This window comes from Sorex fumeus, unplaced genomic scaffold, assembly GCF_029834395.1.
Source record: "Sorex fumeus unplaced genomic scaffold, SorFum_2.1 ptg000094l, whole genome shotgun sequence".
Taxonomy (NCBI): Eukaryota; Metazoa; Chordata; class Mammalia; order Eulipotyphla; family Soricidae; genus Sorex; species Sorex fumeus.
In genome coordinates, this window is record NW_026606151.1 from 20,505,110 (window position 1) to 20,643,741 (window position 138,632).

The 138,632-nt window shown below is 44.1% G+C and overlaps 17 protein-coding genes, 15 non-coding genes and 3 pseudogenes across 32 annotated transcripts; 18 read left to right on the plus strand and 17 right to left on the minus strand.

Moving 5' to 3' along the window:
• The first annotated feature begins 11,784 nt into the window (after positions 1–11,784).
• H1-4 (H1.4 linker histone, cluster member) lies at positions 11,785–12,620 on the plus strand. The gene has a single exon (XM_056132295.1). It carries the CDS (start codon positions 11,838–11,840, stop codon positions 12,495–12,497), a length of 660 nt encoding a protein of 219 aa, XP_055988270.1. The 5' UTR covers positions 11,785–11,837; the 3' UTR covers positions 12,498–12,620.
• Positions 12,621–13,219: 599 nt separating this feature from the next.
• Positions 13,220–13,888, plus strand: LOC130040281 (histone H2B type 1-M). Its single transcript, XM_056132307.1, has one exon. It carries the CDS (start codon positions 13,393–13,395, stop codon positions 13,771–13,773), a length of 381 nt encoding a protein of 126 aa, XP_055988282.1. The 5' UTR covers positions 13,220–13,392; the 3' UTR covers positions 13,774–13,888.
• Positions 13,889–28,699: 14,811 nt separating this feature from the next.
• Positions 28,700–29,154, plus strand: LOC130040284 (histone H2B type 2-F). The gene has a single exon (XM_056132310.1). It carries the CDS (start codon positions 28,700–28,702, stop codon positions 29,078–29,080), a length of 381 nt encoding a protein of 126 aa, XP_055988285.1. The 3' UTR covers positions 29,081–29,154.
• A 4,738-nt stretch (positions 29,155–33,892) lies between these two features.
• LOC130040287 (histone H4) lies at positions 33,893–34,221 on the minus strand. Its single transcript, XM_056132313.1, has one exon. The coding sequence runs from the start codon at positions 34,210–34,212 to the stop codon at positions 33,901–33,903; it is 312 nt and encodes a 103-aa protein (XP_055988288.1). The 5' UTR covers positions 34,213–34,221; the 3' UTR covers positions 33,893–33,900.
• Positions 34,222–37,446: 3,225 nt separating this feature from the next.
• LOC130040272 (histone H3.1) lies at positions 37,447–37,893 on the minus strand. Its single transcript, XM_056132299.1, has one exon. It carries the CDS (start codon positions 37,856–37,858, stop codon positions 37,448–37,450), a length of 411 nt encoding a protein of 136 aa, XP_055988274.1. The 5' UTR covers positions 37,859–37,893; the 3' UTR covers position 37,447.
• Positions 37,894–38,784: 891 nt separating this feature from the next.
• On the plus strand, positions 38,785–38,848 carry LOC130040533 (U7 small nuclear RNA). The gene has a single exon (XR_008795013.1). It is a non-coding gene; the product is annotated as a U7 small nuclear RNA (small nuclear RNA).
• Positions 38,849–39,412: 564 nt separating this feature from the next.
• Positions 39,413–39,877, minus strand: LOC130040275 (histone H2A type 1-D). Its single transcript, XM_056132302.1, has one exon. The coding sequence runs from the start codon at positions 39,863–39,865 to the stop codon at positions 39,473–39,475; it is 393 nt and encodes a 130-aa protein (XP_055988277.1). The 5' UTR covers positions 39,866–39,877; the 3' UTR covers positions 39,413–39,472.
• A 283-nt stretch (positions 39,878–40,160) lies between these two features.
• LOC130040283 (histone H2B type 1-C/E/F/G/I) lies at positions 40,161–40,579 on the plus strand. The gene has a single exon (XM_056132309.1). The coding sequence runs from the start codon at positions 40,167–40,169 to the stop codon at positions 40,545–40,547; it is 381 nt and encodes a 126-aa protein (XP_055988284.1). The 5' UTR covers positions 40,161–40,166; the 3' UTR covers positions 40,548–40,579.
• Positions 40,580–43,396: 2,817 nt separating this feature from the next.
• LOC130040282 (histone H2B type 1-C/E/F/G/I) lies at positions 43,397–43,883 on the minus strand. The gene has a single exon (XM_056132308.1). It carries the CDS (start codon positions 43,866–43,868, stop codon positions 43,488–43,490), a length of 381 nt encoding a protein of 126 aa, XP_055988283.1. The 5' UTR covers positions 43,869–43,883; the 3' UTR covers positions 43,397–43,487.
• Positions 43,884–44,195: 312 nt separating this feature from the next.
• LOC130040277 (histone H2A type 1-B) lies at positions 44,196–44,610 on the plus strand. The gene has a single exon (XM_056132304.1). The coding sequence runs from the start codon at positions 44,196–44,198 to the stop codon at positions 44,586–44,588; it is 393 nt and encodes a 130-aa protein (XP_055988279.1). The 3' UTR covers positions 44,589–44,610.
• Positions 44,611–45,269: 659 nt separating this feature from the next.
• LOC130040146 (uncharacterized) lies at positions 45,270–54,456 on the plus strand. Its single transcript, XM_056132161.1, has 4 exons — positions 45,270–45,674; positions 50,334–50,414; positions 50,518–50,797; positions 54,044–54,456. Exons 1-4 carry the CDS (start codon positions 45,270–45,272, stop codon positions 54,454–54,456), a joined length of 1,179 nt encoding a protein of 392 aa, XP_055988136.1.
• On the plus strand, positions 50,482–51,903 carry LOC130040286 (histone H4). The gene is made up of 2 exons (XM_056132312.1): positions 50,482–50,818; positions 51,541–51,903. Exon 1 carries the CDS (start codon positions 50,491–50,493, stop codon positions 50,800–50,802), a length of 312 nt encoding a protein of 103 aa, XP_055988287.1. The 5' UTR covers positions 50,482–50,490; the 3' UTR covers positions 50,803–50,818; positions 51,541–51,903.
• Positions 54,457–55,321: 865 nt separating the features above from the next.
• Positions 55,322–55,465, minus strand: LOC130040511 (uncharacterized; annotated as a pseudogene).
• A 9,662-nt stretch (positions 55,466–65,127) lies between these two features.
• On the minus strand, positions 65,128–65,999 carry LOC130040268 (histone H1.3). The gene has a single exon (XM_056132294.1). The coding sequence runs from the start codon at positions 65,959–65,961 to the stop codon at positions 65,296–65,298; it is 666 nt and encodes a 221-aa protein (XP_055988269.1). The 5' UTR covers positions 65,962–65,999; the 3' UTR covers positions 65,128–65,295.
• Positions 66,000–70,082: 4,083 nt separating this feature from the next.
• On the plus strand, positions 70,083–70,394 carry LOC130040148 (histone H4). The gene has a single exon (XM_056132162.1). It carries the CDS (start codon positions 70,083–70,085, stop codon positions 70,392–70,394), a length of 312 nt encoding a protein of 103 aa, XP_055988137.1.
• Positions 70,395–71,504: 1,110 nt separating this feature from the next.
• LOC130040149 (uncharacterized) lies at positions 71,505–88,275 on the minus strand. The gene is made up of 7 exons (XM_056132163.1): positions 87,962–88,275; positions 87,760–87,861; positions 85,106–85,228; positions 84,839–84,949; positions 84,066–84,457; positions 82,494–82,884; positions 71,505–71,853 (listed from the first exon to the last, which is right to left on the minus strand). Exons 1-7 carry the CDS (start codon positions 88,268–88,270, stop codon positions 71,542–71,544), a joined length of 1,740 nt encoding a protein of 579 aa, XP_055988138.1. The 5' UTR covers positions 88,271–88,275; the 3' UTR covers positions 71,505–71,541.
• Positions 76,300–76,686, plus strand: LOC130040313 (histone H2B type 1-C/E/F/G/I). The gene has a single exon (XM_056132345.1). The coding sequence runs from the start codon at positions 76,300–76,302 to the stop codon at positions 76,678–76,680; it is 381 nt and encodes a 126-aa protein (XP_055988320.1). The 3' UTR covers positions 76,681–76,686.
• On the plus strand, positions 78,822–79,819 carry LOC130040095 (ribosomal biogenesis factor-like; annotated as a pseudogene).
• LOC130040308 (histone H2A type 1-D) lies at positions 83,951–84,454 on the minus strand. The gene has a single exon (XM_056132339.1). The coding sequence runs from the start codon at positions 84,452–84,454 to the stop codon at positions 84,062–84,064; it is 393 nt and encodes a 130-aa protein (XP_055988314.1). The 3' UTR covers positions 83,951–84,061.
• Positions 84,604–85,220, plus strand: LOC130040314 (histone H2B type 1-C/E/F/G/I). Its single transcript, XM_056132346.1, has one exon. It carries the CDS (start codon positions 84,840–84,842, stop codon positions 85,218–85,220), a length of 381 nt encoding a protein of 126 aa, XP_055988321.1. The 5' UTR covers positions 84,604–84,839.
• Positions 88,276–89,143: 868 nt separating the features above from the next.
• Positions 89,144–89,215, plus strand: TRNAM-CAU (transfer RNA methionine (anticodon CAU)). Its single transcript has one exon. It is a non-coding gene; the product is annotated as a tRNA-Met (tRNA).
• Positions 89,216–90,040: 825 nt separating this feature from the next.
• On the plus strand, positions 90,041–90,444 carry LOC130040305 (protein FAM136A-like; annotated as a pseudogene).
• A 2,600-nt stretch (positions 90,445–93,044) lies between these two features.
• On the plus strand, positions 93,045–93,117 carry TRNAR-UCG (transfer RNA arginine (anticodon UCG)). Its single transcript has one exon. It is a non-coding gene; the product is annotated as a tRNA-Arg (tRNA).
• A 4,756-nt stretch (positions 93,118–97,873) lies between these two features.
• TRNAS-GCU (transfer RNA serine (anticodon GCU)) lies at positions 97,874–97,955 on the minus strand. The gene has a single exon. It is a non-coding gene; the product is annotated as a tRNA-Ser (tRNA).
• Positions 97,956–99,870: 1,915 nt separating this feature from the next.
• Positions 99,871–99,942, minus strand: TRNAQ-UUG (transfer RNA glutamine (anticodon UUG)). The gene has a single exon. It is a non-coding gene; the product is annotated as a tRNA-Gln (tRNA).
• A 501-nt stretch (positions 99,943–100,443) lies between these two features.
• TRNAQ-UUG (transfer RNA glutamine (anticodon UUG)) lies at positions 100,444–100,515 on the minus strand. Its single transcript has one exon. It is a non-coding gene; the product is annotated as a tRNA-Gln (tRNA).
• Positions 100,516–101,527: 1,012 nt separating this feature from the next.
• TRNAS-UGA (transfer RNA serine (anticodon UGA)) lies at positions 101,528–101,609 on the minus strand. Its single transcript has one exon. It is a non-coding gene; the product is annotated as a tRNA-Ser (tRNA).
• Positions 101,610–102,010: 401 nt separating this feature from the next.
• Positions 102,011–102,082, minus strand: TRNAM-CAU (transfer RNA methionine (anticodon CAU)). The gene has a single exon. It is a non-coding gene; the product is annotated as a tRNA-Met (tRNA).
• A 304-nt stretch (positions 102,083–102,386) lies between these two features.
• Positions 102,387–102,457, minus strand: TRNAG-GCC (transfer RNA glycine (anticodon GCC)). The gene has a single exon. It is a non-coding gene; the product is annotated as a tRNA-Gly (tRNA).
• Positions 102,458–104,603: 2,146 nt separating this feature from the next.
• TRNAW-CCA (transfer RNA tryptophan (anticodon CCA)) lies at positions 104,604–104,675 on the minus strand. Its single transcript has one exon. It is a non-coding gene; the product is annotated as a tRNA-Trp (tRNA).
• A 2,943-nt stretch (positions 104,676–107,618) lies between these two features.
• On the plus strand, positions 107,619–107,690 carry TRNAD-GUC (transfer RNA aspartic acid (anticodon GUC)). Its single transcript has one exon. It is a non-coding gene; the product is annotated as a tRNA-Asp (tRNA).
• A 2,722-nt stretch (positions 107,691–110,412) lies between these two features.
• TRNAS-AGA (transfer RNA serine (anticodon AGA)) lies at positions 110,413–110,494 on the plus strand. The gene has a single exon. It is a non-coding gene; the product is annotated as a tRNA-Ser (tRNA).
• A 349-nt stretch (positions 110,495–110,843) lies between these two features.
• TRNAR-ACG (transfer RNA arginine (anticodon ACG)) lies at positions 110,844–110,916 on the plus strand. Its single transcript has one exon. It is a non-coding gene; the product is annotated as a tRNA-Arg (tRNA).
• A 1,342-nt stretch (positions 110,917–112,258) lies between these two features.
• On the minus strand, positions 112,259–112,330 carry TRNAM-CAU (transfer RNA methionine (anticodon CAU)). The gene has a single exon. It is a non-coding gene; the product is annotated as a tRNA-Met (tRNA).
• Positions 112,331–113,202: 872 nt separating this feature from the next.
• On the minus strand, positions 113,203–113,274 carry TRNAW-CCA (transfer RNA tryptophan (anticodon CCA)). Its single transcript has one exon. It is a non-coding gene; the product is annotated as a tRNA-Trp (tRNA).
• Between the last annotated feature and the right edge of the window lie 25,358 nt (positions 113,275–138,632).

Here is a 138,632-nt window from a genome sequence, read left to right on the forward strand (position 1 = left end):
TCTTCACCCCTCTTCTAAGTTCTCAAGTCCTTCCATACCTGTTTATTGAATCATCTCTAATAAATACCTCCTCTATGGGCCTTCTAGAATGGTATCTCTCTTATAACTGGGCTGTACCACCATCCTGACAAACAGTGGAACTGAACACAACTGCTGCATATCTATCTTTCCTGAGAAAGTCATAGACAAAACAGGAAGTCCTATAACTATTTTCCCTTCATGCTGCTGTACGTGCAGAAGTTTCTTCAAGATGTAGCCTCAACACTCTGGACTCTAATAGGCTATTTTCTAAAGCAAGAGAATTGGCGACAACTGTGATTTCTAAAGTCCCTGAATACCAAACTTCAGAGTCCAGAATTTCTCCAAAGGAAAGTTTAGGAGCCCATTCTGGATAGGAGGTAGGTAAAAATATATTGTCCGGAAAAATGTTGAGAAGGAAAAAAAATAAAACAATCACAAAGCCTAGAATTGTCCACATCCGGGAATTAGTATTGTGATGGTAGACTGTGGTAGAGACTTCCCAATGATTAGGTTTACTCTTTGCCTTCATATACTAGTTTGTCTTACAAATTACTCCCTGTTTCTTTCTCAATTACCTGCTTTCTAGATCAAAGAAGAGTGCTTAGGAATAAAGTTTTTTTAAATGAAAACAATAATTTCCTGTGATTTATAAAAGATGCTAGAATTAGTCCCTGGAATAATTTTGTCAGGAGGAAAGAGAGTGCAGGTAAATGCTAAGATTTAGACCCTGGACAAGCTACTTAATATCTTTGTATGCAACTTTCTTTTTTTTATTAATTTTTATTAGTGAAACACCATGAGGTACAGTTGTAGACTTACAAATTTTTGTGCTTGTGTTTCGATTATACAATGATCAAATACCCATCCCTCCACCAGTGCCCATTTTCCAGCACCATGGATCCCAGTATCCCTCCCCCTCCCGCCCCCCCCCCCCCCCCCAGCCCACCCTGCCTCTGTGGCAGGGCATTCCCTTTTGTTCTCTCTCTCCTTTGGGGTGTTGTGGTCTGCAAAAGAGGCATTGAGTGGCAATCATGTTCGGTCCATAGTCTACTTTCAACATGCATCTCCCATCCTGGGAGGATCCTCCCAACATCCTTTATTTGGTGCTCCCTTCTCTATCTGAGCTTATATGCAACTTTCTGACCTGGAACATGGTATTGAAGATCATCCATAGGATTACTGTAAGGATCAAGAGAATGAGTATTTGTGAAGTGCTCAACACAGCACCTGTAACATTTTATCTACTCTATAGTAAACTTATAAATATGTCGCAAGATTCTGAATCTGTCTAAATTTATATTGAAACTCTTTGGAATATTATAGTTCCATTAAAAGTGAAGCATTCATGTCACTGTCAGTGTCCTCCCATTATTCATTGATTTGCTCTAGCGGGCACCAGTAATGTCTCACAACAAATTGTGAGACTTGTTATTATTGTGTTTGGCATATTGAATAGACTTGTTGTTACTGTGTTTGGCATATTGCATACGACATGGGTATGCTGCCAGGCTTTGCCGTGTGAGAGAGATACTCACGGTAGCTTTCTGGGCTCTCTGAGAGGGGTGGAGGAATTGAACCCGGGTCGGCCTTGTGCAAGGCAGCTGCCCTACCTGCTGTTCTATTGCTCCAGCCCAAAGCATTCATATAAGAGCAGCAATTTTTAAAAGGCTAATGGTCAACTCAAGAAACGTTCCTCAGTCTTCTCCCATATGTGTCCCCCTTTTAACCTTGTTTTCTTCCTGTGGTCCCCCCGTTCTACCAGTAGAACCTCTAGACTCATGTCAGGTGCCCCACTTAAGTGGTTTTCACCACTGGATTTTTGGAATATACTGAGCGTCTGACCTGTGCTTAAGAAAGGAGCACTGTAGCACTGTCCTTCCATTGTTCATCAATTTGCTCAAGTGGCCACCAATAACGTCTCACAACAAATTTTGAGACTTGTTGTTACTGTTTTGGGCATATCGAATACATCACGGAGAGCTTGCCAGGCTTTGCCATGCGGACGAGATACTCTCAGCAGCTTGCCAGGCTCTCCAAGAGGGGTGGAGGAATTGAACCCTGGTCGGCCACATGCAAGGCAAATGCCCTACCGGCTGTGCTGATGTGGTCAGTGTCTGTCCAGAGTCCAGAGTCTGCAGGTGGAGGAGTGCATAATAAAAATCTTTTATAACTCTGTGCTCAAAAAAAGTCTAAAAGTCTTCTAATTTATATCATGGTTTCCTTACCAAAAAAAAAAAAAAAAAGCACACCTCTGATATTTACGTTCAATATCCATTGTATCTCATTATAAATTATTGTCATGCTTATGAACTCAGCTCCTGTGGATTAAAATTACATACGCATATTAATAGGTGCCACATTTGATAATATACTATACAATAAATTGTCATTAGCTGTGTATTTACTAAGGGGCAGTGGGGCTCTTTCTCTCTCACCGTCCCTGTTCAGTGGTCCAGAGCCACTTCCTCCACCTGGGGGAGGCCGATGGCGATGGGCAGGCGAAGGAAGAAACAAGGGCCAGGCTGGTTCTTATCAGTTGCCGTTTATTCCAATCTACTGTCCATTCTCCTCTGATTCTCCTTCTGCCTCTCTCGCCTCTCTCTCTCTGGATCCCCCCATTCTCCTTTCCGGCTTCCCCTGCCCACCCTTCCAGCCTAGTTTACATAGAAATCATGTAGGGTGGGGATACAAAGGTGGGGTTGAACATTAACAAATCAACAAAGAGAGGTAAGGCCACTCCTCCAGAAGATTAACTCAAGGACAAAATCTCATCTAAAGAGATTACTCCAGGTTACTTGGAGATCCGTTCAAGGGTGAGATTCCGTTCAGGGTGTGTTGCTTTCTTCTTTCCCCAGCTAGTAATCCACTTAAATAGTTGTAGTAAATTTACTACTAATATTTCAAGCAATGTCATTATTGTATAAGCACAGTAAGAGATATCAAGCTTAATGTTTGGTTCTTCCTGAGGACAACTCACTATATATTCAAGACCACAGTCCTCAGGCCAGGTTAGTCTCCCTAACCCCAGTAGGGTCCTTATTCAGTTACCTCTTTTGGATCATGACAGAGTTTGTCAATGACCATGCTCTTGACTTATACCTAAGTATAATGGCACTTTGGCATGGCCCATTTCAATGCCAGGGTAGCTCACAGCTTGCCCTGGGTTCATTCAGTCCCTCGTTGGGACCCTGATTTTAGAGTGGTAGGCAACTAAGAGCAATTGAGGCTTAAGTCGAGAAAGCAAATGTCTAGGAGTGAATATTATTTGGAGTCAATTAACTCCCAAGTTACAAAAGCATAATATTAACTGTCTTTCTGTGTCCATACAAAAAGGACATTGCTTTAAGCTAAGCAAAAAACATAAGGAGAGGAGAAAGGCAATATTTCACTCATGAATATAAGTCAAATATCCTTAGAAGGATCTGATCTTACAAATTAACAGAATCTGATTAGGGGGAAAAGGTGATTAACTGGTTGGGGAGGAGAGCACAGAGAAGAGGCTACAAATAAACAAAGGAATGGGAGTGACTGGGAGCACTGTGATGGGTGTAACCCAATAAACCTAAACTCCCTGTGGCAAGGGCGAAAGGATAAACCAATGTTATCCTACAATTAGCCCTTCAAAAACATTATCTAATCCTAGCAATAATTCTCTGAAGAGCAATTAGATTTTGCTAAAACATATAACAAACAATTCTCAAATCTCAGTAATAAAGCAAAAAGAAAACTGTGGATCAGACTTGACTCTGCTCTATAATTTTTTCATGAAAGGATTGAGAAAGAAGGAATAGGACATGAAAAGGTATTTTAGTGTTCTTAACAATTCTGTGCCAATTTTTGGCGAACAATCCTCTTACACCTCATTTTTTATTGATCAATACAGCTCACATGGTGATGACCATGTCAATATGATGGAGAATTATACTCCTTATATCCTGTAAGATAACAACTGAAAAAAATCCAAATAAGTCATTTATCAGTGAACTGGGATGTATAACCCCACCAAGAAGGGCAGTAAAAAAAAAGTGGTATAGCAGTTTGTTCTCATCCAGAGAAAAGAAGTTTAATACATTTCTCAAAATCACTAACCTAGTAAGTGATAGAATCCAGATCTGAAATATCATCTACTTCCAGTTATGTGATAGACTCAAGGTTGGTGCCGAAAATGTTAAGTCTTCCGGTATATATTTACTTGTGTGACTTCCTTCCAAACCGGATAAACTAGACCTATGTCATTAATAGAGTACTGTGATTTGAAAATTAGGTCATAAGAGATAATGTGATCTGTTTGTCATTAATTTTGAGATAATTTGTTATGCAGCAATAGATAACTATATGTGTCTATCTGTCTAACCATTATGTCACCAAGTATAAATTAACATTCCTGTGTAAATGGATAGACCTTACACTGACAAACCAGCACATCCATATACCTGGGGGGTTATGGAAAGGAAAAAGTAAAGAGACACTGAGGAAATCCTAGGAAGTCAGATAATGAAGGTGCTTACATCAGACTACACTAAGATTCTCAGATTTGGTTTGCTAAAAACTTCCCTCTGGCATGCAGATTATTTTGAATGGAAAACAATGACAGCCCTGGAGGCTTAAGAGACACTCTTGCCTTTCTCCTAATCCCTTGTCCCTGTCACTAATCAAAGATGCATCTCTGGACCAGAGTGATAGGTGGGGCATTTGCCTTCAACAAGGCTCATCCAGGTTCAAATCCCAGCATCTCATATAGTTCCCCAAGCACCACCAGGAGTAATTCCTGAATCCAGAGCCAGGAGTAACCACCTTCCCCCTCACCCCCCCCCCCCCCCCACACACACAAAATTTGATCACTGCCCACCCTAATAACCTAGAAGAATATAGTCTGGGAACATCATCCAAGTGTACCTGATGTATCCAAGTGTACATCATCCAAGTAAATCAGTGAAAGTGTCTTCTCTATTTACAAAACATATCTTTGTTTGTAAAGATATAATCTTCCCCTTCTTAGCATGTGAAGTCCCCTTACACTCTACTTGGTGCCCCTTTACTCATCTCTTGGTTTTGGATTTAAACTTCTCCCCAACTAAAACGAACACCTTCATAATCACTGTACTACCATGCTTACATGTCATTAATTCACAGTAAGTTGCTAACCCATCTGATGCTGCCAGAGCAGGAGGCATTTTCTCTTCTGAAGCAACCAAAAAGGGGGTGAGAAAGGAAAGGAAACCCCAAAACGTCAAAGTAAAGTGTTCTAACTCATCTCCTCTACTCACACCAGCAATATTTTTGAATAAATAGATGTTGATGAGATTGAGTGAGAATAAGGTCGGTTCAGTATTAAGGCTAATGAAAATGTAGTTATTATCTTTGAAATCATCGTTTCTCATAAGGTCCTTGGGCTGGAGCGATAGCACAGCGGGTAGGGCGTTCGCCTTACACGCGGCCAACATGGCCGACCCGAGTTCGATTCCTCCGCCCCTCTCGGAGAGCCCGGCAAGCTACCGAGAGTATTGGATATGCCAGACACAGTAACAACAAAGTCTCCAATGGAGACGTTACTGGGCCCGCTCGAGCAAATCGACGATCAACGGGAGGGCCTTTACCTTTACCATAAGGTCCTTGGTTTTTATTGTTTTGTTTTACTTATTTAGACTAAGTCAATGTTGAAAATGTAACTGTTTTGTTGTTGTTTGCTTATTGTTTTGTTTTCGACCACAGTGTTCAGGGTTTAACTCCTGGCTCTGTGCTCAGGGGTCATTCTGCCTGGCTCAGGGGACCATATGTGGGGCCATGTTGGCCACATGCGAGAGAAGCTCCCTACCTGCTGTATTATCACTTCAGCTCCTGAAAATTTAACTCTGAATTCAAAGATTAAAATATGACTTTGAATATACATAAATGAATATAATTCCCCCACTCTCTGAAAGTAGAATTTTCCTATTTGGTATGATTTAGTAGGTCATTTTGGGAATCTGCAAATGCTCAAATTTCATTATATGTAAATTAATGGCATTAGCTTCAGATATGAAAATTGCTTACCAAATCATATCACATAGTAATATTCTACTTTCAGATGTTGAGGGAAACATGCAAGACATAGGAATGTATACAGTTCTATTAAGATATAAAAAATAAGGATAAAAATCATCTCTTAAACTGCCCAGTTTCTTTGTTTGAGGCCCGTTCTTGATGAAGTCACTTTAGTTGTCTGTGATTAGCTTTACTGAAATTAGATAAGAAAGAAGAAAAGGCGGCAAAGAAAATTGTGATGCCTCAAACTTTTTTTTATGTCAGTTAGGGCATGCACATAAGAATATGATGTGAAATGTGTTTCCTATTTAGGTTGCAAAGGATTTATTCAATTTAAAAAAAAGATCACAAGATGCGTGGGGGCTCATAGGTGTAGAACACAAAGGCAAGGTCCTAAATTCAATCCCTGAGATAACCTGCCATGTCCCCCCACTAAAGCACCGTTAGATGTAGCATAATGACCCCAAACTACTGACCAAGCATTGCTGCATGTGTCCCCTAATTTTAAAAAAAAATTGAAAATAAAATGAAAGCATTAATGTGTAGGAAACAAACTAATCCAAAGTTTAGTTGTTTATTTTTTTTCTCAAAGTTTAGTTGTTTAAAACTACCATTTTATTATGCCTAAACTCTGTGGATGAAACTAAAAATCATATGGAACAGAGTAGAAATGACTTGTCTTTGTCAATAATGTTTGGACCTTCAACTGACCCCTGGAGTTTCTACCAGAAACTCCTCCCATTTCTGGTCTTTTGGGTAGATTGGTTTGGAATATGGGAGGGTCAAGCAGAGTGCCAGAACATATTCTCTCCACAGGCAGTTTGGCTTCCTCATAGATGGACTCAGAATCACCCTGATTTCTATGAAATTGCTCAAATATTCAAGTCTGAGTAAATAAGGTTCTGGCAAGTAAGGTAGAAAGGGAACCATTTTAAAACCTGGAGTTGGAAGTTGGAGGACCATACTCCTTCCACATGAACTGGGATAAACTATCTCAGCTCAACTTCATGGATTTGGAAAAAAGACCAAGTGGTAGGGCAGTAATACACATTGGAAAATTGAATTTGGGTTAAGAGGAAATCATAATAATCTTCAGAAAATTAAATTCACACATTCTCCATCTTGGGGGTTGTTCACATCTCAGCCTGAGGCATGTACTTTCAGCGTTTTTCTCATAGGAGAAACCTACGATCCTTTATGAGCATGTGTCTCTCTCACTCTTGCCTCATTTCTCTTGAAAAAAAAAAACCATTTGCTTCACTTAAATTCAAAGGAAAAGAAAGAAAACTAAACTTGCTACATCATACAAGCACAAGAATGCCTACAAGCAATAGATTGAATCAATACTCTGGCACTTATATACCAGTGATACTGCAAGGAAAACCCTGGATATTCCAAACAGAGATTTTTGTTTTGTTTTGTTTTGAAACCACACCCAGATGCGCTCAGGGCTTACTCCAGAAGCACTGCTCAGGGATCACTCCTGACAGATTCAGGATTGCCAGGAATAGAGACCCAGATCTCCCAAGTGCAAGGTAAGCACCCTGCCCACTGTATTATCACTCTGGCCACCACCCACAGGTTTAATGTTGAAGTTAATAAAAAGAATTCAAGATCCTAAAAGAATATAGAGCATATTCCCATTTTTTAAATTAAAGACCATGAGGGGCTGGAGAGATAGCACAGCGGGTAGGGCATTTGCCTTGCACGCGGCCAACCCCGGTTCGATTCCCAGCATCCCATACGGTCCCCTGAGCATCACCAGGAGTAACTCCTGAGTGCAGAGCCAGGAGTAACCCCTGTGCTTCACCGGGTGTTACCCAAAATGCAAAATAATAATAATAATAATAAAATTAAATTAAAGACCATGAGACCAGACAGATAATACTGTGATCAGGGCACTTACTTTGCATGCAGAAGACCTGGGTTTGTTCCCTAGCACCCTACATGGTCCCCTGAGTGATCCCTGGACACAGAATCAGGAGTAAGCCCTGAGCACAGCCAGGTATAAACCCCAAATCCAGGAAGAAAAGTAAGTTAAAATAAAGTCCACACATGGTGGTACAGGGATGCACCAAACAGTGGTCAGAGGCTGCCAAGATTAGAGTGAACCTTTTCGGAAAAGCTGTCCAGAAATTCTCTGAACTAAAACACTACTATAGAGTGCCCATTAAAATAGTCTGACACAGGAAAAATACTGATGAATGTCAGGCAGGTGGTCTTCAGGATTCTCCAACTCTCTGCTCATAGAACCCATAACCTCTTTGGAGCTGGGCATGGGAGGGGCTTACTTATCAAAGGAAATAACTCCTCATTGTCAAACTTCACCTTCAGTAAAGCAATCATAACATCACATTACAGTAAAGCTAGAATCAAGCATTTGGAATGCAGAACTCTGGATAAAAATCATTCAAGCCTTCCTTCCCTTCCCGTTTTCCTAGGGTTCGACTAATTCCTTGTCGCACTGTTGCTATCAAATTCACAGAGTGCTTCCCTTCTGCTAGACTCAGATATCCTTAGAGACTTTGAAAAAACTACAAATAGAAAATTTTTTTCTTTGGAGCTTAGTACACTTAAATATTGCATGACTACAAAAATGGAAGAAATTGCACATGGCAGAATCTAGGTATATCAGGTTGCACCATGAGAAGTACATTTATGTGAAGCCACCCAACACACAGAAAGCTCTATAGGTCTTTAAAGTTATAGACACTTCCCTCTGATGTTTTACATTCTATCTTAGAAAACGAGCAATTTACCTTGCAACATTTCGTGGTTGTCCAGACCCGTAGACTGAAAAAACAGGTCTACTAAGTGCTCAAGCTTTGAACTCAGAGAACCATGAATTGGAATCCTGGATGTACTTCTTACCAATAATCTTAGGAGAATTCCTTAACTGAGGTAAGCACATTTCCTCCTTCTTCCTGTGTAAAATAGGGATTCTATTGCTAGGAAGGATGTCTATATTAACTAAGAATGCACGTGACACATAGGAGAATAGGCAGTTAGTGCAAAGGGCAATTTTAATCAATAATGATAAAATGGGATAAGAAGCATAGATGTAGTAGGGAATTTTGGGAGTCCCAAACACTCAAGTTCTAATTTACCCGACATGGATGAAAAATAATAAGCAGAGGATCCTTAGTGTTGCTCTCCTTCCTCCTTCTTGAGCCGACCCTAGGATCCAGCCTGCTATAAAACCAAGGAAGTCAGAATTACATCTGTCCCTTTTGACCTTCAGGAACAGCGGAAGAGACTTTCAGACTTGGTTAAGCATCAGAGGAACCCAAAGAATGTATTGAATATTCAGATTTCCACTGGAGTTCCTGGTTCCAAATCATCTGGAACAAGACGAAAGACTCCACATTTGAAATCCAAGCACACACCCATATGCACATAAACACCCTAGGTAGTTCTGAGAAACCCTGCTAAGGTGGATAGATCAATAGGAAAGTAGAACTTTAGGTGTTCATTATAACAGAGTGCCAAATATATGTTTAATGGTGGCCAATCTTTTGTCTTCTTTAAGTCAACACAAGAATTTAATTTATATGAAAACACTCATTATGGTATGAGGAAAGCATGTGTGACTTGAAAGATCACAGATATGAGAGCCTTTTCCACTCAGAATTACTAAGAAATACCCAGAATAAACAGAAATATTGGAGAGAAAACCTCAAGGTGTTGTGCAAATTCCAACCATTTAGGGGAGCACGTTTATTGATCATTGAAAAGAAATACAACCATGTCACCATTCTGGAGCCTGTAAAAACCACTTTTTCTAGTAGCCATTAATTAGTCTACTTTGGAACCTCTCTCCTCCTTTTTTTTAAAAATTTTATTGAACACTAAATAACATCTTTATTTTTCACTAACAAAACTTAATTACACTGCAAAATATTCACACTTGAAAGCATAAGAACTATTGATAGAACTATCAATAACATCATCTTTAAAATTCAACACTCATTTTGAAAGATTTCAATAATGCTATATTAAAGTTCTATATTGTATTTCACTTGCAGAGTATCAATTAGGTGTCTCTATGCTTTCACAGTGGGAAGCTTTAGAGCAATGACACTCAAAGAGCATGTGATGTTTCATGTTGTATGATCACCGCCAACAGCATCACTTTAGAGCTCTAGTCAAACTTTTGTTTTTTTCTAAAGTTCATGGCTTGCAATTTTGTTTTGTTTTGTTTGGGGGTCCTACCTGGGGGTGCTCAGGGCTTACTCCTGGCTCTGAATTCAGAGATCACTCCAGGGAGGGATCTGGGGACTTGATGTTGTACCAGTTTGGATGCCAGCGAGGTAAGCCCTGTATCTGCTGCACAATCTTTTCGGCCCTGGATTGCAATTTTTAATAACTTTTAATGAAGTCAATTCCATTCAGATCACTTTCCAGAAATAATTCCTATAGTTTTTTTTTTTCATTGCCAATAAGCACTGTTACTAATTAGGCAATTACCTAACAAGTACCCATTCTTCTCAGAGATGGTGCAAAAAAGTCTTCAGAGGGCAATAAATAGAGATGGTCCCTAGAAATTCCCCTTCAGAGATGGAATTATAAACTGTCATTTGCTTTCATCTTAACGGAGCCCTGGGAAGCCATAATCTTTGAGGTTGAAACAGCATTTCGTATGTGGAATAGTCATTCATCAGTGATTCAGTGATAATAGGGTCTAGGTTTCTCTAGTAATAGAAGTAGAGTAAGTTACAAATCCACGCTTACCATTTATTTGCCCTTATGTTCGATGACTGAATTTCAACGCTACCTAGTTTATCACAACTTGCTCCTGAAGCCAGTAATCCCGACTCCTACACCGCAAAGGACTAAGCAAGGCATCGATTTCTTCAAAGTGCACCTCCACTTCCAGGGGCTTTATTGTCATCACTCACGTGTTTTTAAAAATCTAATTCTTTTCCATCTTTGGACCCTGCCTGTATTTTGGAGTTTCCTTCCTTCCCAAATATCCTGAATCCAAAGTATCTAAACTCATGGAGTAGTTGTCCAGAGGAAGAGAAGCAACAGCCCCGCCCCCAACCCTTGGGAGCAGAAAGGAAAGGAAATATAATATAGAATTGCTTAAAAGTCCAGGCGCAGCAAACAGAAATAAAACCATAGCTGCCTAGGTTGATGTCCCAGGGGTCCAAAATTCACCCCCAAACGGGCAATAATTTGTTTGGCATCAAACTAAATCAGTTTGATGAACTCAAATGCCCTCGGCTCAATAGGCAGGACTCTCTGAGGAGCCTGTGTTACTTCCCTCACTTAAGTGAAGATTTATAATAAAAACCTCAATGCCAGCGGCGTGGGTCTTGGACATATCAGAAGCTAACCACTTGGAGAATCATACTCGCGAGGTCAGAAAACTGCACGGCTCCAGATCAGTTTATAATTTACGAAGAAAATAGAAAGTTTTGTTTCTCCGAGTTGAAATTTGACGAGCACGGCGGGAAATATCGCCGGTTTTTCGCAGAAGCATCGCCGCTTTGCCCATCATTTGCGACCTGCGTGAAGCCCGAGGCTTCGGGGAGCCTTTGGGGAGCAAAACCGGGCCGCTGGGCGCAGCGGATTTTGATATTTTTGGCATTTTTTGAGGTGTAACAAACACAACTCGGGATCCGAGAGGACACTCTGCGGCTGCCAGCGAGGCGGGCTGGACAGCGCACCAATCACGGCGCAGCTCCGCCCTATATAAACGGGCGGGCGCAGCGGCGCGGCCCGAGTCCCGGCCAGTGCCTCGCTTCCGCCTCGACTTGCTCTGCCCGCACCCGCCGCCCGCCTTCGCCATGTCCGAGACTGCGCCCGCCGCGCCCGCCGCCCCGGCCCCCGCCGAGAAGGCGCCCGTGAAGAAGAAGGCCCGCAAGTCGGCCGGCGCCGCCAAGCGCAAGGCGTCCGGGCCCCCGGTGTCCGAGCTCATCACCAAGGCGGTGGCCGCGTCCAAGGAGCGCAGCGGCGTGTCCCTGGCCGCGCTCAAGAAGGCGCTGGCGGCCGCCGGCTACGACGTGGAGAAGAACAACAGCCGCATCAAGCTGGGGCTCAAGAGCCTGGTGAGCAAGGGCACCCTGGTGCAGACCAAGGGCACCGGCGCCTCGGGCTCTTTCAAGCTCAACAAGAAGGCGGCCTCCGGGGACGCCAAGCCCAAGGCCAAGAAGGCGGGCGCCGCCAAGGCCAAGAAGCCCGCCGGCGCGGCCAAGAAGCCCAAGAAGGCCTCGGGCTCCGCCACCCCCAAGAAGAGTGCGAAGAGGACCCCAAAGAAGGCCAAGAAGCCGGCCGCGGCGGCGGGAGCCAAGAAGGCCAAGAGCCCCAAGAAGGCCAAGGCAGCCCGGCCCAAGAAGGCCCCCAAGAGCCCAGCCAAGGCCAAAGCGGTGAAACCCAAGGCGGCTAAGCCCAAGACCGCCAAGCCCAAGGCGGCCAAGCCAAAGAAGGCGGCGGCCAAGAAGAAATAGGAAGTTGCTTTGGCCAACTGCTTAGAAGCCCAACACAACCCAAAGGCTCTTTTCAGAGCCACCCACCGATCTCGTGAAAAAGAGCTGTTGCACTTGGGGCGGGGGGCGTGGCTGGGAGGGAGACGCAAGCGAGGGGGGCGGCCTCCCCGGAGGAGGCGGGGCTGGGACGCGGCTGGGACCGCGGGCGGCGCTGGGCATCGGGAATCGGGGACGGTATTGCCGAGGGACGCTTGGGTGGCACGGGCAACGCTGTGCGTAAAAATGAAAGCGGGTGCTCTAAACTTGGTCTGGAAAGGGGCGTTTATAGGCTTAGTGTGTTCCATAAGCGATTGATGATGAGACTTGCTTGGTTAAACGGGTCTGAACGGAATCACTTCGGTGGGTTTTGGATCCGCTTAGAGGATCATGGGAAAAGTTGATTTATGCGCACAAAAGCTTAGCAAAACTTCCTGCTGCTAGTTGCTGTATTTGTGGGCGTAAAATAAAAGTTGTTCATCGTCCTCACAACCACTAGGTGTCCTCGGTGCTTGGCTTACAGGCAACGCACGGAAAGCAGGCGGCGAGCAGGGGCTCGGTGGACTCCGAACCCGCGCGCTCTTGGCACCCGCTGCTCTGCGGAGCGGCGAGCCTGCGTGCCCTGCACAATTTATAGTAGCGTTGGGGAGTTTACTCTGCGCCTTCTGATTGGGCCCCGCGACGTAACAAATTAGCCAATGGAAAGGTGGGCCTGCGAGTGTTATTTACCATTCCCCCTTGTGACGACACAGAAAAGTTAATCCAATCGTGAGTGAAATATTAGTCCCCGCATTTGAATACTGCGTCTATAAATAAACGTGGCCTGGCGCATGTTGCTTACCTTCCCGGTCCCTAGCGATCCTTTCTTCCAGCCACGATCATGCCTGAACCCACCAAGTCCGCCCCGGCCCCCAAGAAGGGCTCCAAGAAGGCCGTGACCAAGGCACAGAAGAAGGACGGCAAGAAGCGCAAGCGCAGCCGCAAGGAGAGCTACTCGGTGTACGTGTACAAGGTGCTCAAGCAGGTGCACCCCGACACGGGCATCTCGTCCAAGGCCATGGGCATCATGAACTCGTTCGTCAACGACATCTTCGAGCGCATCGCCGGCGAGGCGTCCCGCCTGGCGCACTACAACAAGCGCTCGACCATCACGTCGCGGGAGATCCAGACGGCCGTGCGCCTGCTGCTGCCCGGGGAGCTGGCCAAGCACGCCGTGTCCGAGGGCACCAAGGCCGTCACCAAGTACACCAGCTCCAAGTAGGTCCTCCTGCCTGCCACGTCTGCCAGTGAACCCAAAGGCTCTTTTCAGAGCCACGCATGCCTTCAGCAAACGAGTTGTAATCCTTCCATTTCAAAGACTGCTCTCGGATTTATCCCTGAATTTCACTCTTTGTACCGTTATCTCTGCGCAGGAAATAAATACTTTAAAAATCACCCGTGCAGTAACGAGTTGCGCGTCCGCTGGGCGAATGCATTTCTAAAGATCCAACAATGGCTGGGTTTCCAGGTTTGCAGTCTAGCTCTGGTTTCTCTCACAGGCACCCAAGGTAAATTCATTCTAATTTGCTAGCAACCATTCACGCTAAGACAATGTTTCCCCTTCCAAGTTTTGTTTTGCTTTTTCGTCTTTTTAATAAGAAAAAATGTACTGATGCCAAAAAGGTTCTGTGGAATTATTAACCAGTTTCCTCTGGCTGGCTTGCTTTGCCAGTTGATGTAATTTCTGCCTGATGCTCTGAGCAGCAAGGGGGGAGGAAAGCAAAGGAACTAGAAGCAGTCTCAGCCTTCAGCACCCCCCTGGACCCCTGTATATTGGCTCCCGTTAAAATACTACTTAATTTAGACTTGGCAGAATTCTGCTTTAAAGTCTAGGTCACAAGAAGGAAGCCCTGTTCAAATCTTGAGTCTATTCAAATATCAGTCTAACTGGCAAATAAAATACTAACTGGCAAATAAGATGTCATAAAATGTTATTTTTATGACATCTTATTGTCTCATTCCTACTTTGGACAAACTTGCAGGCTATCAAATGCAGCCTGCCCACAGGGCAGAGTCTGGCAAACTCCCCGTGGCGTACCAAATATGCCAAATACCAGTAACAATGATGGGTCTCATTCTCCTAAAGAGCCTTGAATATAATCTCAGGGCTAGGATGAAAGAGCCGTTACTGGGGCCTGCTCGAGGCAATCGATGAATAACAGGATGATGAAATGAAAAATGAAAAACTGGCAAATAAAATGGACATTCTTTGAAACAATTCTGGTCATTGCCTTTACCATTTTTATTATGCTGCTTAAATCACAAATCAAGTCATATAAATGGAGCAGACATTGCTTTTTATTTTTCTCCTTTTCATACAAATGGTTTGTTACTACATAGTTTTTTGTTTTGTTTTGTGGGTTTTTTTTTGGGGGGTCACACCCAGTGATGTACAGGGGCTACTCGTGGCTCATGCACTCAGGAATCACTCCTGGAGGTGCTCGGGGGACCATATGGGATGCTGGGGATTGAACCCGGGTCGGCCGTGTGCAAGGCAAACGCCCTGGCTGCTGTGCTATCACTCCTGCCCCTGTACTACATAGTTTAAACTTGTCAGGCACCAGGCACGTGTGGGTGAGTAGAAGATGCATGTTTATGGTTTGCATTGTTGCTGGAGCTTCTTTGAACTCTATTCTTTAAGTTTTGGGTTTGGGGCATCAGATAAAATTATGTGCCTTTTTTTCTTTAATCTGTTGGAATGAAATATGTTGAGGCATTCTGCCATTCCTAGATCAGATCTTATTTTATCATGTTGTATTTTTACATTAAATGATAGCTGGGTACATATGACTATTACAACAGAACTTTTTTTCCATCTTCATTCATATATAAAAGCATCCTTTGGGACAGGGGAGATGGCTCAAAGGACTGGCATAGATGCAGGAAGCCCAGAGTCCATCCCTAGCACCTTTCAGTGTCCCAACCACAATCAGAAACTGATCCCTGAGAGAGAACAAAAGGGAATGCCCTGGTGCAGACCAAGGGCACTAGCGCCTCGGGCTCCTTCAAGCTCAACAAGAAGGCGGCCTCCGGGGACGCCAAGTCCAGGGCCAAGAAGGCGGGTGCCGCCAAGGCCAAGAAGCCCTCCAGCGTGGTCAAGAAGCCCAAGAAGGCCTTGGGGTCCACCACCCCCAAAAGGGAATGCCCTGCCACAGAGGCGGGGTGGGGTGGAGGGGACGGGATGGGGGTGGTGGGAGGGATGCTGGGACCATTGGTGGTGGAAAATGGGCACTGGTGGAGGGATGGGTACTCCAGCATTGTATGATTGAAACGCAAGCACGAAAGTTTGTAAGTCTGTAACTGTACCCCACTGTGATTCACTAATAAAAAATTTGAAAAAGAAAAAAAAGGAACTGATCCCTGAGCACTGCCAGGTGTGGCCCCAAAAGCAAAATATCCTTTGATTTGGGGGTGGGGTGATTTTGTTAAATCAGTTTATTTCACTACTGTTGGCCAGGAAATTCCAGGTTGTTTCATTTAAAATTTCATTTTTGAGAAAGACTACAACAGCAGTTAGTGTTAAGCCATGATGGGACTCGACATGAATGACTCCATTCTTACCCTGTGGCTTCTTTTCTTTTTTGATTTGGGGGCCACACCAGGTGGTGCCCAGGGCTTACTCCTAGCTCTGTGCTCAGGAATCATTCTTGGCGGTGCTCGGGGGCCCATATGTAGTGCCAAGAATCAAACCCAGGTCAGCCACGTGCAAGGCAAGTGACCAACCCACTGTATTATCACTCCGGCCCCCAACCTGGCATTTCTTTTTCAAACAACTTTATCAGATTTTGTAAGATTATGGTAACTTCAAATTTTATTTGTGAGATTCATCCTCAATTATCTATTGTTGTGAAATTAAGTATTCCAAAGTTGGACAGTTTAAATCAACGACGATTTATTACTCCCATTTCATTTTTGTGGGTCAGGAATGTGATTTAACTGATCAGTAATGACTCCAGTTCTCTCATCAAATTAAACTTGTACGGGACACAGAGGGAAATTGCCAAGCCCCTCTAGATTCTTCAAGGTCTAATCAAGCAAATAAATTAACAACAGAAATAACAGTAGAAGAAAAAAAAAAAGTAAATGACACACATATGGAGAATTTGCCTGACTGTAAATTCTAGAGGAAATGGCACAAAATAGGGATTTATACTCTGAGTTAAGAATGACATCAGGTCCAGGGTCATCTAAAAGAGAGGAAGAGATATTAGATAAAGAGAAGATGGCTTTATGCAGCAGGACTTTCCCTTTAGATGTTTGTGTTGCCTAAAGATGTGTTTATCCAGTATTGCTGCTCTCTTAGAGTTTGTTTGTCTAGCAGGTTTTCCAGTTGCTACCAGAAAGTTCCATAACCACCCCCCCCAAAAAAAATTGTGTTTGTCCAATAAAGAGGTTGTGCCTGACCCTATATCTAAGTTACTTTCATTCTTTAAGTTACTCTCAGATCCACAGCACCTGCTTTGACTTTAACTTCACATGTCAAGGTATGCCACATACTAGAAACTTGATCACTTGATCACTTGACTTCCCGTTAGTCGTCGATTTGCTCGAGTGGGCGCCAGTAACGTGAACGATCAGTTTGAGGCTCTTCGTGTTCCTAGAGTGAACAGACGCCATTGCGCTACACATACTAGAAAAGACCTCTGGAATCTTAGGGGCATCATCGAAAAAAGCCTATCTGAAGTTGGTTTTTTTTTTTTTGGAGAGGCCAATCTAGCAAATGCTAGATGCTGCAGTCCTGTGAAGACGTGGGGACGTGGGTTCATCTGAACTTCAGACAAGTTTCTGTTGGTAGTTTGCAGGAGAACCTAACTCAATTCCTAACCATGTAGATCTCTCCAGTAGACTAACTGTATTTCCAAACCTGACTATTGTCAGCAAGAAAGAGAAACTATAAAAAGAAAGAGTGGGAGGAATTAGCCATCATGTCTTTTGTGACCAAATTTGAACTTTTATGAACCATATGTCATCACATCTGCTACTTCATTCATTCGAAGCAAGTCATTTAGCATTACTTTATATTCAGGAGGGGAAGCAGACTCCACCTTAGATTAAAAAAAGAAGAAGAAATCTTTGGATATTTTAAACAAATGTCTTTCTAATGCTTTTAGTATTTTGGGTTTGCAATGTATTTAATGTATAGATGAACATTAGATAAAATCAGGGTCTTCAACTCGGCTTTAAAAGAGAGCACTTGCCTTGCAAGTGTGAAGCCTTGGTTTGATCCTTGGCACACTACCCCCACCCTCCCACCCCCTCAAAAAAAAAAGATTAATGAGAATTAGAAGCCAGTCACCTAGACCTAATACCTTTATAATTAATAGATCTTTAAGAACTCCTGAGACTGGCTATAACTAACCAGTCCCCACAATGAAGATTAATCCAGAGATCAATTTTGAGATTGTGAAGAATAATACAGTGGTTTCAGCAATTAGAAATAACACATCCCAGGGGGCTGGAGCGATAGCACAGCTGGTAGGGTGTTTGCCTTGCAGGCAGCCAACATGACCGACACAGATTCGTTTCCCAGCATCCCATACGGTCCCCTGAGCACCGCCAGGAACAATTCCTGAATGCATGAGACAGGAGTAACCCCTGAGCATCGCCGGGTGTGACCCAAAAAGAAAAAAAAAAACAGAATAACATACCCCAGCAATACTTTGAAAACTATTCAATAATATTAATTAAGTTGAGAAAGCCTGAATTATAATCTGAAAAGCAAATCACTATCATGTGACTTCTTGTTGGCCTGCCCAACAAACTGATAGGTTTTGCTTTTTAAGTAAAATTAAGTAAAAGAGAAATTAAATACAACAAAAGCTGTAAATCCTAGAAAATACTGTGGCATATGAAAGTTTTAAGAGCCAGGAATAAAATGTAATACTTAATGAGATTTAAAACCAGGCAAGTGGACAAGAGCAATAGTGCCCAGGTTTAATCCCTGGCTTTCCCTGAGTACCACCAGGAGTAATTTCTGAGCTCAGAGCCAGGAGTAACCCTTGAGCACTGCCAATTATGGCCCAAAAAATAAATAAATAAATAAATAAATAAAATTAGGCAAGCACTAAAGCTAATGCTAATTATTTAAAATATAGCATTTAAGTTTGATGATGAAATAATGATACATATTTAATGCATAAGGTTCATGTACAGAGTAAGAATTAACTGAGGGAATTAAAAGAAAAATGTAAACAAGAATTTAGTATTAAAGTCTTATAAAGCCACTCTTTTGTTGTTGATTGTTTTTTTGAGCTATACCAGGTGGTCCTGGGGTTAGATTGGTGAGTATTCCAGACTGCGATCTGTTAAACCCAGGCCTACACTACAGCCCTCTGCGATCTCTCCACAGTTCCTAAAGAGACTCTTGCAATGTGATTGAAGCCTCTATCTAATAAATTGTACCATTCCTGCAGTTCAAAGTTTTATAAATCATCAAATTATTTAAGAACTAGCCATGGAATACCCTTGGGCTAGGCATTAGTATGGGCACTGGAGATACAGAGATTGTTTGTCTTTCTGAAATCTACAGTTTTAAAGACTGTAAATGATTTTTTTTTTCTTTTTAAGGTCACACCCAGCAATGCTCAGGGTTTAACTTCAGGAATCACTCCTAGCAGTGCTGGGGGACAATATGGGATGCCAGGGATCGAACCCAGGTCAGTTGCATGCAAAGCAAACGCCCTACCCGCTGTACTATCGATCCAGCCCCTAAGTGAATATTTTCACTGTAGCACTGTGGCATTGTCCTCCCATTGTTCATCAATTTTCTTGGGTGGGCCCAGTAACGTCTCCATTTTGAGTCTTGTTGTTACTGTGTTTGGCATATTGAATATGTCAAGGGTAGCTTGCCAGGCTTTGCTGTGCAGGCGAGATACTCTCGGTAGCTTGCCAGGCTCTCCGAGAGGGGTGGAGGAATCGAACTCGGGTCTGCCATGTTGGCTGCATGCAAGGCAAACGCCCTACCCACTGTGCTATCGCTCCAGCCCCTCACTTTAAGTAATGAAAGAAATGATTGTATTATTATCATTACTACATAATTAAGGAAAAGTTCCTAAATCACCTTTGATGTCATATATTTATGGACAGCAATAACATAGTTAACAGGAGTCTCCTAAAACAAACACTAGAAGATTCACAGAGCTCACTACAAGTGATTTTACCAAGCTTGTATATATTATAGAAAGAGTACAGATTAAACTCAGTGGAAAATAAATGTAAAGAAATCACCAGTGGTAGATATTCATGGAGTTAAGTCTTGGGTGATTTCAATGTGGACCTTCTAGTAATCCTTTACCAATAATACCAAGGGGAGTGTCAACACCTCCCTGCAGAGTTGTATGACAACACAGCTTATTATCAGCTAGGAAACTCACCCAAGTTTTGGAGTCCAGACCTGAACTGGATTTTATCAAATAGACATGATCATCTGGTTAACAGATCTTCAGCCTCCAGCTCTCAGAGATTAGTACAGACACTGTGGCACAAAATCCCCAACCTAGATTATCTGAGGCGATTCAAGGACTCCTGGGAAAAATCTAATCATACAAGGCATCCCAAGGACATTCTTAAAAGTACCTCCCAGAAAGAGCGAAGTCCACCGGTCTCTTTGGGTAAGTTTAATTCTACACATTGTAATTTTTACACGTTGTAAGATCAACTAGATTTTTTAATATAAAGTTGGATATGTGTCATTGAGTGTAACTAGAGTTCAACAGACATTTTGGGGTCTTTTTGATGGTTCTGTCACATAGTTTGGATTATTTAGATCAATCATGGATCTAGAAATGAAAAGATTTCTTTTCAAAGCTTATTTTTGTACCTTATTCGGAGGAATATCCCTTAACCCCTAGATTATCTAGCCAGTCTATATTTTTACATTTTTAATTAATTATTTTTTCATTTAGCAAACAGCAGGCACACATCCAAGTGCTTTCCAATGATCAGTTCATTACTTCTCCAACATAGGTGTACATATTTTACCTCAATTTGACCATAGGTTTATCAGGTCACCACATCCTAAACGCCTCTATGTCACACAGTGAACAGTGTCAGATCAAGTCCTGACTCCTACAGTTTAGCTTCTGGATCTCTGCTCTAAGCTATAACACTAAAACGATTTTTTTTTTCTAAATAACATTGTGCAATCCAAAATACTGGAGTTGATTTTATCGTGGTTGTTGTTGTTTCCCTTTAAATCCTTGCCTTTTGTCAAAGATAAAGCCAGACATTAATAAACTTTTATAACAGGGGGAAAGTCCAGCACAAACCAGACTCCACCTTGGATTTGTTCAGAGGTGACCTCGGCCCTAGTGGGAGAGGCGAGGAGGGAGCCCACGAACAATGCAGGCTCTGTGGAACTAGAAGGGGAAAACTTACAGAGTGGGAAGGAGGGATCTTTGTGGAATTCACATGGTTTTGTTAACTGTTGCCTACCTGAGTTTGTTGTCAAGAAAAAAAAAAAACATAGGAACAATTGAATAGAAAAGAGTAACTTTATTAACATGGAAAAACTTAGGTCTGAAGGATGATGGCATACACTGGAGAACAGTTTCAAAGAGAGGGTCGGAGGGGGTTTATTTTTGTGCATAGCTAGAAACATTAGGATGTATTTTTCGGATTGGCAGTGAAGAGAAAGGGGACCATAGGCCAAGAGGGCTCCTCTATGTCTCCACTAGCTAGTACAGGTCGTCCTGAGCCTGGGGACCCTATCAGTGCACAAGTGTTCTTTTGTTTGTTTGTTTGGGGACCACACCTGGCAGTGCTAAAGGGTCAATCCTGATCATGCTTGGGGGACCATCTGAGCTACTAGGAACTGAATCCCACCTGGCTGTGTCCAAGGCAACTGCCCCACCTGCTGTACTACTCTAATATCACTCCAGCCTGGTGCAAAAGTGTCCTTGAAGTTCTGTTTTAGCCCAGTCAATAAAAGGCGGTGAACGGTTTCTCTCAGAGAAGAGTCTTTGTTCTTCCAAACTGCAAGCCTCAGGGTAATCTGTTTTAGCTTCCATTAGCCACACAGTTCTAAATTTTCAGCGGGGAAGAAATGGGGCAAAGGCACAAAATGTATTGAGAGTCTCAACCACCACCACCCGTCCGTCCAGACGATAGGATATGGGTTAAGTGTTGGCTGAAATAGTAAGTTCTCTTGGCAGCCTCCAGTTTTTGGCAGCCTTCAGAGCAGGCAGGCAAGGCAAGCATTTGAAGACCGGCTAAGGTCATCCAAGGGATACAGCCCTGCACTGTTCTAAACTAGGTTAGTGTTTGTTCCAGTCTTTCTAGGCCAAAGTTAAGGACCAGTGGTACAGAAGGTTTGGAGGATCTTGGCTGGATTTGAGTCCAGATCATTTTTGTTGCTCATAAAAGGTTCACGAGATTTGTTATTCTCCCCAAACCAGATCTTCCATAGGAGTACTGCCTAAGCATACCTCCCTTATCACACAAGTACCTCCCCCCACCCCTTACACTCCATCTTCCCACCCACAGGGAGCGGGGGAGGAATACTGTGTGGACTTCTCGACTCTAAAGCTATCTAACTGGCTTTTTGCCCTTTGTCAAAGATGGGAATTGAGGGCCAGAGCAATAATAAAACAGGTAGGGTGTTTGCCTTGCATGCAGCCAATCTGGGATGGATCCCCAAAGCCATACCTGGTTTCCTGAGCCCCTGCCAAGAGTGATTCCTGAGCACAGAGCCAAGGAGTAAACCCTGAACACCACCAGGCATGTCCACCCTCCGCCCTTCCCACCAACACACACAAAACAAAAATGTGAATTGAGGTCCATAGTGTGAATTGAAATCAAAACCAGAGAAACATTTTAATATATTTAACCTCGCCCTAATCCCCCCAAATGCAGATGCCAAGACTCAAACACATTGAAAAATTATACTTGAACAAATACCACAGCATTTTAATTGCTGTTAACTTTATAGATCTTCATATGAACATTATGTTGAGCTCTACCATACCTTTATTCCTTTATTTTTTCAGGTTTTTATTTAAGTTTCACTGGAAAGATCTATGAAATGTATAAATAATTAGATCTAATAAGAGCTTAAGTGGATTGGTGGCCATCTGGGTACACTATATAAATTTCTGGCCTTTTATACATTGACCTATCTGAAATTGAAATAGAAAAAAACAGACACCATTCACAACAGTACAGCATACTATAATTCTGAGTCAAATTCATTTATTTTCTTGTTCTTATTCTAGCTACTTTTGCTGAATATATAATTTTACCTAATCTAATCCATCTTCGATTTCTGTATCTCTCTAGGGAACTTGGGCTCAAGATGTTTCAATTCTCAAGGGGTTTATGTTTCCTTTAGATATAAGGTGGCATCGTGAACTTGTATCACTGTAATTTCAGGAAGCTTTCTAGTAAGTCAATTGTTGCCTACTGACCAAGTAAAAGAATGCTTGATTTTTCATTCCCCCTTTGTCCTGCTCAAAGCTGGGCAACTTCTCAGTACATGAGGTTTCAGTTCGGGGAAAATGCACCCTCGTAAATGATTTGTAAATGATGTATGAGGAACAGCACAGTCTCTATGGATATGTCAAAACTGTGACAAAGCAGGCCGCTCCGACCGGTAGCATTAGGTCGAAAGGGTCACCAGGTGGCTGACCAACGGTGCATGGCTCTGCTCATTGTCCCATCCACTTTCCCACGTCCCATCCCCTTTCCTTTCTTTTGGGTGGGCTGTGGAAACATACTTAAGTCTGTACCTATGCTCTGAATAAACGCACGCATTCATGCCATCTCCTGAATGACGGAACCCTGTGTGACTCGAGTACTGATTTCACCCTGACGGCCCTCCCTAGGCTCGGCCCCGCAGCGCCGGACGCGGCAGTCAATGGTTAAGTCCTTGTGGCAAATTTTCTTTTCTTCCTCCAGACTGCTGTGAGAAAAATAGGTTTTCTTTTGTTAACTCTTTTTTGCCATCATACAACTATTTAAAGAACGCTGGCCAGGTTTTTTGTTTTGTTGTGTTGGGTTTTAGTGGGGAGCCACACCCAGGGCTTACTTTCACTCTGTGTTCAGGGAACTATATAATATATATTATATTATACATAAAATATATCACATATACAACATAACATGTTGTTATATATTATTATAATATATGCTATATTCGTATATATCATATTAATCACGATCACGGTCACGATCATCCTGTTATTCGTCGATTGCCTCGAGCAGGCCCCAGTAACATCTCCTTCGTCCTAGCCCTGAGATTTTAAAGTGCCATATTCAAGGCTCTTTCAGGGCTAGGAGAATGAGACCCATCATTGTTACTGGTATTTGGTATATTGGGTACGCCACGGGGAGTTTGCCAGACTCTGCCATGTGGGCAGGTTACATTTGGTAGCCTGCCAGGTTGTCCAAAAGTAAGAATGAGATAATAAGATGTCGTGCGACTGCTAATGTGACCCTGCACTTCCAGGAGCTGGGTTTTGTAGTCTCTTGGGTCTTGGCCGTTGATGGGATTACACAGCGCCAGGGGGTCAGTTGGTGGGTGTGACCCCTGCCTACTGGAAGATGGAGGATCCGGGTGGAGGATGCTCAGCCCCGATTCAAGCAGGCTTGGAGATCTCAGCCCCAGGACCCGCATGTCTTTGTTCCTCTGCCGGTACCTTCATGCGTGTGGAGAGTGGTCTCAGCATGGTTGATATATATTAATATGTGCAATATATTATTGTAAGGCGCAATATTGCACATGATATGCCAGGTGAGTGCCCTACTCAGTGGACTGTCTCTAGCCCCAATTGCTTTTTTTGTTTGTTTGTTTTCAGTCACACTCAGTGATGCTTGAGGGTTACTCCTGGCTCTGCACTCAGGAATTAATCCTGGTGGTGCTTGAGGGATCCTATGAGATGCTGGGGATTGAACCCAGGTCGGCTGCGTGCAAGGCAAACTCCCTACCCCCTGTAATATAACTCTGGTCCTGGACTACTTTTTTTTAAAGCGCCTAGAACTCACTTTACCAAAAGGCCTACATTATTTGACAAAGTTAAGGATCTTAATAATAGGGAACTCAATTTTATTTTACAAAGTCACCTCCTCCAACCCCCACCAAATCAGTTTTTAAGCCCAAAGAGAATGCATATGGGAAAAACTCCAGATAAACCTACTTATTTAAATGTATACTTAAGACGGGGGTGATGGGGGAAGATGTGGTTGGGTCACAATACAGAGGGTAGGGTACTTACCTTGTACTCGGCTGATCTCTGGAACCCAATAGGTTGCTGAGCACAGAGCCAGGAGTAAGCTCTGAGCACAGCTGGGTATGGCCCCAAAACAACAACAAAAAAAATGGGAAAGAAGAGGAGGAATTTGAAGAAAGTATGTTCCTTCACTTCTCCCTGCTGATGGACAGCAAAGAAACCAAAACTTGCGTAGCACAGTGTGATTCTCAGACTAGTTTCACCTGAGAATCTTATTTGAGAGGCAAAGTCTCATTTGTAGATCCAGGGAAGAGTCCAAGATTCCACATTTCTCACAGGTCCTTCATGACTCACTGCTGCTGGTTCAGAGGCCGCAGTTTGAGTGCCCAGTCCCTAGAAGAAAGGGCGCTGATTAAACTGGTCATGAAGGGTCATCAAGCGTCAATGGGAAACAACACCAGACCTCCAGGATGAAGGCTAGCAAAGGTGAGTCTGTATGAGGCTGAAATGAAGAAAATCACAAGATCTCTCAGAATAAGAGTTGTCTTACAAAAATAATGTTGGATGCTCAAAGCAATAGTACAATAGGGAGGGTGCTTGCCTTGACTGTAGGTTTGTTCCCGGCACCCCTTATGGTTTCAAGGAGTAATACCTGAATGCAGATCCAGGAGTGAGCCCTGGGAATCACAGGGTGTGGCCCAATAACAAACCAACAAGCAAACCAAAAAAAAAAAAAAAAAAAAACCTTGGAGTCAAGCTAGGCAATGTCAGGGCAGGGACCAAAACATAACATAATAACATATTAAAAGATTTACAGCAAGACACCAACATTCTTCTCTTCTCTCTTCTCTCTCTCTCTCTTTCTATGTGTGTGTCTCACTTTATCTCTCTCTGTCTCTCTCACTCACTCCCTGTTTATTTTGTTTTGTTTTTCTTTGGGGGTCACACCCAGAAATGTTCAGGGGTTACTGCTAAATCTGTGCTCAGGAATTACTCCTGGAAACTATATGGGATGCTGGGGATCTAACCCCAGTCAGCTACATGCAAGGCAAGTCTACCTGCTATATTATCTCTCCAGCCCCAGGATCCTTTTCTCTTGACATTGAAATTTGAAGTGATGGACACCAAGGTGTTGAAATCTCCTAGAGCCTGATTTGCTTTTTGGAGAAAAGCAGCTTGGGAAGGACTATTAAAAAGCAAACAGAGGGGCTGGAGCGATAGCACAGTGGGTAGGGCGTTTGCCTTGCATGCGGCCGACCCAGGTTCAAATCCCAGCATCCCATAGGGTCCCCCCTACTCTGAGTGCAGAGCCAGGAGTAATCCCTGAGCATCTCCGGGTGTGACCCAAAAAGAAAAAGAAAAAAAAGCGAACTGAAAATAAACATACTCTTCAAGTGCCTCTGAGTGTAAAACTATTTTACGGCATCTATTAATGAGGAAGCAGTTCATTATCCCAGTATACTCCACTGCAAAGCTTGGAGGTTTCTCTAATGAGGAATTAGTTGAACAGCAAGAGAAATCCCACTTATTGAAATAGAGAAATGGAATTAATTCCCTTCATCATACATCTCTCCAGTTGTATTTTTGATAGTGATAATGATTCAAAACTTGATAGTATAAGAAGGAAAGGACCATCGTATTTCTATGGGAGAGCTCAACCTTGAGTGCTCTGGGTCTGTTGATGTGTCTCTCCCATGGGCAATTTGAAGCATATGTCTCTCTACACTGTCTGGAGTCCAAATGCCTGACACCAAAGAGGATTATGGAAGTTTAACCTTGCCCTCACCTGCCTAAAGAGAGCCAGTTCTCCCATTCTATCCCCCATATCTAGTAAATTTCTAAGTACATTCCAGGTTAGTGCTATTTCAAAGATGACATGTTGAACCATATATGCAATTCTTAATTTTCTAACAGCCTCATTTTTAAGTAAAAAAAAGTTGATTTTTTTTATATTAAAATTAATATTTGTATAATATAAGGCACCGGAGAAAATTTACTCTTACTCCTTTGGGTTCATCTTAGCTGGTGAAGTAATTTAACCTCTGGTAATTAGCAGGAGGAAATAACAGATTTAACTACATCTGTTATGTGAGTTTCCCTCCTCACCACCAGCTCAGTTAGACCAAGTATGCACCAGTTTTTCTTCATATATTACCAATTAGATACCTTTGTTCAATTATTCATTCATTGTCAAGTAGCTACTAAATGTTGGGGATTTGACCAGGCCTGTCTTAAGAGGGTCCCATCCCTCTTGTGAAAAAAAAAAAAGTATGAAATGATATAACAGAGAAAACTGTTGTTTCATAAGAACTAGGAATCAACTGCTCTGGAAATTTTTCAGGAAGTGCCTATTACTTCTACCCTAGAGATAAGGCATGCTCAGTTATACCAGGAATGTGCAAAAAAATTCACAAGCGCATTTTTCATTTTGTATTGTGGCTCCACAGTCAGCCGTGTGGCACCAGATCCTTGAACTCAGGGCCTCACACACACAAGGAATGTGCTCTACCACTTAAGCCACATCCTCTACCTCCACAGTGCTGATCTTAATAATACCAAGAAGACACAAATTCTATTACAACCAATTAGGTAAGTCTATTGCAGAAATTTCCACCAAAAGCCAGCAAAAGAAAAAAAAACAAGCAACATGCCTCGAGAAGTGGGATTTAGAGGAAGACACTTTGCCTCAAGAGCTCTATACTTTTCTTTAAAGTCAAAGAAAACAGTAATGCTTAATCGAGTAGCTACCTGATTTACATAACTAAGGAAGTGTATATGTGGTTAAATTTAAAAATATATATTTAGAGATAGAGAGCGTGTCAGCTATGATTCCAGACATCGCTTTACTGATTAAATTGGGAATAAGAAACAATTATCTTTAAAAGTCTTCACATTTTTAACACTGTTTTGAAGATAAAGAGAGTAAACTATTTTGTGAAACAAGGGCATAATAAATTTAGGAGTGCTGCCATGGATATACTACACAGGGATGGGAGATAGGGAGTGTGGGAGCAGGGAATGATGGGAAAAGAAAAAGTCAAATTTAAGAAGGACCCCATTCTCTTCAGAATTGAAAAATGGAAGGACTATCTAAGAGGCAGGTTTCAACAATGATGATGTGTTTTTTAAAGCTCTGTTAAGCTCTATGCATTTCTTTATACCTGCAGCAGTTACTTAAAAATTATTTCTGATCTTCCCTGAGGATGATGGTTTCACCCTTTCCAATGCAAAGAACTGAAGCATTATTACCTAAGAAGGTCTTTCCTTTCCTACCTCTCTTTTGCGGGGTGGCTTTGTTTCCTCTTTGAGGTTTTAATCCTCCCTTATTTGCATGCTGCATTTTTCATTCTCTTCGGTGGGAACCAATTCTCTAAATTGTCTGAATGACATCACTCTTCTCAGTTCTTGTTCTCTTTCCCTCTCACTGTTAAAGAATCTACTTAATTAGAATCTAATTTTATGTTCAAATGTAAGTGTGAAAGGCTTATTACATCGTTCTCGAAAATCAAAGACAAATCAGTCCAAGAGCTTTGTCTCTGGCATTTGAAATTAAAGGAAAACAGGGCTTCTAAAATGATTTTGAACTAACAATCTAATCATATTTATTGTAAAGTCATCTGAACTTGCTATGAAATTGGGTTGTCTCTCCATTTCAACACACAGGAGCCACTCATTGCATTTATTATTATTATTATTATTGATCACCAAATGAACCTGATTTATTACAAAACACACCAAACCCGTTATAAAACGGGCTAACAGGACAGAAACCAGCCTGATTGCTGCAAACTGCTTTCGGCATTTGACCAATGGTAGAGAGGATCTCGGATGCTGTGTTTTGCACGCAGGCCAATCAGCAAAGGGAGCAGGAGGCCAATCCGAGATCGCTATTCTAAGTCCTCATTTGCCTAGCCTAGCCTACAAATAAGCAGTCCCCGCAGCCCAGCTCTCCATTTCGTTTTCTTTGCAGAGAAGGAAGCGAAAATGCCTGAGCCTGCGAAGTCCGCCCCGGCTCCCAAGAAGGGCTCCAAGAAGGCCGTGACCAAGGTCCAGAAGAAGGACGGCAAGAAGCGCAAGCGCAGCCGCAAGGAGAGCTACTCGGTGTACGTGTACAAGGTGCTGAAGCAGGTGCACCCCGACACGGGCATCTCGTCCAAGGCCATGGGCATCATGAACTCGTTCGTCAACGACATCTTCGAGCGCATCGCCGGCGAGGCGTCCCGCCTGGCGCACTACAACAAGCGCTCGACCATCACGTCGCGGGAGATCCAGACGGCCGTGCGCCTGCTGCTGCCCGGGGAGCTGGCCAAGCACGCCGTCTCCGAGGGCACCAAGGCCGTCACCAAGTACACCAGCTCCAAGTAGATCCTCCTGCCTGCCCCGTCTGGTAGCGAACCCAAAGGCTCTTTTCAGAGCCACTCATTTGTTCACAGTAAGAGCTCAGCACCCGCTAAACCTGGGATTCTTTTAAGCAATAATATCCTGGTGTTAACGCTTTCCTGGAGGGCCTAAGAATCCCGGGTTTCTTCTAGCTGGGGCCCCTCCCCGCTTCCCCATCACCCCCGTCTCCCGCAGTTGGTTGGATCCACGGTGTTTTGAAACCTCGTCTTCTGGAAACGAGTCTTAACTGGCACCGATGGTTTACCCCCCTCCCCCACCACGTTCTTCCGTTAGGCTCGAATTTCCCATTCCCTTTTTCTGCCTAAAGCCAGGTCTTAAACCCGTAAGTTTTGCATATGCATTGAGGGGGGTTTTAGTGAACTGATTTCTTTGTTTTTCTACATCGTCGCCCGGCGGCTTTTTCCATTGCAGGTTGTTTACCCGCTGCAGCGCTCCCGCTAGCGGCCAAGATTCTTTTTACTTTCGTTTTTTCCCCCCTCTAAACTTCCTAGGAAGGGTGTTTGTTTCTTAAGATTCCTTGCAGAATTCAACCGTGCACACTGCCGTCCCTGACTCATTTTACCTGCATAAAGAGCTCCCTGTCCGCCACTGTCGCCGGCACGATATAAACACATCTGCCACCTTTAATCTGTCTTTTCTCTCTCTTGCGAGTTTCCTTCCAAGCCCAGTCAGTCCCTTCTCACCTCCCCCAATGTCAGTTTAACAACTGGAGCGATCGTGGTGATCAGAGGCAAGAGAAAACGTTGGAAGGAGCTATTTGTTTGTTTGTTTACAAAGCTGTTCATGATTGGATTTCAGTCATGCAGTATTCCAACACTCATCCTTCCACCAGGGTACATTTCCCAGCATCAATGTCCCAGGGTTCCCTCCCGTCACCCCCCAACCCCCCACCCCCTGCCTTTCTCTCTCTCTCTCTCTCTCTCTCTCTCTCCCCCCCCACCCCCCCCCCAATATGGGCATTATGGTTTGCAATATTCATACTGAAAGGTTATCCAGAATATCCCCTACCTATTTTTTAATTTATTTTTTTTATTAGTGAAACACCATGAGGTACAGTTATAGACTTACAAATTTTTGTGCTTGGGTTTCAGTTATACAATGATCAAGTACCCATCCCTCCACCAGCGCCCATCCTCCACCATGGGTCCCACCCAGCATCCTTCCCACCCCCTATCCCCCCATCCCACCCTGCCTCTGTGGCAGGGCATTCCCTTTTGTTCTCTCTCTCTCTCTCTCTCTCTCTCTCTCTCTCTCTCTCTCTCTCTCTCTCTCTCTCTCTCTCTCTCTCTCTCTCCCCCCTTTTGGGTATTTTTAATCCTCAGCTCTTGTCCAGCATGATCACTCCCAGCTACTATTGTCATAGCGGTTTCTTCTCTATTTTACTGAGAGCAGATAAGAGGAAAGGAGCTTCTTCTTGGAATGTTCTTTGGCTAACACGGAAAGGTCTGGAAGTCTAGGGTTGGTGAGGACAGTGCCCAAAGGGCCTAAATCCACAGGGAACAAGCAGTTTCTGTCTCCCTGCTTTCTGTGGCAACAGCAGGAATGGGGTAGTTTTGGAAGCTTCCTCCAGAATCTGAGTGAGAAGGTTTAATTGGCAACTCCACCCATGAATAGAAATCCCAAATTCATGCAAGAAATGGCGTTACTGTTCTCTCCTAGCCAGCCAGGACACTTCCTGTTCTCTTTCAAAAAGATAAAATAAGCACAAAGAACAAGTAGTTATTTTCAAGTTACCAAGCTACAACTGCATTTTGACTTTTTCTAATGACCTTGAGATAATAGTGAAACTGCCTGAGCCATAGTGAATTGAGTTTTCATCTGAGAAGCCTCATCTGTAAATTCCTTCTCCTGTTATTATCCTTGCCCTGAGGCCTGCAACAATCCCTTTTTGTACCATCAGCAGTCTGCTAAGGAAGGCGTCAGCTAATCCAGAGGAGTCTCCTTTGGGGTTTTGTTTGTTTTTTATTGCTTAGAGTGTCTTTGGCTGGTGTCTTTGGTCTGTTTTGCCTTATCCCTCCCTGTTGTCTTGGAGTTTCTTCTGTTTTCCTCCACCACCTGCCCACAAACTGTCTGGAGTTGAATTGGGGGCCTCACACGGTCATGGTCACAGTCCTCCCGTTGTTCATCGATTTGTTCGAGTGGGCCCAGTAACGTCTCCATCATGAGACTTGTTACTGTGTTTGACATATTGAATACGTCACAGGTAGGGGGCCTCACACACCAAGGCAATATCTATACTATCTGTGCTATAGTGACATGGACTAATAATATCTAGGCCTTGTTAAATATATTTACTAAGGTCAGGAACAGAAGGTTCAAAGGGCCTTATGGAGAAAAATGGACTTCTTCCTTAACCAGGCTGGAAAAAGAACTCTCCTTACTATTACTTATACCTAAATCTTGTGCTTGGGGCTTTGGGTCACAGAATCAAAACTTTTCAGGATGGGCTATTTTGTATTCTGAGTTTTTAAATAGTAAGATCTGATCAAACTTCTGAAGAGTAGCTCTATCTCCCATGTATATTCTTTTATATTCTTTATGTATAATTCTAATTTTTAATAAATAATTATTTTTAAATTTCCTCTCCCTGAATTTTGGCCCTCTATACCTCAGACTATGAAATCCATAAAAGTCTCCAGGTTGGTGACGGGAGTTTACAGAATCTTGGGAATTTCTTGACTAATCCTTAGAGGCAAAATGAGCACTATGAAATGTCCGTCATAAATGTGTATCCTTAAACAGATTCTTGAAGCTTTTCAGGTACAAAAGTTAAACACTTTCCCAGGGCCAGAGAAATAGTACAGAGTCTGTGGCACTTGCCTTGCATGAAGCTGCAAAACGTGACAATGGTTTGAATTCTGACACTGTATACAATTCCTAACACCTCATATTGTCCCTGAGCATCAAGACAGCTGTGACCCATGAGCACCAGTGGGTGCCTGCCCTTCTACCTTCAACCCTCAAAAAAAAAAAGGGAATATTAAAAAAAAAATACTACAACAACAAAGGAGAGTCAATACTGAGAAATAGCCAGACTGTGATGGCCTGACTGACATACAGCACACCAACTGGCACACCAATTGATTCCAACGTGATGGGGCTGGAGTGATAGCACAGCGGGTAGGGCGTTCGATTCCCAGCATCTCATATGGTCCCCCAAGCACGGCCAGGAGTATTTCCAGGAGTAACCCCTGTGCATCGCTGGGTGTGACCCAAAAAGCAAAAGCAAAACAAACAAACAACCAAAAAAATAACACGTGAAATAAGCACCTACACTGTAAGTCTCTCTAGAATAGAATAGTAGAGAAGTTAGCAAAGGAAGAGGTTCATTTGGTATTAGCTTTTTTTTTCTTTTCTTGGGGTCACACCTGACGATGCACAGGGGTTACTTCTGGCTCTCCGCTCAGGAGTTACTCCTGGCGGTGCTCAAGGGACCATATGGGATGCTGGAAATCGAACCCGGGTTGGCCGCGTGCAAGGCAAACGCCCTACCCGCTGTGCTATCTCTCCAGCCCCTGGTATTAGCTTTTCATAAGGATTTTCAGAGCAGTGAAAAGAAAGATCACAAGGCTAACTAGAGAAAACAGTCCAGCCTTTCGTATATGACAAAGTTAAATAACTAGAACCAAAAGTCCCCCGCCACGCTGGACCCCACAAATCAGCATATAAGCAGCTATTCTTGTTGTATGAAACGGTCTGAGAACACTACTGCTGGTCCTGATCATTCTGCTGGTCCTCATCACTCTCCTGTTCCTTAGAAGACCATCTTCTTGTTTCCCCTAGCTCTTATATTCTTCTCTGCTGAGTCAAAAGAGGTTAATAATATAACTGATGGCGAAGAGCCCAGACTAGAGAGTGCATCCTGCTCCCTGGTTGGAGAGCCCTTAGCCACATACCTCTGCTTCCAAAATCCCCTGGAAATGTAGCCTCTTTCCTAGATTACTAGGAAACTGCCCAGCTCTGTGCTTAAGATCAAATCAACTTCATGCTGGAGGGGAAGCATTCGCACCATAATTCAAGGGAATCCACTGTGAGGACAAAGAATAAAACGGTAACGAAGGTTGTACAAGCTTATTAGAAGAATAAGAAATGAATAATCCCTTGAGAACTGCGGTCCTATTTATTGCCTTATTCCACGGGTTAAAAAAGGCAAAATTTGAGCCCTAAGAACAGGATTTGAAAGGCCGTTTTGGTCAGAATGTTTTGATAGGAAACAGTTCTAAATCCATGATTTAAATCCATGACTTGTGTTTGTAACCAAAAATCGATTTTATTAAACATGAGTTGCATCAGTTATATTAAATAGTTTTGCATTCTGAGAAACGACAAATGGGGGCAGCTCAGGAACTGAGTATGCCTTCTTTAACCGCCAATGCCAATGGTTACTCCACTTTTAAAAACCGTCGTAAATTATCAAAGTAATTTAATCTCCCTTATCCGGTCATCCCAGTCCTCTGCACCCTGAACCTCACTCAAGGTGTACTTATCTGAAACTCCTAGACTAGATGCTGTCTCAAGCACTTGGGAGAGTTGCGGTAGTACACCCGGCAGGGCCACGGACCACTCCATGGCAGTGAAGGACCCCCAAACAAAGCAGTCCAATGCTGTCATCCATACTCTGTGGAAAATGAACACAGAACACTTCTGATTACCACCGCTTGAGGAATTATCCCTACCCAGTTCCAGGATAAACACCAGGATAAGTGACAGGCTCTTTCAACTGAGCGTATAGGTGGCCCTGAAAAGGGCCTTTGGGTTTGGGGACTGGAAAGCCAAACCGAGGTTTAGCCGCCGAAGCCGTAGAGGGTGCGGCCCTGGCGCTTGAGCGCGTAGACCACGTCCATGGCCGTGACGGTCTTGCGCTTGGCGTGCTCGGTGTAGGTGACGGCGTCGCGGATGACGTTCTCCAGGAAGACCTTGAGCACCCCGCGGGTCTCCTCGTAGATGAGCCCCGAGATGCGCTTGACGCCGCCGCGCCGGGCCAGGCGGCGGATGGCGGGCTTGGTGATGCCCTGGATGTTGTCGCGCAGCACCTTGCGGTGGCGCTTGGCGCCGCCTTTCCCCAGGCCCTTCCCGCCCTTGCCGCGTCCAGACATCGTGCAGGAGACAATGAGCCGGTAACACTGCGAAGTGCTTGGCGCGCGCAGCCCTTTTATAGGAGAGTGGCGGACCTGTTTGAAAGCAGGACAGCAGGGGCGGGGCCCCACGGTCCGTTCCCGCCCTTCCTCGTTCGCTCTTGCTCAGCGCTGCTGGGAACAGAAGGGGGCGCCAGAGCCTAGAAACCGGCTGGCATGGGGCTGGTTAACACTGCACTGTGTGAAAGTGTGTCCCTGTAAAGACACAATACGTGCAACCACTGAGTGGGGACAGTCAGGTCAATCTTCACAAAGCCTGACAACTTGTCTGTTTGATTTCCAAATATGAAAAAGTTAATAATGCACAGTTGCACATTATGACACTTTTTATTAACAAAGTATATCTTCATTGCTTAACTATCTTCCTTTTATTGATGAGTATCACTGGTTGTTTTAAACATGGATTTTTGATAGGCAAACTAATAACCCTACCATGGGAACTCAAAGTATAGGAGGTTACATGTTCACGGGCAAAATAAGTTAAAAGTCACTTGATTTCACTGAAGATTTCTAGGTATGTATACCCCGAAGGTGTGATGGCTTGTGTTGTCTCAAATTTCTGAATTGATGTGTGCTATGTGGACAGACTATTTAGCGCTGTATCTTGTCACCGTACCTCCAACCTCTTTCCTCCAACTGGAAAGAAGGATTAAAAATTGGCATTATAGGATCCATTGTATTGGAGGCAGCCTATCTCGTATATTCTCTGTTTTCTTGGATAATCTGTCATCAATTGTATCTCCTGTGAGGGAGGGTGGTTCAGGCCATACCCCATAGTGCTCAGGGCTTACTCCTGGAAGTGCTCAGGGCCCCATATTGCTGAAACCCAGGATCAAACAAAACCAGACATGCAAGGCCAATTACCTTAAACCCTATACTCTCAGCCCAACTGTTTTATTTTTAATGTATAAGAAAGATTATTATAGTTACCAGAGATATAGCTCAACAGGCTAGAATAAATATAGGAAAGCAATTGGGTACCCAACCCTGCATATGGGCTCCTGAACACTGCCAGGAATGAATATCAAGCAAGGGGCCACAAATAGCTCCTGTGATACCCCCCCCAAAAAAAAATAAGTATAAATTATAGAGCATTTAACTTTGAAAGAGATAACCTGGACAAAGTTGCAAAAATGTCCAACATGGGGATGGAGCTATAGCACAGCAGGTAGGGCATTTGCCTTGCATGCGGCTGACCCAGGTTCGATTCCGAGCATTCCATATGGTCCCCTGAGCACCACCAGGAGTAATTCCTGAGTGCAGAGCCAGGAGTAACCCCTGTGCATCGCCAGGTGTGACCCAAAAAGCAAAAAAAAAAAAAAATGTCCAACGTATAAAAATAGCTAAGAGAACCAGAGAGATAGTAGAGGGGTTAGTCACTCCACTAGCATAAAACTGACCCTGGTTTTGTCCCTGGTGCTCCAACAGGAATAATTCCTGAGCACAGAACCAGGAGTAAGCCATGAGCATGACTACGTATGGGACCAAAAAAAAAAAAAAAGGAAAAGGAGGATAAGTGAATTTTGGAAAACTTCACCCCAAACTTGGTGATACACTGAATGTGGTGACAAAAAAAGGAAAAGAACTAGATGTATATATGCTAGTTAATAAAACTGAGGTGTTGCTACTTGGACACATATGAATGTCAATGGAAGTTTATCTTTTGATTGAAACTACTTAGAATGGGATCTGTCACTTTGAGAGTCTAGTATGAGACATTGCAGGAGTAGATATCCAGCAAGCAGCTGGAAAATTTAAGTTTGGCCTTTTCTCAAGAAGACAGGAAAGAAGGATTAAAACTACATAATTACACACAAAAAAATGCAATTCCTCAACACATGACATACATAGCCTTAGAGAATCCTAACATATTTACATGAACAAATAATGTTTCATTTGAAAATGCTATAGAAAACCAACCATAATAAATCAAGTCCACTAAAAGTTTAAAATACATGATGTCTATACAAAAATACAAGAGGTAAAATAAGTCATATTGTAAAGTAAAATAAGTCAATAAGGTAATTTCTTCATTCACCTCCATTTGAATCACATATTAAATTTTTATTAATGGAAATGTTTTGATGTTCTATGTGGTGCTTGAAGTAGTCTTTGTTGATTCTAGTGGGACGAAGGAACACCTTTCACTTTGGACTTTGCTGTCTTTTCCCATTTTTCTTACATACTCCTGGTGAAACAGACTGAAAAAATGAGTATACTCCAAAATAAGTTTGACAAGCAAATATAGAGACAGGAATGATGAAGAAAATAAAATTATGTCACTTCCTACTGTCAATCTTTTCCAACTCAACATTAAGCATAAACTGTGTTTCTGACAAATCTATATTGTTGCATAAAAAAAAACTAGTGAAACCTGTTAACTCTCCTTAAGAATGTTGTAAACCTTGGTGTCTAATATGAAAATGAAAATATGTAGTGAATATAAAGCATGATTTTTAATAATTAGTTAATTTTATTAAGTGGTGTAGTTGTGTCTTTCTATTTTTTCTTGTTTCCTGAATTACATTCTAAGTTTAGTTATCCAGCTGCTGAGAGCATAAAGAGAAAGTACACACAAATAAAAAAAAAAAATCAAGAAAATGCATCTCTACCTGTAAAGTTCGGTTGTCAGGGGGATAGTTAAGACTGAGACCACCGTGATGAAACAACGGAAAACAAAATTCTATAGAGTCCTTTCCTTCACAGGATATCTTAATTTTGGGGTCTTTCCAGGATTGTAACAAACAATTCTGGGACTGAGCTGAGATTAGACCGCCTAGGCGGGAAGACCAGGAAAGAACCAATGAGCGTGCAGCAATTCTGTCCACCCGGCTACTAACAAACACATGAAACCAGACATGCAACAACTCCCCTTCTCCTGCGGGAGTGGGGGTACCCACGAAGAAACCTGAAGCTTCCTGGCATAAAATGATAAGCTCTGTAAAAGCACATAAAAGGCGGTCGCGGAGCACAAGGAGCAGAGAAACCAGGTGCGCCATGAACATCCACCTCTGAGCAAACCCGGACTCAAACCTAGGGGTCAAACACCGTAAGTGGAAGGACTTCAAAGCTCAGAAGGCAAACGGTAACACCCACAACACCCAGGTACTAGGTCTTAGTCATTACAGCAACTCCTGTGTAAAGTAGTTGGCTCTGAAAAGAGCCTTTGGGTGGTTAGGGGATGTCGGGGAAGAATCTACGCCCGCTCCCCGCGGATGCGGCGCGCCAGCTGGATGTCCTTGGGCATGATGGTGACGCGCTTGGCGTGGATGGCGCAGAGGTTGGTGTCCTCGAAGAGCCCCACCAGGTAGGCCTCGCAGGCCTCCTGCAGCGCCATGACGGCCGAGCTCTGGAAGCGCAGGTCGGTCTTGAAGTCCTGCGCGATCTCGCGCACCAGCCGCTGGAACGGCAGCTTGCGGATGAGCAGCTCGGTGGACTTCTGGTAGCGGCGGATCTCGCGCAGCGCCACGGTGCCGGGCCGGTAGCGGTGCGGCTTCTTGACGCCGCCCGTGGCCGGCGCGCTCTTGCGGGCCGCCTTGGTGGCCAGCTGCTTGCGGGGCGCCTTCCCGCCGGTCGACTTGCGAGCTGTCTGCTTGGTGCGGGCCATGGCAACGGTCTCAAGGAGGAGCGAGGTAACTGGTGGAAACAGAGCTCGGCCGCGCGCCGCTGCCCGTATATATAAACCGAGCCTTATCCTGATTGGACGAGGCGCTCGTTGGCTCACAACGGAGGCGTTGGCGGCCGCGTTCGCAGCCTGATCACATGAGCCGCTGCTGGGTTGTTTTTTTTTTTTTCAACAATTCACGTCCTTCATTCCACCTCTGTTTAAAGACTGTTTTGAACTGTAAAGGAACTGAACGCGGTTCCTTTGCAGTTTTTCGAATGTTGCCTCCTCGCAGAGCAAGCACAAACTTACAATGCTACTTGCTAAATAAAGATTTTTAAATGTTGGCGCCTAAACCGTGCCGCTTTGAATCGGTTTGAAAATGCGCGGGCTCACTGTGATTGGCCAAGTGATTTTGTCTCCCTTTCTTTTGTTTTAGGAACGTTCCCTCAAAGAAAACTGAAGCTTCCTTGGCATTCCTTAGCGTCTCTAAGCGCACAGATTTTAATACTTGTTTTTCTAACGGCTCTTACACACTTACTGAAAAAACAAAAACACACATACATCAAGGTTGACACTAACATTCATTCTCATAGAAAAGCTTTTAACTATGTGTAACTTTGAATTAAGGTTGAAAAAATTTTTAATACAGATGGTTTGAAAGCCTGGAGAATGTGCCATAAATGCGGGAGTCGTGGGCGTTATTTACACCCACGTATAAATACCCCCATATTTCCCCCCATATTTACACCCGCATGTAAACACCCCCAAATTTCCCAAACCATCAAGCCTCCAGTAATCCCAAGCATCACAGGGTGTGATCAAAAACTAAAAAATTACTCTGTATTCTTACCACAAGACTGTCTGGCTGAAGTTATAAGACATATCCAACAGGGTCACAAAAAAAGTTCCTATTTAAAACTGATGAGAAGTGTTACAGCTCTTTTAGAATTTGTCTAGCAGGCTTTCTCTGGTCTCTACCGGAAAGCCCCCCACCTTTAAAATAAATAAATAAAACTGATGAGAACCTACTACAGCAGAGAGGAAATTACTTCTCTGGTGGAGCCCAATTTTTATATAATGGATCGTGCGTGATTGTACAATACACAAGAAAAGAACGACTTTCAAACTTAAGTGACTATTCACTACTTAATTTTTCTTCAAAGGCTCAGCTGCCTCGCCAACAGTTTCAATTCCTTAACGCCAACCATGGTCCACGAATCAGTATTTTTGACTCTCCCCACCTTTTTCTGCTTAATGATCTTGTGGGGCCGGTGCACTAAGGTGCCCAACGACCCGCAGCTGACCTATGGGATGAGGGCTCACCACCTAAGTATAATCAGGGTGTGAAGTGAGCTGCAGGAGAAAGAAACCTAAAGCCACTAACCCTTGCTCACAAGTGCCCTAACCACTGCTCGGCATTCATATGCAATTTTATCATTTCCGTAAACATTCACTTTCGCTTTACTACAGCACTGAATGCTAACGAGGATTAAGAATGTGAAAAATACCATTGTTATGCAAGTGCGGCCCTTTTCGAGAATGAATAGGTGGCTCTGAAAAGAGCCTTTGGGTTTAAAGTAACTCCGCAAAGAGTTAAAGCTCCAGTGCGCCGCTTTATTTGCCCTTGGCCTTGTGGTGGCTCTCGGTCTTCTTGGGCAGCAGCACGGCCTGGATGTTGGGCAGGACGCCGCCCTGCGCGATCGTCACTTTGCCCAGCAGCTTGTTGAGCTCCTCGTCGTTGCGGATGGCCAGCTGCAGGTGGCGCGGGATGATGCGCGTCTTCTTGTTGTCGCGGGCCGCGTTGCCCGCCAGCTCCAGGATCTCGGCCGTCAGGTACTCGAGCACGGCCGCCAGGTACACCGGGGCGCCGGCGCCCACCCGCTCCGAGTAGTTGCCCTTGCGGAGCAGCCGGTGCACTCGGCCCACGGGGAACTGCAGGCCGGCCCGCGACGAGCGGGTCTTGGCCTTGGCGCGTGCCTTGCCGCCCTGTTTGCCGCGTCCAGACATGGCTGCAGAGCACAGAGAAAACGAGATGCAAGAAATGTGCAAAGCGGAGAAATGAACTTACTTACCAATTGGCAACTACTTATACTCTCAAGCTGCATTGCAAATTCCACTCTTTGATTGGCTCCATCCAGCTTAGTCCAAGCGCCCAATCAAATTCGAGAACGGTGCTATCGTCATTCCGGAGAGTCAGCCAATCACAACTGAGAGTTTTCAAAGCTGTATTTGCATAGAAGCCCTACAAATATTATGGTGCTCGAAAGGAAGTTCGTTTTTCCTTTGGAATCTGTTCGAGCTGTTCACCATGCCTGAGCCCGCCAAGTCCGCCCCGGCCCCGAAGAAGGGCTCCAAGAAGGCCGTGACCAAGGCGCAGAAGAAGGACGGCAAGAAGCGCAAGCGCAGCCGCAAGGAGAGCTACTCGGTGTACGTGTACAAGGTGCTGAAGCAGGTGCACCCCGACACGGGCATCTCGTCCAAGGCCATGGGCATCATGAACTCGTTCGTCAACGACATCTTCGAGCGCATCGCCGGCGAGGCGTCCCGCCTGGCGCACTACAACAAGCGCTCGACCATCACGTCGCGGGAGATCCAGACGGCCGTGCGCCTGCTGCTGCCCGGGGAACTGGCCAAGCATGCCGTGTCCGAGGGCACCAAGGCCGTCACCAAGTACACCAGCTCCAAGTAATGCTTGTAAGCGAACAGACTAAAGGTCTCACCCAACGGCCCTTTTAAGGGCCATCCCACTCTTTCACGTTAAGAGTTGTAATAACTAGTGGATATTGTGGCTTCCCAGAAAAGTTTTCAATCTTGGTTACATGGAAAGCATTAAGGTTCTCGGTTGTATTAGGTATTCTAACTCATACCTAGTTGCAGAAAATATTTAACAGTAAGGTAAAATGCCAATCTTATTTCCACTATCCACTTGAGATACAAAATAGGCTATACTACTAGCATGCAAGTTTCAGCTTATAATTTATTAACCCCTACATGTGTGTTCTATAATGAGTCTTTTATGACTAAAATGTTTTAGTTCACCCTTAGCTCTTACCAAGCTATACACACCTGGATTTTTTGAAAATTAAATCAAGACACTAATGGGAGTTAGACAAAGTCAAAAAATTGAAATACAAACCGCTCTGTTCACCATGGAGGCATTTAATCATGAGAATTTTCCAAATCACAAAATCATGGATTGGACTATTCACAAAATACCATATTCTGTCACAAATCTGACAGTTCAGAAAACTTACCATTAAAATATGTTGGTGCTGTTGCCTAAGATTATTTTTCTCCAGGAAGAGCATAATTTGGGGGACAACAAAAAACACCTGGGGTTTCAGGAAACACCTGACTTGCTCATAGCACACTCTGGATGGAACTCTACTTATCTTTGCAGTGTTTAGGGAACCACATGTGGTGACGGGGATTGAACATGTGTCAGTTACATAAATTACCTTGCCTGCTGGACTATCTCTACACCCATCTAGAGACAATCTTTTAAAATATTATTTTTGGGGGGCTGGAGCAGTAGCACAGCGGGTAGGCGTTTACTTTGCAAGCAACCAACACGGGTTCAATTCTCAGCATCCCAGATGGTCCCCTGAGCACTGCCAGGGGTGATTTCTGAGTGCAGAGCCAGGAGTAACCTCTGTGCACCGCCTCTGGGTGTGACCCAAAAAGCAAAAAAATAAAATAAAATAAAAATATTTTTGTCCCTGTTGGCAAAAATCTGTTTAATGACAACAAATTTGCATATTATTTCTATTATATCAGTCTTCTGTGTATTCTTATATAAAGGTACTGAAATATTACATTTATTTCCTTGTCACTGAAAGCTTATGTAAATTATAAATGCCATGAACAAAAAACAGGTGAAATAATGCTATTTTAAAAATATTTTTCTTTAGGAGTCATGATTTACATACTTATTTACAATGAATTTTCAGACAATACTCCACCTCCAATCTCGCCACCCCATATATCCAGAAATGTTTTATTATTACTATTTCTAGCACCCCAAAAATTAAACATCAAAATTGGTAGGAAAAGCTAGCAATTTTTTTTCAGCTTGAGGGATCAAAGCTAGAACCTCGAACATGCAAGGAAGAGTGGGTGAGCTGCCTGTGAACCACATCCTTGATTACTACTTCATATTCTGAAGGAACCTTTCCTAAATAAATTTTTAGTCCCTAAGTGCCAGCAAACATCCAGAACAAAACATACAGAGGCATTCAAACAAAATGCATAAAGAACAAAAGCAGAGTGGAAAAATATATGTTTTTAAAAAGGAAAGGAAACCTAAAAGTGCCAGGTAGTGTATGTGAGTGAACGTTTATAATAGTTACAAATATTTCATTTTTGTTTGCTATAATTGTAGAAGTAAATATCTAGAAAGGTATATCTAGCATCAAGATGTACATAAACTCCCCGAAATTATAAATCACACTATGTATTTTTCATGTTCATAGACCACAAAGTATACAACTTCCTAATTAAATTTTCAGAGTACTATGACCTACTGTGGGAGATACAATGTCTCTACAATTATGTTCCAAATCTATAACTGACAATCAACAAATAGTGTGCGTATGTGTGCATGTGTGTGTGTGTGTGTGTGTGTGTGTGTGTGTGTGACAGGAAATGGGTTAAATTAGGGAAGCTAAGAACTGAGGTGGTCCCTATTAACTAAGTTAAAATAATGAAAATAATTTTAAAATACTTTTCTCAAAACTTAGACTAGTGGGCTCAGAGAGATTGTACAGCAGTTGAGGCACTTGCCTTGCAGAGAGCACACTCAATTAAACCCAGAAGGGGAAAAAAGAACTTTAGGTAGGAGCTACTCAGATTAATTTCCTTTGACTGTATAATCACCTTTCCAAACATTTCTAGAATTAACCAAAAAGGAACGCATGAGGACAAAGCACCATAAGAAAATGGCCAGTATCCTAGAGGCCTATCAACTACCCTTAGGGAAAACGGCTTTACTGGATTTAAAATAATCCTGGGAAAACTGATGGTGGTTTTATTTCTGATTGGATTACTTGAGAGCAAGTAAATTATCATTTATCAAACACCAGTTAACAAAGCATGAGATGCTAGAGAATATAGCAGAAAAATAAAACAGGATTAAGCTTCAGTAGAACTGAAAATGATTGGCTATTCCTGTAAAGAGTGTAATACAATTGCAAAAGGAGTCCAGGTACTCTTAAAAACAGAGGCTTCAGAAAACATCCAACTATCCCCCATCTGCAACACCCATCTGAGTGTCAGTACATAAGTGCCAATGAACTACAAGGACGAGGATAACTTGGTAGAGGACTAAATAAAATTTGGAGGAAAGCTAACTTAGGTCAACAAAAACTACCTTGAAATTATTTTCCTGATATTCTTCTCTGCCAAAATAGCTCTTATGCATTAAGTGAATAGTTAAAGTAGGTGCTTTGCCCACTAATACAAACTAATGCACTCTCAACATAAAGCCCACGCCTCCTTATGTAGAACAAAAGAAATTAGTTCCCTTTAGGTCCCTAATATTGGAGAGCAAACGCATCCACAGCTCTTCAGTGGAAAAAGTGGTGGCTCTGAAAAGAGCCTTTGGGGTTATCGCAGCCAAATAGGAGCTCGCTCACTTGGAGCTGGTGTACTTGGTGACGGCCTTGGTGCCCTCGGACACGGCATGCTTGGCCAGTTCCCCGGGCAGCAGCAGGCGCACGGCCGTCTGGATCTCCCGCGACGTGATGGTCGAGCGCTTGTTGTAGTGCGCCAGGCGGGACGCCTCGCCGGCGATGCGCTCGAAGATGTCGTTGACGAACGAGTTCATGATGCCCATGGCCTTGGACGAGATGCCCGTGTCGGGGTGCACCTGCTTCAGCACCTTGTACACGTACACCGAGTAGCTCTCCTTGCGGCTGCGCTTGCGCTTCTTGCCGTCCTTCTTCTGCGCCTTGGTCACGGCCTTCTTGGAGCCCTTCTTCGGGGCGGGCGCGGACTTGGCGGGCTCAGGCATGGTGATCAATGCTAGAACTCAGTCAAAAGACGAGCAATTAGCAACTGTCTTCCAACTGTTACCTCTGGCCTTTTATAGACACTGTATGCAAATGAGGTATTGAAGACTAATCGAGCCTGATTTGACAGTTTTGTAGTGACGAAATTATGCTAAGTGACCTGCGTCACCGCTGACTTCTTATTGGTTTCCTAAGCAAAGGGGATTTTGACCAATCCAACAGCGAGATTTTCACTTCCTTCTAGCACTATAACTAGCAACCTACTGCCTGTTTCTGAGCATTTGGCTTTTGAGATTCGCAGCGAATCTTTATCTACTGCAGTATTCAGTATGTCTGGACGCGGTAAGCAGGGCGGCAAGGCGCGCGCCAAGGCCAAGACCCGCTCGTCTCGGGCCGGCCTGCAGTTCCCCGTGGGCCGAGTGCACCGGCTGCTCCGCAAGGGCAACTACTCGGAGCGGGTGGGCGCCGGCGCCCCGGTCTACCTGGCGGCCGTGCTCGAGTACCTGACGGCCGAGATCCTGGAGCTGGCGGGCAACGCGGCCCGCGACAACAAGAAGACGCGCATCATCCCGCGCCACCTGCAGCTGGCCATCCGCAACGACGAGGAGCTCAACAAGCTGTTGGGACGCGTGACCATCGCGCAGGGCGGCGTCCTGCCCAACATCCAGGCCGTGCTGCTGCCCAAGAAGACCGAGAGCCACCACAAGGCCAAAGGCAAATAAATTGCCCAACCGCGTATTAAAACATGCAGAGAATCAAAGGCTCTTTTCAGAGCCACCCACATTGTCTGTGAAAGTGCTGAGATACAATATCGTTTGAGGATACCTTGAAGTTAACGCCTACATATGTTTATGTTTTCCTTGCGTTGTCTTTGAATTAGAACCTTATTTTTTTCCCTTACTGTGACAATCATAAGCCAAGTGGGGAAAAGACGGTGTATGTAGTAGTGCAAAAACAGACTCTTCTATCTTCAAAAGCTCTTTGATATTTTATTCTGTCCCAAATGTTTTTAATTTACAGTTACATTTGCACACGGTCTGGTTTCCGGATCGTTTGGCATTTCAATTTATGAAAGGAACAAAGGAGGTAGAACTGACCAATCACAGCCGAGGGCGGGCTTTTTAAATTTTCAAAGTGATTCTCTTGTACAAGTAGATTCACTTTTCTCCACAAAAGCAGAAAAGGGGGGAAAAAGACATTGGCTGGAATCCCGTTTCTGTACTCAACCTAAACTCAAGATGTTCCTAATAACGGTCCATCCTAAAGGAACGACCCTGTCACATAACCCCCGGCCGGCAACTAGAGGCCCAATCAGCTCACAGCGCGGGACCTGACCCGCTTCTATAAATTCGATCGGAAGTTCCCGGCCCCAGTCTAGATCCTGTCTTGGCTGAGCTCAAGTCATGGCCCGCACCAAGCAGACGGCTCGCAAGTCGACCGGCGGGAAGGCGCCCCGCAAGCAGCTGGCCACCAAGGCGGCCCGCAAGAGCGCGCCGGCCACGGGCGGCGTCAAGAAGCCGCACCGCTACCGGCCCGGCACCGTGGCGCTGCGCGAGATCCGCCGCTACCAGAAGTCCACCGAGCTGCTCATCCGCAAGCTGCCGTTCCAGCGGCTGGTGCGCGAGATCGCGCAGGACTTCAAGACCGACCTGCGCTTCCAGAGCTCGGCCGTCATGGCGCTGCAGGAGGCCTGCGAGGCCTACCTGGTGGGGCTCTTCGAGGACACCAACCTCTGCGCCATCCACGCCAAGCGCGTCACCATCATGCCCAAGGACATCCAGCTGGCGCGCCGCATCCGCGGGGAGCGGGCTTGAAGCTCGCCTTGGCGTTGTCTCGACCCTGTCCCTAACGGCTCTTTTCAGAGCCACCCACTTTCTCAATAGGAAGCTGTGATGCTTGTTGCACCTTGTTTCTTGATTACAATGTTGATGGATGGTTAATTGTCGTACAACAGAGTAAACTGCCCAAAGGGACACGGTTAAAGCACTTTATTCATTCCCAAACAGCCGGTAATCAAAGTAGAACTTAACACCTTTTCAGTACTCACTTAGGCTATCAAAAAGCTCATTTTATTAAAAAAAATCTTGAATTTGAAGTATATACTCGATTTGAACAGTTTGGTGTAATTTTACAATAGTCTATAGCTTTAGTTTCAAAAACCACTGTACAGGGTATCTTAATCTATAATGAGAGGGTAGGGGTGTATAAGTGGAATGGCTTTTAGAGACAGTCAAAGAACGACTAAGTGGTCTGATTCCCATGATGTGCAGCTTTGTATCCTAGAGTGTAAGGTATAATCGTTTACAAGTGATAGCATTCAAGAGTATGAAAATGAAGTGAGACGTCCAAGTCACTGAGGAGGGTACTGTAAGCTATTAATTATAGAACTAATAAATTTTACGTGAAGCTAATATCTGTACTATTACAAGTTATTAAAGTTTATTTTTGAAAGACCTAATGTTTCTAAGAAGAGAGTACAACTCACCAGACAGGAGAAAGCAGAATAACTACTACAAAATAGCCCTTTGACATGAAAAATTAAAATTATTAGAAGCTGAGGGCAAATAAGACAATCATGTCAAGAAAATCATTTCTTGCCTGATGGCCAGAAATAAATGCCGTACTAGAAAATTCTAAACTCGGCCAATAGATGGAGCTAGAGGCATCTCTATGCAAACCTTATTTACTTGTTTACTCATTTTTCCTTTCTCTGTCACCCTAGAATGCCTAAATGGCTTTCCTTTGTCCTTTCATCTCTGTCAACCTATTGTTTTTGTTCAAGCTGCTGAATTCACTGTTTAAATCACAACAGCTGTCTGAATCACTTCTTTGAATCACATATTCCTTGGTCTCATCCATATATGTGAAAATACACATAATAAACTTACATCTATTTTTCTCTTGATAAGACAAGTTCTTTTTTTAACAGGGGCCAGTTGTGAACCAAGATGGAACAAGGAAAATTTTGCCTGTCTTTGAAAATAATGACTGAAATATGCCAAAGAACAAATTGACATCCAAAAGATTTTATCACAATGATAATCTTTAGGCTATCTTTTAGCTGGATAGAGATCATTTGCACCTCTACTAAAGAAAAATAATTGAAATCAGTATAGTACAAGCTTCAATATCTAAAGTAGCATGTCTTTGATATTAATAAGTGCCGAATAAAAGTATATTCAAATAGAATACTTTGTTTTAAGATCTAGGGAAGCCTTGGCCTTTCCTGACTCAATATTTGGGTCTTTCTTGGGAGAAACTTTCTCAGAGAAAAAAAAATCTTCCTTTCTAGATGATGAAAGGAGCATCTCTCCTGGGTCAAGGAGAGATGGCACTTGACTGGTCAAGCGAAAGGCAGGTGGTATCTCTCGATAATCTTCCCTTTATCATAAACTGAGATTCTGTAACTGTAAAGTAAGCATTTGTCCCAAAGTATCTAGTCCAACAATGTATACTGCAACAGAAATTTCTATTAATTACATAAATTTAAGAGATAAAATTTTAAAAAGAGATAAAATTATTTATAAAAAATTTACAAAGAAATTATAGGAATGTAAAATTAAGTTGAAAAATAAAGAATGTATAGATACACTACATTTGCGCAATTACATCTATTCTACTCCACAGAAATTATTTACCTTGATACTAAACAAAGAATAGAATCCTATAAGTTAATAGGCAACATTTACAAAGTTTGGCAGTTTTAATTAAAAACAATGTGTGAATTGATCAATTCACATATATCCTTGGGCAACCTCCAACTTCTTTGGATATTTAATATCACCCTCTACTGACTTTCCAGACTCAGGATATGGTTTTCATGCCATAAATTTTACAAAAGGATAGAAAAAGTATGTAAAACTGCGTGATAAATATATTTATAAAAAGTTCCTTGATAGTCTTTCCTTATGAATTAATAAAATAATAAATATTCAGATTCTTGCTTTTTTACTCCAATTTACTTTTTTCCTTTGATCTTTTTTAAACCAAATTTTCACAGCTTGGTCTCTCTTGGGCTTTATTTAGTTTTTCAAGATGTTATGTAACCCACTGCCTTATATCTTTCTGCAAAAATATTAGTTTCATGATAAAGTCATTTTTAAACTAACATTATATATATACATATATATATAGTGGTACAGAGGTTAATCACTCTTACTTCTTTGCTCAAGAATCACTCCTAGAGGTGCTCAAGGAATTGAACTTTGTTGAACTTCTACAAGGTAAACTCCCCACCTAGTGTACTTTTGTGATGTACTTCTGTTCTGGCCCCCAGAGTTATTTATTGATGTGCTCAAAATTTTAAAACATAATTTATTAAAGAATAGCATAAATAGGGACCAGAGCAATATTACAGATGGGAGAGCGCTTGCCTTACATGCAGGTTCTATTCTAGTACCTCAAATGGTCCCCCAATCACTGCTGAAAGACAAAGCCTCAGTTTTCCCTTGCCAACAAGAGGGGAACCCACTGGTTCCCCTTGCCAGCAGTTCCATTTCTCACCATCAACCTATCACATCTCATCCCCAAGACCCTATCTTTAACATTCCTGTTGTTTACCAGAACCATATCATTCTGTCCCAGGACTAAGATAATGAACAATTCCGAAGGCAGGTGACCAGAAAGGCAAACCAGCTCAACAACACTGCAGATTCCCCACATGCTACTCCCTGATTGATGGATGCAAAGGGCCTTTAAGGGCCTACACAAGATCTCCTCATTGTTACTTAGTCTTATACTAAATTCCTCCCTTCCCTTCTCTCTTCTACTTTACAATAAACTTTTCTACTTTCCAGCTCTGAGTCTGAGCATCTTTAATTATATATATTCATAATTCAATATTTTGAATTCATAATTTATATTCAATATATTCATTCTTGAAAATATTGAAGAACCTGGGAATTACTAATGAACACAGAGAGAAAACTGGGGCTGCTTTTGCCCTGGCCTCATCTGAATCATTTCTACGATGGAGAGAGAGAGTGTGTGCGTGTGTGTGTGTGTGTGTGTGAGTGTGTGTGTGTGTGAAGGGGTAGGGGTGAGAAAGAAGAAAAGACAGAAAATCATAGAAGCCAAGCCAACTTTCACTTCATATTTTGTCTGTGAAAACTGCTAAGATTTACATATTTTTTCAACACTCCATCTTAAATTTCCTGTAATGAGTTATTTGGCAGGCATCCCTGCCAAATACATACTAAAATGTATTTTTTAATGTTTTATTCTCATCACTGAAGTTGAATTTCTTTCATATGCAATGAATGTATTATACAATAAATGTGCATACATTCCAAGATCATTAATAGCAAAGTTTGAGTGGGAAAGGACATACAATGCAACAGTGTGGACTTTAGGGGGAAAAAATGCATGTCAGATATTAAATTTTAAACCACAAACACATATCTTAGATACATATATACTAGTCACAAATTTCTGATATCTAAGACCATGTTAAATCCAAAATATCCATATTCATAGAAAGACTAATTCTCTCTCACTTATTTTCAACCTATATTATCAGAACTGAAAGGATGATTTATTTCATCTCAGGTTACTTTGATTGAAAGTAAGGATTTGTATTTAAATAGCAAGAACTCAAGGCTTGAAAAGCAATCCTCTGTAAATGAAAGTTTCCAGTGACTGGAGTGTCAGCTTTCAGGTGAAAACTTACTAAGATTACAAAAAATTTACATTTCTATTCCTCAACTGAGTCTTCATCCAAAGGCTTGGCAGGGGCTCTAACGACTTAACAAACAAAACAACCCTAGGCAGAATTGCATTTTTCTCATGAGGATGCTAATGAAGACTTTTGGTCAAATTAGGAGAGCATACAAATGTAAATGTAGGGGTGAAGCTAGCTCAAATCGCTGGGCACAGACAGTGCACTTTGAAGGTCCCTTTCCTTCTCAGGAGCCCTGTGCTGTGACAAGCACAGCAAAAAACAATCTCCAAGCAATTCCTGATGGGTCACAAATCTTTTCCCCCACCCGCCACCCAAAATAATTGTGATATAATCATATAGAATTGCCTCTGATCTCTAAGAGAATTCACTCATGAAGAGAGGGGAACAGAGGTCCACCAGAGAGGTTCCACCTTATAATTTAGGGAGACTGGTGCTAGAGAGTTTCAGACATTAAAGCACTTGATTTACAAGCAAGCACACCAGGAAGGGATTCAATTTGGTTTTTATTTGCAGATGGAAAGTCTTTTAATTATCTTTTCTTTAAGTTTCAGGACTCAGAATGTACTTGTGGCTCTGGACTCAGATCTCTTCTAAATTCAAGGTACATTTTTAAAGCAATGTACACTAGCTGCTTTACCAAAAAAACATTTTTAACCTGATAATTCCTTTATATACATAAAACAAAAAACCTGAGGACTCTGTTTTGGATCTTTAGAAAAGGTAGGATGAAAGGATTTTAAGGATTAAACAGGAATCCGGAAATCTAAATCTCCCTTGCTCCCGCCAGGAACTAGCATTTGTGGGCGGAGATAAATCCGGATTCTCCCGCGCCCCACCCACACGCAGCCTTTCTGTGGTTCTCAACAAGGTCCGCTAGGGGGATATAAATACGGCTTTCGGCCTGCCTCCGAACAGAACGGAGCTACTGTCGTTCCCTCTGAGTCATGTCTGGTCGCGGCAAAGGCGGGAAGGGCCTGGGCAAGGGCGGCGCCAAGCGCCACCGCAAGGTGCTGCGCGACAACATCCAGGGCATCACCAAGCCCGCCATCCGCCGCCTGGCCCGGCGCGGCGGCGTCAAGCGCATCTCGGGGCTCATCTACGAGGAGACCCGCGGGGTGCTCAAGGTCTTCCTGGAGAACGTCATCCGCGACGCCGTCACCTACACCGAGCACGCCAAGCGCAAGACCGTCACGGCCATGGACGTGGTCTACGCGCTCAAGCGCCAGGGCCGCACCCTCTACGGCTTCGGCGGCTAATTTCCAACCCATTAAGGTGAATTTACTACCATCGCTAACGGCCCTTTTTAGGGCCACCCATGTCCTCTGTTAAAAGAGCAATAGCACGCTTTTTTTCTGCTTGACCATAAGTTTTGATAATGCAGAATTAATTTTGAACTGGGTGTTTTAAATACTGATCTTAACTGGAAATGTTCCCTTAAAGTTTGCAAACGAGACTTGATCACAGTTTATATTTTCATTATTAAAGCTTTTGGCTGATAGCCTGAAACTCCAGTGCAACGTTATGCTAAAGCACCCCGGTCTTTGTTAGGGAGATAAAGCAAACAGGCGGAGACAAGCTCCTTGCAGGCTAGGTAACACTAAAGCCAATTGTAACATCCTAATAAATGTTCCTTCTTTGGGTCACACCTGGCGATGCACAGGAGTTAGTCCTGGTTCATGCACTCAGGAATCACTCCTAGCGGTGCCCTGGGTGACCATATGGGATGCTGGGAATCTAACATGGATCGGCTGTGTGCAAGGCAAATGCCCTACCCGCTGTGTTATTGCTCCAGCCCCTAAAGATGGGTTTTGAGATAGCCAAATTTCTCTCATTAGCCATTTAGCCTTCTAATCTTAACCCTTCAATGACCAGTGAATTGTTTCAGACAGTATAAAACAAAGGTGAGGGTTAAAGTAATCTGTATTTGATGTTGATGAGATTTATAACAACTTTCTTTTGCACCCTGGCTCTGGATCAAATATCCATGCTGACAGAACACAGAGGACTCTAGAAATTGTTGGAGACCCCAACAGTCCACTGCCAGTAAGAAAAATAAGAACATCTGCCCTACAATCAAAATAATTCTGCCATCTACAATCCACAGTTTGGAAGTGGATCCTCCCCCGATCAACCGATCCAAGAGACCGGACACCCCCCGCCCCCTCCCCCCCCCACACCCATTACTTGCCCAGTCATAACTAACTTTTGTACAGCATCCATGGGCCAAAATCACACAAATCTGCATTTGTGTTATGGGGAGGACGTAAATTTCAGTTGGTAAAAAAGCCTCTGAATATGTTATGTTTCATGTAAAATTAAAGAGGTGATGAAATAAAAGTACATTTTTACTATTAGAAGATTCACATGTAAATTCTATACCACGGATTTATTTTACAGCTATGTAACCTTCAAATGCATGTAAGTTTTCTGAACTTGCACATAAATCGTTCATGTATTCTTGACTTGCCTTACTAGCAAGCCTATAGACCAGATCAATTCAAGAGTTATTTAGAGTCATCTCTATTGTGGTCCACCTAATTTTGTCTTCAGTACAAAAACAGATGGCCTACTTTCAAAACCAGAATACACGAAGCCATACTTTCCTGTGCATAGCCTATATACTCCCTAAACTTCTAGATCTAGTTTGTTTTTTTTTTAATTGGACAAAACCAAACACGGAGAATACAAAACTAATATTAAATATAAGTCATATCGGTCTTCTGATGTTTTAATTCCATGTAGTGTTGATTGCCGGTAACAATCTCTAGGCAAACACAAACATATACTCAATAAGCAGGTCTTTAATGTACATTTGAAGAACTGCCTTTGAAATAGTTAAATTTAGCTTAGTTTTAGCTCTTGAGTCTAGGGTTTCCAGCCCCAACCCTGCCCTAGACCCAGGCGCAGTCTAGTATATACTGTTTAGTGACACTGAGGTTATGTGTTCTTTTATAAAGGACGGTAACAAATTCTCAGTGGAAAGATTCCCTGGAACCGCACCGTATGTTGAACAATGAAAGAACGTATTTCAGAACCTTACAGCTTTTCACTTCAAAGATACTCACTATAAAATGTGTAAGAGAAACGTTTCAAGAATAACTCAAATATTTTAAAAGTACAAAAGTCGGATTGTAAATTATAACTGCACACAATTAGCTTGCAAATTATTTACACAGTAAATTTTAACTTGAGTTCAAATGAGATCACATTTTTTTCTTACATTTAAAAATGGAACTATTGTATATGGCCCGCTTTCATAATTCTCCAGGAAATATCTTTGATTACAACTCTCGTCGTGGAAAAGTGAGCGCCTCCCTTGTAAAGAATCTTGAGCCATATAAAATATTGCTCTGTGGCAGGTGTATTGGAGACTGACAACCTCCAAACACTGCGTACATGACCAACTTTCCGGACAGTAGGTGGCGCTGGAAACCAACGATATCCCTGAGGGTAAAAGCAGGCAAACCCACAGCAAAGCGCGTCACTAGTGATTCTAGAGGGAGAGGCAAAGGGAGGAACTTCAACTCTTAATAGAACAATTTGCCCCTTTGCGCTTCTAGTCAACTTTTTCCCCCTGCACCTTTGTTAGGGACGTTTTAGAAATGTGTGTTTATTAGACTACCTTGATCTATAAATGCAGTTGTTCATAATGCAGGCAGACAAAGTTCCAACACCAATCCCAACGCCAATGAGATCTTCTCTTCACAATGTTCCTGGTTTCCCTCCCCTCCTCACATATACCCTGCCCCGTTCAGAGTTACGGGAACACGTTTTTCTTATTAAGAGCATTCTTAGAAGTCCATGCTGCAGTACATTCTGCATCGTGCATGCAATTAGAATAGGGTAAAGCGCGGGAGGAAGAAACAAACAAGAATATGTGCTTAGCGATATTTTTAATAAGCAAGACAGAATACAGATTGGATGAACAGCTTAGGGGAAAATGATGGATACAAATTTGTTTGTTTTTGAGACCACACCCGGAAGTTCTCAGGGCTTACTCCTGGATCTGCACTCAGGAATCACTCCTGGCAGTGCTCAGGGGACCATATGGAATGCGAGCAAACCCTGGTTGGCTTCATGCAAGACAAGCAACTTACCCACCGTATATCTCTTCAGACCCCTGTGGATAAATTTTTAACCAGAATTGTAGCGTACTATTTCGACGAAAGAATTCTACCCTTTGGAAGATCTAAAGGGGAAAAAAATGACAAATGATATAGAATAAGCGGTGCGCCAGAGATTTACACCTGCTTGAAAGAACTGTTCAAAGAGCAACTTAATTTGCAAGTGAATTGCCTTTGAAATGAAAGGCGCTATATGGCGTCTAATTAAAATGAACCAATCAGAATGCAGCTCCAACGGCTGAGCCAATCCCCAAAAAGCTCTCCCAGCATTTCCGGAATTTAGGAATCACTGACGACCCAATCACAGTGGGCCTTTTCCTATATAAGCAAAGGCGCGCGGCCACTCCCGAAGTCCGGCCCTTCTGCAGCTGAGCCATGGCCCGCACCAAGCAGACGGCGCGCAAGTCGACCGGCGGGAAGGCGCCCCGCAAGCAGCTGGCCACCAAGGCGGCCCGCAAGAGCGCGCCGGCCACGGGCGGCGTCAAGAAGCCGCACCGCTACCGGCCCGGCACCGTGGCGCTGCGCGAGATCCGCCGCTACCAGAAGTCCACCGAGCTGCTCATCCGCAAGCTGCCGTTCCAGCGGCTGGTGCGCGAGATCGCGCAGGACTTCAAGACCGACCTGCGCTTCCAGAGCTCGGCCGTCATGGCGCTGCAGGAGGCCTGCGAGGCCTACCTGGTGGGGCTCTTCGAGGACACCAACCTCTGCGCCATCCACGCCAAGCGCGTCACCATCATGCCCAAGGACATCCAGCTGGCCCGCCGCATCCGCGGAGAGAGGGCTTAAAGCTCACCTTGCTGGTGTCCCCGACCCTGTCCCTAAAGGCTCTTTTCAGAGCCATTCCTTTCTCTATGAAGGATTCTGTGACACTTGCATTTGCACCAGAAATCAATACCAAGGTGGCTTTTTAAGTGCCACGCTTTCAAAAGGTTTTAAGACTCACAACTGCTAAGTAAAAGCAAAAAAACACTGAATGTATAGTAAGTGCTGTTGCTTGGTGTTTCAAGCTGTTGAATGCTGTATATGATTACAAGCATAGTATAGTACACGTTGCTTAAGGCAAAATTAGGATTTTAATTTATTAATGCATTTCTCTTTGTAAATCACTATGGTAAAGGGCCTAGTAAAATTAAAAGGTACAGCCAGTTAACCCTACCATAAAATCCTGAAGTTTATTAGGAAAAACATTCTTGGAAATCTGTCAGATATAAATACTCTTCTGACAGCTTGTCCATATACTAAAGATCAGCTAGATACTTTGACGTGTGGTATGGTATTTACATACATTCCATCACAAACTGGAATATACCATATTTTTGTCCAGTCTATTATTTCTCTGAGATATAAGCATAGCAAGCATTTATTTTTAATTTTCTAATGTTTATTTCACCAGATAGACTGAAACATGAAAACCTACTTGAGTCAGGAAGCAAATTATGCTGTTTACTTTGCCTAAAACCAGTAAATGTGATGCAATTGAAATTTGAGCAGAAATCAGCATTGATTGCATAACTGGTCACCAAAAAAAAGTCATTAGAGCCATATATTAGAAATGGTAAAAAAAAAAAAAAAAAAAGAAATGGTGTATAGTTTTCCAAAGAGAAAATCAATAGCATTTCGGTGGTTATAATCTGAGTGACAGGTGAAAGTCATGTATTGAACTATGAGAACTTCAAAGTGCAAGGATTCAGTTTTCATCTACGAATAATATCTAGGATACACAAGAACACAAGTATTTTTATTCATTAGTATATACATACTACACTTGATCTTAGCCAAAAGGCCGAGAAGCAAGGACAGTGCTACAGTGCTACAGTATGTATATGATAGTATAAGTTGACATACATTTACATATACTAGCAAATATCTGGTAGTGCTTTATAGATAAGAGACTTTCAGATAAAAAGGAAGCCAAAATTTTTCTCTTTAGTTATTCTAATCTTGAACACTAGTATAATTCTCATGGGCAACACCTTGAGTACTCTCTTTATAAAAGCTATCACTGGAAGATTGACTTAACTATCTTAATACTTTCATATATGTTCAAGGTAATGATGGGCTTTCAAATTTTACAAGTTCTTAAATTATTGTTCTAATATAATTGTAATTCCAGATTATAATAATTAGCGCATAATGATTACAGCCCATTTCACATAAATAGAATCAATGAGTTATCAATACGAGTATATTAGTAATAAAAGCTCTAACCAATCGCCTACCATTCAAACAATAATTTTAATGATTGTTAAGGCATAAACAATAAGAGTGCCTTTTAAGTGTAAACAGCATTGCAGACATGAACTAGACCTTAATATTAGATGTTTCTGGTGTTGAGGTGGGGCGGGGACAGGACAGGTTTTTTTATTTTTAATTAGTGAAACACCATGAGGTACAGTTGTAGACTTACAAACTTTCGTTCCTGGGTTTCAGTTATACAATGATCGAGTACCCATCCCTCCACCAGTGCCCATTCTCTGCCACTGATGATCCTAGTAGCCCTCCCACTCCCACCCCCCATCCCACCCCCCACCCCATCTCTATGGCAAGGCATTCTCTTTTGCTCACTCTTTCCTTCAGGGTCTTGTTGTTTGCAATAGAGGTATTAAGTGGCCTTCGTGTTCAGTCTATAGTCTACTTTCAGCACGCATCTCGCATCCCGAGCGAGTCCTCCAAACATCCTTTACTTGGTGTTCCCTACCCTATCTGAGCTGCCTTTTCCTCCAGCACGTGCTGCCGGCTTCCAAGCCCTGGAGCAGACCTCCTGGTACTTATCTCAACTATTCTTGGGTGTTCGACTCCCATTCTGTTACTTTATATTTGGGGACAGCTTTTGAGGCCACACTTGGTGGTGCTCAGTGACTGCTTCCAGTAGTGTTGAGGGGACCATATGCCATGCCAAAGAACACATGCAAGACAAGTGCCTTAATCTCTACACTATCAGCCCTCAGATTGTTTTTTTTAATAAATTTTGTCTTACTGTGAAAGGATCACAAATCTAAATCATCACTATATGTATGTAGCTGCTGACACATTAACATGTGTAATCACTTCAGATTTAAACTTTTGCTTATAAGTACAAAAAGTTTTTAAAAAAGAGGAGCCCTAGCAGTAGCACAGCAAGAAGGGCAATTTCTTGCTTCCTTGCACGTGGCTGGCCAGGACCTGGCACCGCATGTGGTTCCCACCCCCAACCCTAACAAGAGTGATCCCTGAATGCGGATCACTGTCCCCCAAAAAAGAGAGCGAGAAAATATGTGAGAGAGAAAGACAGAAACAGAGAGAGAGAAGACAGGAGCCAAGTCCTAATCACTAGACAACCAGGGAATGTTAAAAATGAACAAACAGAGCTGAAGCAATATAGTACAGCAGGAAGGGTGCCTGCCTTGCTTGTAACTGACCTAAGTTCAATCCCTGGCACCACATATGGTCCTCAGATCCCTATCAGGAGTGACCCTGAGTACAAAGCCAGGAATAGGAGGCATACCCAAAAGCCCTCCTTTTGGGTGTGCCCCCCTCTGCAAAAAAGCATATTTTTAAAACAATTTTATTTGTATTATTTTTATTTTAAATTTTTAATTATTATTAAAATTTTTATTTTATAGAGCCCGGCAAGCTACCGAGAGTATTCGATATGCCAGACACAGTAACAACAAAGTCTCCAATGGAGACATTACTGGGCCCGCTCGAGCAAATCGACGATCAACGGGAGGGCCTTTAAATTTGAAAAAATTTAAAATTATTAAATCACCTGAAAGAAATAAGAGCTGAATTCAAAATTGCAAACCACACTTCACATTCTTCTGGGCAGGGACTATTGAAATTTGGATCACCGGCCTGAGAGACAGGACCGTCAGGTCTGTTCCTTGCATTTGGCCAACACAGGTTCAATTCCTGGCACCTCCACCTGGTCCCCTGAACCCTACAATGGTGATCCTTAAGCACAGAGTCAAGAATGAGCCCTGAATACTATTGGTTGTATCCCCCCCCCAAAAAAAAAGGGAAGGAAAAAAGGAAGGAGGGAGGGAGAGAAAGAGGGAGGGAGGGAGAGAGGGAGGGAGGGAGGGAGGGAGGGAGGGAGGGAGGGAGGGAGGGAGGGAGGGAGGGAGGAACAAAGGAAGGAATAGATAATGCTTCCCTTATGTTGGTTGTCCTTCCCCCCAAAAGTTTCTGCCAAGTAGCTCTTCATCAGATAACCCTTAAGATTTGTTTAGATTTGCAGATACAACTAAGTTTACCCCAAAGACATTGGTCCCCAAAGAAGTTGTTAAGCGCCTTATTGTGTGCACAGGGGCCATATCTATAGGTAGATTTTCTTGTTTTTCCTATGTAAACTTCTTCTGAGCATACAAGACTGTTCTCTAGAGTAGAGTTTGTTATTCCAGTTCTTTTCTAACAAAGTTTCTTCTCTGCCTGCTACCTGGTCTCTCAGTTGATTGATGAACCCCTCCTCTTCCATGAGCAGTGAAATGAGCTATTGAAGTCCAGTAATGTCTGATCAACCAGGTTACCTCCATAAGTGATAACTAAGGGGTCAGAGAGATAAAGCAGCTGGAGGGTGCTTGCCTTGCACACAGCCGGCCTAGCTCAATCCCAGATACTATATATGGTCTCCCAAACCCTGCCAGGAGTGATCTCTGAGCACAGAGCAAGAGTAAGCACTGAGTATCATCAGATATGTCGCTCCCAATCCCCTTAAAATAAAGGGAGCAAGAGGGAAAATACTAGCCAAAACTGCAGACAATTCAGTTACTAATTTCATTTTTCCCACAACCTCCCTCATCATCTGCCCCAGGCTTAAATATTGTTATTTTTCAGATAGAAGTTTTTATTGCAAATGCATTAGGTATGATTCGTTTTACTTCCATAGCAGCCCAACATGTCGGATAACATATTCAAAAAGATACAAAATGGACCAGAGAAATGGCACAGCCGGCAAGGCACTTAAATCTAGTCCCCTTCACACCTGAGCACCACCAATAGCAGCTGAGTGTGGACCAAGAAAAACAAAAGCAATAAAACAAACACACAAAAATAATAATAACACAGGAGACAGAGCATAAATCAAGCCATGAAAGAGGACAGTCACAAAATTGGAGAAAGTCAGTACCTTTGTGGGGAAGGGGTGACTGGAGAGTACTCACGACCTACCTATTCTCAGGCATCACTCCCTGGCAGGGCTCAGAGCACCATAGGCAGTGCTGGGAATTGAATTCCATGTTTGGGTACAAGGCAAAGGCCTTCCCCGCTGTACTGTCTTTCCAACCCCGATGTAGCACCTTTTCCAAACAGAAAAAACAAATGAAATAATTAAATCTGAGTACAATCAGGATAATCTCACACTTGACAGGATTTGACAAGTCAATCAAGAAGATAATGCCAAGATCAGACCAAATAACAAACAAGCCCATCTTCCTTGGCACAGTTTAAGGAAGGGAAAATAGATGTATGACTGGTAAGAATTAAGCACTCAGCTAATGTCATCAAAGACAGTGCCAGAGAAACTGGAAAAGTTTTTTAATTAGACAAATGTAGGTGGAAATGGAAATGGAAATGGGAAGAGTCTGTGGGATTGAATTCTACAAGAGGTCACAGAGAGCTGGTCCTAAGAATCTCAGAGTAGGCCTTTTGCCATACTTACCAGTCTGGCATCTAATGTCAATAGATGCTCTGAAGAATGAGTTGTTCTTGCCTCTCTCCTAGTCCCTTTGCCCTATCCTGAGTAGAATAGTTCACTGCTCCCTCTAATGACTGAGAATATCGACTATGTCATCATTCAAACATAGAAAAAAGAATGATGAGACATTCTGTCCTTTCAAAGTAAAGATAGAACCATCACCTCTTGTTATGAATAATCCCCCTTCTCTTCCCGACATATCGATATGCCAGACACAGTAACAACAAAGTCTCCAATGGAGACGTTACTGGGCCCGCTCGAGCAAATCGACGATCAACGGGAGGGCCTCTTCCCGACACACCAAATAGAAAGCCCTGGATTGCCCAATTTTACTTTAGGATTTACAGTCATGTAGGTTCTCCATGCATAGGTTAGTCAATCCTGCTTTCCCTTCTTCTATTGATGTTAATTTGATCATTCATCCACCATCAGAATCCAGATTGGCTGTTGGGGAAGTTTTCTTCTCAACTCCAAAAACTCCTGAAAGGTTTGAGAGAAGAGAAAAAGGAAGTGAAAACGACTGTGGTAGTGGATGTGGGATCACCTCAGAAAGGATCAGAGAGGCTTTTCTCAGTTTTCTCCCAAAAGCATCACCCTGGTAGGAAACTAAAATATTTGGAGTTCCTGAATCTCAGAAAAAAAAAAATCTCCATTACTTAGATTCTGGTCAGAGTAGTGAAGGCCCTTTTCTTTTTTCCTAGTCAAAGAAGCAAAAAATAAAACAAACAAACAAAAAACTCTCCCTTTTTGTAACCTGCAAAAATGCTGTAGTGAAGGAAATCAAATAAGTGTGTCTTTATCAAGAGAAACGTACTCTCTCTGAAAGTACATCTTCATTCTCAGAGCCATGAGGAAATCGCCCTATTGTCCTGGGGAGTCTCATCCTCCCAGGCTCCTTGAACAAGAGCCCCTTTTCTGTATAGAATTTACTGTCATGTAAATGCTCAAGTGGACTTTAGTAAACTGAGGCTTCTTTTCCTAAGATGTCTAATGCTGTTTTTTTTTTATTGTTGTTGTTTTTGGACCACATCTGGAGATGCTCAGAGGTTACTCCAGACAGGAATTATTCCAGGTGGTGCCCAGGAAACCAAACAGAGTGTCAGGAATAGAACCTGGGACAGAAATGCCCCGCGTACCTTACTGGACTATCTCTGGCCTCTGTCTACTGCTGTTTTGATTAGTTATAAGATCCAGATTGAAGAAAGTAGGGGGTTTGTGGGAAGAATTTTCTGCCCACACTAGTGATGAAATACAGGCAAAGGAATGAACTTCATGTTCCCACCTATTGGTGAGGGGTAGGGGCAGGGAGGGGGGCCAGAGAAGTGTTGTTAGTTTGGGGGCTAACCCAGCTGTGCTCAGAACTTACTCCTGGCTCTGTACTCAGAGATCACTCCTGTTAGGGTTTAGAAAACTATATATGGCACCAGGGATCAAACCCGGGTGGGAGGGTAGGGAGGTACAAGGCAAACATTCTACCCAGTGCACTCATTCTCCAGTCCCCTGCTCTCATCTTCCTGCAGCAGAATATACTTTCCTTCAAATATCCAGGATGTTGGAGCTGTAGCAATCGTACAGCAGGCAGGGCATTTGCCTTGCACGCAGACAACATGGGTTTGATCCTCAGCATCCCATATGGTTCAACAAGCACACCAGGAGTATATTCTGAGCACAGAGCCGGGAGTAACCCTTGAAGATCACTGGCTGTGGCCCAAAATGAACGCCCCCCAAAATAATATGTATCTATCGATAACCTTTCATTATATGTATTGCAAACCAGAGGCCCACAAGAAGAGAGAGAGAGAGAGAGGGAAGAGAGAGAGAGAGAGAGAGAGAGAGAGAGAGAGAGAGAGAGAGAGAGAGAGAGAGAGAGAGGTGCCTGTCATAGTGGCAGGAGTGTGGGAGGGAAATTGGGACCATTGGTGGTGGGAAAAATACACTGGTGAAGGGTCGGCAGTTGGAACATTATATAACAGAAATCCAATCAAGAACAGCTTTGAAAATGGTTGGGGCTGGAGCAATAGCACAGTGAGTAGGACATTTGCCTTGCACACAGTCAACCCGGGTTCGATTCCCAGCATCCCATATGGTCCCCTGAGCACTGCTAGGGCTGATTTCTGAGTGCAGAGCCAGGAGTAACCTCTGTGCATCGCTGGGTATGACCCAAAAAGCAAAAAAAAAAAAAGTGTATGTCACTATGATTCAATTTTTTTTAGTGAGTTCCAATTATAAAAAGGCATATATATGAATATATATATACCTATATATATATATGTGGGCTGGAGAATAGAGCATTTGCCTTGCATGCGGCTGACCCAGGTCCAATTCTCCAGCCCCTCTCGGAGAGCCTGGCAAGCTACCGAGAGTATCTCACCCGCATGGCAAAGCCTGGCAAGCTACCCGTGACGAATTCGATATGTCAAACACAGTAACAACAAGTTTCACAATTTGTTGTGAGACATTACTGGTGCCTGCTCAAGCAAATTGATGTGTGTGTGTGTGTGTGTGTGTGTGTGTGTGTGTGTGTGTAGCACTGTCTTCCCGTTGTTCATTGATTTGCTTGAGCGGGCCCAGTAACGTCTCCATTGTGAGACTTGTTACTGTGTTTGGCATATCGAATACGTCACGGGTAGTTTGCCAGGCTTTGCCGTGCGGGGGAGAGAGATTCTCTAGGTAGCTTGCCAGGCTCTCTGAGAGGGGCGGAGGAATCAAACTCCGATCGGTCGGGTCGGCGGCATGCAAGGCAAACACCCTACCCACTGTGCTATCGCTCCAGCCTATATATATGTGTGATGCTCATTTAAAGATTGACGTGTGTGTGATGCTCATTTAAAGATTCTGGGATGTAGATCAGTGACAAAGCACTTACTTTGTGTAGGAACACTGGGTTCAATCACTGGAACTGCCAAACATAAATACATAAACTTGAACAAAAGCTTTGGGAGTCAGAGAAAGATATTGACAAGCTGAATCTTTTAAAAAATAGCACCATTCAAGGAAAAGAAATATTGTGACTGGGATGATAATTCAACAAGCGTAGTGCTCTGACTTTGTGTTTGGGAAGTCTGGGTTGTATCCATTGAAAAGCACCTCATGTGCCCTTCTCAAAAGGAATAAAAATAATTCTCCTAAACCAACGTGAAAACAGGTCACCTATAGAATCATGTATAATTTCCTGTGATGCATCCCAAATGTTTTCTGACTTGGACAACTCACAGTGGGCATGCATGAAGACGCTCTTTAAAATGTGTCTTTGGGGGGTTGGAGCGATAGCACAGTGGGTAGGGCATTTGCCTTGCACACAACCAACTCAGGTTCAATTCCCAGCATCCCATCTGGTCCCCTGAGCACGCCAGGAATGATTGCTGAGTACAGAGCCAGGAGTGACCCTTGAGCATCGCCAGGTGTGACCCAAGAAGCAAATAAATAAATAAATAAATAAATAAATAAAATAAAATGTGTCTTTGGGAAGGGGACAGGGACAGAAACTGAGCATAAGCTTCGCATGCAGGAGGCCTAATTTGATTCTTGAGCACTGAATGCCACTGGCTGTGGCCTCATAAAACAAGAAAAAGAAAGAATGTCGGGGTCTACTGGGAAGCGCTGAATATAAATCGCTATACTTCTTTGTCGATCCAACCTTCTTTTTCCTTCCCAGTGTCTGCCTTAATTCAAGATGGCATCAAGGATTATGTGGTTCAGTTCCTTTACTGAATCTTTGTACATGACTATGCATGTCATCAATCTATTTGTCCTTATTTTTATTTTTGTCAGTTGGCCTCTTTGTTTATGTCTCTGGCATCTGAAGAACCCAGAGTGGTACAGTCGGATTCTGTTTGTGGCTGATTTAATAATGAAACAGTAGGTAAGGAATCACGGAGCAGAAAACATAGGGAAAATGACATTGGAATTCCACACGCAGGCCTACAAATTGCTGACCAGGTGAACTGGGTCATTCCTGTTCTTTGCCTTATTTCTTCTTTGTTTTTCCTTCAGACCCTATCTGTGGGTAATTCCTGAGTGCAGCGCCAGGAGTAGCCCCTGAGCGTTGCCGGATGTGGCTCACAAACAAATATAACAACAAACTGTCTAAATAATAATGGCCCACTGAAGATTGGCTCAGGGATTCACAAGCACCTCAGACAACACATGCACCTACAGACACTTACTCAAAAAGATGTTTTTATTGGTGTTTGCCTGTTTGGGGATTTCTTGGGGGAAGGGGGGTGCTTTTCTGTTTTGTTTTGTTTTGTTTTGTTTTGTTTTGTTTGGGGACTTCTGGATCACATAGACTGGGTCAGCCACATCTAAGGCAAGGCCCTTACCTGATCTGCTCAGAGATTTCTTCAGGCTGGACTGGGGTTAGGGGTTGTTAGGGAACACAAACTCTGAACTCAGGGGTGAGGGATCGTGGCATGTTAGAAATTACCTTGTTCCAGCAATCTAACTCAATTAGCCTGGAGCAAGGTATGTGCTTTATCAGTTGTAATGTTTCTGAAATGTCACTTTCCTGACTCTCCAGTGTAAACTTTGTTTTAGGGAAACTTAACAATATTCAGTAGTACAAAAAAAATCTACAACAGGTTTTATATATATATATATATATATATATATATATATATATATATTATGGCCAGAACGATAGTACACAGGGGTAGAGCGTTTGCCTTGACAGTGACTGACCCCAGTTTCATCGCTGGCATCCCATATGGTCCCTCAAGAAACGCCAGGAGAAACTCCTGAATGCAGAGCTGTAACCCCTGAGCATTTCCGGATGTGGCCCAAAGACGAACAATAATAACAACAGTAAGAGTAACCCTTAGCTTTAGAATGAATGAAGATGCATCCAAGTCAGTCAACCCATCTTCTGAATCCACTTTGCTCAGCACAGCCCCATCCCCAGGAATTAAAAAAACCTAGCCACCTTCCCAGTGATTCTTCCTTTTGTTTCCTCCTCCGGGCAGTCTTTTAGCCCTCTAAGGAGATATCAGACAACTAAACGCGACTTCCTGAGCCCTTTCAATGATTTGTGGGCAATCTGGGAAAGATGGCATCAAAACCCGACAAAGGTGCCTTCGAGACGTATTTTTAATAACAATTACGCAGCGGTAAGGCAGTATGGCATTCGCGTGGATAAATTAAAAAAGCAAATTCCGTGGATGGGGCGGCGAGAGGAAAAGCTTTACGCGTTGACAGTTAAGTACAAAACACAGTTAATAACCCAACGTGTCCTTGGTGCTGTATTTTCTCCCTGGAGCCTATGCAAATAAACCAGAGTTAAGTTCCGATTGGCCAACGCTGGAGAGCCTCTGCAAGCCAATGGGAGAGCACAAGTGAAAGAAAATATGCTGACACGTTAGGAAGTCCCGCTGCCCCACACTGGCTGGTCAAGTCTTCAGAAACGTGGGGGCGCGGAAAACCGGCCGACCAGATTCGCGCCAAAGGCAAAGCCCGCTCAGTGTCCCGTGAACCAACTGCACTGCCGCCGCCGAAACGCGATCGGGTGCCAAGCCCAAGGCGCCTTACCCTGGCAGAATTGCCGGAGTAAGAGCCGACCTGGAGGCTAGGGTGGTGAAAGTGGCCCGAAAGAAATATACAAAACGCGGCACCACCAGCCGCTGACCACCCGCAGTGCCAAGCAAAAAACAGCGGCTGGAGGTTGTGGGTCCTGCCAGTAGCCTGACTGTGCTAAAACCAAAATACGCAAAAGAACCACCCAGTGCCCGCCTGCACTATTCGGGAGACAATGAAAACACGAATTTTTACTAAATGACAGTGCGCGCGCGCGTACGACGGGCCAATCACGAAAGCCCGCGGCAATCTCAAACCCAACTCTGCGTAGACGTGCTAGCAGCTCCAGCTACGTTAGCGTTAAGCTCTTTCGCCTGAGTTTAGTGGGTGGCTCTGAAAAGAGCCTTTTGAGATTTTTGCAAGCAGGAGACCCTGCTGCCACTTTACTTTCTCTTGGGCGCCGCCTTCTTCGCCTTCGTGGTTTTGGGCTTGGCCGCCTTGGGTTTGGCGGCCTTGGGCTTGGGCGCCTTGGCCTTGGCCGGGCTCTTGGCCGCCTTCTTGGGCTTGGCGGCCTTCACTTTCTTCGGGCTCTTGGCCACTTTCTTGGCCCCCGCTGCAGCCGCCGGCTTCTTGGCCTTCTTCGGCGTCTTCTTGGCGGCCTTCTTGGGGGTGGCGGAGCCCGAGGCCTTCTTGGGCTTCTTGGCCGCGCCGGCGGGCTTCTTGGCCTTGGCGGCACCAGCCTTCTTGGCCTTGGGCTTGGCGTCCCCGGAGGCCGCCTTCTTGTTGAGCTTGAAGGAGCCCGAGGCGCCGGTGCCCTTGGTCTGCACCAGGGTGCCCTTGCTCACCAGGCTCTTGAGCCCCAGCTTGATGCGGCTGTTGTTCTTCTCCACGTCGTAGCCGGCGGCCGCCAGCGCCTTCTTGAGCGCGGCCAGGGACACGCCGCTGCGCTCCTTGGACGCGGCCACCGCCTTGGTGATGAGCTCGGACACCGGGGGTCCGGACGCCTTGCGCTTGCCGGCCCCGGCGCCGGCTTTCTTCGCCTTCTTCTTGACGGGGGTCTTCTCCGCAGGTGCGGGAGCCGCAGGAGCCACGGGAGCCGTCTCGGACATTTTTCTGCCTGGCAGGAGAGCCAAAAAGTGAGCTTAAACTGTCAGAGCGTCGCGTCCCGGGCGCCGGGGGCCGGGCTTTATATAGAGAGTCGCTGCGTGATGATTGGCTGCCTGCGCCCTGCGCCGCGCTGCCGGGGACGGCTCCTCCGCTCGGCCGCGTGGTTGTGTTTCTTGCCCCTTAAAAAAGAAGAAAAATATCCGAAATCCGGGCACGAAATAATGAGAGATTTGGGGGAACCGGATCAGAAAGTCTTCAGGCTTCATGCCTGCCTTCTTTGCGACTTCTAGTGTCAACACCGGCGCCCTGGGGCTTTCCTGATTCCCCCAACTCTCTTGCAAACTTCGGTCCATTTGAGACAACTTTCAGATTTTCCTTAAAAATGCTATTTCTCCTTCTGTCCTTTGCAAATCAGCCCTGCGGGACTTTGTTCCGCAGTGTCTACTCTTTGCAGTTTCACTAAAAGGAACTCATCTTTCCCCCAATTTACATTTAAAATCGGTTTTTTCGCGAGAGCAATAACACAGGCTCTCTCTCAAGTTCTTTGCAACAAGCAGTAGGAATTGGCACTGGGGGAAGAAAATTCTATCACAAGATGGATAAGAATTTAAGAAAAGAAGGTTGGTTTTTCAGAAGTATTTGAGTGATCAGTATATAAGTTGGGATGCATATCAATGTTTTGGAGACTAAAACATTTTAAGAAGAAAGAGCAGGAGAAGCTGATCCAGTTTTTTAAATAGTCAGTTCTGCATAAAGTCACCAACTTCTTTTTAAAAATCAGACTGCTGAATTTTACAGATCCAGAATGGACATTACAAAGCAACTACATCTAAGGAGAAAAAAATGAGTCAGTGACTAAGGACAGTTTTATAAAATTCTGTCAGCCATGAACTGAAATGACAGAGCCCAGTTATATTCCATCCACTTAATATTGTAAGTAATGACAGGCACCCTATAGCTGTATTCCTCTGACAACATTTAGGTGGAATGTTGCATACATTTCTTATGATTTAAGATTTGATTTTGCAACGTTGCAAGTATGGACATAGCTGTTTATTAGAAATGAAGTAATTACAATGGGTCTCATTCCCCTGACTCTGAAAAAAATGAAGAAATCTCACGTAAATCACTATGTTATCTTTTACAACCCTCTCATCCCAGGTTTCATACTTACAAAATGTGATCTAGGTCCAGTAAAACCTAAAGTAATTTTCTGGACATTAGAATCAAAGGGAGCTGCACCAACATTATATGTCAAATGTGACCAAATACAACTTCATCTCGTTTAGTTTACAAGAGAATTCATGTAGATAGAATAAATAATGCTTAGCTGACTATCACACTAATATTCTACAGCAAAACCGTAGATACTAAAACTAAACCCCATTAAAAAAGCATCTTCTTATTAATACTCCAATTCTATCTATCCACATAATTAAGTGGCTTAACATTAACATCCCAGGAATCAAGGTCTCTGGACACCATTTCAACAGCTATTTGCAGAACTAAATATGAAAACTAACATCTACAAACATTTTTAAATGATCATTTATTGGTGATCAGAGATTTAAAACAAAGTCCTGCCTGGGACTTGAGATAATATTATGTACCAAATATAAAGGGATAGACTGAAAGTATATCTAAATCATTCTAATTTTTCCTCGACAGCATTTTACAAGTGTCTGAAGGAAGGGAGTGTTTGTCATCTTCAATGAGCAATGCAATGGTAATCAACATGTTATGGGACCTTTGAGTTTTCAGTCTATAGCTTTGCGTTGTAGAGCCCTATATATAGAATTAAAATGCAGATTTTTCAAAATTTTTATGAATCAAAGATTTTTGTCCATCACTCCAGTCATTTTATCAGTTTTTAAATAACTACTGAACTTGTTTCTAATACATAGGTTTTCATAATTAGAGTTAGGTAGATCTTTCTATAGCAGATGCCATCATCATTTTATTTTCACGCAAATCTTCCTGGGTTCCATGGCTGTTTAGATCCTAAAAAAGCGAAACTGACTACATGTATTTCCTTAACTATTAATAAGAAGTCCCACGCTTCCTGGAGTGTAAACCTGAATTCACAAAATATGTTTAAAAGGATGAAGTTATGTTGCATATATTAGTTGACCAACAACTTATGTCTGTAAAAGTGATGTGGATGAAGTCTTTAAAGATTGGCTCACCCCTGAAAATTTGAAAAGTTTTTCTTAGATAGCTTATCCAAATATTTTACTTTTGATATAAACCTGTACACATTCTAATCAATTTTCTACCAGGCTAGAAATTGACCCATTTATTTCATAGAAGTAAAATATGACAGGAAAGCCACAGGTAGATATAGACCTCATTTGTGATATTGCATTAGTTCTCTGTGTTTAAACTTCCCTTACAATATCTTCAATGACTAAGAGAACAATAAGAAGTATCACTACATCACTCTACCTATCCTTTGTGTACAGGAATTACAGATCACAGAGAATTTCAAATGTTTAGACCTAAATCACTATTCTGAGTAAATAGCAGGAGAGGTGTGGGGGAGAAGAGGCGGTGTCGGGGGCAGGGGGCGTCATCATTTAGGATATATGGAATTGTACTGGAAACAAACATGTCCTAAAGAGCCATAAGAAATCATGTCGATATTTATTTCCTCTTACCCCAGAGGACACTCTCCAGCTGAAAACTTTCCATTGAGCACAGGTATATTTCATGCCTTTTCTTTCCTATAAAGGGCATCACTACTTTCGAAATTTGTCTTTCTTTTCTGACATGTCTCTGAGCCTATACCATCTGGTACACTCAGATAAAATAGAATCAAGCGTTTATAATTACTATCAAAATTCTCCGAATTATTCTGGCTGCAATAAACCTTATTTTTGAATAACTATCACATTCATTTTACCAGTCAGGACCAACATAGTCCCGGAAAACTTCTTGTAATTACAGAAATGCCCCATCTCTGTACAGTTAAATAGCCACGCTCAGTACAGAGAAATTGTACAGCAAGTTGCAATCTTGCCTTGCACACAGCCCACAAGGATTCAAACTCTTGCACCACAAAGGGCCCCTCCAAACCTCCAGGATTGATCCCTGAGCTCAAAGAGGGCACTAAGCCATTAGGTGTGGCATCAAAGGGAGGGGGAGAGCGAGAGGGGGGCTAAAAGATTTGTTCCTAAATTTACAAGCAAACCTAAGCTTAATATGAGCTAAGTTTAATATTACACCTCGACAAAATCGCCTAAGTGCTGATATAGTAAAGATAACTTTATCTTAGTTTAAACTATGTTCATACAAGAAGCTCACTGTGAATGTTAAGTTCGATAAAATGTTGGCATTTGCCAACAATTATTTATTGTCAATTTATATAAACATAGATTGTCAATTTATATAAAGATAGAACATCAGTTAATATCCTTTATCCATTTGTTATTTCTTTTCACCTGCATTTTAATTTTATCATGCTGCAAAATTCTTTTGTCGTAGATCAGTCAAGGGTCAGCAAAAGTCCTGTAATTCAGTCTAAATACCAGTGATGCAACTTATTAAGACTATATTTAAACCTGACACTCACTGATAGTTTTAAAAGCAGAGCAGTAACTCAATATTAAAGCTGAATCCCTTTCCCCTACAACGTACTATTAATCATATCTGCTGGAAACGGTATAGATATGTGTGCTCTTCTGAAAGAACATTCATGATCGGCCAAAATTTAATAGGTATTGTTTGAGCCCTACAAAAATTTTTTCATGAATATCACATTTCCAAAAGAACAATATTCTAGAACCAGTCCCTTGTGCAGATGAATTGGCATAGCATAATTGCATTTTTAAAAATAACAAAAGTCATTATGAGATTTGTTCGAAAATAAGCAACGATTTGCAATACTCCCAAGAGCGGGAGCAGCAGAAAGGGAAAAGCAGAATTCCTGAAAGAAAACAAAAGATGCAAGAAAGGACTTTCCCCGCCCCTGGCTAGATTAGCCGCAGGGCACCGCCCAGCAAGGCGGGCCAGGGTGCCTTCCCGCCCCCGCCACTTCAGTCCCCTAAAAGGTCCGCAGAGCAGATATTTAAGAGACTGCAGGCAGCACAAGGGCACTGGAACTTTACTCCGGTGCTGCTTCATCATGTCCGGACGCGGCAAAGGCGGGAAGGGCCTGGGCAAGGGCGGCGCCAAGCGCCACCGCAAGGTGCTGCGCGACAACATCCAGGGCATCACCAAGCCCGCTATCCGCCGCCTGGCCCGGCGCGGCGGCGTCAAGCGCATCTCGGGGCTCATCTACGAGGAGACCCGCGGGGTGCTCAAGGTCTTCCTGGAGAACGTCATCCGCGACGCCGTCACCTACACCGAGCACGCCAAGCGCAAGACCGTCACGGCCATGGACGTGGTCTACGCGCTCAAGCGCCAGGGCCGCACTCTCTACGGCTTCGGCGGCTAAGTGCCATCGAACTCCAAGGCCCAATTTTCCCCAAAAAGGCCCTTCTCAGGGCCACCCATCAATTCACATAAAGAGGTGGACACAGGTTTCGATTTAGTGATGTTTTTCCTTACAAGTGTTTTCACACGGTCTCCCTCTTATTGCCATCACTAAAATTGGCATTTCGTTCCCAAGACCTGAGTGCTAGGTGATATTTCGACCCTAACATCGTAGGCACTCTCTGCAAAGCTGACCTAAGTAGCTCCGAAAGGAAACGTACATTTTGCATATTTGTATACAGCAGACTTTGAGTTAATCAGATTTGGTGGCCGCTAAGTGGCGCCGTGGGCCAGGGAACCCAAGACGTAGGCGGCTGGGCTCCTTTGTAGATCAATTCGAACTTTATAAAAGGGTAGAGGTTATTTACACGTTGCATTATAAAAATACTGAAACCAAACAAATTTGGTTACCCACCTTCGTATCCACAACCTGAATTAAAGAGATAAACCACAATTTTTGTGTGTATCTAATTATGGCGAACCGTTTAATGCTACAGATATTAAACTACCGCTAAGCATTTTAAGATCTACTCCTTAAGATAATTGTAAACAATGATAACCCATTTCGTGTCTTTAAATGCAGAACAGTTAACCTTAGTACACTATAGTGACCTCCTTTGGGTCAAGCTTTCTCTGACGAGTTTTAAATAATTTCAAAAAAATACAAATTTCAATTCTGTATTTGGGTTTTTCTCTTTTGCTGGTGTTGACAGGACCACCTTGTGCTGTTTTCGTTCTCCTTTCTATCCACCTTTTATTAACATAATCCTTGCATTTGACCAAAATGAAGGCACGTGCTACATTTAAAAATCAAAGTGCCATTGGGGACATACACCAAAGACGGATTGACCCCCAGCACTGCACAAATTTCCTTAGCATGGCTGGAAGTGATTCTAAACTACAGTTAGGCCTGCGATCTTCTTAAAAATACCTATATAATAACTTAAATTTGCTAATAGCAACCGCGCACTATTCTTGTACCTAAGTGTCCTAATGAGCACTGCACTAAGGAAACAGGTGCAGAAACGTTAAGTGCGAGCTCTTTTGCAGAAAAAATGGGTGGCTCTAAAAAGAGCCTTTAAGTATGAACTTGTTTATTGTTTTAAAGTTTAGCCTCCGAAGCCGTAGAGGGTGCGGCCCTGGCGCTTGAGCGCGTAGACCACGTCCATGGCCGTGACGGTCTTGCGCTTGGCGTGCTCGGTGTAGGTGACGGCGTCGCGGATGACGTTCTCCAGGAAGACCTTGAGCACCCCGCGGGTCTCCTCGTAGATGAGCCCCGAGATGCGCTTGACGCCGCCGCGCCGGGCCAGGCGGCGGATGGCGGGCTTGGTGATGCCCTGGATGTTGTCGCGCAGCACCTTGCGGTGGCGCTTGGCGCCGCCTTTGCCCAGGCCTTTCCCGCCTTTACCACGACCAGACATCTCTTTGAAATTTAGAGCTGCACGCAGGAAATTGAAAGTGAGCTAAGCGTTCCCGCAGGTCCCATATATACAGTCCTTGCGGACCTTGTTGAGAACCAGAAGCCAGGAAACGGCGGGAAACTGCATGAGTCCCCGCCCTCTGCTTAAATGACAGAGTGGGCGGGGAGATTTGCTGGCATTTCTAGTACATCAATATGTAAGTAAAAGAAATATTAAAATGCACTTAAAATTAATTTGATTTTAAATACACGTTTAGGTACATGCGTTTAAAAATTTGTCTATTCCTTACCTGTATCAAATAGATATGTCTATTTGATATATTACTTCACTAATTATAGTGAAATCCTAACAATCCCAAACCCCAAGAAGAAATTCATAAATGTGTTTTCAAGTAACCCAACCAGACCTTGAGTTTGGATTCCATAGTGTCTAATCTTAACCCGTGGACATGTTTTTTAATCTATCCCGATCTCAATGACTCCTCAAAAAAGTATTTAGGGGCATGAGAGATAGTTTGCTTGCCTTTTATGCTGTTGACCCGGATTGACCCCCAGCACTGCACAAATTTCCTTAGCATGGCTGGAAGTGATTCTAAACTACAGTTAGGCCTGCGATCTTCTTAAAAATACCTATATAATAACTTTTTTTAAAAACCCTGTATAATAACTTTTAATGCAAGGACAGTAATAGAAAAAAAAATATGTGGCCCATATACCCTTGGGCCAAGGTAGGTGAACTAAATAAACCTCAGTCCAAAGGAAGTAACCATTTTAAAAGTCTGAGAAAAAAATATTAATTGAGCCTTATGGAGATGAGTATACATATATAAAAATACAGGAACCCAGGCAGTATCATTAACAACTAAAATACCTAACAACAGTTTTATATCATCTTCTTTAAACAACCAGATTATCCAAAGTAGCAGTATTACAGAGAGTTTCTTCAATCTAGTTCCTAGTTGTGACACTCTATAATCTTACAATACAGAAAACAGGTAATTAACATTAAGGAAATACAGCTCAAGCCTGGGGTTAAAATAACAGTAGCTGTTAGGGAGGTTGTCTTGAATGCAACCAAGCAACATTGATCCCCAGTATACTTTTTATGTCCCTGGACCCCACCAGGCATGATTCCAGTGCAGAGAACCAAGAATAAACTCTGAGTACTGCCAGGTGTAGTCCCAAAACCATTAAAAAAAAAAAAAGGAAAAAAAGTTCAGGCCCTTTCGGCTATCACCATTTTTCACATGCACATGCTTGGATGTGCATTTGCTAGCACATGTCTGTGGGATTTTATTCTACACATAGATCCATGTATCACCACACGATTGATATATAAGAGTTCTGTCATCAACAACTTTTATTATGCACCCACCCACCTCTACTCTGTCCTTAAGCAAACACTAATGTCATCCATCTGGTGCTTCCATTTCTCAGAATCTTATACAGATACAAATGGAATGTGCAATTATTAAGTATATTTTCCTTTGTAAACTGAACATCAAGCCCTTCCTTGAACTCCATCCGGATTGTCTTCTGCTTTATTGGTGACTAAATAGAATTAATTTCATATATGTTATTGAAAGATAGTGGTTTCCTCTTTTAAGGTAATCTAAATAAAATTATGAATTTTATGTACTGGACTTTTGTTTCACCGTCCATCACTGTTGGGGTCCAGAATCCAGAATGCTGGAACCCCAAGATTAAGTGATGGCCCCTGGGCAGCTCTCCAAGAATTTCAAGGAAGTGCTTTATTTCTGTTTCTCATTATGTTCAACTAAAACCACGTTTGTGTTTATGCTCAGCTAAGCCTGTTGATATTTAGATTTTGACCAACAACCTCAGAAATGTAAAACTCTAATCCAACTAAAAAATGTTCGTAGTTCTCCTGGTATTTACCAGTTAAAAGCAAGAAATATAGCAAGCTAAGGACAGTCACAATTCTCAGCCCCTGAGATCGCGTTGCCCTCTCATCCCATGCGTTTTCTCTTATTTCTCTCTTTTCTTAATCCTCACAGCACCCCAGCTTCAGGCCTGTTCACCCAAGGGCTGGTTTTTGACACATCACCACATTCTGTTTTACCTGCATTTCTCTGAGCTTTCTAAAAGGTGGTATCGGAATAACTAGTTGCTGAATATTCCTCTAAATAGTTTTAGGAAGTGTTTTTATAAACGGGCTTCAAGTTTCAAATTCTACATTGAGCCATTCCTGTTGTAACTTCCTAAAATCCGCCTTCTGTTTTCTGGTTGACTTCAGCAAGTCAGCTATGTTGGATTAGTAAATTGCAGAAGCCCAGAATCTTGGTTACAGGCAGGCATGGCAATTCATTGACCTGGACTTTCAGTAAGGATTTTCACTCTCTGGAGAAAGTTTTCAACTACTTGGGTATTTACTTATGTCCCCAGGCTAGAAATTAACCAAGTTTTTAAACTGAGAGCTCTTAAATGCCTGTGAAAGCTGAATCCACAAATCTTGCATGGCTTCAGGGATTGTTTTCAGCTTGTCTGGCAAAACACCTAGAACTTTGTTACATTAGCTCTTGAGAATTCCCAGCAAATGAGATTCTATTGTTAGTTTCAAGGTCTGGCTTGGACCTTAGAAAGCACGAGTCTGCAGAGTGGTTGTTTGCTCTGAATTCCTAATATGTTGAATGTTTATGGGGAATTTAGTGGGGCCACTATCTCATGCTTAAGAAGATAGTTGAAGCAGAGAACTGTGAACCCTCTTTTCTTCTGCCTCTTATAACATGTACAATCGTTAAGCACCTCTTAAGAAAAAGGCTAAGATGAGTTAACTATAAACTGTACTCATGATACGATCGATTTTAGAATTCAGCCATACAGATAAATTAACACCTAAGTATTCATTTCATCTGAATTTAATACACGGGAAGGCGTTAATTACACCTTCCAAGTTGTGTCAGAGGTAACAGACTGCCAAAATACACCTAATTTTTCTGGAAAACCTAAAAGTCTTCCTATATTAGTAATTAAAATGGAACAGGTACAGTATAATACGCAGGTTACACTGCCACAATTACAAAGACGCTCTCTTATTTTAAATGAGTATCAATTACCAGATTTCCTGTGTTTAACAGCACTTTCTAGTTGACACTGTGGGTGGCTCTGAAAAGAGCCTTTAGGGACAGGGTCGGGGACACCAGCAAGGTGAGCTTTAAGCCCGCTCCCCACGGATGCGGCGCGCCAGCTGGATGTCCTTGGGCATGATGGTGACGCGCTTGGCGTGGATGGCGCAGAGGTTGGTGTCCTCGAAGAGCCCCACCAGGTAGGCCTCGCAGGCCTCCTGCAGCGCCATGACGGCCGAGCTCTGGAAGCGCAGGTCGGTCTTGAAGTCCTGCGCGATCTCGCGCACCAGCCGCTGGAACGGCAGCTTGCGGATGAGCAGCTCGGTGGACTTCTGGTAGCGGCGGATCTCGCGCAGCGCCACGGTGCCGGGCCGGTAGCGGTGCGGCTTCTTGACGCCGCCCGTGGCCGGCGCGCTCTTGCGGGCCGCCTTGGTGGCCAGCTGCTTGCGGGGCGCCTTCCCGCCCGTCGACTTGCGAGCCGTCTGCTTGGTACGAGCCATGACCGGAACTCTTGAGGAGTGCCTGATAGTGAAGATCTTCCTCCTCTCGCCGGTATTTATACAGTCCAAGTCCTTCTGATTGGTCGGATTGTTCAAATAACGCGCGCAAATTGTCCGGCTTTCTGATTGGCTACCATGTCCATTCTAAACTGCATCACCCGTCGCATTGCATTGTGTTTTCTGTGGAGTTCTTCCCGCTTTATTCACCATATAATTTTACACATAACTTAATTTGTGACTCCAAACCAACACCTTTGGCTCTACGATTGGGAACATATAAGAATTAATATTCCACAGCTTCTTATCTTATTTAAGAATTTGAACGTTTTTGAGACATTAAAATCACACAGCTATTGAATTGGGGATTAATGTTTCCGAAAAATCTTTTAATATTGCCTACGTTGACCAGACAGAAGCGGACAAAAGAGTAACTAAAATTTGCAAACATTTGGATTCTTTTGTAGTATCTGTGATTCCTTCCTAAAAATAATAAAAATTTAATATCGTCAATCTGTATCAGAACTTTTCCGCTGCGAATCAAAGAATCTGAGAGAGATTTAGAAAGTGTGAAGAAAACCAGGTTTTACAAATAAATGTTCAACGGACACTAATCCTTTGCAATATTTTTAAAAGTGAAAGCCTGTCTGAAGGTGTGGGGGAAAGTGTTTGCGGTGGTTTCCACATACGACCAATGAAATTGTAGCTTTGAAATCACCTTATTTGTATTGCATTTTTATTGGGCAACGTTATCCAATCAGAAACTGCATAGCTTACACCCTATTTGCATAGAGGCCATACAAAAGTCGCGCAGCCAGGCCATTCATCCTGCATTGTTAGACGTTTGGCTAACGTTTTTGCAACATGCCTGAACCGGCAAAGTCCGCGCCCGCCCCGAAGAAGGGCTCCAAGAAGGCCGTGACCAAGGCGCAGAAGAAGGACGGCAAGAAGCGCAAGCGCAGCCGCAAGGAGAGCTACTCGGTGTACGTGTACAAGGTGCTCAAGCAAGTGCACCCCGACACGGGCATCTCGTCCAAGGCCATGGGCATCATGAACTCGTTCGTCAACGACATCTTCGAGCGCATCGCCGGCGAGGCGTCCCGCCTGGCGCACTACAACAAGCGCTCGACCATCACGTCGCGGGAGATCCAGACGGCCGTGCGCCTGCTGCTGCCCGGGGAGCTGGCCAAGCACGCCGTGTCCGAGGGCACCAAGGCCGTCACCAAGTACACCAGCTCCAAGTAAGCAAGCTCCTGTGTCTATCAAAACCCCAAAGGCTCTTTTCAGAGCCACTCACTATTTCAAATAAAGAGCTTTAATACTTTTTATTAGCCAAAGCCTATGCTTATTTAGTAAGGACTTTAGGTCTTTTTATTCCCATGTACTAGGAGTAAACTGTTAATCTTTACAGTGCTCTGGAATCACTTTGGCCAAGTTCAGGAAACCACAGGCTGCTAGAAACTAAGGCCTGATTACCCACATAACCTTCTTGCCCACCTATGGATTTTTTTAATGGGCTGAATGTAATTAAGTCACTTCAGGGAAATTTGTCTGAGCTACTCTGTTTTTAACCAGATGTTGCTTTTCTATTGTCACTCAGGTCACATTCATATCTATGGAAAAGAAAGCAAAGAACCAACATGGACATTCATTTAAACTCTTAGTATTTCACTTTTTAAAATCCATTCCACCTTTTCTAAAAATATTCACTGGTCACACCAAGCTGCATAAAATTGTCTAAATTTATAGTTAAAAATAGCCACCTTTATGGACTGGAGAGGTACAACAGTGGATAGGGCATTTGCTTTGCACTCAGTCAACCTGAGTTTGATCCTATCATTCCTTCACATGTCCATGGGGAGTATTCCGTGAGCGCACATCCAGGGGTAAACCCTAAACACTACTAGGTGTGGTCCAAAGACAAATTAAAATAATTTTTTAAAAAATAAATAATCAGGGACTGGAAAGGTAGTATGGCAGGTGGGGTGTCTGCCTTTTTCATGGCCTATCTGGGTTTGATCCTCAGTATCTCATCTAGTCCCCCCAAGCACAACCAGGAGAAACCCATGATCATTGCTACATGTGACTCTGGCACCCAACATAGCAAGCAAGCGAGCCAGTGAGAGAGAAAAAAAGAGAAAGAGAGAAAGAAATTAAGAAAGAAAGAAAGAAAGAAAGAAAGGAAGGAAGGAGAGAAAACTTCAAAAAAACAACTCTGTAGACAGCATAAGGGACATTAATATTGGTAAGAGTTGCTCTAATTGAGAATAAAGATAAACCGTAATTAGAATCAAACCTTTTATTTGAAATCACCATATGTTTAAGACAGTTTGAATACAAAAGATACTTGAGTTATAGAGCCACTTCTTAGCAAAGATTCTTGAAAGTCCCCTTTTGGCCTTCTAATAAACAGAATAAACTTATGTTAAGGGACTGAGAAATAACACAGAGGCTAAGGTGTTCCCCTTGCATTCAGGAACTGTGAGTTTGGTTTTATTCCTGGAAGGTGTGGCCCAACCTTCCCTTACCCCCCCAAAAAAACCTCTCAGTCCCTGAATATAAGGAGAGCATCTTAGTCTCTGTGACATTTCTCAGGGTTCAGTCTCCAGCATCCCATGTGCTCCTGCCAAGTATAATCAGGAGTTATCCTAGAGCACACAGCCAGGAATGAACCCTGAGCATCACCAGGAGTGGCTCAAAAATAAAACAACAGGGGCTGGAGAGATAGCACAGCGGGTAGGGCGTTTGCCTTGCATGCGGCCAACCCAGGTTCGATTCCCAGCAGCCCATATGGTCCCCTGAGCACCGCCAGGGGTAATTCCTGAGTGCAGAGCCAGGAGTAACCCCTGTGCATCGCCAGGTGTGACCCAAAAAAGCAATAAATAAATAAATAAATAAATAAACTAAAAAAAAAACAACAAACAAAACTGGTAGGGTGTTTACCTTGCACAGGGCAGACATCTGGTATCCCATATGATCCCACAAGCCCACTACAAGGAGTAATTCCTGGATGCAGAGGCTGGAGTAACCCCTGAGTATCTCTGGGTTATCTCTGGGCATCAAACTTCCCCCACAAAAAAATGAAAACTTCCTAACCCAAATCAAGTATACAATAGTTTAAAAGTGATAGGAGAGTTAGTACTACAGGTAATGTGCTTGCCTTGCAAGCAATCCAACTAGATTTGATCCTTAGCATCACATATGGTCTCCCAAGACTGGCAGGAGTGATCTATGAGCACAGAGCAATGAGTAAGCTCTGGACACAGCTGGGTATGCCTCCCATCTCCACTATGGAAAAAGGAAAAAAAGATGGCTTGGGAGACAAGTCTACCATTTTCTCAGGAATAAACATGGGTTGTTAGAGGGTTTTCTCTTATTCAAGCAGTATGGACCTCAAATTGGGTTCAGTAACTACATGACTCAGAAGGGGTACTTGTAAATATGTAGCCATTCATGACATAATAGAGCTTTCAGGGACAGAAAGCAGAAATTCAGCGGAAAAAAAATCTGACAAGGAGCCAGAGAAATAAAGCTGAATAGCCCCAACTTACCCTGACACAGGAACTTCTTTCTGTTACTCAGATACAAACAAACATGCATTTCTGGGGACATTATTGTCTAGTAACTAAGCCCAGGCCTCCTGCAGGCAAAGCTTGCATGCCAGCCCACTGAAATATCTCTCCAGCCTCAAATATGCACTTCTGAACTAGACAGGCAAACACATACAGCTTGTCTATGGCTATGATGAAATGAATAAATTCAAGTGTTATAATATGAATGAAGTTTAGCTCCAAACTAGTTTTTTTAGATTTTTCTCCATTCTGTGACTATTCTTCAGGTCATTTTCTATTTTCAAGGTGAAAAATCACAAAGCAGAAAGACAAGGGAGCCCTTTTCCAGCTGGAACATATTGGAGAGAAACAAAATACAGCAGAACTAGTGAACAGCGAGACAAAAATTCCTGTGTTCAACCCCACTGGAGAACTTAAACTCTCTGTCTCTCACTCAGATAAAAAGTCAAGGTGAGCGCCTATGGCATCACCTGGAGCCCGAGCTGCAGAACGAGAGGGTTGGAGATCTAGCTGACAGGGGCCAAAAACAAAGAGGACAGAAGACCAGGAATGTGTTCTAGGTAGCCACCCAGAAACACTTGAAAGCTAAAAACAACGCAAAACCAGCTACCAGTAACCTCAAGAAAATAAATATTGCGAATGAGAAAAAGGTAAACAAAATCAATAAAGCTTCTGTAGACCTACAAAAGGAACTTGCATACTTCTCAAAAGGCCTTTCCGTGGAGCCCCTGCAGGAACCACTGATTTCTCAGCAGTGTCATGAAAATGAACCAGTTAATGTTGAAGCTTCAAAGTTATTGGCTCAGCTGTAATACAACACTGGTGATGCAGCAAACTCCCCCCAAGATCAAAAAACTAAATGATTCATACCCAAAAAAAGTCAAATTTTTTCATCTATTTTATTTATTTATTTATATATTTTTAAAATTTTTATTAGTGAGACACCATGAGGTACAGTTGTAGACTTACAAATTTTTGTGCTTGGGTTTCAATTATACAATAATCAAATACCCATCCCTCCACCAGTGCCCATTTCCCACCACCATGGATCCCAGTATCCCTCCCACCCCCCATCCCACCCTGCCTCTGTGGCAGGGCATTCCCTTTTGTTCTCTCTCTCTTATTGGGTGTTGTGGTTGCAAAAGAGGCAATGGGTGACAATCATGTTTGATCTATAGTCTACTTCCAGCATGCTTCTCCCATCCTGGGAGGATCCTCCCAACACCCTTTATTTGGTGCTCCCTTCTCTATCTGAGCTCCCTTCTCCCCTAGCATGTGTGGCTGGCCTCCAAGCCATGGAGTAAAATTCCTGGTACTAATCTCGGCCATTCTTGGGTGTTAGTCTCCTATTTTGTTAAAAAAAAAAATCAAATTTTTTTCCTTGACTTGTTACCACATGACCCCTCACCCTTCATTGCTCAGCCTTCCTCTTGCCTAGGGACCCTGCCCATTCCAAACACAACCTTACACACACCTCAGCACTCTCCCTCCTCTTTCTACTGCTTGCCACTTTCCATCTTTGCTGAGATAATTTTCCTCTAAATGTCAGTTCCCAGAGCACTTTTCCTCAAAATAGTATCATCACCATTAACATAATTACTTTACTTATTCACAGCACTTGGCATGTGTCTCCTCTTGAGTCAAACGGGAATTCCATGAGACTAGACTATTGGTTCAATTTTGCTATGGATCTTTTCCCAACTTAGTCCAGCCTCAGACACACTGTAAATGTAAAATTGATCAATGTTAAGAAATCTGGTGCAGGAGGAGTAATGCCAAGCACCATACTCAGGTTTCAAAGTAGGAGACACATGATAAGATATGGAGAGAAAAATGATATGATTTCCTTTCTAATCATCTAGACAGTAGGGCAGCCAAAGTGTAAGTCATTTTTGGAGCCAGGGATACGGCCAAGAGGCAGGTATATAGTTTGATCCCTGAACACCATTGGATGTGGCCCTGGTAGTTTCCACCTTGCAGGGGAGAGAACACAGCACATGCAAGCTACCATCAAGCTTACATGATAGGCAGAAGTAGCCCTTCCCAGAAAAAGAAAGCAGAGCCAGAGACAGAGCAAAGAGATTAGGCTCTTGACTTGCATGTGTCAGACACCTGATCAATTCCCAGCACCACCCATGGCCCCCATGTCACACTTCTGGGTGTGACCCAAACAAAGAAAGAAATTGGCCAGTGATGATGTTGAAGATTGGGTGACATAAACATGGGCTTATTAAGCTATTGTTTCTACTTCAAAATATCCTAAAGTGTCACGTAAACTTAAGATTTAAAAAAGGGGGCTGCAGTGACAGCACAGCGGGTAGCGCGTTTGCCCTGAACGCGGCCAACCCATGTTCGATCCCCAACATCCCATATGGTCCCCAGAGCACCGCCAGGAGTAATTTCTGAGTGCAGAGCCAGGAGTAAGCCCTGTGCATCGCCGGGTGTGGCCCAAAAAGCAAAAAAAAAAAAAAAAAAAAAAAAAAAAAACCTCTAGAAAGGACAAGAGAGAGATAGTAGAGAGGCTAGGGTACTTGCTTTCCACACAAGTGACCTTGGTTAGATAGATACCTAGCAGCAGGTGGGAGTGTGGAGCACAGAGCCTGGAGTGAACACTGAGCACCACTGTGTGTGGACTAAATCACCCTCTTCCCCCACCAATAAATAAATAAATAAATAAATAAAAAGAAGCCAAAGGAGATAGCTTAGAGTGCCTGAATAGGCGTCTTGCACACTTAACCACCCAGGTTCAGTGCAATGCCAGCTAAGCCCACCAAGCACTGATTTGAGTGATGGCCCACAGTATTGCAATGTGCATCTCAAAAGAGACAAAAGGCTAAAAGAAAAAATAAAGATACTGCTATATAAAATTTGATAAAGTACAGCTGACTGAAACTGTGCTAATCTGCCCAGTGAGCAGCTGTCCTGGGTAATGTCAAGTATCAGTGTAGGGAGGCTGCACCATGTTATTAAAAAGATAGGATACTTTCTATATTCAGAAAATCTTGGCACTGTGAAACACTTTAAGAGGCATTTCTCAGTAGGAAATAACCTCTCTCCTCTAAAATTGCACTTCCCAGACTTAGAGAATTCTGAAACATGTAAGAAACTCATGCCAGAATACTCATATGCCAGACCTAGACTAACAAGTTAGAGCTGTACCTACCGTGCTAACTTCAGAAAACGGGTAATTGATTTTATACTCAGAGAAGGCTGCTTCTTATCGTCTACAATGTTAGGTTGTTCGGGGACGCCAGGTTTGCAAAACCTGGCGTTTGCAAACGCCAGGTTCTGTAGTTACTTCAGACGGTTGGTTTGCAAACGCACAGTAATAAGATCAAGATTCTTGGTCTTACGGCTCTTTTGAGACAAGTTGGGTGGCTCTTAGAAGAGCCTTTTAGGACTAATTTTACCAGCCGAGGAAGCTTGTTACGCCCGCTCCCCGCGGATGCGGCGCGCCAGCTGGATGTCCTTGGGCATGATGGTGACGCGCTTGGCGTGGATGGCGCAGAGGTTGGTGTCCTCGAAGAGCCCCACCAGGTAGGCCTCGCACGCCTCCTGCAGCGCCATGACGGCCGAGCTCTGGAAGCGCAGGTCGGTCTTGAAGTCCTGCGCGATCTCGCGCACCAGCCGCTGGAACGGCAGCTTGCGGATGAGCAGCTCGGTGGACTTCTGGTAGCGGCGGATCTCGCGCAGCGCCACGGTGCCGGGCCGGTAGCGGTGCGGCTTCTTGACGCCGCCCGTGGCCGGCGCGCTCTTGCGGGCCGCCTTGGTGGCCAGCTGCTTGCGGGGCGCCTTCCCGCCGGTCGACTTGCGAGCGGTCTGCTTAGTCCGGGCCATTTCAAAGGACTGGAGATAACGCTCAGAAAGAAGAGTGAGGCTGCAGTTATATATACTCAGAAGCATGCTGATTGGCTGAAGTAGTTTTCAAAGGTTCCCGCGCGAAACACTCATTAGCTGGAAAGTGATTGGTGCGCGCCTAAGGTTCTGATTGGATAGCTGACTCCACGTTCCAATTCCCGCTCTCCTTGTTAGGGCTATGACCCAAAAGAGTTCATTTTATTGTATTCGTGGTAAGTGTATTTCAGTTTGTAAGAAACATCGGAATCATAAAAGGTGCCAGTTTTTATTCCGCAGATCTTTGTATTGGTCCAAATCGAGAGCATGCTTTTGACAACAGATCTGCCGGCGTTCCCAGTCTCCCCCCTCCCCACCTCAGGAAAGCCCGCGGCCGTGTTGCAGGAGTGACAATACGTTACTACTTTGAAATCTTTTACTTAGACGTCCGGGTTCTTGGTTCATTACCATGATAAAGCCCCTGGCCTGGAAATGATGGGGAAATTGCCAAACTGTCTGCTAGAGTCCGGAAGCCCTAAGGACAACATCGCGTCATTCGGAATTTGAAAAGCCCGCGCTCACTTTCAATTTGCCAACGGCTCTCTAACCTTTTCAGCTAGAGAGGTTAGAGAGCTTTTAACCTTTTCAATTAACTGTCTCTACTACCATTTCCTTTCCTTTAATTCTCCTTCAGAGCAAAGCTACCCATACTTACACCCCACCTGAACCCTTTTTGCCCCAGATTTTATGCGACCTTGGACTTATAGATAGGAGTACAAGTAAACTGCTAATAATTTTTTTTAATTATTAAAATTATCAGGCTTTTCTCTAACCCGGAATTCTGAGATTGAGAAACACGACTTAATAGGCTACAGTAGAAAAACATACTCATAGTGCACTCCAAACACTTAGAAGAAACATTCCTAGTTTTTACTTTAATCACCATAACGTTTTTTCAGAATTACCTTACGGTACCGTACCTTCAAGTGTCAGTTCCTTGCACAAACTCATTATTCCACACATTACTAACCCTCCTCTCATAAGCTTCGGTTTACCCTCACCACATTAAAGCAGAGCCTAATAGTCTTATTACTACCACTGGTAATTGTATGGGGTGAGTAACAAATGACAGGTACAGCTTTTTATGTGAAAATATGAATGGCTCTGAAAAGAGCCTTTGGTTAAGATGGCAGCTGCAGCCAATGCGATCAAGGGCTAATTTACTTGCCCTTGGCCTTGTGGTGGCTCTCGGTCTTCTTGGGCAGCAGCACGGCCTGGATGTTGGGCAGGACGCCGCCCTGGGCGATGGTCACTTTGCCGAGCAGCTTGTTGAGCTCCTCGTCGTTGCGGATGGCCAGCTGCAGGTGGCGCGGGATGATGCGCGTCTTCTTGTTGTCGCGGGCCGCGTTGCCCGCCAGCTCCAGGATCTCGGCCGTCAGGTACTCGAGCACGGCTGCCAGGTACACCGGGGCGCCGGCGCCCACCCGCTCCGAGTAGTTGCCCTTGCGGAGCAGCCGGTGCACTCGGCCCACGGGGAACTGCAGGCCGGCCCGCGACGAGCGGGTCTTGGCCTTGGCGCGCGCCTTGCCGCCCTGTTTGCCGCGTCCAGACATGGTCTTCAGTTATGAAAAGAAACGAATTGCACGTTAGAGAGAAAGTACAGTTTTATGGACTGCGGAGGTGGTCTTTTAAAAAAAAAAGCGCCAATGACATTGGTCAGCTACAAATTTCAACCAATCAAAAGAAAGGACTAAAACATCCCTCCCTTCTGTTTTACATTTAGCGTAAGTAATTGAAAGGTCAAAAGCTATACGCTCCGAACGAGCCAATGAAAATTTAGAATAGAGAAAGAGCCTATCAGAGGTTCAGATACTTAAGAACCAATCAGGATCTGCAAATGTGAACCTTCATTTACATATTCACAATATAAATACGGAGGCCGCTGTACCTGGGGTACACTTTATACTTTGTCCCTGAGACTTGGTATTAAGTATTACGATGCCTGAGCCGGCGAAGTCCGCTCCCGCCCCAAAGAAGGGCTCCAAGAAGGCCGTGACCAAGGCGCAGAAGAAGGACGGCAAGAAGCGCAAGCGCAGCCGCAAGGAGAGCTACTCGGTGTACGTGTACAAGGTGCTGAAGCAGGTGCACCCCGACACGGGCATCTCGTCCAAGGCTATGGGCATCATGAACTCGTTCGTCAACGACATCTTCGAGCGCATCGCCGGCGAGGCGTCCCGCCTGGCGCACTACAACAAGCGCTCGACCATCACGTCGCGGGAGATCCAGACGGCCGTGCGCCTGCTGCTGCCCGGGGAGCTGGCCAAGCACGCCGTGTCCGAGGGCACCAAGGCCGTCACCAAGTACACCAGCTCCAAGTAAGCAAGCGTCTATCAAAACCCCAAAGGCTCTTTTCAGAGCCACCCACGTTTTCACTTAAGGAACTGTAACTCTTGCTTTGCAATCTGTAGTTAATACTGTTACAAACCTTTTTTTCCCCCCTGGTTTGTTAAACAAGTTTTGTTCATTGTTCCTCATTACTCAACTAGCAAGGCTAGATATTTGGGTCTGTTATCGTTTGTAATCTCCTGAGCTTTTCATTATCACACCAGTATTCTGTGACCCTAAGAGAATTAGATTTTAGCAGTTAAAGTAATTTATGTAAATTGCTATTAAGGTTGATCCTGCATTCCTAAATCTTTTTGAAAATGGGTCACTCCCTTTAATTCCCTTTCCTCTTGCCCCAAATTCAACGCTGAGTAACATTTCATGTATTTTAATCTCAGCCCGATCATTCACCACACTTTTCTATTGTTTACCTACAAGTACAGATTGTAAGAAATAATGGCTCATTAGAGGGAGAAAAAGCAAATGACAGTCTCCAGCAATAATTCATCAACCTGTGATTTCTGAGGAGTTAGCAGTGCTTCAATATGTCAGCCTTTTAATCTTGAAACCTTAAAATTTTAAACCAAATCATTATTTCCAGTGGTTTAACTGAGAAAAGGCTACAAGCATTAGCATTTCATGGACCTCCTAGGTGTATGACAGATCTGTCCGCTAAAGACTGTCCTTTACTAGTCATATCCAAGGATTAGGGTTGAGCGATCCCTTAACACACTTGTTCATTATCACTTCATAACTACAAGGACTAGCAGTATTTCAACACTGTCAGACTTACTATTAAAAGCAGAAAAATTAGGTTCAAAAAGAAAATGAAGATAAGAATAAAAGAGAAACTTTTAGGTAGAGAGTAAAGACCAGATTTGGTCTTTTAATTACACATATATAAGGAGATCTAGAAACTAAGAGTCACTTTACAAGCTAAAGCATTCAGAGCACTGTGGTGTGGAGCAGGAACCATAGGCACTGACTACTTAACCCTGGACCCAAAATCTTATTGTCTCATTAACCCTGGACCCAAAATCTTATTGTCTCATTAAATATATGCTTTTATCTGTTCTTCCTACAAATGCTAATGTCTGTGAACCTTAAATCAGTGATTCCTTCTTAAAGTCAAAGGAAAAAAATTCCCTTGTCGTATAAAATTCAGCTACCCATTTCTTGATTTTCAAAACTGACTTTAAATTTATTTTAGAGCAATATACTGAAAAAATAAACACCCTGATTAATTAGCCCCAAGGAGTTGTATAGACTGGCTGCCTAGTGAAATGCTAATCTGGGCCAATTCCTTAAATCCTCTATGAGCATTTTCTTACTTCTGAAATGATAAATGGCATGTAACATTGCTGAGTGAATGGCAAATTAAAGGGCATTGGTGAAACACTCAGTGGAATCTGCAGAGAAAAATTCTCCAAAATAATTGAGACTAAAACCTCTGGTTGAAGTAAAAATGTTCTTGATCCTACTACCCACCTTGGAATCTCAGAGTTCTCAAGCCTTTAAACAAGGTATGGTTATAAAGAACGCCTAAAAGCATTAGACAGTAATGAGGTTCCTTGTCTGACAATGAGAAGGGCAATCCAAACTACTTTAAGACATTCAACTTCTTTAGAATCAATATCTCCAAGTCTTTCCTGCCTTGGTTGAAGGGTCCAGCAGTAAGTTTGTTCATTTCCCAGGGCATTTTATGCCTAGAATTAGAAATAATTTACCAAATGCCTTGGACAATAAGAGATCCTGGAATTAACACCAGAGCTGCCCATGGTCCATTTTTTCCCTTTTTATTCTCCCACTGCCTCCTGCTCTTTTTATTTCCTGTAGTGTCTAACCAGATTTATCCTCAGAAGAGTAGCTACACTTGAAACTTGAAGAGGATCAACCAAACCAACCATTGACAGGGGCGCTTGCCTTGCAAGCCGCAAACGTGGGCTGGATCGCCCGCACAATATATGGTTTTGAAATCACCTTTCTTGCATTGCATTTCTACTGGGTCAAGATGTGCAATCAGAAACTTTTAGTCAACTGTGTCAGTACGGAAGAAAACTGCCTTTTCTATTGTTTACCTAACAAAATGGTGAGGGTTGTTATCCTGAATGCCTGCCCATGGTCCTTTGTGTAAGCTATCATGTGTCATCAAGTATTAGGAAACACTATCACCAAAATATATCCCTAATCTTTTCAATTTCTGTACTAGCTGTCAAGTATCAGATCAGCGCCACGGCGCACACCGCCACCTGCAGTAGGGAACCGTGCGCTCCGCGACGGAGCCTTTGTTCTAAGACTCCACCGGCACGCCGCTGTCCGGGGAGGATAGGGTGGGGGTGGGGGAGCCTTTGTTCCCCGCCGTCTGCGCCATCTTAACCCCGGGACACAATTAAGGTTTTTAACGTGCTCTGCAACTGCTCCAGGCGTTTAAGAGCTTCACCGGGAGAAGGCTCAATCCCCAGCTAGGAAATGCAAGGAGCTTGCTTCTCACCCCTTCGGAAATCGAAATACCGAAATGGCCCAGAGACATTACCTCGATACCGGCCAGGACTTGAGCGTTTTTAATTCTACGATTACAAAACATGAATAGAATCCTGTAAGCAGACGTCGGTGGGGCGGTTGGAGGAACAAACGGCTAAATCCTCGAAGAACAAAGCAGTTACGAGCTCTTTAACAGATACATGTGGGCGGCCCTGAAAAGGGCCTTTGAGAGTTTGTTGAGGGGTGCGAGCTTAGCCGCCGAAGCCGTAGAGGGTGCGGCCCTGGCGCTTGAGCGCGTAGACCACGTCCATGGCCGTGACGGTCTTGCGCTTGGCGTGCTCGGTGTAGGTGACGGCGTCGCGGATGACGTTCTCCAGGAAGACCTTGAGCACCCCGCGGGTCTCCTCGTAGATGAGCCCCGAGATGCGCTTGACGCCGCCGCGCCGGGCCAGGCGGCGGATGGCGGGCTTGGTGATGCCCTGGATGTTGTCGCGGAGCACCTTGCGGTGGCGCTTGGCGCCGCCCTTGCCCAGGCCCTTCCCGCCTTTACCTCGTCCAGACATGTCGACGTCGCAGCTGGGACAGAAGTGAAAAAAGCGCCAAGTTGATTCCTTTATATGTAATGAGGACGGACCTGATTGAAGACTGAAGCCACGCAGGTGGGCGTGTCGGATCCGCCCTGGCCCCGCCCACCGAGCCCGCCTACGATGACGTCAGGCCCCTGCGCGCTGGCCCACCCGATCCGCCCTGTACCGCGGCGTTTGGGGGGAGATCCAGCTTTCCCAAGTGGTAACTTTCCCTCTCAGGACCAGGAATTTCGCGTTCCCTACCGAGGATCATTTGCTGCTTTAGGGTCTTTTAAAACGAATGCACAGGAGGCGAGCCCAGCCGGCCGGAAGTGCAGCCGTCCGGGAGCCGGCTCCTCCGCCACTTCCGGTCCCTCAGGCCAAAGGGCCGCGGCACTTCCCAGCGGCGCGGCTGCGTCCGCTCCCTCTTAGCCGAGGGGAATCTAAGCGAATAGCGTTTCGCGCCAAACAACGTTAGAGACTTCATGAATGTAGGGTTGGACTTCCGACCTTCCCGGGAAGGCCTGGGTGGGTTGGTTTTTGACTTTTCCTTTTTTTCTTTTATGTTCTTTTTGAGTCTCTGGCCTTCCTCACTGGCTCTGTTTTCGTCCCTCGTTCTGATAACCCGTGATTTCCAGCAGAACGTCGCGCCGTCCCTCCCGCTGTACCCAGTTACCGATGAACTAGTGGTGCCCTACCCCTGGCCATTCATCTGGGAAGCAACATTATTCTGGCGAGTCGATGGCGTGTGATTCGATACGCGTGACTCCTAACGCAGTGAATGGAATCTCACAGGGTTAGTTGTGGAGCGTCAGTGACCGGCCTCCATTGAGAATGAAGAGGACTTCTGCAAGGTCGCTACCATCGCTTAGCAGAGTGGCGCAGCGGAAGCGTGCTGGGCCCATAACCCAGAGGTCGATGGATCGAAACCATCCTCTGCTAACACCTTTTTATTCCCCCCAGTAACAATTCTGTACTTTAAAAATTTCAACCCTTTAACAAATACTAAAAGTCAAACAAAACAAACTAAAACTGAATACATCTCACATTCTCTATTGTACATCGAACGCAGATCAAATTATTTCTCTGAGAAATAAAATTCAAAGCGCGCACACGCCTTCCTTCGGCTCCCCCCGAGTTCCTCTGCCGTTGTTGCGGGTCACCTGAGGTCTGGACCGCTCTGCGGTGCTCGGTGATGCCCGGGAAATGCTCGAGTCCACTGCGCGTAGGACTGAGGGCCGGGTGGAAGCTGAAAGACTTTTATTTCCTTTTAGATGTAGTTCTACAGAGAATGTCCTTTTCGCGGAATCTCTGGGTGATGATGTTATTCCATATATCTGCAGTACTGCTTTACTAAGGACCAGGTTGTCAGCATATTTGAAGAAAAAGCTCCTTGATAGATTGTGATGGCCCTGTGATAGACGAGACGTCTACTGAATCCAAGGCTTTTCTTCGAAGAGGTTCAGAATCATTGTAGTTAGTCAGACGTTCAGAATTAAGGACACAGTTACTAAGTCCTGAGGATTGTGACCTGAATAACCCATTTCTACAGACTTATAAATCAGACATATTAATAACACATCCTTATTCAGCATAAGTTGCATGTGTGTCTGTTAAATTTGATCATCCTGTATTACTCTCCATTTTCCACTTAGATGCTGAATAAAAAAGTAAAGGTAATGATAAAAAAAAAGTAAAGATGCTGAATATGAAACATAATCGCTCCGTGAGCGCGTGTCCATGTGGTCGCCGGAGAGCGGGGTCGCCATGGCGGAGGTGCAGCAGCTGCGGGTGCAGGAGGCGGTGGACTCCAGGGTGAAGAGCCTGGAGCGCGAGAACATCCGGAAGATGCAGTGTCATGCTCCGGTGCAGTGCCAGCTGCTGTGAGGACACCCAGGCGACCATGCAACAGGTGCACCAGTGCATTGAGCTCTGCCATGCATCACTGGCCCAAGCCCAGGCCCTGGTGATGGGGGGGAGCTGGAGCAGTTCCAGGACCGCCTGGCCTGGTGCACCATGCATTGCAACGACAAAGCCAAAGATTCAATGGATGCAGGGAATAAAGAGCTTCAGGCAAAACAACAGCTGGAGAGTTGTGTGACCAAGTGTGTAATGATCACACGCATCTCATCCCAACCATGAAAGAGTCTCTCTCATCCATTGCAAAATAGAAGTCTGTGTCCCAGGCCATGGAGACCAAGGGCAGGAGTCTCTTTGAAAGAGAGAAATGGGAATGTTGTCTTTTTAAACCGTGTCAACGAATGAAGAAAAAAAGGAAGGCAGCGAGTTTAAGACTGGTTACTTGCCTTGGAATACTGGTTCCTTTATTTTTCCAGTCTTTGACGTGAAAAAGAAAAAAAAAATGGTGCTTAAGTTTGGATCGGAGATAACACAGGAGACATTTGAGAGCCTAAATATCTGTGGCAACTGCTTGTCCTGGCTATAGGATCTCTCCTACCAGACCACAGTTCTCCAATGTGCCAACTGCTTCTTAGCACTCAGTTGGGTACCAGGAAACTGGCAGGTTCCTCTCATCTGCCAGTGTCTGACAGAGAATGAAGGAAAGTGTTTGTTCCAACCTCCTGTTGACTATAAAGATCACTACATCGTTTTTTATAAACCAGTAAAGCAATAATCCATGAGGTCCCTATTTGGGGAGGAGGGAGGTGTGGGGCAGGGGGGAGAACTGGGTCTGTATTTTGCTTGGTTCTACTTTACGTGCAAGAGCAAGAAATTGGTTTAAGGTACAGAGTTGGGGAACAAAGATAGTTTAAGAACTTTGAAGTTCTTTGTGTCTGTTTGTGGCCATTGCAATGGAAATGCACACGACTTGAAGCTTTCCAGCATTGCAAGTTCAGCTTGGAGACCCTGAAGAAACAGGACAGGCAATATTAAAACAGTGAATTTGAAGCGGAGCTTCTCTCTTACTGGCTGCCAGAATGGACCCCAGGTTCTCTGCAACTGAGTGACAGGGTAGTATTGAGACACTGGGAGAGAGAAGGGAGTTGGTTGGGTGTATACCAGTGTACAGGAATGAACATTGATAGAGCAAGTTTCCACTGTTGAAAAGAGTTTGACTGGATCTAGGAAAAACCTGGCTTTCATGCGTAGAATGCAGTGAAAGCCTAAACTCAGTATTGTATGTTGTGCACTGTCCCCCTAAAATAAGAGAGCCCTAGGGAAGCAATCCCTTGGCAACAGAGAGAAAAGGCAAGTAGCTAGTGGTTGGCAGGAGTTGTGACTCCTTTAGAGGAAAGGAACACAACCCGTTTTCCAAATACACTTTTGCCTGGGGCCTTACATCCTTCATTGCCCCAGTACCAGCGCCTTATCATTTTGATGAGGCCCTTGTCTTTTTACCAATGTTTTACTTGATATTATAGCCTATCTGTTTGCTGTTCAAGATTGTGATATACTTTCTAGTGGTTTGGTTCTAAAAAATAAATAAGATTTTAAGTTTTCCTCCACAAAAAAAAAAATCACAAAAAAATCTTTGTTCTCTTTCCTTTCTTTCCTTTCTTTCTTTCCTTTCTTTCTTTCCTTCCCTCATTTTTTTGTTTCTTTGTTTTTGTTGTTTTGTTTTGGGACTGAAAGCTACTCCCCATCCTCGGATGGCTCGAGGGACCCAAAAGTGACTCCCGAGAATGCAAAGCCTGTGTTCAGGCCCACCGAGTTGTCTGCATCCCCAAAGAGAACTCCCCGTCCTTATGCCCCCTTCCACCCAGAAGGCCTCCCTGCATTCTTACCCAGCTCAAAGTGAAAACTTTGGTGTTACAATTTTTGGAAAAAATCTTGGAGAGGCAAATGACTTCTCTATTTCTTTTGCACCCTCAATCCAATCCACAAGCCCTTTAGTACCATCTGTACTTCAACATCCTGTACCATCCAGAGTTCTCAACAGCTTCTCACCACTTCCACTCACTCAGCATTGCCCCTGAAGAGTTTGCTTCCAGAAAGAGGGAGCAACAAATCCTAAATCAGATTTCTACAGGATAAAACAAACTTTCTGTTAAAAACATCCCACATGACAGATGACTGCAGATTATATAGACGTTACGTATATATACACACTATGTGATATAGCTTTTACTTTTATAATTATATGTAACACAGCATATATTGCATATAAATGGAATTTCTATAAAATTTATACATAAATGTATATCATTTATAAATGGAATTCAGCACATGTTTACTCAGCACGTTTTCTCAGTTTTCATTAAAGAAAAAGGCTGTTTCTCTGTCCCACTTTTGTGCTCCAGAAGTTGCTAATTTTCTAGTCAAGAAAAGCCAAGATCTATTACAAGTGAGCTAGAAGGGCGCAAGAAAATGGTGAATATGGGTCAGCACTAGTAGAGCATAAACCCTGAGAGTGAGAAAGTAACGAGAAGGAAGAGAGAAGGGAGGGGAGGGAGGTGTGGAAGGAGAAAAAGAGGAAAAGAAGTATCTCAGAGCAGACAAAGTACATACAGATCTTGGTATCTTTTAGCTGTTTTAACTCCAGGTCTTCTGTTCAGTTACAGAGTAAAAGACTTTTCTTGCCTTGAATACCAATACACTTAACAAAACTGAAATAGTCACTGCACTTCATCAGACGTCATTCCGTGGCCCCAAAGCACCCAGCGTTTTTATTTTTTCAGTGACAAAAGCGGAGGCATTTGCATTTGGATCCGTGGTGCTTTGGGAAGGGGGAGATGGAAGGCGGGGGCCGCAGCCTGAGACACCGTGCTCATTATACTTTCTAAGTATTACCGCACGCTTAGTCACCAGGGACCACGTGGCCTAACGGATAAGGCGTCTGACTTCGGATCAGAAGATTGAGGGTTCGAATCCCTTCGTGGTTACGTTTTGTGCCTTATTCCTAAATTTAACTGCGGCAGTTTACGAGGTTGGGTGATTTTTAAATCTTTTCCCTTTCTTCCTGCTCTTTTCTTTTTCAAAGAGATTTTCGCAAAAGATATTAGATAAAGCACTTGAGTACAAAAGTAGAGAGCATTGAAGCAAATGTAATTACACGGATTTAATGAAAAGCTATTAATTTTAGCTTTTATTATCCCTTTCTTATATAACTTTAATATGCATATAAATTATATCTAAAAATTTAATTTACATATAAAACTTTTGGGCATTTCGTATCAAAAACAAGCTATCAAATTTGTCAGTCATGTGAGGTCCCTTGAAGCCAGGAAATTTTAGTGGATATCGAATATAGTCCAGACGAGAGATGGTAGCAAACAGGCTGAGACCAGGGCAAATGCTTGGTTTGAAAACTGCAAGAAAAGTCTAAGTGTTCCTTTCCTCTCTGGAACCGAAGGGGAAAAAGACTCCATTGGATTGCAAAGAAACTGAGGAAAAAGGCAAAATTAGCACAGACATAACTCCTTCCCTCCCTTGCTTTTGGGCCACACCTGGTGATCCTCAGGGGCTACACCTAGCTGGTTTCTCAGAGGTCACTCCTGGATCAAATCCAGGCTTCTAAGTGCAAAAATCTTTGTTCTCTTTTTTTTCTTTCTTTCCTATCTTACTTTCCTTCCGTCATTTTTTTTTTTGTTTCTTTGTTTTTGTTGTTTTGTTTAGGGAGTGAAGACTACTCCCCATCCCTTCGGCTCAAGGGACCATAATGCACTAAAGCCCGTTAAGCAAGCTCACTGGCCCAACTGGCACATTTCAAATCATTCTCCATGGTCCAAGGAGGTAGCCCAAAGGATTGGAATATGTGCCTTCGTCCAATTGCAGTACTCCATGCCAACAGGCATAGCCCCCTGATCCCCCTCTCCCAACCCAAGTACCATGGGCAGCAACATTGTGGCACCCAGAACAACTGAACTGGAGGAACATCCCAGGACTGAAGCATTTGGTTATCCATAGCCTTTGAACCATCCTGATATCCAGTATCACTGAAATTACCATGAATAGGTAAAATCAGTAATGGGTGTATATTAAAGAGTGGCATATCCAATGTCTCTGTCTCTTTCGCAAACCACAGCACTCAAAAGGAGAGAGATAACAAAAGGGAATGCCCTGCCACAGAGATATGGTGGGATGGGGAGGGGGAGGGACACTGGGATCAGTGGTGGTGGAAAATGGGCACCGGTGGAGGGATAGTACATGATCATTGTATAACTGAAACCCAAGTCAAAAATTTTTAAGTCTACAGCTGTACCTCATGGTGTTTCACTAATAAAAATTTAAAAAAAAAAAAGAGTGGCATATCAACAGTGTGATTATAAAGCTTCTTAAAGCCAATTACTAGAATATGTTAGGTAACAGGCAAGATTACATGGTATTTGTAGGCTAATATTGTAGAATGACGTTCGTTTGTCCTTTCTCCCTTGCCACAAGGAGCTTAGGTTTATTGGTTCCACCCATCACAGTGCTCCAGAGGCTTTGTTTACCTGTAACCTCTCTCTTTCCCATTCCTTTGTTTATCTGTAACCTCTCTCTTTCCCATTCCTTTGTTTATCTGTAACCTCTCTCTTTCCACTCTACTTCCCCAACTAGTCAATCCACCTTTCTCTCCTAATCAGACTCTGTTAACTTGTAAGGTCAGATCCTTCTAAGGACACTGGACTTGTATAAGTGAAATATTGCCTTTCTCTTCCCCTTATGTCCTTTTACTTCAGAGCATGGGCCATCTTGGGTGCAGGAAGTGGCACGAGACCCCCAAACCCCGAACGAGGGCGGTGTGAGAGAGCCACTGCAGCCTTTGTAATTATTTTTGAATACACAAATGTGGTTCAATTCAAATTGCAATAATTGGTGCTCAGTGAAGAAAAGGATCTGTTAAATCAATAAAATTACTATTGGACATTGGTTTTTAAAAAAAATTGTCGTACCAGGGATGTGTGGAGCCGGAGGTCTTCAGCTGCTGGGCCTCTACTAGGGGTGGGGAGGGAAACTCAACCCACCCCCCTCCAAGGGGCCCCAGTGAGGACAGCCAGGCGCGGGGGCAGGAGACTCTGCACTGTTCTCTTCAAGGAGCAGGGTTTTATAGTCTCTGGGTCTTGGCCTTGGAGGAGGGTAGGTTGAGTTTCCCTCCCCAACTCGAGCAGAGCCTTGGCAGCTGAAGACCTCCCGTTTCAGCAACAGCCATGCTTAAGACCACTCTCCACATGTTCGGACGAGCCTCACGCATGAAGGGACCGGCAGAGGGACCCAGGTGTGCGGGACCCGGGGCGTAGATCTCCAAGCCTGCTTGGATTGGGACTGGGGCCTCCTCCACCCAGATCCCCCATCTTCCAGGCATTACATTCACCAACTGCCCCCCACCCCCCGCACCGGCACCACGTAATCTCATCAACGGCCAAGACCCAGTGACTATAAAACCCTGCTCCCGAAAGCATCTTATTATCTAGGTCTTACTCTGTTGAACCTGGCAGGCTACCAAAAGTATCCTGCCCACACGGCATAGTCTGGCAAACTCCCCGTGGCGTATTCAATATGCCAAAAACCAGTAACAATGATGGGTCTCATTCTCCTGACCCTGAAAGAGCCTCAAATGTGGCACTTTGTAAAATCTCAGGGCTAGGACGAAGGAGACGTTACTGGGGCCTGCTCGAGGCAATCGATGAACAACAGGATGACAATGATACGGTGATACCAGGGATGTGTGAAAGAACTGGGTCAAGGTAGGGACAGGACAGGACTTTAGGCCCTCATCTTGAATGTATCAGACCCTAATTCAATCCCCAGCACCGCACATGGTCCCCAAAATTACTACCAGGAGTGGTCCCTAAGCCTAAAGCCAAGAGCCAACCTGAGCACTACATAAAGAAGGGAGTGAGGGAGAGAGGAAGGAAGGAAGGAAGGAAGGAAGGGAGGGAGGGAAGGAGGGAGGGAAGGAGGGAGGGAAGGAGGGAGGGAGGGAGGAGAGAAGAAAGGAAGGGAGGGAGGAAAGAAGGGAGGGAGAAAGGGATGGAGGGAGGAAGGGAAGAAGGAAGGAGAAGGAAGGAAGGAAGGAAGGAAGGAAGGAAGGAAGGAAGGAAGGAAGGAAGGAAGGAAGGAAGCAGGCCATATACATACCCTGGGTATATCTGCATGGGCAGTTTCCATTCCTTCTCTGCACACACACACACACACACACACACACACACACACACACGATGATTTAAATTTTTTGTAAGTGTTGAATGCACTCTGAAAAATTGGAAAGACAGCATTCTCAAAAAAAACAACTTTGTTTTGATTGAAGGTGAAGTGGGCAAGAAGGGTGGGGGAGAATAGTGATTTGACAACTACTCAGGCACCCAAAGCATGAATTCTCTCTGATTCTTTTATTTTTTTTTAAATTTTTTTTTCTCTCTGATTCTTAGTTGGAAAGATTTCATCCTCTTTAGCTTCCAACTTGGATTATCACCACCCAAGTGTTTATTTCAAGAGGAAATAAAATTAAGTGTGTGAGCCATTTTTCAACTCCATATATCATGTAAACCAAATATTGTCAGGGAAAATCCACAAGCAGTTACTCAAAATGCAGGCTCCCTCGGCCGGCCTCGGGCTGCAGGAAGCTGTGGAAAATCAGCTGGCATATAAACGTTCATGAGATAATTTTTCAGATATCAAAAATCAGAATCTCACGTGGTGGTGGGAAATGGGCACTGGTGGAGGGATGGGTATTTGATCATTGTATAATTGAAACCCAAGCACAAAAATTTGTAAGTCTACAACTGTACCTCATGATGTCTCACTAATAAAAATTTAAAAAATAATAATAAAATAAATTAAAGGAAATTTAAAAAAATCAAGATCTCAGCTTCAAAATCTGAACATTGTAGAAGGATGGTCTAACCACTTGGCCGCCTTAAACGTGGGGTCCTTCTTTAAAGAACTTAGAACTTGACTCCCATGATCCTCACTAAGGAAAGGTTGGTTAGTGACGTGATTTATTAAAACAAGAAGACTGCGCCCTGTCTCACGCTGTAAGACAAGCGACAAAGGAAAAAAAAAATAATCTCTACTATTCCCACAGATACGACTGTGTGCCTGGCATACGCTTTACTAAATTGTGAGTTTACTAACAGTCGGTGAGTTGTTTTTTTTACTAAGAATTATGCACTAAACTGAAGACGGAAGAGGGAGATGATAAAAGAAATAGAGTCTGTAACAAAAGCATCTTGCCAAAAGGAAGCAGCAGAGACTCGCCAGGAAGAGGGAACCACGTGCGCAGATGCAGTGCCTGGAGACTCCGGGTCACTGCAGGTTAATATGACTGAGAGGAGGAGAAAGGGGAGGGGTGGGAGCCCATGAGGATGAATTAAAAGCGAGAACCTTGATCCTGGAAACGTGCGTGGGCTTTAAAAACTGGACAAGATTCAACCCCACTGCCAAGACCGGGGAGACAAGGGGTGTGGGTTGGCCGCGAGTGGATGCGGAGGGAACCTGGGCGCTCCATGAACGCTAGGTAGTTGCATGTAATTTGCAGCCACGGTTCAGAAAGCTGTTAGCAGGCAAAGGACCTGAAGTTAGGGTAAGAGCGCGAGATTTCAAGCCGGGCTGTAAAATAAACCGAGCTGCCAGTTTGGGTTCTTAGAGAGAGTCCACGAGTTCTTGTTTCATCACAGCGCTAAAATCTCGCCACCCCACCAAGTGGGGTAACCCAGACGACGAGGATGGGATTCGAACCCACGCGTGCAGAGCACAATGGATTAGCAGTCCATCGCCTTAACCACTCGGCCACCTCGTCACCTGTGCGCCCTCCTCCTGATAAGAGTTATGTTGTTTTACTCAACAGTGCTGCATTATATAATATTTGTTCTGTGTGTTTTCCTGAAGGGAGCCAACGCTCTTGCTCTCTGTGTCTTCCTTTCCTTCTTTGAACAAAGGGAAAGGAAAAGAGACTGCATTACAGGAAAGAGTGAAAAGGACGAGAAACATTTCCCAACGGAAATGGGAAGATGTAGGTAGCGGCGGCTTTTGCTTTCAAAAATCAAATTGGATTTTGTGATCTCTTTTAAAGCCTGCATATTCAAACCGGATTGAACGAGTTGGGTTCTATTTATTTTTGATGGGCATTCCCTGACAGAGTTCTCACATGCTCACTGCTCCATGAATGCCTTCCAGGAATTATCAGCCATCTCTCCAGGGAGTGTTCCTGGGTGAGTGGTGAAGAGGAGAGGGAGCCGGTAAGTTCCGATTGTGGTTAATCAAAATGTCACAGCAAAGATTTCAGACTGTATCGGACAACCATTCAGGAGCCCCTGAAGGATTTGTTGTGTTTCTCTTTGGCTAGTTTGTGCAAATAGTGAGATGTAATCATAACAATCAGTGTTATCATTGTTGATGACTTTTTTACTTATTTCAGTGCCCTCCAATCAAAGATCACTTGACACGCCTCTCCTGGGAAAAATTGGTTTTGTGGCTTTTACACTAGGAGGATAGAGTTTCTGCTCTGTTCTGGGTGTTGAAAGGGCCTTACTGAGTGCAAATATCCTTTCATTTTTGTTGCTTGCCATGACGTGTTGTTGACAAAATACAGCACCTTTTCATGATAAAAACAGAACCAAAAATCCTTAATAGGAGGAAAGAAACCTCTTTCTTCACCCTTCCTTCCTTCCTTCCTTTCTTCCTTCCTTCCTTCCTTCCTTCCTTCCTTCCTTCTGTCCTTCTCTCTCTCTCTCTCTCTCTCTCTCTCTCTCTCTCTCTCTCTCTCTCTCTCTCTTTCTCCTTCATCTCTAGGGACTCTTCTCGTCATTGAAAGCACTGAAGAAATATCCCCTTGTGGGATCTTTAAGAACTGGTTTTCAAGCTGATGAGAGTTAATACAAGGAATTAAAGATCGCACTGACCTCAGAATGTTAACTCACCCATGACACCTGTGTGTAATAATCCTCCATAAGACTTGTATACAAGGTATCTGTTCAGCAGCTTTTCAGCTGTATATCAGCTCACAGACCTGATATCACAGACCCGATACCTGTACATCACAGACCTGATCTTGGCATTGGCCAAGACTTGGTAACTTGAGGCAACAGGACAAGTGCAGCAGGCAAGTCAAGAGTAAGGACATGCCCTTTGCCCAACTCAAATTACCTCCTACCAAAATTCTGCCAGGTAGTCGGGTCTTGGGATCAACTACTGATCAACCAAGTCCTGAGCACTCCCACTGCAGTAAAACTTAATGGAATTTCTAGTTGGGTTTATCTTTCCAGGATGATGATCAGATGACCAGATACTTCAACCAGTGAGACAACACTTTCTTTTGTTGTTGGTTTTGTTGTTTTGGAGCTGCACCTAGCTGGTACTCAGAGCTGACTCCTGGTTCTGCACTCAGGAATCACCCCTCCAACTCCTCTGCATATTTTTTGCATGAGTCCCAGGCATTCTGAGCGCTGGACACAAGATAAGGTTGGGGTTGGGGGAGAGGATTTGGACTTCTGATGCACGGACCTTAAGCAAATAAGAGGATGTGGGAATGCAGGTAAGAGTTGATGTCAGGGCAGGTATTCTACAAGGACACAAAAGTATTAAAAAATAGGGTACTGACTAAAAACAAGAGAAGAGAAAGAAATACTACCATGGTCTTTTGAGCGCACAAAGGCCAGACTGAGTGAATGTATAAAATTACTAGCAATTGAGAATCACCAGGAAAAAAACAGGTGAGGTCCCACCGAGATTTGAACTCGGATCGCTGGATTCAAAGTCCAGAGTGCTAACCATTACACCATGGGGCCAGATAAGGAAGGAATGCTTTTGGAATATCTCAAATATTCAGTTATTTATCATTCTCAAAAATTTGCGTACTATAACCTTCATTTCCAAAAGATTGATATAAAAATTACACTATCCCAAACCAGAAGTAACGCCTAAGGACCGCCAGGTGTAGCTCACTTTCAAATATATATATACTGTATCCCAAACAGCAAAATCCTCAAAATAAACAGAGCACCGAAATGCCACCGCTCTCCAACCTTAAGATCCAGTTCCTTTTGAAAAAAGATAGAACTGAAACCCCAAACTCCCAAACTGGAGATGGGAAATTTGAACGCTTAAGCATACACACGCGAAGCTGACGGCCAATGTGTAAGAGAGACGTAGAAATACTAGAGCAGAGAACGCTCTGCTGTAATCCCTCTAGAATACCTTAGTTTAGAGGAGCGCGCCAAGTATACAGGTGTTTGTTTTAACGTTCTTCGAACTCATGGATTTTATGAACGTAATAAAATAAGTGTAGAAGGTCCCACCGAGATTTGAACTCGGATCGCTGGATTCAAAGTCCAGAGTGCTAACCATTACACCATGGGGCCGACTGTAAACTACATATGATGGAAACTTTTGCAGAGAAGTTTAGTTCGTGTAAAATTTATCAAAACATTTTGAATCTGCAGTGAATGGATAAGACAAAATTGGTCTAACAAGAAAAGAAATAAAGAAAAAATATCTGCAGCTGAAACACACAATTCCAAGCACAGAATTTAGCTGGAATTTGAGATTTCTCTCTAGGCCCACTGATACTGCCAATCAGTATTCTTAGAAAGATCAAAACAACCTTTAGTGAATTTCTCTCCTGCGCCATGAACTCTTTCTGCCTGAATGTACAAACTAAAGTCTCACCACTTAAAAATCTCTTAGGAATTACATAAACAGAAAATTCAAGAAATAAAAATGTTCATATAAAGTGGAAACATACTGTCAATTTTAGACATTAAGAATTCTTTTATCTGTTTAAGTATTCATTTTTTTAAAAAAATCAGCACTACCAACTGCTCATATTATAAAAGACTATACTTTTTATTTATTACTATTGATGTTAAATATACAGTATGCTTGAAAAATTCATCAAGAAACTCATTTTGCTTTTGTTTCAATAAGACATAGTCAACATATGAAACAACTTTGAAAATTCTATCAAATATTTCCTTTCTCCAATTCTGTTTCAAAAGTAGAAGGTAAGAGGGTTCCAGAAGGAAAGATTGGAATTTGAGTGATAGCATGACGCATTGGGTGTACCCGAATTCTTGGAAGAACAAGAAGCAGAATGATAGACACAGGAGAAGGTGAGAAAGTCTGTATTTAGGATACAATTCAACATGAATTATAAATTGGACATTATTTTCTGTATTTTTATAATTAGAAATTCATACTGCTCTCCCCAAATAATTTTCAAAATTGACCCACTACATATTCGATATAGTAAAGACATGTTGCTTCCTCTTTTGTGGAGGATGGAAACGAGAAGGAAAACGTTGTCTATTTTATTCAGGGTTTTTTGTTGCTAGCTGCTTCTTATAGGTATTGTACCTGGAAAGAAAACATCTCCGTAGTCGGCAGGATTCGAACCTGCGCGGGGAGACCCCAATGGATTTCAAGTCCATCGCCTTAACCACTCGGCCACGACTACACAGCTGTACAAAGATGCTAGATATATTCCCATGAGTAATATAATTTTCGTTGCAAATCAATTTTCCTTTAGTTTCCCTGAAAGTCATATTATAATATACCTGCCATCGTGGGAAAATCAAAATATTAGTTCCAGCGGATATTTCCAATTGTGTCACTTCTCTGATCGACAATGTATAAAAAACTATCCGAAGATCATATCCCAATCCTTAACAGGTGTATTAGTTCCAGGTTTGACATTGATTAGCAACAAAAACTCCAGACGTAATATTTACCGTAATTACATAGAAAAAAGGAATAAAGTAGTACTTTGGGGATTATCATACACTAAGAACTGGTTCATCAGCTCTGTGATAATACCTGGCCTATTTTATAATATCAAGAGCAATAATAAATACCTGATAGCAGAGGATGGTTTCGATCCATCGACCTCTGGGTTATGGGCCCAGCACGCTTCCGCTGCGCCACTCTGCTAACGCGGCAAATACCTTAAGCAAATCCATATAGAAGGTACAAAGAAATTCTGCATGTGTATTTCCAACTGTTAACAGGAGTTTTATAAGAATTGAAAACTTTACTGACACTACCAGATTTGGCCCCTCTACGTCCATATCAGCGATTTAATGATTCATCTTCGTCATGGAGGCCAGAATGTGATACGTTTCAAAATAGTTAGAAAACTAAACGCGCGCTATTAGGAACACTTTAAAAAGGGAAATTTTAAAGAAAAAGGAATTGGCCGACTCTCACCGGACTTAAAAGGGAAAAAAACACTTGTTGCATTGGCCGGGAATCGAACCCGGGCCTCCCGCGTGGCAGGCGAGAATTCTACCACTGAACCACCAATGCTCAACGGAAACATTCTCTCCTAATTATCCTCATAAAGCCACTGGTGCGTTATTTCCAGCTTAGGCGCAGAACAGTATTTCTCCCTTAGAACGGGATCTCAAAACTGAATTTACCCATCAAGTAAAAGTATCTTTCTCCATCGTCCCTCCCCGATCCATTTAAACACTTAATAAAAACAAATTCTGAAATTCTGCTCTTTCGGATGTAACTCCCTGCCAGTAGGAATCTAGACTGAAGTTTGACACCGGGTTTAAAGAATACCAAGCCCCTGCTGCTGGGTCTCACGCGAACTGCACGGAAACGTCAAGCTTGACGTCACAATCAAGTCTGACGTGTACTGCATTGTCACGGAAGCGAAAATCGAAGAGAAAAGGTTGCAAGTGAGAACTGGTCCCCCAGTCCCTGCAGACAATTCCCACCGGCTGCCGCGGTGGCACAGAAACCAAACGCGGCCTGGAAATAAACGGGAGTGTCGGCCCCTGTCATAGGGACCTTTCCGTCGGCCTGGAGAGAGAGGCCACACGGGGGAAATGATTGGCCGCCAGTGAAAATCTGCAAGGGACCTTGCTTTGGGGTCTCAGGGGTGTGATGTTTTTTGATCGCTTATTACAGACTTGCGGGAGAGGAATAAACTTGAGAAGTGAAATCATTTGTGAGTTCTGTTTTGCGTATCTAATAATTCATGTCTAGTGTAGTTGACCCTCAGTCCCCCAGAGGTGGCCCAGGTAAATGAAAACGGTTACTATTAAAGTCACTTGAAAAACTGTATTAAAGCACCAGATTAATAGCAGTGACAGACTATTGATTCACGTAACTTTTCTTCATGGGACCTTTTATTGAATCACTGAAAGTCAAAATTTCAACCATATTTCTGTTTATTTTTTTAGTTGAATCACAGTGAGACACACCATTACAATGTTTTCATGATTGAACAACTGAAACACGATGGTTTCAGTCATATAATATTTCAACATCCATCCCTTCACCAGTGTGTAATTCCCCACTACCAATGTCCCCCAAAATTTTTACCCTATTTCTTTAATTGAACTGTTTACTGAGATTTTTGGTGAGTCTTCCAAAGTATATGCTTAGTATCGGATAAGGATAGTGATATATTTTTGGTTTGCCACACACAAAGATTATTTAAAGGTAAAAATGTTGTATTCAATATTTGCTTGCTATAAAAACAAATTAGCATCAAACAGTGGTTTGAAACAACCATTACTATTCACAGTTTCTGCGTCTGGAGTTCAAGAGGAGTGGCCCAGGTGTTTTATGAGGTCACAAACCAAATGCTAATGAGGATCTGAATGACTGAATTTCTTGGGCCTGAGATTTCTCTTCTCCCAACTCTTCTCCACCCCTTTCTTCTTCTCTCTTCTCTTTCTCCCCTTTCTGCCTGCCACTGTAGACGGTGTGAGAAAGTGCTAAGTTTGAGAAAGTGCTAAGTGGGTACTTGCTCTGGGAGCATTTGGACAGAGGGCTGTTGGCGTTTTGTTTCAGGGAAGCCCTGGAAGATGAGCGTCCAGATCATACAGGGAATAAAGGAAAACCCCTTACCCAGGAAAAGGCAAAGACTTCACCTCAGAGGAGCAACATGATTCTGAGGAATTGATAAAAGGCCTATTGATAAAAATCCCTTGGGTTTATTTTTGTTCTTTATTTGGTTTTCGGCAAAGATATGTCTGTCAGAGATTTGCATTTGCATTTGAGGACAAGCATAATAAGAGAAACGCTTTATCCAAGTCAGAGGAGACACGGAAGAGGAGGAAGGAGACCCAAGGCGATCCCTGATGACTGGAGATACTGGTGAGGGAGAAAGAGGCAGTTGAGGTCTTGGAGAGAAGGGAACAGAACATTTCAGGTTAGACTCAGTTCGTCCCGGCTCAGATTGGAAGGGAAGGAAAGGTGAATCCCTGGCCTTGGATCTATGTTGGCAATAAGCGGGAAGAAATAGGACCCATTAGTCGTTGTAGGAAGAGTGGCAACCAGAAAAACGAACAGCACTAGGGGGTATGCTTGGATGATTGTCGAGGACAAAACGCATACCACAAACACAATCCTTCAAACTTTTCTTCTACTAGTGAAATACTTTTTACTCACTCTCAGAATATATTACTTGTCCTCCCAAAATAACACCACTGCTTGACCCCGACGTGACTTGAACACGCAACCTTCTGATCTGGAGTCAGACGCGCTACCGTTGCGCCACGAGGTCACGAGTAGACTCAGTCTTCTCTTCCTTATTAGAGTTTAGAATCTTTTTTGCCTTTCTTGGGTTTTTATGATTCTTTTTATTGTGAGATTTGATTATGATTTTTTCCCATTACTCTCAATTTGGCCAAGGCTTCTTTAAGAAAGACAAGGAATTCAGCGAGTTAAACATCAATCCCCAAGCTCAAATTTTCCATGGGGGAAATTCATTCGTGGTCTGTCTCCCGTTCACCATCTCCACTCCAAACCCTCCTACCTGGAGGAAAATGATGTGGGGCTTGGCCTTATCTCCCTTCTTTTCCTAGAAATGCGCCGGATCGCCCTGTCTTCTGACCCGCGAACCCCAACCTTGGCTTGCAGGCCCTGCGTGTCTGCCAGTTCTTCCCTCCCGTTTTCTGGGCCCCATTCCCAACCTGGTGAAAAACAGCTGTCAAGGTGCAAAAGCAAAAGCACCAGAAAATGTCTCTGGGCCACACAGGATCCTTTTGGAGAGAGAGGCTCTGAGAGCAGTTCCAGTGGCCGCATGGCTGCAGTTGCCCTTTCTCTGCAGCAGATTTTGATCTTGTGTACAAAAAAAAAAAAAGAAAGAAAGAAATCTTTTGCAATCCTATCTTGCCTGCAGCACCTGCAAGATTTAATCGATAAGACTTTAACCGAACCAATCTCTTTATCAGAGGTGACAACCCAATTTACACCCACTTACCCGCCTTTCCTGGTGATCTTGCTACTGACACCCCCCTACACACGCGCACACACACACACACACACACACACACACACACACACACACACTAGCAAAGCATGAAGACTTGAACTATTAAAAGTGAGTTTCTCAGGTTCATTTCTACTATATACAGTAGATACACATATTATTATTAAACTTCCTCTTGGCTTTTTTTCTGTTGCCAATCTATGGAATGTTAACTGGGGTATTTGCCACCCTAGAAGACACAGAAAAGGAAAGAGGAATTTTCCCTTCTTCTCCAACTGACTTACCCTCAAAAGCCTATTGAAAGCCCTCGCTTCGGGTAGGAATCACTGGGTATTGTGAGGGAAGCAAGAGAGGAAAAAAAGAAGGAAAAAAGGAAGGATGGAAGGAAGGAAGGTAAGAAGGAAGCAAGGGGAGGGAGGAGGAAGGAAAGAAGGAAGGAAGGGAGGGAGGGAGGGAGGGAGGGAGGGAGGGAGGAAGGAAGGAAGGAAGGAAGGAAGGAAGGAGAGGGAGAGGGAGAGGGGAAGGAAGGAAGGAAGGAAGGAGAGGGAGGGAGAGAGGAAAGAAGGGAAGAAATTCTTAGACACAACTCTAGGCATTGCCCTAGACTGATGCACTCAGAACCCCTGCGGGCGGGCCCTTCAGAGCGTTTCAGCCGTTTCTGGGGATCTCACCACACAGGACAGTCTGACACTCGAGGCTGCAACCCAGAGAACCAATAATTGACTCTCTCAAGAAAATCCATTCTTCTTCTTCCAAACTGGAGCACAGGCCGTGCGTTTGGTGGCCAGGGCTGCCCTGGCAAAGGGCCGCAGTTCAAGCAACACCTTTATTTTCCCACGGTTTCGGGGGCTGAGGGTGTGATGGTCCCCCGGGCGGGGGGGCTTGCGCTTGGGGTCCCGCTCGGGCTTCACGCAACGTTGCCTCCGGGCGTGAGTCCCCGCCGGTTTCTGCACGGCCGTGGGGCCTGGCACCCCGCAGGACCCCGGGCCTTCGGGTCAGGGGCTGCTTTTGCTCTTCTCCACATTTTTCTGCACTGGCGTAGGAATTAGCTCTCACCCTGTAACGAAGCAACCATCAACGCATCAAAACTGCTTTCCGGGGGAAAAAAAAAAGGAAAAAAAAAAAAAAGAAAAGAAAAAGAAAAAAATAGAAATACAGAATTTGGAATAAAGGGTTTGTTCCCAATTTTCTAAGACAACTTTATAATTTTAAAAAAAACCTGTTTTCCGTGCCTAAACTAGAATTTAGAAGATAAATTGTTAAAAAGCTATTTTCATTGCTTTGCAGAGTACACCTTGTCTTCCTGGTATCTCCGCTACCCAAACTTTGGCCTGATTTGAATAGATGCTCAGGATTCATTGTGAACGGGATTTCTGTAAACAAAAGAAAATTCTGTGTTAAACCCTGCATCTATCCCTGGAAACGTGGTAAGAGGGCGGTGCGGCGCGTCTACACGGTGGCCTTCTGCCTGATTCCCACAGACCGACAAGGCTTTTATTTATTTATTTATTTATTTACTTATTTTTGCTTTGTGCTTTTCGGGTCACACCCAACGATGCTCAGGGGTTTTCCTGGCTCTGCACTCAGGAATTAGTCCTGGCGGTGCTCGGGGCCGACGATCGAACCCAGACTGACAAACGCCCTCCCCGCTGTACTATCACTCTGGCCCAATAAAGCATTTTTTTAAATTAGCTATGGTAGTATCGTAGTCTTGGTAGTTATCTGATTGTAACTACGCTATTTTTGACCATTACGTTCAACTGTTTCTTGTCAGTTTGCGAGGGTTGGGACTGGGGCAACATCGGGCAGTGCTGGGGGGTTCTGGTCCCAGCTTAGTGTTCTAGGGTCCCAATGCCTCGGGGACCCTGCTAGCAGGACGTAGAACCTAGGCCTGCATTACACTGCAGTCTTTTGATCTATCTCGCAGCCTAGTTCAACTTCCTCCCATCTAAACTATAAGAATTTTGAGTCTGCGAGTGCTTTGATTTGCAATAATTTCTGCATATCACAAATGTAGTGTTGATTTTTTTTTTCTAATAGTTCTCTGAACTGGTTATTTATTTAGTGAGGATTATGTGGCTTAAGGCATTTGACTTCAGACCAGAGGATTGAGTGTTTGAACCCTTTTGTGATTACTACTGGGTCTTGACTGTTTTCTTCACTCTGCTGATCATCTAGAATCTTCTTTCCAGTTTCAATGACTAGGCATTTCTTTGCAAGCAGCCTTCCAAGTCTTCCTCGTTAGTATAGTGGTGAGTATCCCCGCCTGTCACGCGGGAGACCGGGGTTCGATTCCCCGACGGGGAGACGTTGGAGATCTTTTATCTCCACCCTTTTTTACTCCCGGTCTTCCTCTCTCCCAGAAGGCCACTTTTTTTCCCCCTTCTGATTCCCACAACAAAATTAGGGTCTTTGGAAATGAGGCCCAGGAATCTGGGTTTTAGCCCGCAATTGTAGCCAGAATTGTGAACAATCTTTTTTTGTTTTTGTACTTTTTTTTTTTTAAATTGAATCACCGTGAGATACAGTTACAAAGGTTTCATGTTTAAGTTTCAGTCACCACGATCAAACACCCATCCTACCGCCAGTGCAAATTTTCCACCACCAATGTCCCCAGTATCCCCCCCAAATCTCCCCCCCCCCCCCCCCCGTGTAAACATTCTTAAGCACCTGCTTGAGTCGGAGAATTTACATAAGGCTTTGCGAGGTTACATAAGGTAGGTCTTTCACATTCTTTCAGCCCGCTCAACCATAAAAGTACAAGTTTAACCCGTTTTTTGCTTAACCACCACACTTGCATTCCAAGATTGTTATATTGGGGTTAACATTCAGCTGCGGTTGGAACCTCTGAGAAAGTCTGGGGGGTGGGAGGCCACAAAAGCAGGAAGAAAGTTGTTTGACAACCTTTTTTCTACATTGGTATCTAACCAATGTAGGGGGGAAAAATGGTAGGATTGCAAGACCATCTGCAACCCCCAGGGACCCAATGCTGCTTCAAAGAACATTAACGGTCTTCAGATCCCTACGGAAAAGATTATCAGGGAACAATGCCTTCCCATCTCACCCTGACCTCGCAAGGTGGTGTCTGAGCTTGTGCTGAGCCCGCATCAAGCTCACAGTGCTGGCCCAGCAGGTTAAAAACCTGGACTGAATCTAATTAATCAAAGGGATCTAATCAATCACTCAGACTTCACTTCTAGCTGAGAGAGAATAGAGGCAGAAGAAACAATTGAGCGGAGTGCAGAATACAGATGCCACCAAACCAACGGTGGCACCCCACGCTAACCAACCTGGCAGCCGTGTCCTGGAGATACAGGTCTGGATTCCCACCTGGCTTCCTGGAGGAGGCCGCTGGCGCAGGAGGTTGTTGAAGTGGCATCTCTGTCCTATTGCAGTGACCAAGGCAGGCACCAGTATGAAAAGACAGACCCCTGGTATAACGGGATCCAGAGCCAGAGTGTGAGTGGAGGACCAGGGGTCTGCATTTTTTCAGTATGAACTTCTTCCGCCCAACGACATTGCTTGGACCACAGCCCTGCCCTGCTCAAGGTGATTGCAGAATAAAATTATAAATGAAAAAAGAAATGAATGAATTATCCAGGAAAGGGGTAGGCACCGGAGTGGAAAAGGCATCTCAGGAGTTGTTGCAGTTAACAATTGCACACTTCGCTACGGATGTGGTCGATCCCGGTTCGATTCCCAGCATCCCAGTTGATGCCTCGAGCACCTCCTGAGTGCAGGGGAGACCCCTGAGTACCGCCTGGCGTGACCCCTCAGACAAAAAAATAAACAAAACAAAGACAATTGCAACAAATATGAACCATCAGAACATTATATTGTACACCCGAAAGCAAGATAATATTAAATGTTGATTGTATTTCAATTAAAATATCACTTTTGATTTTTGAAGAAGAAATAATTAAGATAGTCCCCACTTTCTGGAACACAGAACTCTGAGCTGAAGATAGCTGTCAGCTCATAAGCACTTAAGCAGTAACCATCATGCCCCAGCCTTCTCCTGTCATAGAATAAAGCCATCAATGAAACCACAATCTCTTCCTTGCTAATTAATATTAGGAACCCCGTCCCTCCCCCCACCCCCACCACACACACTTGCAAATGAGATTGAGTTTAAGGGAATATGGAAATCTTGGGGTCCAATTCTTGCATTGAAGGCAGTTTTTTAAAAATGTGCATTTTGAAAACTATTAATCCTGCAGTATCAAATACAGTTGTTTTTGCCCTTCGAGAGAAGTTCCCAGGCAATGAAGTCGACTTGATTCTCAGAAGTGTTTGCACTTTCTTATTTCTTTCGAAAAAGTACTTAAGTTTCTTTGAAATATTTTAAGCTTTTAGAAGAGAGATTAAATGAGATTCTTTGTGGAACATGGTGCTGAACCCTCAGGATTGCCACTCATTGCCTCTTTTGCAAACCACAGCACCCAAAAGGAGAGAGAGAACAAAAGGGAATGCCCTGCCACAGAGGCAGGGTGGGATGGGGGGATGGGGGGTGGGAGGGATACTGGGATCCGTGGTGGTGGGAAATGGGCACTGGTGGAGGGGTGGGTATTCGATCATGGTATAATTGAAACCCAAGCACAAAAATTTGTTAGTCTACAACTGTACCTCATGGTGTCTCACTAATAAAAATTAAAAAAAAAAAAAAAAGATGGACTTTACAGTACCATTTGACCTTTGTTGAGCCCTTTCTGCCTTTTAAGGATTAGGAATCTGAAGACATCGTTTATCTCTAAGAAGCATCTTTGCCAAATTATTTGTTGAGGGTACATCTCTTACCGGAGGAGAAAATTAGAGAATTTTTAAAGTTATTACAGCAATATTGGTTGCTTCTGGAAGCAACATCCTTCGCTTACCAGGTGCCTAAAAGTGCAGTTTGCGGATTCCTTTTCGGTTTCACTAATGGAATACGGGATCCTTTATTTTGCTTTATGTTAAAAAATGGTAAAATAACGCGAAATATATAGAATATGGTGACATGAGAGATATTGTAAGAGAGGTTACAGAAGTTGTAGTCGTGGCCGAGTGGTTAAGGCGATGGACTAGAAATCCATTGGGGTCTCCCCGCGCAGGTTCGAATCCTGCCGACTACGAAAAGGTAATTTTTCTTACGCATGCATATTTTGCAGACAACTGGGCAATCTAATTAATTTTTTAATTGCAAGACACTTTTTGCTTCTTAATCATTATTATACGTTTTACAAATTACATATAAACGGAGCTTTCACTGACGATGAATTAATAATACTGCATAACTAACCCAAGACAAACAGTTGTAACTTTATTTTACTTCAATTCTCAGGCTTGCACAGGGGGGTTTGAAAAATTTGCGGAAGGAAGAAGAAAGCAAGCAGAAGAAATATTTCACTTATTCATCCTAAGAGCAACCTTGTAACCTCCACTTCCTTTTCTTGGAGGTGTAACCTTTTATTGCCCGTGGGAGGGCCAGTGGCGCAATGGATAACGCGTCTGACTACGGATCAGAAGATTCCAGGTTCGACTCCTGGCTGGCTCGGCAGTTTTGGCTTTAGAATACCCAACCTTTTCCCAAACACGAATGTTTCTACTTTTATTAATTAAATCGAACTTTATCTTTAATTATTTTACACGGCATAGACAACATGTTAATTGTAAAAGGCAAATAGTTAAATAGTTTGGTTCCCTAATTTTTTTTCAAAACCGACCAATTTATTTCAAATACAAGAATTAAGATTGGGAGCTTCACAAAGCTAAGATTTCTAGGAAGCATTTTTTTTCTTTATTGTTTTTTTCAGATTTATTTTTTTTTTTACGAGCAGTTATAGCTTCACAGCAAAACTGGGGGGAACGAACACATGCTTCCACATGTACATGTCCTTAACCATTAGCAATATTCTTCACCCAAGTGATGTGTAGATTTATTATAAATAATGAGCCTACACTGACACTCCATACTCACCCAGTATTCATAATTTTCATTGCAGTTCACTTTTGGTGTTGAACATTCTAAGAATTTGGACAAACATTTCATTACATGTATCATGCACAGTATTTTCGCTGTCCCTCAAATGCCCTGTTCATTCTCTCTTCCTTTTATCTCTCCCTCCAGTCGTCTTTATTCGCTGATCATTATGTTATGCGTTTTCCATGTTATATAGCTGGGCCAACACAAAAATGTAGATTTTTTTTCCAAATTGTCTTCTTTATCCTGGACTCCTCGGTGTCTGTCGACGATTTTTAGCTCATTTCTGAAAGCTATATGAGTTAAATATAACTTCAAGGACGTCTTGACTGTTTTCAAGTTTTGGCAACTGTGAATAAATAAACCTGCTTATCAACATGTTTGTGCAAGTTTTGTGTGAACATAAATTCCGTGACCTTAGAGTAAATATCAAGTAGTGCGATAGCGCTGGTAGTGCTGTAGTAAGAGTATGTTTAGTTTAGTAAGAAATTGTTGGACTATCTTCCGTAGTGGCTATAGAATGTTGCATTCCCACTTGTAGTCAGAGTTCCTGTTGCTCCACATTCCAGCCAACATTTGATGTGGTCATTGCCCTTGATTTCAGAGACAAATAGATGAGATGTAAGTGCATGTTGTTGTTTTAATGTGGAATTCTCTCATGATTCATGATGTGGAGCGTCTTCATAGACTTGTTAACAATTGGACCAAGTATTTAATTGACATTTTAGTAAAGAAGATTTATAAATGACACGAAGCAAATTTGATTCGATTTTCCTTTCTATCCTTTTTCCATAATACCATTTAAAGAATCTAGCATTTCAGAAGATTTATAACAAAATGGAACATTTGAGACCTGTGTATATGGTAAATGTACCAGGGTTTTCCTGGGAGCCTCTGTCAAAAAAAAAAAAAACTTTAGCAGAGGATGGTTTCGATCCATCGACCTCTGGGTTATGGGCCCAGCACGCTTCCGCTGCGCCACTCTGCTGCACGGAGCCTATATTCTTATAATCCTTTATTATACATCTTTTTTTTTTCTCATTTGTCCAGTTTTCCAGCTTTTAGTATTTTTCCTCTTAACTTTCCCTGACAGAATCTGTCTCTGTGAAATGATTGACACGGCTTACACGACTAAGAAAAACGATTAATAAAAGGTGCAAGAGTTCTTTTTCAGTTCACTTCTCCAACGCACAAATACTACTATTTATCTGTAAGCGTGTACACTACATCTAAAACAAAGGGTCAGCTGCTATTTCCAACGTTAGATGTTAAAGCACCGTCAAGAGTGGCTTTTCCCTCAACCCCAAAATAAAGTCCTTGTAAGTTGTAACTATAGACTCTTCATCTGTACTTAATGTGTTGTTGGTTCATAGTCTGCTTTGGGGTCGGGGAGGAGGGTGGCTCTCGAAGAGGGTGTTGGAGGTGCCGGGGCGGGGGCAGAGGCCGCACATCCCTGCACTTTTTTTGCAGAGGGGGCGTGTGAATGACAAATTCCGTCCTGATGCTCAGAAATGAGCACAGAGAGAAGGCCGGGAGGATTGAATATGCGGAGGTGCAGTGTGAAATTCCGAATAATTGCAATTACAGAGCAAGAACTATTTCTGTGGGGCGCAGAAATGGGTCCCTAAAGATAATAGTGTTATGAATTTCTGTATATCAATATATTCAAAAATTTCAATGGAATAAATCAGTGCAAACTTTAAAGGGTGCTGCATTAAAGACCCAGACGAGTCTGGATAGCAGTAAATTTGCATTAATTAAAGATCGGAGGAAGCACAGGAGTTTGTATATAGCTGTAAATTCGCACTACGTTAAAGGTCGGAGGAGGTGACCTTTCCCCCTCCACAAACATAAAACACATGACCCCGACGTGATTTGAACACGCAACCTTCTGATCTGGAGTCAGACGCGCTACCGTTGCGCCACGAGGTCTCTCTGCCGGGCAGCGTTTCTTCATCCATAAACCAGATCTATGAGGTCAATTTCCTGAGCATGGTTAAATCCTCGACTCTGGATATAAAATCACTTCTGGCTGCTCCTTTTGGTCCCAAACGTTTCTGGGACTATCCAGTGACTACCTGATCTTCTCTGGCAACTCTGCTTCTTTTCCACTCTCCCTGCACCATCTCATTCCTTTTCTTGCCGAGTTTTCGCTCTAAAAGTTATCTCCATATGGAAATAGACATTTCCATGTTTTAATATAGGGACTTTTATAAGCAAGTCAAGTCTTTCGTCTTAGAAATAGTCTAAGATCGGTTGCTTCGGAGTGGGGTGGGGGTGAAAGGTGGTCTTTCCTCCCCTCCCCCAAGAAGGGTCACTGACCTAAGGGTTTGCATTTATTTTCGAAGCTGGTTCAAAATTCTAACGAGAGTTTCTGTTAAAGGAATTCACTGGGGCCCCGGCCGCGTCTCTGCGTTTTAACCTGTGTTTTAATCTGCTCTCTGGATCCGAGCAGAAGCCAGAACGATTTCATAGGTGAGGGTTTATGAAATCTCAGTGGGTCTGAGACTAATCTTGAAAAAGAACAAGAAATTATATTGCTGGGAACCATGGGTTGGCTAGGTAAAGTGCCCTACTGAAAATCCAAATTTCAAATCTCAGCAGAAAAAAAAAATTGTGGATCTAAAATCTACACACAACGGTCTCCGGAAAGGCCACACGCGGGTCCCTCTGGGTTTTAGAAGTCACCAGCACAGGTTCGCGTTAAGAGACGTTCCCTTTCTTCCCTCCTTAACTGTGTTTAAACTGCATTGTTAGAAGCAGCTGTGTTAATATAAGTAAACTAAATCTGTGTTAATGCATAGTGTGGATTTTAGTTTAGAAGCACATTCTTTCCCGTGTGTATGTGTGTGTGGGGGGGGCGGGGGGGTTGGATGTTAGGGGGTGGGATGGGAATTTATGTCCTTTTAGCAGAAAAGAACACAGTTCATTTTGTGGTCCTAGAGACTCACTCATTCTAGGTATTTGTTGTTGGCCTGTTGCAGGTACACAGCCAGACTCAAAATACCTTACTTAAAGGAAACAATGAAAACAAATCCCCCAAATTGCCTTGCTGGGTGTCATTAGGCCTAGCTAGAATCCTAAGGGTGCCTCTAGTCATGCCGTGACCAGGAGGGGTGCTCAACTAGCTTATTAAGTGTCATGAGAAAAAGAACCTGGGTTTGACGACACCTACGGAGTTGTTCATCCCACGGGGGCTCCTTTAAGCAGGAAGGGGTTAATTGCAGGGCACTCTATGGAGATTTCTAAACCGGCTACACATGACACGGACCAGAACAAACCACTACATAAAAGACTCACTTCTTTCGTTTGGGGGCCCACAAAATTCAAAACGGAACCTCCTGATTCGAAGATAACGTCCTTACCCACGCATTTCGGCTCTTGGGGTCCTGGAGGGCCTTTAATCCCGGGCTGGAGGGCTGGGGATTCAAGGCCAGGCGCAGGGCAGCTGCAGTACGGAGAGTGGCCACGCGGGGGCAGAGAAGTCTAACGATGAGCTTCTGAGGAGGGAGGGCAAGAGAGGGGAGGAGGGAGAGGGGGGAGGAGGGAGAGGGGGAGGGGGAGCAGGAGGAGCCAACGGTGCCGAGCACTGGACAGCGAAAGGTGGAGAGAAGGGGAGTGAGCTCCGAGTGGGGTTAGGGAAAAGCGAGCTTTGAAGACAGGACCTCAGAAGAGGCTTGAATGACTGGGGGCTGGGGGAGAGGGAGATTGACTTTTTCTTTTCTTTTTTTTTTTATATATTTTTAATTTATTGTTATTATAATTTTTTGGAGATTTACTTTTTCCACTACGTGATTTCCCGGCATTTCATCTCACGATAACAACTCAGCTCTAGTCCTACCCACGTTGTGTTTCCAAGCTGAACTATTCTGTGTACTTTAAAGGAAACGGAAACGGGTTTTTATTTATTTTTTTTTTTAATTTTTAAATGCAGGAGTGCTGCCATTTATTCAGACATTGATTAAGTTGATTGAGATGGGCGTGAACTCCACACTGCTTTTATTTTTAAACTTTTTTATTTGCGTGTCCGTAAGATAGACCATTACAAAGCTGTTCGTAATTGAGTTTCAGTCATACAGTGATCCAACACCCATCCCTCCACCTGTGTACACCAGTGCCAATGTTCCTGTTTCCCTCCCCAATCCCTCAACATCCCATCCCCCACCCAGCCTCCCTCTAAGGGAGGCACTTTCCTTCTTGCTCTCTGTCTCCTAAGAAACAGATTTTAAACATGGCAGAATGAAGTGAAGCATTTGGCAGGCAGGGAGAGAGCTGGGTCTTTAGGATCCTTTAGTCTTATCAAACCCATTTCTGTGCTAATTATGAATCACTTGTCATCAGATAATACCATCTTCAGATCGGAGCTCAGACACAGTGGCAAAAGATCAGAGCAGTACTGAAAACTCACAAAAGTACTGAAAACTTCACAAAAGTCGGAGTGAAGGGAGAGAGAAAATCAGTCAGTCAGAGGTGTGGCCTGTCAGTGGCCTGACCGTTCTGGGGGACAGAAGGGAAGCAAGGGAGAGAGATCTGGAGGGCAGGGTGGGAGAACGGAGTGGTCAGGGACGGCTATGAGTGTGGTCACCTCTGTAAGATAGGGGGACTACCTCCCCACTCCAGTAAGACTCCGGAAATGAGAACAATACTGAGAGAACTCGAGAGCTTATTACTGTAATAAAAATATGCAGAACTCTAATGTTCGGTGGCTCAAATCCACAGAGCAGAACTACAGACAAAACTGTGGAAATTGCTGGGCACTAGGTTTGGCTCAGTAGGAGAAAGAATTTTCTTGAAAGTTATATCCAAGACCATTTGGCAAGGCTGTCCAGTTGGTGACTTTAGTGGGGAATATTTAAGCAGAGATCTGGTGACCACCTAGAATAAAGGGGTTCCTTGGAGGGTGCCTTCATTCTGTGGGCACCGCTGGCAAGTTTCATCATTCTCCTCAAATCTCAGACCTTATCATTCAATCCAAATTACCCATACACTTATTTCCCATATACTGACAACTGCATATTCCCTTCAGAAGCCCTGTTCTGAACCCTTGTTGCTGGTCCTTTTTGAAGATTAAACATGGACTTACAGTCTCATGGAAACTCAGCTGTATGTCACAGCAGGTGGTAGACAGGGTTTCTGCCATTCTTTCATAAAGTTAAAATGCTTCCTTCTGTGGTTGATGTGTTATAATGCCTATATCATGAAAAAAATATCATGGCGGAGCAGCTGTGAACAGAACCTTTGGAAGGAGATCTGACTTCATTTACTTCATGTTTAAAGTAAAATAGTGTGATATTGAGGGGAAAGACTCATTCTCAGGAGAATATGGGATTCTCCAGAGAGAAGAAAAGCCAAATGAAAGGGAATCTGTGTCTTAAACTACATGGGAACCCCAAAACGCAGTGCTGTAAGGGAGAGATTACATATCCAGCCATGCAATCTGAATTGGATGCAGGTGAACCCAGAGCAAAGTAATACCTCAGGATATCTGATTTTGGATTCCAACAAGCTTTTCTTCCCTCAGTGATTTCGGGTTACTTAACTTTTCCCAAGTCTCCAGCTTCTCATAAGTACTATGAGCTCATCAGTTTTAAGTGATGCCTTAAGGATTCTGTCTGATCTTGCACGTAAGCCACACAGCACAGTGCCTATAAGAGAAAGCCACTACTATTTCACTCGGGGCAACCTTGGGGGGGGGGGCGGATGAGTTCTCCTCCTGTACCCAAAGACCCTCCTGTACCTAAGGACCTGGCAGCTGAAAACCTCCAGAACTCAACCACCACCACACTCACGGCCACTCTCCAGAGCTTGGTCAAGCCTCACTTATAAGTGAATCTATTCCTGGACAGCATGGCCGCATTTGTGGCCACATGACATCTCATACTTCATACCACTAACATTCCAAGAGTAGTGCACCACATTTGATGGGGTTTAAAGTAGAAGGCAACCAATCCAATCTTAGAGGGATATATATATAATATATATATATGTTATAAACAATATATATATATTGTTTTTTGAGTCACACCCAGCGATGCACAGGGATTTCTCCTGGCTCATGCACTCAGGAATTACTCCTGGCAGTGCTCAGGGGACCGTATGGGATGCTGGGAATCGAACCCGGGTCAACCACATGCAAGGAAAATGCCCTACCTGCTGTGCTATCACTCCACCCCTGGTAAATATATTTTTACAGGTAAATATATGCATATGCATACATGTATCATAGATCTATATTTATATCTATATACCTATAAGTACACAGGCTTAACCTTTAACAACTTGTTAGTAGTCTTTTATAGGAGGGCTTAATGTCCCATGGATGAAATACAACAATCTTCACACATTTTCCTCTAAGGAAACTTTTTTGGATCATTTTCAGTGGTTTATTCATAACAAACAATACAAAATAAATTATTTTGGTTCTGCTTTGGGGCAGGGGCTGGGGTTTGGGATGGAAACATCTGAAATATAGTGGTGAAAGGTGTAATGGTGGTGGGATTGGTGTTTCAATATTAAATGTGATCAAATATTGTGAACTGCTTTATAAAAATATAATAAAATTTTAAAAAAAGAAAAAGCCACTACTTAGCAGCTAATCAAGGCATGTTTTATTCCCAAGTCCCACACAGCATTGAGTTTAAGTGGTAATGACACACAATCTGCCCCTGGTCAGACCCTGATTTGAATAAATTAATTGTGAAAACACATTTCTGAGATGATTGAGGAAATTAGTACTTGGCCAGGTTTAGCTAACTCAAACTATAGCATCATTAAATTCTAGCACAAGAATCAAAAGTTTTACTTTTAGTAAATTAGGTTCTATTACAGATTTATCCTTAGGGATTGAATTTATGGTGGTGTAGGGAGAAAAGGGAGAGTAATATGATGAAATAGTTTCCTTCTAAGAAAATGTTAAAGTTACTGAAACTGGTGCAGGTGTATAAAGAATTCTTTATACTGTTTTCTCTCCTTGCTGTGCAGGTTCTAATTTTTTATATTGTTTAAATATATGCTTTATAAAAAGGCATGAAAATCATCCTAGTATACTGCTGAACTATAAAAAGGCAGGTCACAAACGCATTTCAAAATTATTTTATTTATTTATTTTGGCTTTTTGGGTCACACCTGGAGATGCACAGGGGTTATTCCTGGCTCTGCACTCAGGAATTACTCCTGGCAGTGCTCAGGGGACCATATGGGATGCTGGGAATCGAACCCAGATTGGCCGCATGAAAGGCAAAAGCTGTCTGTATCTGCTGTGCTATTGCTCCAGCCCTTCAAAGTTATTTTAAGAAGAAAAATGCATTCACTCATCGATCCATTTCACAAATATTTACAGAGATCTGTGTATCAGGAACTGTTCAAAGTGCCATCCACTGAGCTCTCACTTTAGAACTGGCAAGAAACCAGTAAGCAAGAGAATTCCGAAAGCAATAAACCAGACAGGAAGGAAATAAAGTTTAAAATAGGGCAATAGGGCAATGCCTCTCAGATGGGACTGGAGGATGATGCCTCCAAGGACCATCTGGCAACATCTGCAGACTTTTTTTTATTTTTTAACTTCATATGGAGAGAGGGTTGCAACTGACTTCTGCAGGGTTTGGTACAGAGATACTACTAAATGTGTCATAACATTAGGACACTCACTTCCCTCAACGCCCCCCCCAGTCAATATTTGAGTCCAAATGTCAATAGGAAGCAGAGAAATTCCCAAGCAAGATGGGATTTTGGGGGGAGAGGGGCCTGGGTGATCAGGAATGGTCTCTCGGAGGAGGTGAAGGTTATGAGACGTGTCTGATGAGGACTAAGCCAGGAATGGACCGTAGAGGAGAGCATTCAGGCAGAGGAAGTAGTGTGTGGGCAGGACAGGAAGAGCTTTATAGGAGAGAAATAGTACTGTTTTAGGTTTGATAGAGCTATTTGATACTATTTGGTAGCCTAATTTTTTGATCTGGGAATACTAGTAACCTTTCACATGTGAATGCTGGTATTTGCTTCTTTGCGACTCGGCTTGCGAAAGAACTCTGCTTTCATCACAATTGTACTTTCAGATAGTGGAAAAACTGGTATCGTTTGCTAGTTGTACCGCACTGTTCCCATCCTGTAGTTCCTTACACACTTTTACATTGCAATTTGATGTGTTTCTTGGTCTGTTAGGAAAACAGGAAGTATTTTTCAGGTGATGAATTACTCTGGCATTTTCCCATTCTAAATACAGTACCTGTTTCACTCATGCTCTTCTCTCTTTGAGGTCTTCCTTGATCGCATCTCTGCACTGCTTTGCAAGCTCGGACGTTAGCTTGCGGTTGCCTGAGGCATGCGCCAAACCACGCTGGCGAATTAGCTCAAGAGTTTTCGAAGATAGGCGATTTTTTGTGGCTATCTCTCTCTTGGCGTTCCTCGCACATTCATGGAGGTGCTGAACCAGTCGATCGTATTCCTCGTCAATGTTGTCAACAATGGCATCTTCCCATGTTGCCGCAATAGTACCAAAGAGTTCCCAGTTGGTGGTCGTTCTGGGAGTTCTCTTTTTGAACTTTGCAGCCCTTTCTTCCCGCTCTGTGAAGTAGAATTTTGCACGAAGGAGACGGTGGTCCGATCCCGTTCGAAATTTTGGGACAACAGCGACATCAGTCAGGCAAAACCGTCGATTGAATATGATGTGGTCTATTTCGTTGTGGAATCGTCCACCGGGAGACTCCCATGTCCATCGTTTAGATTCTGCCTTCTGGAACTGTGAGTTACCATGAATGGTCTTGGTCGACATGATGAACTCAGACAGTCTCTCACCCTGTTCGTTCCATTCTAGGCCATGGGTTCCGATGTGAAGTTCTTCAGCTGATCTTCTCGGTCCTATCTTGGCATTAAAATCACCCACAATGATCTTGTAGAAGGTGTGGTCTTCTTTATAGAACTTCTCTAGCTCCATGTAGAACTTCTCGATTTCTCTTTCATCATAATGAGATGTTGGTGCGTAGACAACGAAGATAGAAACTGCAGGCAGTGAGCCACATCTATTCAAATGTAAACGTCCGATTCGGGTTGTTAGGCATTCAAATGAATCAATGCTCTTGGCCAAGTTTGTGTTGACAAGGACACCGACGCCTCCAACACCTCTTTTATCGCATGTTCCGAGGAACAATTCTTCTCCAGTGTCGAAAACGGCATGGTGAGATTCGTGTCTTCTTGTCTCGGTCAGACCAATGATGTCGTACTTGATCATTCGCGCTTGTACCATCAGGTCCTCAATGGATGCATCTGATGCTAGCGTACGTGCATTGAAAGTACAGACGATCATTTTTGTCTTCCTTCGTTGTGGCAGCCTAGGTCGGCCTTGAGATTTTGTCGGCCTCTCCTTTCTCATCCTTCTCAGTGCTGCCATGTTGGTGAAGCCTTCAGGGTCAGGTGAATGAGACCAGTTGTAGTTACTGGTTTTGGCATATCGAATACACAGCGGATAGCTTGCCAGGCTCTTCCGTGCGGGCGGAATACTCTCGGTAGCTTGCCAGTCTTTCCGAGAGGTATAGAGGCTTTTGGGGTGACCTCTAATCACCCTTGTAGGTGTTACCATATTTGAACCCTATCAAATATGGTACGACAATTCCAGAAGACGGGTATTTAGTGTCTTATGATGTGTCGCGCGGCCGCTTGCGGCCGCGCGGGTCTGGAAAGCGTCCTGGAGTGTGGCGACGGCTGGGTAGTGGAAGTAGTGTCGAGAGTGGAAATCTGCCAGTGGGGTATTTATCTGGGTAGGGTGGGTCTCCTGTGCACAATTCGATCCCTGGGTGGTTGATGGAAGCAGACAGGGCAGGGTAGGGTGGGGCTCCTAATTAGAATCCCTTTGTCACCTGTGGTGGTGGGAGCAAGCAGAGTAGCTCCGTCCCTGGGTCCGCCGAGCCTGGAGTCCAAGGTCTCAGAGAGTTCCGCTTACCTTGTTCTGTGGGTCTTCAGTTGTGCGTGGGTCTCGGCCGGAGCTGCCGCGCGGGTCTGGAAAGCGTCCTGGAGTGTGGCGACGGCTGGGTAGTGGAAGTAGTGGTAGATGCGGCAGAAGCCGGGAAAAGTATTCGTAACGCCCGCCTGTCCTTCGCCAACTATAAGACCAAGATGACTGCCCTCCGACGTCCTGATGGATCCATCACATCCTCCAGAACGGCAATGGAGAAGATTATCCATGACTTCTACTCAAATCTCTTCGATAGCCATGTCCACTTGCCGACATACCAAATTCCACAGGATGGGTATATCGTTCCCAACGTTCTCCCTTCCGAAATCCAACACGCCATTTCGTCAGTAAAGAAGCAAACAGCACCCGGCCCAGACAAGGTCAGACCTGAACACCTGAAGAACCTGCCGTCAGTACTCATCAATACACTGGCTCGGCTCTTCACTCGCTACCTGTCTGAATGCAAGGTTCCATCTCAATGGAAAACCAGCAGGACCGTACTACTGTTCAAGAAGGGAGACATCCATGACATTGGCAACTATCGCCCGATCTGCCTATTGTCTGTCATCTACAAGCTGTTCACTCGAGTCATCCTGAATAGGATTGGCAGAACACTAGATGAAGGACAACCATGTGAGCAAGCAGGGTTCCGCAAAGGATTCAGCACCATCGACCATATCCACACAATAACCAAACTCATTGAGGTTTCTCGGGAGTTCAAGATGCCGCTCTGCTTAACGTTCATTGATTTAAAGAAGGCCTTTGATTCTGTTGAGACGGAAGCGGTCATTGAAGCCCTAGCCAATCAGGGCATTCAAGCCCAATACATCAGGATCCTCCGTGAGCTGTATTGCGGATTCACTACCAGGATCTCACCATTCTACAAAGAAGTGATCGTTGATGTCAAGAGAGGGGTGCGGCAGGGTGATACCATCTCACCAAAACTCTTCAGTGCCACCCTCGAGAACATCATGCGACGACTGGAATGGGAAGGAATGGGAGTGAAGATAGATGGTCGGCAACTACACCACCTCCGCTTTGCTGATGACATTGTTTTAATAACACCAAACATCAGCCAAGCGGCACAAATGCTGGCCGACTTTGACCGTGAGTGTGGAAAGGTAGGACTACAGCTGAATCTTACGAAGACAATGTTTATGAGAAACAGCCTTGTTCCTGACGCCCCATTCGCTCTCAATGGAACGACCATCTCCGAATGCAACAGCTATGTGTAGCTAGGTCGAGAGGTCAACATGACAAATGACCTGGCACCCGAGCTGCGCAGGAGGAAGAGAGCGGCTTGGAACGCCTTCAAGAATGTCGAAGAAATAGCTAAGAGGACGAAGAACCTCCGGCTCCGGGCACATCTCTTTGATTCCACTGTTCTTCCTGCATTAACATATGCCTCAGAGACCTGGGCCCTACGCAAACAAGATGAGAACGCCATTCAGGTCTCCCAAAGAAGAATAGAAAGAGCTATGCTTGGAATATCACGTTTCACTCAAATGAGAGAACGAATCCGGAGTTCTGACATCCGTCGACGATCAAGGATCAGGGACGCTGTCTCATTTGCCAAGGTGTCGAAAATCAGATGGGCTGGTCACGTAATGAGATTTAAAGACGACCGTTGGACTAGAGCTGTTACTGATTGGATTCCACGGGATGTCAAGAGACCGCGTGGCCGCCCACCTACCAGATGGTCAGACTTCTTTGTCAAGGTCATGAACGATCGGTTTGAGGCCCTCCATGTTCACGGAGCGAAGAGATGCCATTGGGCTACACTAGCACGCGACAGGGACAAATGGAGACGTTACTGGCGCCCGCTCGAGCAAATCGACGACTAACGGGAAGTTAAGTGAAGTGATTAAGTGATTTCACTCATGGGAAAAAAAAGAAAAAGAAAAAGAAAAGAAATTCCCGGGAACAGAATGAGAGGACAGGCTGGGCCAGATGATCTACAACAGCTGCTCTTCAGCATTCTCATGTCTGCAAACTGTCTGCAAATCTGTCCTTCATCCTGGTCCACAGACCCGGAATGAAGACCCAGGGTCCACAGACCCAGGCCGCATCCCACTAGCCTCCAATCTTTCTACACCCACAGTCTGGGGCCTAGTGGTTGAAGACCACCAATCTAGGATGATCCACTGGGGACTTCGGATCAGAATGGCCAAGCTTGCTAGAAATATGTTTCTAGAAAAGTTTCAAGTTCCATCCCAGAGTCCCAAATCAGTCTACAGTTTAATCACCACCTCGGTGAGTCTAATCCCATTAAAGTTAGGGAACCACTGCCTCAGTGTGGGAAGACATTTGGCTCTTACTTGCACTGCAAGGCAGATGAGGGAAAATTAATTCTTTGTGTTGGGGGTGGGTCCATGGGGCAAGTTTGCATGTGAGAACCGATGAGGAAGTAATTTCAGTCATCTCTAAGGGATGGCGAGGCAGGGTGGGACCAGGATGGTAATTGGAGAGTTGCAGAGCAGATTCGAACTTTAATGAGCTAGGGGCTGGAGTGATAGTACAGAGGGTAGGGCATTTTCCTTGCACGCAGCCGACCCATGTTCAAGTCCCAGCATCCCATATGGTCCCCAGACCACAGAGTAACCCCTGTGCATCGCTGGGTATGACCCAAAAAGCAAAAATAAAATTTTTTAAAAAATGAAAAAAATTAATGAGCTAGTAAAAGTTGTTGCTGAAATGGATGTTGGGCATGAGAGAAAGAAGCCAAGGGAGCTTCCAGGCTTGAACATCAAAGTGGATTATGGGAGACTAGGAGAAAAATCATTTCAGTTGTGCTTCATTTGGAGCTGGGAATATGTGTGTTGTGTGTGCTGTGTGTTTAGCATGTGCTGCTTTTGTTGAGCTCTTCCTGTGGCAGGTAAAGAAAGCCACTTCTGGGCTGGAGAGATAGCACAGCAGGCAGGGCATTTGCCTTGCACGTGGCCGACCCGGGTTCGATTCCCAGCATCCTATATGGTCCACTGAGCACCGCCAGGAGTAACTCCTGAGTGCAGAGCCAGGAGTAACCCCTGTGCATCGCTGGATGTGACTCAAAAAGCAAAAAAAAAAAAAAAAAAAAGAAAGCCACTTCTGTTTCAAGCTACATGTTTTGCAATGCCATTGTTTATTGAGTCCAGACTTTTTTTTTTTTTTACATTGAAACACGGTGAGAACAGTTACAAAATTTTCAGTTTAAGTCTCTGTCATACAATGATGAAACACCCAACTCTTCACCAGTGCACATTTTCCACCACCAAAAACCCCCATCCCACACTCTTCCCCTACCTGTGTGGCAGATGATTTCCACGTTACTCTCTCTCTACTTTGATTTCATTCAATATTTTGACACCAAACCCACCATTATTGTTTGGGATTTTACCCCAACACTCAGATCTGCCGAAAAGGCAACATTAGACTGTTTGTTTTCTATTGTTGATTATGAATTGCATATGACGATGTTGGAATTCTGAAGTTTTAATAATTAAATCTGGAGGGATTTCTGCCAAAAGCTGCTGGGTTCCGAGCTTTGTTTCTAAGTCTCTGGGATCATGGCCGATAAGCAGCTCAATCAGCAGCCAGAGGGCTTGTTCGTGGGTGGCAACTCGGGGTCTTGTAGGGGTATTGAGTCCAGACTTGACCATGTGATACCACCTGTGTCACTATTCTGGTGTGGGTGATCACTGACCTACGTGCAGTGACCCTAGGGTCCCCTTGGTGCTTTCAGACCCAAATCACTCTCCCTCCCTGCCAGCCAACATTGATGAATGAATGAAGGAATGGGGACCACAAGGCTGGTTGGTAATCAGAGGCAGGTTATTCAAGTCTCACAGCATTAGTTATAGAGAAATCATGAAGGGTTGGGGGTAGCAATTACACATAGGTGTGGTTTAATATTATCATAAACAATGAACAGATGTAAAGTCCTTACTTCAGGGGAATTTCTTCTAGGAGATTTATTTACTCAAGGACAAAATCTCATATAAATGCTTAGCACTCTATATTTCTGCTGGGAGATTTGCCCAAGGATGGAATTCCATCTAAGGGTGTATTCACAGTCATCTTAAATTTTGTTCTTAATAATATTTCTAATCCTTTTGCATGGACACACTAAGAGATATATTAAACTTAAAGGGTGACTCTTCCTGGGGACATCTCGCTGTATATCCCAGACTAAAATCCTCAGGCCAGATTAGTCCTTTTGAACCCCAGCAGGGTCCTTGTCCAATTACTTCTTTTGGGTCATGGCAGAGTTTGTTCCACAATTGTGCTCTTAACTAATTATACTTCTTATGGTGCTCATTCTATCCCTTTCGAATGCCAGGGTAGCTTACAGCTTGCCCTAGGTCCATCCAAGTTTCTTTCCGGGACCCTCCTTTTGGGGTGTTAGGATTTAAGGGCAACAGAGCTTAAGTCGAGTGAATATGATGGATGCCAAGGAGTAAATATTATTCAGAGTCAATTAACTCCCATGTTACAACAACATAGCATTAACTGTCGTCCTGTGTCTATACAAAAAGGACATTGCTTTGAAGTAAACTATGCAAAGAACATAAAGAAAAGAGAAAAGTAATATTTCGCTTACATATACAAAATCTAGTGCCCTCAGAAGAATTTGACTTTACAAGTCATGGGGTCTGATTTGGAGGTCACTGTCATCCCATTATTCATCAATTTGCTCCAGTGGGCACCAGCAACATCTGCATTCGTCCTAGCCCTGAGATTTTATTTATTTATTTTATCTATTTATTTTTTTGCTTTTTGGGTCACACCTGGCAAGGCACAGGGGTTACTCCTGGTGGTGCTCAGGGGACCATATGGGATACTGGGAATCGAACCCGGGTCTGCCACGTGCAAGGCAAACGCCCTACCCACTGCACTAGCTTTCTGACAGGCGATGACTCCTTTGCTCTTGTCCAGCCCCAGCCCCGAGATTTTAGCAGCCTCTCCTTACTCGTCTTTCCCAACGGTGCCACATTGGAGGTTCTTTCAAGGTCAGGGGAATGAGACATCACTGTTACTGTTTTTGGCATATCGAATATGTCACATGTCACGGGGACTTGGGGATAAAAGTGATTAACAGATAGGGGAAGAGGAGAACAAAGGAGTGGTTAAAGATAAGCAGAGGACTGGGAGTGCCTGAAGGAATTGGCTGTATCTCTGAACACTGTGGTGGGAGTTACTCAATAAACCTAAGCTCCCTGCAGGAGGGAGAAAGGAAAAATCAAAGTTAAGCATAAAATGTTTATATTATTTATTTGATTATGTGATTATAGTTTAGAATATAGTCTCTGGATCTTAGCCATTGATGGGATTTCCAGAGACTATAAAACAAAGTTTCTGGAAGTACGCGGCCACATAGATGTTATAGTCTAGTTCTCCTTCTTGGAGAACCCAGCAAGCTACCGAGAGTATCCTGCCCGCATGGTAGAGCCTGGCAAGCTCCCGTGGTGTATTCAACAGTGACAGGGACAGTTTAGAATAATCCAAAAGAAATCCAAAGGAAAAATCAAAGTTAAACCTAAAATGTTTATATGATTTATATGATTATAACTACTCCTCGTTCTGTGCTCAGGGGTCACTCAAGGCAGAATCTCATGACTACCTCTGTGTTACTTTATTCACCTACAGTATCACTGTATCACTGTCATCCAGTTGTTCATCGACTTACTCGAGTGGGTGCCAGTAACATCTTCATTTGTCCCTGTCTTGTGCTAGTGTAGCCCAATGGCACCTGCTCGCTCCAGGAACATGAAGAGCACGGTGTTGTTACTGCTTTTGGTATATCAAGTACGTCACGGGTAGCTTTGCCAGGGCTCATCTACAATATTTGCAACTAAATTCCAGCAGATCTGCAAGGCTGCCGTGTTCAGAGAGAGCATCTGGGAGAAGGGTCACTGGCCAATAGCTTACTGGGCTTTCTTCTTTTTTTTGCCTTTTGGGAGCCCAGCAAGCTACTGAGAGTATCTCTGCTGGCACAGCAGAGCCTGGCAAGCTCCCCGTGATGTATTTGATATGCCAAACACAGTAACAACAAGTCTCACAATGTTTCTGGGCCCGCTCGAGCAAATCGGTGAACAACAGGAGGACAGTGCTACAGTGCTAGGATGCTTTTTGGGTCACACCTGGCGATACACAGGAGTTACTCCTGGCTTTACACTCAGGAATCACTCCTGGCGGTGCTCAGGGGACCATATGGGATGCTGGGACTCGAACCCCGGTCAGCCGCGTACAAGGCAAATGCCCTCCCCGCTGCGCTAGCTTTCTGACAGGTGATGACTCCTTTGCTCTTGTCTTCCCGGGATTCTAATTGCTCCAGAGCATCATTCCCGTTAAAGCTCTCTCCTGCCCAGCAGAGTGCTCTCCTAATAGCTGCGGTCTCCGACTTCACGCCATCCCACCTTGCTCCTTAGCTCCTTTGCTTGCTCTCTGCTGCCTTCCTGCAGACCCCCGAGAGTTGCCCCCTGCACTCTTCTTGATTCGGGTCTCTGCTTCAGTACCGAATCGCTTTCTCTTCTCTAAACTGGTTCTCCTGCCCCAGACTTGGTCAGCACTGGCTCTCTGCCAAGCGCACACGGAAAGCTTTGACCGCAGACCCACTGGGTTCAAAGGCCTCGAGTGGCGTGGTCTGAGCGCCTCATGAGTCACACTGTGGGGAGACTGAACACACCAGGTTTATGCAGTTCAATCCCCAAACTTGGCTTCTTCCCCTGATGCCCCTGCTATCTTACATCATAAATGTAGGGCAAAGGGAGGCCCCGTCCAGAGTTCACCCCGCTCTCATTCATCTGTTTTCCTAGGTGTGGACGTGGCCAAGCACAGGGCTCTCTCCCTGCAGTCCTCTGGGAATCCTGCCAGGGACCCTTCGTGGGTCCTAACCCCTCTCCTGCCTCTTCCTTCAGGTGTGAGATACCGGAAATGCATGGAGAGCCCCACCACAGCAGCCAGGCCCTGCCCAGCAGCTCAATCCCAGCGAGCCACTGAACGGAGTCCCTCTGAACACAGAGCGTGAGTGTTTGAGACTGTCAGATGGATGTGGCTAGAAGCTCAGGACGGGAGGGGGGGCTGTCAGGGGCCAAAGGCTGCATCCCCCACTCTCCTCTTCACTCCCCTCTGCCCTCTGTGCCCAGCACCGTGCCTGGCCCACAGCAGACACACGGGCACCTTCTTCGTTTCTGCACCGAGTGCAGCTCCTCGGCTCCTGTGCCAGCCTGAGGGACAGGAGCCAGGAAGACAGAGAAATGGTAGAGTTGATCAGGTCCAAACTTTCCACCAAGGATGATGCCCAAGGCCAGGAAATTTAGGGACTCTTTTCAGGTCAGAGCTGAGATCCCATAGTACATGTCTGTGATTTTTTGGGGGGGGCGGGGGTCACACCCAGCGATGCACAGGGGTTACTCCTGGCTCTGCACTCAGGAATTGCTCCTGGTGGTGCTCGGGGAACCATATGGGCTGCTGGGAATTGAACCCGGGTCAGCCACGTGCAAGACAAATGCCCTACCCGCTGTGCTACCTTTCCAGCCCCCTGTGATGCTTAACGTCTCCGTAGGTGACCAACTATGTTCCTTTTTCCTTGCAGTGGTTCAATTTCCTAGCAAATTGAAAAGGATCTTCAAACATTTATTTTTTTAAATGGGGAGAGGCATGGATAGGTGGGATCCTGGGGGAAGCGTATCTACGCTGAAAAAATGTACAGATCGAGAATGATCTCTTTCAGATGTGGGATATAATGACACATAGATGTGAAAATAACGAACAGTCAAAGAGAAAAGAACCGGAGAGTTAACTCACAGAGCTAAGCTTACTGAGGGTGGAGAAAGTGGGGGAAATTGGAAAGGGACCCCGAGACAGTGGTAAAGGGTGGGGTACTCTGGTGGAGAATGTGGGGTTGCAATGCTGTCTGCATGAAACTTTATCATGGATCATATTACAGATCACAGAACTGCAAGTGAAAATGGAACAAATGAAATAAAAACAATATAGGGTGGGAGAGAGTGACTCAGTGGCTGAGTACGTATCTTGTATGTGTCAGACCCTGGTTCAATTCCTGGCAAAAAAGTGGAGGAAAGGAGTGAGGGTGGGAGAATATAAAAAAGAGGAAAGGAAGCACTGTCCTATAGCACTGCCCTCCCGTTGTTCATCGATTTGCTTGAGCGGGCACCAGTAACGTCTTCACTGTGAGACTTGTTGTTACTGTTTTTGGCATATCCAATACATCATGGGGAGCTTGTCAGGCTCTGCCGTGGCGGGTGAGATACTCTCGGTAGCTTGCCAGGCTCTCCGAGAGGGGCAGAAGAATTGAACCCGGGTCAGCCGTGTGCAAGGCAATGCCCTACCCACTGTGCTATCGAAACAGAAGAAAAAAAGGGGAAAAATGGTTGTCATCAAATAAGAATGTTCTCCTGATGCTTTCTGGCTATACCTCTCTGAGTTCGGGGCTCTAAGAAGCTTGCAGGCAGTGCCTGGCTGAGTCTTTGGAAAAAGATCATAAGACGCAGTTACTACATTTGTTGACTCAATGTGCTTATAACTCCAACCAAAAAAAAAAAAAATGCTGGGCTTATCACAGCTGGGCTCTTGTTTCCTCATTGCCTGGAGATTGTCAGAAGCCCGTGATCTTGAAGCCAGCCACCTCCACACTCAGGCAACTAGTGCTTTAGAATGAGAAGGAACTTCTAAGTCACTACAGTGCAACTAGGTAAGGAGGCAGGTGAATTTGAATAGGCTTAATAATGTGAATGTAATTCTTTTCCTATCTGGGGTCCAATCACCCATTTTCCTATAGTGAAGTCTTCAGGATTCTGGGACTTACTCCTTACAAAGCATTTGTATTTAAAATAATTACTTGTAGTAAACAAGTCAAAATCATTTCTATTTCTTCTTATTTATTTATTTATTATTAGTTAAACACCATGAGGTACAGTTGTAGACTTACAATTTTTTGTGCTTGGGTTTCAGTTATACAATGATCAAGTACCCATCCCTTTCTTCTTTTTAAAAGTGATTCATGCTTATTGTCGCCAGCGGGGGACAGGTCAGAGAAAAGCAGGCAACAATGAGGGCGGAGAGTGTCTGCTCTTTCGGATCTCTGCTTCCTTGGGGCTTACTGGCTCCCTGATAGCTAACCCACGCCAGGAAGGGGTCTGGGTCAGGCCGTCCCTGACCTCCTGCTTCCTCCAGAGCGGGCAACCTCTGAACAGGAGGGACTGACCGGGAAGACCAGCAGATTCCCTGCTCGCTACTTGGCCTGTCTGATTCCCTGTCAAAACTCCACACACAGACTTGGCATTCGTTCTACAATATTTATTCAGTCTCCTCTTTCGAGGCAGCTTAACTGAGCAAATAAAAATCCAATGTTTTAGGCTCATTGGCTCAGTGCAATGCCTTATGTGTGTGAGAACCAAGGTCTGATCCTGGTTCTGCAACAGAAACAGTTGCACGCGTTCCATCTGGCAACCCCTCCCTACTTCTGGTCAGAAGCGCTGGGAATCCAGCCAAAGGTATGACAGACAGACAACAGCTTCTCGCCTTGCGGACTGTACATTTAGAGTAGGAAGGGCAATAATGAAGAGTGAGAAACAGGCGGTGACTAGAGCATGGTGTTATGAAGAAAAGGAAAGCAAAGTGCTCAGATCAGTTTTTCTCCCAGACTTTCTCCCTGATCCATGTGTAGGTTGGCCCCGTCACCTCCTAACCCATTCCTGTCACCCTCTCGCTACCGCTGGTCCCCTCAACTGTTGGCCAAGGTGAGGACAGCCAGCACCCCTGTTGCTTCTCTCCTGAAGTGAGACCAGGCACGTGGGGTCCCCCAGCTGCAAGAGCCGTTCCCCCCCCCTTTTTTTTTCTGTTTGGGTCACACCCGGCGATGCTCAGGGGTTACTCCTGGCTCATGCACTCAGGAATTACTCCTGGCGGTGCTCGGGGTACCATATGGCATGCTGGGAATTGAACCCGGGTCGGCCAGGTGCAGGGCAAATGCCTCACCCACTGTGCTATTGCTCCAGCCCCCAAGAGCCATCCCCTTTGATCATGTGCTCCAACAAGGACAAGGACGAGGTCCCTCAGAAGCATGCAGAGGAGGCTTGTGCTGAGGCCAGCCCTCCCGCCAGGAACCGCTCTGCCAGAGTCTGTGAATACTTGCCAGCCTTACAGAGATGCCGCTTCAACAGAGCCATTGCTGGACCCGAGCACGCAGGTGAGAGTGTCGTTCAGAAGGATGGAGGAACTGGATGGCAGAGCACGTGCCCTGCAGGTGGGAGGTCTTGGGTTTGACCCCTGCTCCAGACAGTTAAATATCTTAACTGATATTAATCATTTAATCATATTAATCTGTTAAATATCTCCACTGATATCTGAACTGATAGAGCGATGTGCATTTCTGTCTAGTTTTCTATTTTCATTCCAGTGCCTTTGCCATGGTCGGGATCACTTCTAGAGATCCCTGCGGGGTCTTTTTTAAAGCCCTTCTTTAGCAAGGCTACCGGCAAAACAGTGTATTTGTCTGCTTAAAATTTTACCTAATCTTTGCTGACTTTGTAAAGACACCCATCACCTGCTTGGTGCTCAGCACAGGAGAAAGAAGTAGGAACTGGCAGGAAACAGCAGGAGACTAGCAAATGATCAAACAAGACGATGTGGGGCCAGAGAGATAGTACATCGGGCTGGGTGTTGGCCTTGCACACTGGACCCAGGTTCGATTCCCAGCACCCCATATGACCCCCCAATGTCTGCCAGGAACCAAACAAAACAAAAATAGCAAACTGATGACTGTGCCTTTCCACTGGAATCCTGGAGTTGTGGAGCTCAGAGCTTCTAAAACTTTTTCCATTCACTAGCTCGAGAGATAGTCCCGAGAGGTAGTACCGAGGCTCAGGTGCTTGCCAGGTTGAACTCCAAGCACCATCAGGAGTGATCTCTGAGCACAGAGGGAGGAGTAATTCCTGAACACTGACATGTGTGGTTCCCCAAATCAAATAACTAAATAAAACTTTTTCCATTCATGATCCCTTTTGGCCCGAGAAATTTTTTTATATGACACAAGGTAGATAAGTTTGGAAACTGCGTCTGCAAAGATTTGCTGGTACTCGTTAAATTTTTATTAAAAACTTTCTTTCAGGGGCCAGAGTGACAGTACAGAAGGCAAGGTGCTTGCCTTGCACAAAGCCAAGTCAGGTTTGATCCCCAGCACCCTATATGGTCCCCCAAGCCTGCCAAGAATGATCCCTGAAGACAGAGCCATGAGTAAACCCTGAGCACTGCCAGGTGTGGCCCAAGACACCCAAAACAACCCCCCCCCAATTTTTTTTCCAAATCTTTCGTGACCTCCACCTTCAGTTGCATAAGCCTAAATTGGGTTGGGGTTCAGTTTAAGAAGAGTCCAGCGGAAAAATAAAAAAAAGAAGAGTCCAGCAGATGGCAGGGAGTTCTCTGATGCTGGTGGGGCATGCCAGAGTTTCTCCATGACACTATTTTCCAGCTTGGTAGAGAAGGCGTTAACTTTCAGAAAACTGATCGTAACACAAGCAATTCCTGTCTCTGGCTCCACGTTTCTCTCTGAGAGAGACAGTATTTCTTGAATCAGATGCTCTTTTGAGCCACTTTTAAGCTTGTCACTGGTTTCCTCATTAAGGACCAATGAAATCTTTGGAGTACAGTTTTCTTCAAGTATAGCTACTTTTACTACTTTTTCTACTGCATTCTTTGAGTATACCTACTTTTTCTGAAAATTCCCCTGTATCAGGACACACAGGGTTTTTTCTCTCAAGTCATTAGCACTATGAGACACAGTTTATAAAACAGCGCACATTCAGGAGATAATTTTATGGAGATAAAGCACAAATGCAGAGAATGAGGAAAGTCTGTGTGGCTGATAATAGCAAATGCACCAAATGAAATGCAGATGTGGTGCACCCTTAGGGAAAATGGCCAGAACCCCTGGAGAAAGAAAACCACAGCAAGTGACCATTTTTGCTGCTCCTTTCCTCCTTGAAAGTTCGAAAATTGCTACTGCAACTTTTACAGGGAAGTAGAAGGGAATTTTCTGTGGAGTTCGGAGAAGGGGGCATGCATTGGCCCTTAGGCAGTTATATTTTATTTTGTTTGTGAAGATAAGTTTTTTAAATCTCACTAACTTTTCCTAAGCATCTGATATTTTACTGAGGTTATAAAACGTCTCTAAAGGACTTCCTATTGGCATGGAATCCTTTTCATGTGATACTTTTTTTTTTTTTTTACTTTTTGGGTCACACCCGGCATTGCACAGGGGTTACTCCTGGCTCTGCACTCAGGAATTACCCCTGGAGGTGCTGGGGGGACCATATGTGATTCTGGGAATCGAACCCGGGTCGGCTGCGTGCAAGTCAAATGCCCTACCCGCTGTGCAGTTGCTCCAGCCCCATGAGATACATATTTTAAGAAAATAACTTTTTTTTCTCATTTTCCCCCAACTCAATGATATTTACTGGGTACTTACTAAGTGATTAGCATGGATTGAGAGCTTAGATTGGTTCTAAAGAAACACACGCGTCAAAGTTAGAGACAGACCAATTCTCTCCTCTGAATTTTCTTATTGGTATCCCTGAATCAATATGTTACACACAGGGAATCAATACTTTTTAGAGTATTCGTGAACTCTCATCTTATAGGTAGAAAATCAAGAGACAGAGGTGGTAGAAAACTTATCTGAAACTCCACAGAGAGAGAGTCGGAAGGGAACTTGGGGCTTCCGATTCTTACTGTCCTGCCTACCAGTGTGAATTCCACTAAGCAGTTGCGCATAGCCAGAGAATCTCCTGGTTCGGGTGACTCTCAATGAAGAATCCTCTTTCCCTGCACTGAGGATGTTGGAAGAATTGTCACTCATTTTGGCCTCAAATTTTGGTTCGTTATTTCAAGGGTGATTCCCTATCATTGGGCTACACAGACTCTGCAAGCGTCTTTATTATTTCTTGGGGCGCAGCTCAGGGCTTACTTGAGCTGAATTGAGAATCTTCGAGTGTGTGTGTGTGTGTGTGTGTGTGTGTGTGTGTGTGTGTATTTCATTTATTTGAAGAGGCCACACTCTTCTATGCTCAAGGACGACTTGTGGTGGTGTTTGGGAAGGATCGTATGAGGTTCCTGGGATGCTGGGAATCGAACCTGGGTTGGCTGCGTGCAAGGCAAACACCCTACCCGCTGTGCTATTGCTCCAACTCCTCGAATACTGTTAATGAATGTTTCTCATGCATATAATTTTGACAGAGCACCGTCACTGGTGTGCCCACTTCTCTTTAGACTCCCCACCTTGGAGTGCCTTTCAAAAGATCTTTGTCAGCAACAGCATCCCAAAGTCGTTGCCTCTCCTGCTCTTCTCTGCAGAAATAGCACCCATCCATTCTGATTTGGCCGTCCTCTTTCCAAAAGGCTTTCCTTGGGCAAAAGTTCAGACGTCGCTCTTGTTTCTTCTGGGACTTCTTCTGCTGGGTGCTCTCAGTTTCATCTGGAAACTTCTCTGGGAGAAAGAGCGAGAATGCCGGACCAAAGGTACAGCAGTCTGGGACTGTGAGATCCAATGAAAATTGTGAAAAAGGAAATGAGACAGCAAGAGGGAGAAGACAAGGATGAAGAAGATAGAGGGAATTTTTCCATGCCAGGTCTCTTTCTTTCTTTCTTTCTTTCTTTCTTTCTTTCTTTCTTTCTTCCTTTCTTTTTCTTTTGCTTGGTTTGGGGGCCACAGTCAGCAGTGCTCAGGGCTTTCTCTTAGCAGGGTTTAGGGGACCATAGCGGAAGTCAGGGATCAAATCTAGGTAAGCCGGGGACAAGGCAGACACCTTACCTGCTGTGCTACCACGCAGGCCCCCTGCATGCAGGGTTTCAAGTCACTTCTGCCTGACTCAACTCCAACAGCTCCACTGCAGGGCCCTGAGTCCCATAAGGCCCTGCACATCCTCCCATCAAGGGAACCCTGGGGCACCCGTACCTAGAAGACCTCATTCCTCTGCAGTGAACAGAACTGATTCCTTGTTTGTCCTTTTGCAGAGAGACTTCAAAGAGAGCTCAGTAAGTTCTGTGTTCCCTCTCCTCTGGGTACGACTTAAGATGCTTTTACTTCTCTCGTATCTCATGAGGTTTTCTTGTTCTGCTTCAGGCTGGAGAAAAGCCCAAAAAGCGCATGGTGAGTGAGGGGGTTTTCTTTATCCTTTGGAAAGCTTTCACTGTGTCATTCAGTAGGTGCATCTTAGAACTTTCCCCAGCTACATCCCCTGGATTTATCTGTGCTTCCCAGGGTCCCTAGCTCCAATTTGATGGCTGCCCGAAAGTTTTTTTTGAGACAAGGTCAAATAACCAACCCCTCACCTGCTACCTTGTTCCTCCTGGTACCCTTACCCCATCAGCACCACCACTGCCCTCCAAGTTGGTATCTTTCTCTTCTTCCTTCTGGGACACACCTTTGCTAATTCTCAGCCCAGAGCCCCTTCCTAGCCTAGAACACTCCCCCCTCCCCCGCCTTCATTTTCCTTTTTTCCTTTCTTTTAATCACAGAATCCTGGGACTTAATTTACTGTGGCTTTTCTCTTTTTGTCACTGTCGTTATTGTTGCATTGTTCCACCAATAAGATCACAGCTTCTCACAGAGGTCCCCAGAAAACCACTCTACCTCTTTGCTTTCTGTTGCCCTTCAAGAGTTACTGTGTGGGTGTGTTCAGGGATTACTCCTGGCTGGGTGCTCAGGGGTTCTTGGGGTGCCAGGGATTGAACCTAGGTTGAATGTATTGCCAGCAAGTACCCTACCTGCTGTACTATCTCTCCAAAGCCATCCCCCCATCATAATACTTGGTTTAAATAAATATTAGCAGACAGTTCAGACAGCCATAAAACAGTCAACTGGAGCAACACATTGCTCTTGAGAAGTTATTAGAATACTGAACTTAGTATAGGGTTTCACTGTAAAATAGTTAAAATTAGAAATATCCTAATGTCCCCTTAAGATCCCAAACCTGAGACTCCCCTATTGCTCTCTTGTCCCAGGCAATGGGCAATACTGTGAAGATTTGCACATTCTAAACTAATTTAATTTTTTCCTGAGAAATGGGTTTGATGCCCATTTTAATGTAAGCATTGAAGCTGTATCTTTATCATGAGCCATGGCTGGGATTCCCACACTAGCTGCTGTGTTCTTCAGCCCATCACATCAAATAGCCTTCCATGGGATACGTTTTCACTCCTAATGTTGCCTTTGTAAACTGGCTTTAATTCTCATACAGTTCCTCAAAATTTGTCTTTATTCAAACTGAGTTGCAGCTTGTCTGTTTGTTTACACATAACTGAAGAAACCCTAATCTAAAAGATGAAGTCCAATCCCTGGAATTTTCTTTTCTGATCTGTAGCCAATGTTCCAGTTCTGTTCTGCATTTCTGACATGACACCCCTAATGTGTCACCCCCTAATGGGCCTGAGTATATTCACTGCAATACCCCAAGCCATTACTCAATGTCACCTTTTTGCACCCGTTTTCTCTGCCTGTTGAGCACTCTTGGTTGACGTCTATCTATTCCACTCATTTAAATAGACTGGGGTGGGTCCCTAACCTCTCAGAAGCTGTTGTCTCATAGCAGCTGAGTTAGTTCTGCGGAGTTATTCCTGGGAGCGGGTGTTTGGGAAGGTGTCAAGATTCAGAGAGCCCAGAGTAGAGCTGTGCTCCCCAAGAGTCTGCATGTAGGAGAGGAAAGAGAAGAGTCCACTTCCTCTGGGCTCCCTCTCCTCCCCGGACACTGCATTTATGAGGAACCCGAGGAGAGGCTGTCACAGAGTTCTGGGGATGAGTGAAGAAGGCCCCCCAAGAGCAAGGAAAGGGAGAGGAAGGTAACCAGGGCACAGAGAGGGCAAAAGCCAACCAGCACTGGGCAGGGAGACTCACCTCTCTCTTCCCTTTTACAGTTTGGAGAAAAGCCCGAACCTATGCTGGTAAGTAGCCATGAAATTCTGAAGGGCTCAGGCCCAAGTCTTCGAAAGAAAAGATCCCAGCGATATTTCTCCTTCTCCAGCTCCAGAGAGTGTCCTGACTGCTTGGACCATGCATGGTCTGGTGCCCTAGTCTGCATGAACCCCTCTCCAGAAGCCAAAAGTCTTAGAAAACGTAGCTATCCCCAAGGGTGGCTGAGGAATGGTAGCTAGTGGGTCCTCGGGAGGAAAGAGACCCAGTATTTAGTGAGCACTGTTTAAGTGTCTCCCAGGTCACGGTTCTAAATTCTGAGATTCTGGGAAAGATGGGCATTAGTCAGATCAGGGGTCCCAAGCATTAGACAAAGACCTGGCCAAATGACTTTCCACGCCATGCCTGGGCGTCAGGATGGGAGAGAGGCATGGCTCAAGGCTCCCCACAGGATGTTGTCCTGCTTTCATTTCAGACACACCTGGCCCCAAAGGCAAAGAAAAACAACTAAGCCATGTTCTCAGGAGAGGAGAAACAGGAAATTTACAAATCATCAGATGCAGTGACAGGAGGGTTCGAGGGTGGGCTGGGGAGAGGGGTACATCTGACTAGCCACCCAGTTCCTCCTTCCTTGACCTTTGGATTTCAGGAATTGGAACCAATTCCTGGTTCCAATATTTGGAGCACGTCAAATATTTGGAGCTCTGTTATTTTTGGGTCACACCCAGCAATGCAGAGGGGTTACTCCTGACTTTGCACTCAGCAATTACTCCTGGCAGTGCCCAAGGGACCATATGAGATGCTGGGAATCGAACCCAGGTCAACCGCATGCAAGGCAAATGCCCTACCCACTGTGCTATCACTGCAGGCCCCAATGGCTCTTGAGGACACTTGGGGGGTTTCTTGTCAGGCCTATTCTTTTGGGCAGGACGGAAAGGGGCCTTCCGGCCTAGCATTACATCTCTTCCCCTCCTTGAGAACTCAGCCACCCTCAGGGTCGACTTCTCCCCGCTTCTTTCTACAGCCAACGTGACTCTGGATCCAGACACAGCTTACTATGAACTCTTCCTCTCTGAAGATCACAGAAGTGTGAGGCGGAAAGCCATTCGGCAAAATCTCCCTGAAAATCCCGGCAGGTTTTGCCTTGACCCTTGTGTGCTGGGCCATGAGGCCTTCTCTTCTGGGAGATGTTACTGGGAGGTAGAAGTGGGCGACAGGACTTACTGGGAGCTGGGGGTTTGTGAGGAAAAAATGGAAAGAACATGGGGAATCAAAGAGTCACCCCAAAATGGAATCTGGTCCCTGGAAAGGTACGATGATAAGTGCCACGCCCTCACTTCCCCTCGAACCTTCCTCCCCCTCAGCGAGCCCCCCAGTCGAGTGGGGATCTTCTTGGACTATGAGGCAGGGGAAGTCTCCTTCTTTAGTGTGACCGATGGGTCC

Bases quoted from the DNA above. Each gene is read 5' to 3' on its own strand.
- H1-4 (XM_056132295.1), top strand. From the start codon at position 11,838: ATGTCCGAGACTGCGCCCGCCGCGCCCGCCGCCCCGGCCCCCGCCGAG.
- LOC130040281 (XM_056132307.1), top strand. From the start codon at position 13,393: ATGCCTGAACCCACCAAGTCCGCCCCGGCCCCCAAGAAGGGCTCCAAG.
- LOC130040284 (XM_056132310.1), top strand. From the start codon at position 28,700: ATGCCTGAGCCTGCGAAGTCCGCCCCGGCTCCCAAGAAGGGCTCCAAG.
- LOC130040287 (XM_056132313.1), bottom strand. From the start codon at position 34,212: ATGTCTGGACGCGGCAAGGGCGGGAAGGGCCTGGGGAAAGGCGGCGCC.
- LOC130040272 (XM_056132299.1), bottom strand. From the start codon at position 37,858: ATGGCCCGCACCAAGCAGACAGCTCGCAAGTCGACCGGCGGGAAGGCG.
- LOC130040275 (XM_056132302.1), bottom strand. From the start codon at position 39,865: ATGTCTGGACGCGGCAAACAGGGCGGCAAGGCACGCGCCAAGGCCAAG.
- LOC130040283 (XM_056132309.1), top strand. From the start codon at position 40,167: ATGCCTGAGCCCGCCAAGTCCGCCCCGGCCCCGAAGAAGGGCTCCAAG.
- LOC130040282 (XM_056132308.1), bottom strand. From the start codon at position 43,868: ATGCCTGAGCCCGCCAAGTCCGCGCCCGCCCCGAAGAAGGGCTCCAAG.
- LOC130040277 (XM_056132304.1), top strand. From the start codon at position 44,196: ATGTCTGGACGCGGTAAGCAGGGCGGCAAGGCGCGCGCCAAGGCCAAG.
- LOC130040146 (XM_056132161.1), top strand. From the start codon at position 45,270: ATGGCCCGCACCAAGCAGACGGCTCGCAAGTCGACCGGCGGGAAGGCG. The intron at 50,415-50,517 runs GTCCGCTAGGGG...AAAGGCGGGAAG, and splicing joins TTTCTGTGGTTCTCAACAAG to GGCCTGGGCAAGGGCGGCGC. The intron at 50,798-54,043 runs GCTAATTTCCAA...TCTGCAGCTGAG, and splicing joins CACCCTCTACGGCTTCGGCG to CCATGGCCCGCACCAAGCAG.
- LOC130040286 (XM_056132312.1), top strand. From the start codon at position 50,491: ATGTCTGGTCGCGGCAAAGGCGGGAAGGGCCTGGGCAAGGGCGGCGCC.
- LOC130040268 (XM_056132294.1), bottom strand. From the start codon at position 65,961: ATGTCCGAGACGGCTCCCGTGGCTCCTGCGGCTCCCGCACCTGCGGAG.
- LOC130040148 (XM_056132162.1), top strand. From the start codon at position 70,083: ATGTCCGGACGCGGCAAAGGCGGGAAGGGCCTGGGCAAGGGCGGCGCC.
- LOC130040313 (XM_056132345.1), top strand. From the start codon at position 76,300: ATGCCTGAACCGGCAAAGTCCGCGCCCGCCCCGAAGAAGGGCTCCAAG.
- LOC130040308 (XM_056132339.1), bottom strand. From the start codon at position 84,454: ATGTCTGGACGCGGCAAACAGGGCGGCAAGGCGCGCGCCAAGGCCAAG.
- LOC130040314 (XM_056132346.1), top strand. From the start codon at position 84,840: ATGCCTGAGCCGGCGAAGTCCGCTCCCGCCCCAAAGAAGGGCTCCAAG.
- LOC130040149 (XM_056132163.1), bottom strand. From the start codon at position 88,270: ATGTCTGGACGAGGTAAAGGCGGGAAGGGCCTGGGCAAGGGCGGCGCC. The intron at 87,862-87,961 runs TAAGCTCGCACC...TCGAGGATTTAG, and splicing joins CCCTCTACGGCTTCGGCGGC to CCGTTTGTTCCTCCAACCGC. The intron at 82,885-84,065 runs GTAAATTAGCCC...ATATAACTGCAG, and splicing joins CACCACAAGGCCAAGGGCAA to CCTCACTCTTCTTTCTGAGC.